The 121,896-nt window shown below is 39.8% G+C and overlaps 3 protein-coding genes across 21 annotated transcripts; 2 read left to right on the top strand and 1 right to left on the bottom strand.

Annotated features, from left to right (window-relative positions):
- Positions 1-214: 214 nt before the first annotated feature.
- DENND2D (DENN domain containing 2D) lies at positions 215-21,961 on the top strand. 4 transcript variants are annotated; one of them, XM_086391744.1, is made up of 12 exons: positions 215-570; positions 5,357-5,532; positions 6,410-6,522; positions 7,207-7,276; positions 7,960-8,037; positions 9,313-9,453; positions 11,581-11,729; positions 14,933-15,110; positions 18,174-18,215; positions 18,576-18,660; positions 18,998-19,237; positions 19,709-20,226. In XM_086391744.1, the coding sequence occupies exons 6-12, from the start codon at positions 9,349-9,351 to the stop codon at positions 19,783-19,785; spliced, it is 876 nt and encodes a 291-aa protein (XP_086247870.1). In that variant the 5' UTR covers positions 215-570; positions 5,357-5,532; positions 6,410-6,522; positions 7,207-7,276; positions 7,960-8,037; positions 9,313-9,348; the 3' UTR covers positions 19,786-20,226. The 4 variants fall into 4 exon arrangements, with proteins under 4 accessions (XP_086247870.1, XP_086247868.1, XP_086247867.1 ...); XM_086391742.1 differs by lacking the exon at positions 215-570 and adding an exon at positions 686-799 and having other exon boundaries at positions 19,709-21,961; XM_086391741.1 differs by lacking the exon at positions 215-570 and adding an exon at positions 4,499-4,780.
- Positions 21,962-22,802: 841 nt separating this feature from the next.
- CEPT1 (choline/ethanolamine phosphotransferase 1) lies at positions 22,803-59,237 on the bottom strand. 4 transcript variants are annotated; one of them, XR_015160641.1, is made up of 10 exons: positions 59,154-59,237; positions 52,392-52,801; positions 48,076-48,223; positions 44,949-45,090; positions 34,323-34,466; positions 32,599-32,683; positions 25,557-25,688; positions 24,894-25,052; positions 24,275-24,400; positions 22,803-23,581 (listed from the first exon to the last, which is right to left on the bottom strand). XR_015160641.1 is itself a non-coding variant. In XM_086391746.1 (9 exons), the coding sequence occupies exons 2-9, from the start codon at positions 52,728-52,730 to the stop codon at positions 23,462-23,464; spliced, it is 1,251 nt and encodes a 416-aa protein (XP_086247872.1). In that variant the 5' UTR covers positions 52,731-52,801; positions 59,154-59,237; the 3' UTR covers positions 22,803-23,461. The 4 variants fall into 4 exon arrangements, 2 of the variants coding, with proteins under 2 accessions (XP_086247872.1, XP_086247871.1); XM_086391746.1 differs by lacking the exons at positions 32,599-32,683; positions 34,323-34,466 and adding an exon at positions 39,584-39,668; XM_086391745.1 differs by lacking the exon at positions 34,323-34,466.
- A 54-nt stretch (positions 59,238-59,291) lies between these two features.
- Positions 59,292-89,250, top strand: DRAM2 (DNA damage regulated autophagy modulator 2). Of its 13 annotated transcripts, XM_086391752.1 has the most exons (10): positions 59,398-59,430; positions 59,811-59,867; positions 68,469-68,613; positions 72,632-72,699; positions 73,669-73,808; positions 74,336-74,475; positions 84,414-84,591; positions 85,115-85,197; positions 85,988-86,080; positions 86,601-89,250. In XM_086391752.1, exons 4-10 carry the CDS (start codon positions 72,659-72,661, stop codon positions 86,706-86,708), a joined length of 783 nt encoding a protein of 260 aa, XP_086247878.1. In that variant the 5' UTR covers positions 59,398-59,430; positions 59,811-59,867; positions 68,469-68,613; positions 72,632-72,658; the 3' UTR covers positions 86,709-89,250. The 13 variants fall into 13 exon arrangements, with proteins under 13 accessions (XP_086247877.1, XP_086247873.1, XP_086247882.1 ...); XM_086391751.1 differs by lacking the exon at positions 59,811-59,867 and having other exon boundaries at positions 59,292-59,430; XM_086391748.1 differs by lacking the exon at positions 73,669-73,808 and having other exon boundaries at positions 59,360-59,430.
- Positions 89,251-121,896: the final 32,646 nt, after the last annotated feature.

The raw sequence follows: 121,896 nt of genomic DNA, 5'->3' as shown, positions 1-121,896 counted from the left end.
TTACAAAAAGCTTTCTATTCTTGACTTTCACGTCTCTGCCGTGGCAGGGTGGGGATTGCCCTCTTTTGACTGAACTGCCCAAGAACAGGCGGGATGGAGGGCAGGGTCCAGACCCTAAGCCGCTTCTCCAGTCCCTCCTCAGGAGCCCACAGGGCTCCGGTCCTTTAATTGGATAAGTGGAATACGGAAAAGAGCAACGCAGGGAGGGATACGCGCCCCGCGGAGGACAAACACAGCGAGAGATCTGGAATTGGACAGAGGCTAAAGGCCTTGCAGGCGGTAGAGGTGAAAGGGTTGGAGAGGTGTGCAGTCGCTGAAAACTCCGTCTGGATTTACGTGCCCGAGCTACCTGGAAGGTGCACCGACGCTCACTGAGCGGGCACTCCCCGCGCTTGCCGCGGAGGTAGAGGGAGACTTCGTGGAGACGCGGGGCTGGGAAAGTCAAACTTTCCGGGGCGCCGCACGAAGGGTGGGAGCGAGGTGGTGCCGCCCCTCCGGGACGCGCGTCGGGTACCCTCTGTCACCGCACGCCGCCCCGCCTGGGGCCCAGGGAAGAGCGGGCCCGCCCAGGTGCGCCGGGGGTTGGGCCGGAGTCCGGAAGGTGCGCCGCCCCGCCCCGGGCGGGTTCCCTCGGCCTCCCCCACCCCGCGGGAAAGTGAAAGTGTCGCGCCGGCGGAGGTCGCGCGTTGGGGGGCGGGGCCGCCACGGACCTGGGAGCGGGCGCCCGGCACCCGAGGGGCCATGGATGGGCTCGGCCGCCGCCTCCGAGCCAGCCTGAGGCTGAAGCGCGGCCGCTGGGGTTAGTGCCGGGCCGGGGCGCGTCCGGGCGAGGGCGCGGGGACGGCCGGGGGACCGCGGACCAGGACGGGAGGCGACGGGGGCGGGGGGCCAGGGCAGGGGTTGCAGAGGGTCGCGATCGATAGGGGAGCGGTCTGGGGGGCATTCCGGGGGCTTGGACAGGGGTCAGGCGAGCTAGAGAGAAAGGGCGCAGGTAGAGGTGGAAACGGGCGGATGGGGAAGGAAGGGGTAGGAGGTCAGAGGAGAAGCCACGCCAGCGAGGGTGAAGCGGAGGCTGTCAGCCAGAGGAAACCGCTGTGGGGCCCCGGGGCCACGTGTCCTTCCAGCCAGGAAGCTGGTGGGGCAACCGCAGGGTGCCTGCAGCGCCGGGGCCGCGGCGCCCTCACGGGAGACCCTGCCTCTGCCCCGGGCCGCCCACCGCCCTGCCCCGCCCCTCCCCAACCCTAGAGTCCCCTCGTGGGAGCCCTCGATTCTGCCCCGTGCAGAGCCGCCGGCTACAAAACCTCTCTTCCCGGCTACGTCACCCCCGCCCCGCCCCCCAACCCGCACCCAAGGGCGAAGAGGAGACCTGGAGAATGTGACCTCTAGCAGAGCCGGGGTAGAGCCTGCTCAGATGCTTCCATAGAGCCTGGGAACCTGACAAGTCAAACCTCCCTTATCCCCGATCCCTCATTTAGAGAAGCGAAAAGGATTCCTCCCGTCCAGGGTTGTAGGAATTAAATTAGAAGTCAATATTCGTTTCCTTTCTACTCAGCTGGAGCACTGGGTTTTGGAAGGAAGAGAATTCAGAAATCATTTTCTTTCTTTTTTTTTTTTTTTTTTTATTCAGCAAACTTTTTTTTGCTGCTACCACTAGCCAGTCCTATGGCTCAGCAGCCACAATTTTACTCTGTCCAGAGGTCCCACCTTTTGAGAAGCAGGGAACCAATGGAAAAGTAGGGGTCATTCCCAGACAGCCTACCCCTTCTAACATTTGCAGTGAAAACAGTGAGTGAGACCTCCTTCTATTCCAAGCCCTGGAGGGGGAAATCAGTGCTCCTTCTGCCATTACCCCTGCCCCCCACCCCCAGCCCTGGCTGTTCTCACTGAACACAGGTTTTCATTATCTATCTGGTCATTCTACCTGTGCTGAGGCAGAGAGGTCAGAGACTATAGGTGGGGACAGAGCCCTGGGTGTGAGTGGTGGCAGGTGCAGAGGCAGGGTGGGGCTGGTGGCCTCTCTTCTCTGCAGAACACTGTCTTGGCGTCTCCTTTGTTTCTCTCAATCCTCAGAAGCCTGTGTGAATGGAAGGGTTGAGAGAGACCTGTGTGAATGGCTGCTTCTGCAACCCAGAGGAAACATTCCAGTTGTTACCAGAACAAGGCTGATAATTGTGACTGGAGGAGCTTCCTGGACAGTGAGGAACTGTAAGATGCACAGCCAGTATTACCTGTCCTGAGGTCTGGCATGCAGCCTGCAGAAGAGTGTGCTCTTTTCATCTTCTGTACTATTCTCCACCTTCCCTGGAGTTTCCCCTCCCTCTTTTGCCCTTTTGGTTCCAAGGCAACTGTGTGGTTAGGAGGATGTGCATATGTGTGTGTGTGTGTGTGTGTGTGCATGTGTGCGCGCACACAGGAGCAAGTATAAATCATCCTCTAGGGAGGAGTGGCAGTGCTCCTGGATTGAGAGCGGCTGAGCTAGAAGAGGAAGCTTTCAAGACCAAAGTCCCAGAAAGTCTCCTCACCTATATTCCAGCTGGTTCTGGGACTTTTCCTCAGAGGGCTGTGGGAGGGGCTTCCTGGTGGAGGAACAAGTGTAACCAGACTTCTGACTTCTCTAGAAAGGGTGGTTCCCTCCTGTACTTAAAATTCAGGATAATAATTCCTTTCCAGGGCTCTGGGGATTAAACGAGATTTTGTTGTTTAGTGAGAAGCCCTTAAATGAGATGACCCATTATAAACCTGTGTTTGATGGACCTTTTCTCTTCTGTTGTTAACTCCCTTTGAAAGGGAGAAGGAAGCAATCTTTTTTTTTTTTTTTGCTGGATTTCTTGGTCTGCAGCCCAAGAGTCCTTCTGTTTGAGTTTGTGAGTTTTGCTGTTCTCTTGGCTTTTCCGATAAAGCAGGAAGAAATGGGCTGAATATGCAACCCAAACGATTTAGGGAAAGAAATAATTTCCTTAGGTTCCAGAATGATCAGTGAAAAGATTTTGCTTCCCAAGGTCTTTTGCAAACAAGAGGCATCCCACATCTGTGAGATGTTTGGTGTGTACTGCATCCAGAAGATAGGAGTACGAACATGAAACTCTCATAAGTCCCACCCCCAAGAGATTCTGTTGTATTCCCCAAGTAGTCCCTGAATTACCCTGTGCCTCAGTTTCCCCCTCTGATCAGGAGATGCCTGTTCCTCAGATTGGTGGTGAGTATTGTGCAGCCTGTCTGTACAGACTGCAAGTAATGTGTGGTGACAGATCTGAGTGTTCTGGGTCACTGTTCTCACCATTGCAGAGACTGTAACATTCTTATTTACTGTGACTGTCGTTCTCCCCTGGAGTCGTGGCTGGGCCACTGAACACCGGATTTTACTAGTCCACAGAAGTCAGGTCTGAAGCTATTAAGAGCAAGCAGCTGTCTCCCTTATTTCAGCACCTCACTTTTCTCCCAGAAGGCTATTGATTCTTTGCAGGAGTGGCAGACACTGGCATCAAACCCTTTTGCTGCCAGGCTCCTCTTAGGTACAGCATCTTGGCAAAAGTCCTTCTCTCTTACCATGTACATTTACACACTCAAGGGTTTATGTGAGAATCCCAGGTGATGGATTGCTATTCTGTCTCTCTTCCCCAACCTCCAGACACAGCTCACAGGAGCTCCAGGGGCCAGCTGTTCCGCTTTTAGCTTGTGTAGAACTGTTGACCTGGACCATCTGGGAAAAAAGACTGAGCAGGAGTAGGGGTGGGGTAGACACTCTCTATTCCACTGAATGCCCCTTAGGCTGCTGATGCAACCAGTCCCCTCCAGGGGACTGTTCAGGGAGACTGTAGGCCAGGGAGAATGTCCTAAGTCAGTGCTTTCTATCTGGGGGAGGAGTTCTCTGCTGGATCCCTGGCACAGGTTCCAGTGAGACAAGTCTGCCTTAGGACATAGTGGGTAAGAGATGCACCATGGAAGATCCTGTTGAGATATCAGGAATTCTCCAGCCCAGAGATGGACTTTGTTCTCTATCTCCCCACCAGGAGAGGAGACTCTTAGGTTTGTGCTAATATCTAGGAATTGCTCTTGCTTAAACAATTTCTCCACCTAGATAATGGATGAGGTCAAGTCTATTGATGTTAATCAGGGGAGGCCGTGGCAACCTTGCTGCGAGGAGTCTTTGGTCCATGCTCTTGCTTGCAGTCTTGAAGTCCTAGACATCCCAGAGTGCAGCAGGGGGCAGTGCAGAGGTTAAGAAGTGAATGATCAGTTGTGGAGATTTATGATCCTGGTCCTGGGGCTGGTGAGGTCCGGTGCTCACAGTCTGATGTTATCAGGCATTCTTCCTTGTCCAGAGGTTGTACATAAATACATTGCACAACCTTCAGCCCAGAATTAAAAGCCCTTAGCCCAGAAGCAGCTGGGCTCTGGGGGTGTTTGCCTATGACCTTTTCTCTCACCACACCCTGGGGCTCTTGGGAGGAGCTGAGGTCTGAGCTGCAGTGCCAGGATGCTGCCTCTGTCGGTGCAGGCGTTCTGCTGCCTTCCTGGGTCCCGCCGCAGTCTTCTTGCTCAACCGTTGGGTGCACAGGATGGAAACAGCGCTCCTCTATTTGGAAGACAGCGCGTGGCTTGGCTGCATAGAGTCGTTGCTGGAGACTGAAACGGCAGGGGGTTTCTCAGGCTTTCTCTAGCCTGTCTGTATTGGAGGAAAGGGGGCACTTCATGCCTGACAGGCCCAAGAAGATGGAAAGACAAGCAGGAGGCGGGATCCTCAGTCGCTTCCGCAAACGACTGCCTCTACACCGAGCAGGTCTGGACTAGATTACCTACTTCCTTTTTTTCCAGGATGGCCCTCTTCGTTGGGGTTATTTCTTCCCCTTGAAATACTGCTTTTTCTTCTTCCTTTTATATCTCATCCTCCACTCGGTTCTCCCATGTGACCGAGCCGGGAGGTTTCCCCTGTTGGTTTTTAGAGCCGGTCATGCCCTCTGTGGGGGTTGGTGTGGTCACAGCCACGTGGCCCTTGGCCTGTTCTGATTGCCTGAGTCCAGGTTGACTTGGGGTGTGTATTGCTTCAGGTAGGCAGAATCTCTACTACCCTGGGGCTGCAGGCCTCCCAGGTAGCCTCCCCGGTACATTTCCTTGGCTTCTGAATCAGTGGTTTCTTTCCTTCTTTTGACTCCTGGTGATTCCACATGTTGCAGGCAGGCACAGAAACTGCCCATTTGGCTCTGAGCCCATGCTGGGATGTGAGGTGCTGGGCCGGCTCCGGGGACCTCGGCGTGAGCATGGCTGCCTGGAGGTGCGGAAGTTGCCAGAACCCCACAGCCTCCACTAGGACCCCAGATCAGTGAGATACCCATGGGCCCTGCTGTCTTGATTTCAGGACCTCCCCAGGAGAATCTGGGAGAAGTAGTGAAGGAACCAGAAAGAGCCCTGGAGCACTGTCTACCCAACTTAGCTGGAGGGCAGCACTTCTTTGAATACCTCCTCGTGGTTTCTCTCAAAAGAAAGCACTCAGGGGAAGATTATGAGCCCAGGATCATCTACCAGTTTCCCAAGGTAAGGACTGAAGGAAGGGGCAATGGGGGCCAAGGGTTCAGATGTTTGAGGGGCAATGGGGAGGGGTGTGCCCTCTCCTTCCCCTACCCACCCTGCCCGGGCTTCACTGGAGCTGCCCTGAACTCACTGCTCCCATTTCCTTCAGACCCAGCCCTGTTTTCCATTATCATCCACAGAATCTAGGTCTGGCCTCTTTATGGTGAACAGACCTAGGTTCCCTAGCCAAGAAACTAGGTTAGCTCTTCTGCCTTTGGGGGGACCTTCTAGTACTTCCCAATTCCATCCTCAGCCACCCTGTTGAGAAGCTTACCTTCTGCCAGAGGTCCTTGCAGGAATCCCCTCCCTGGGGTGAGTGGGAGGGGAAGGGAAGGGCAGGCAGGCCCCAGCCCAAGCATCAGGCTCCTTCTTGTCTGGTCCTGCGGCGGGTGAAGGGGTGGGGTCAGGGCACCCTTCTCATTAACTCTGACGGTGAGGCAACTGAGCTGGTGGTGAGGCGACTGAGCTGGCCGCTTCTCTTCTCAGATGTGGTATCTCTCTGATGTGGTCCTTCCAGGAAGCTGGGTGGTCTCTGCGCCTTTCTGTATTCAGCGTGGTCCTGCCCCCCTTCCTGACCATGAACACCATTAAGGATACTGAAGTCCAACACAGGTTCATGTACTTGGCCTAGGAGTGGCTGTTCCAGCTGTGGGATTGTTCCAGCCTGACCCAGAATGCAGTCTGTGTGCAGTGATGGGCACAGAGGCAAGCTTTAAGTCCCACACCAGTGGAAAAGCTTCTCAGACTGCTTAGGAGCCTCCAAAGAAGCTCGCCAGACCCTAAGCCCTCTCCACCTGCTCCTACCTCCACACCCACCTGTCTCTTTTCCTATTCTTTGTAGCGAGAGAACTTGCTTCGGGGTCAACAAGAGGAGGAGGAGCGGCTGCTCGGAGCCATCCCCTTGTTTTGCTTCCCAGATGGGAACGAGCGGGCCCCACTCACTGAGTGTCCCAGGTAATGGCTTGGCTCTGGGACAGGGGGCTGAGATTGGAGAAGGGAACGGTGTGAACCACGAAATTCCTGTGCCCCCTTCATCTGGATTTCTCACCAGCTTCCTTCCTGTTGGGGAGGGACTGGAGTTGATTTGTTTTTTAATATCTTGCCTGGGGTCTCTCGAGGCAAGAGATGTTAACTAAACAGATTAACCAGTCCCTTCTATCCAGAGAGGGTGAGGTTCTCCTTCCTGTCCTAGAAACATTGTCACTGTGCTTTGACTGCCTCTGGCAGAAGACAGACACTAAAGAAGTCCTTTGGCCACTAATGAGATCCTTACATGGCAAAGCCCTTTACGCCTTGAGTCCTGGAATGTGACTGCCTGAGCTCAAATTTTGGCTTTACCACCTTGAGTTGAGTGACCTTGGATAAGAAATACTCCCTTAGAGTTTCAGTTTCTTCATCTTTGAAGGAGGCTTAGTAATTGAACCTTCCTCAAAGAGTTGTTTTGAGAATTAAATGAGATGATGCATTTAGAGCTTGACACCAGTAAGCACTTTACATAAACTGACTGGTGTTATGATTACTTTCGGGATCCCTCAGCAGCTCCCTTGGCCCTCCTCTCCCCGCTCAGCCCCCCTGATGCCGACTGCCTTCCTGCTTTAGAACCTAGTACAAACCGGGTCCTTGTTTGCTCTTCCTCAGGGAGACCTTCTCGTTCGTTCTGACCAATGTGGACGGGAGCAGGAAGATTGGATATTGCAGGCGCCTCTTGGTCTGTGCAGCTCAGAACTGCCCCCTCCTCTCTGCATCCTATTCTCCCCCACAGCTGGGGTTGCTCCAGCCTCAGTAGCAAAAGCCAAGGCTCCTTGGCAGAGGTGGTTGTAAAGAAAGAGCACAGCCCAGCACCTGCTGCCATATTAGTGCCCTGTGCAACCTCACAAGAACGGAGACACACACCCCTCCTCACCTACAGGGCACCTTTGCTGCTGGGGTTGGGTCTTTACTCTGCCCAGCTTTCAACCATTCCCTTCTGTGGGATGCTTCATTCTAATCTGCTCTCCACCATCTCTATCTAGGCCTTGTTTCCTTGGCCCCTGGGCCCTCCCAGAGCCTAGCTTGGGATTGGGACCATGAGGTTCAATCCTTGGGTCTCCCCAAGTCACTTTTATAGCACACTGTTCCTAGCTGTTTCATGTCTCTACAACACACTTGCTCCCTCCTTGTCAACCCCTTGAGGGTGTTGGTGCTAACAGAGGCAGTGCTTGCCCGTAAGCCAACCAGCCCCCTCAAGGCCATGGTCTTTTGGTTTCTGTGACTGCTCTGGCCTTCCCAGCTGCCTGTCCCAGGAGTGGGATTCCCCCAGCCCAGCCCCCAGCCCTGTGCCCCACCAACCCCAGTTGGGCAGAGGCCTTGGAGAGGCTGCGACACTGAAGGAGCCTGTCTGTCCCTCCCCAGCCCGACGGCCATGGTCCTCGCCTCCCCAGGGTGTACTGCATCATCAGCTGCATCGGCTGCTTCGGCTTGTTCTCCAAGGTAGGGGTGGAACAGGATTCCTCCAGTCCTGTCAGGCCTGTTTGGCCTCCAGCTCTGGCCTGGCTGCCTGCCCTGCCTGAACTCCTGGCGCTCCTCCCCGACATTCGGGGTCAGGCGAGGCACTCTGGAGACACTCAGGCAGAGAGGGGCGTGGGCTTCACCTGGCTTTAGAGAAAAGTAGGAACTGAACCTAGTAGACTGTCTCCCCTGCAGAGAGTTCACTGCCCCTGAGTCTAGGCAAGGTAAGAAAGCAGCTGAAGTAGGACATGAGAAGAGCTACAGGTTAGAAATTGGGAGTTTCAGCTTCCTCATCTGTCAAATGCAGGTAATGATGCCTCATCTTCCTGTCTCATGGGTTGATGTGAGGTGCAGATGACATGATATATGGAGAAGACAGAATGCTAAACAAATATAAAGACAATTATACAACGGGGCTTGAGGGACTCCCTCTGATTCCTTCCAGAATAGAGGGGAAGTTGAGGTCTTCTTGTGCCAGGACACCTGAGCCGGGGTTAGAAAGGAGTCCTTCAGGATGGGTGGGGCATGTCTTTTTCTTCTTCTCTGTTGTTGTTTTAGTCGCTAAGTTGTGTCCGACTTTCTTGTAACCCTGTGGACTGTAGCCCTCCTCTATCCATGGGATTTTCTAGGCAAGAATACTGAGTGGGTTGTCATTCCTTCTTCAGGGGATCTTCCCAACCCAGAGATCGAAATCGAATCTTCTGCATTGGCAGGTGGATTCTTTACAATTGAGCAACCAGGGAAGCCCATGGGGCATGTCTTAGTAGCCAAGAAAGGGCTCTGCCCCAGACAGACCCCTTGGGGGATGAAGGCAATAAACTCCATCAGCCTTTGCTTGGGTGGATGGTTCATCTGTGTAGGGTTCTGCAGATGGAGGCCGTCCCTGGCCCTGGGGTGTCTCCAGTAGAAGTTGGAGGTCAGAGTGGCACCCAAAAGGCCCAGCTTCTAGGCCTCAGCTAGCACAAATGAACATGGTACCATCATGAATGAGGAGTTTACTCTAGGATGACTTCCTGGAGAAGGCAGTTCAGGTTGACATTAGGAGAAGGGAGGAACATGAAGTGGCAGAGAGAGGATGAAAAGAAGAAGGCTAGGAAAAACATCAGGTCTTGAGCAGGAGATAAACAGCAGACTGGTTTCTGCCAAGAGGAAAGAACCCAGTTAAGGATTGGCCGGAGCAACCTTACACATGCGATCCTGGCTGGCAGCCCAGGAGCATCCCTCGAGTTATGTCTCCTGTGGTTCTTTTCCATACAGATCCTGGATGAAGTGGAAAAGAGGCATCAAATCTCCATGGCCATCATCTACCCATTCATGCAAGGCCTCCGAGAGGCAGCTTTCCCCGCTCCTGGGAAGACTGTCACCCTCAAGAGCTTCATTCCTGACTCAGGCACTGAGGTGGGTGAGCAAAATGGGGGAGACCCTCCCTGGGTGGAGGGGGCAGGTTCCAGCAGCACCTCCCATCACAGTGTGCCCATTTACCAGGTTAACATTCTAAGAAACTGAGCTAGGCAGGGACTGGCACTTGGCTAAAATTATTGGCAGAACTTAAACCCCAGTTCTCTGATTTCCTCAACCTGATACTCACAAAGACCTAGTTACTGTTCAAGTAACCAAGATCTTTTTTTTTTTTTTTTATAATAAACTATGGTAAATGGAGGCTCCCAGTACTAGAATGGCCTTTGCCTCCAGTTCCCAAACTGCTGCTCTTCACCATTACCTCCCTTATCTCCCTGTGTCTGTCCTTTATCCCTGCCTATGGCTTCCACCTGTCTTTTTCTTATCACCCATCCCCACCCCTGAGTCCCCACCCATTTGATACTGGGGATGCTATTTCTTTAAGACACTAAACAGACAAAGCAGCAAGTAGAACATTGTTTTAAGAATCCCAGTCTTGACCCCTGGTATTCCGGATATTCTGTGTGTCCCTCTGAACTTTGGCTTTCCCATATCAAAATAACGGGAGGGGTTAGGCATCTTCACTTACTCAAAAAAAAAAAAAAAGTGTGGAAGCCTTGCTAGGCCCCAAGTTGTACTATTTTCCGGCTTGTTGTTGTTGTTGAATCACTAAGTTGTGTCCAGCTCTTTGTGAGCCCATGGATTGCAGCATGCCAGACTTCCCTGTCCTTCACTATCTCCCTGAGTTTGCTCAAAGTCGCGTCCATTGAGTTGGTGATGCCATCCAACCATCTCATCCTCTGTCACCCACTTCTCCTCCTGCCCTCAATCTTTCCCAGCATTGGGTTCTTTTCCAGTGAGTTAGCTCTTCCCATCAGGTGGCCAAAGTATTGGAGTTTCAGCTTCAGCATCAGTCCTTCCAATGGATATTCAGGATTGATTTCCTTTAGGATTGACTGGTTTGATCTCCTTGCAGTCCAAGGGGCTCTCAAGAGTCTTCTCCAACACCACAGTTCAAAAGCATCAATTGTTTGGTGCTCAGCCTTCTTTATGGTCCAACTTTCACATCCATACATGACTACTAGCTTTGACTATACAGACTTTTGTCAGCAAAGTGATATCTCTGCTTTTTAATACACTGTCTAGGTTTGTCATAGCTTTCTTTCAAGGAGTAAGCATCTTTTCATTTCATGGATGCAGTCACTATCCACAGTAATTTTGAAGCCCAAGAAAATAAAGTCTGTCACTGTTTCCATTTTTTCCCCCTCTATGTGCCATGAAATGATGGGACCGGATGCCATGATCTCAGTTTTTCAAAAACTGTTGAGTTTTGAGCCAGCTGTTTTCTGGCTACAAAATGGCAAATAAAACAAGTGTGGTTCCTGACCTCATGGAGCTAAAAGTCTACTGGGGAAGACAGACTTAAATAAACACACAAATAAATATATCATTGAAAATTATATTTATGGAAGGAAAAGAAAACAGGATGCTACATGAGAAAATGATAAGAAACGTGTGTTGCATTAGGTGGCCAAGGAAGGCTTCTGAGATATAAAGGAGGATAAGAATGAAGAGAGAAAATACTGTAAGTCAACTACATTTCAATGAAAAACTAGTTAACTAATTTAAAAAAAAAAAAAAAAAAAAGAATGAGGAACTTCCCTGGTGATCCAGTAGCTAAAACTCCATGCTCCTGATACAGGGGGCCCAGGTTCATTCCCTGGTCGGGGAACTAGATTCCACATGCTGCAACTTAAACTCAGTGCAGCCAAATAAATAAATAAAACAAAATAAATATTTTTTTTTTTAATGAAAGGCAACCTAGGGGAGGGAAGTACCTTGGGCAGAAAAGAAGGAAGGCACGCTGAAGGAACAGAAGGGAGCTGATGTGGGGAAGCCAGGTGGTGGAGGTGGTGAGGGAGGCAGGTGCTGTGGGCCACACAGAGGTTTACAGCATCATCACCCTCCGAGCAGAGGGAAACCATGGGTGGATTTTTAGTAGCAGGGAGGTAGGATCAGATATACTCTTTTGGGGAGGATAGGGTAGAGGTGGGTAGAGACCCAGCTTTCTGGGGCTTGTGTGATTTTTCAGTGTGGTAACACCCTCTCTCTCTGGTTTCCCGACAGTTCATTTCCCTGACTCGGCCCCTGGATTCCCACCTAGAGCATGTGGATTTTCGTTCTCTCATGCGTTGCCTCAGTTTTGAGCAGATTCTTCAGATCTTTGCCTCTGCAGTGCTGGAAAGAAGAATCATCTTCTTGGCAGAAGGTCTCAGGTTGGTGCAGTCACTGAGCAGCTCGCCTGAACTGACCGGCATCCCTGGGTTCCAGGGGACAGACAGGACGGTCCTCCAAGGAACTCAGGCTGTAGGACCTGTGTGCTCACCTTTCCTCCACACTGTCTTGATCTGCACTAAAGCCTAGAAAATAGCTGCTGTAATAGCTGTTGTAATTCCCTGTTCCTGCCTCCAAACTTGATTGCTGCCTAAGCCTGAAGGAGGTTTGTGATTTAGCTCTGAGAAGGGCATGAAGCATTCTTGTGACAGCCTAGGAGAAAACCAGTTAGGGTGGATGCAGAGGATTCTGCTCCTGAAAGGCTAAGGGAGGACAGGGCAGGAAGGTGTATGTACAATGGTATGGAGGTCAAACCCATTATCCTAGTGGCAAACACACCTCATTTGTCCATTTATTTACTCATTCAACAAACACTTAATGTGTGTCAACTGTTAACCAGATGCCAAGCATGAGGGAGATACAGATAAACAAAAGATGGTCCTAGACCTAAAGCGGATATAGACTTACTCCTGATTGAAAGGAAGCACAAGTGTAGAAATCAGCAGAACAATTCAAGGTCTTTTCTTCTACCTTTAGCAACATGGTGTTCCTTAGGTTAGTTTCTTAACTTTTATTTTTTTATTTTATGGATGGATGGGCGTGTGGGATCTTTAGTTCCCTGACCAGGGATCGAACCTGTACCCTTTGCATTGGAAGTGCAGAGTCTTAACCACTGAACCACCAGGGAAGTCCTTAGTTTCTTAACTTTTTGAAGTCGTGATCTCCTTATCTGTAATTGGACAGATTAACTGTGTCTACCTCATAAGAGTGTAGTAAGGATTAAATGAAATAATGCACTTTAGGTACCTAGCACCCTGCCAGGCCCACTGGTAAATGCCAGTTGTTTTTCTTAATAATAATTTCATAGTTGAGTATATCCCTGTATAGTGTATAGTTGAAGCAGAATACTATCATGTCTTGGTCTCTGCCTCTTAGAGGCTTCAAGTCTGGTTAAGACATGGGGAGATACGTGACAGATGGAGACAGGAGAAAAATTTTAAGACAGTAGAAGGTTGGCTCATTTATGTCTGTGGATGGAGAAAACTGCTTATGTTGAGCTGACAATCCTGGTTTTATCTTTTAGGAAAGAAGAAGGAAAGGACTTTAGGGACCCAAATGTTAGACCAGATGGTCAGGTGAATGTCAAGAGTTTTAAAGGAAAGGAAGTTTGGGTAGGCAGTGGGGTCTGTGGGTTGAAAATTCTGTAAAAATCAGTGATAACCAAAAAGGCACCGTGTGTGCAATCCAAAGTTGCTTCAGTCATGTCCAACTCTTTGCAACCCTATGAGCTGTAACCTGCCAGGCTTGTCTGTCCATGGGCTTCTCCAGGCAAGAATACTGGAGCGGGTTGCCAGGCCCTCCCCGAGGGGATCTTCACAACCCAGGGATAGAACCCACATCTCTTGTCTCCTTCATTGGCAGGTGGGTTCTTTACCACTAGCGCCACCTGGGAAGCCCCAGAAGGCACCAGTTGTGGGCTAATCTTTGTGGGAAGCAGTGCAAATCTCTTGCTTTAGACATAGCTCTTCCTCTCTTGGCCCTGTAGGGCAGGGATCCCCAACCTCCAGGCACCGGTCCATGGCCTGGTAGGAACTGGACCATGCAACAGGAGGTGAGCAGCGGAGTAAAGCTTCATCTGTATTTACAGCCACTCCCCATCACCACCTGAGCTCTGCCTCCTGTCAGAGCAGCGGTGGCATTAGATTCTCATAGGAGCACAAACCCTACTGTGAACTGTGCATGCGAGGGATCTAGGTTGCATGCTCCTCATGAGAATTTAATGCCTGATGATCTGAGGTGGAACTGAGGCAGTGATGCCAATGCTGGGGACCTACTGCAAATACAGATTATCATTAGCATGATAAATATAATGTGCTTGAATCATCTTGAAACCATCCCACCCCTCCCCCGCAACCCCAGCCCTTGGTCTGTGGGAAAAAAACTGGTTACTGGTACCAAAAAGTTTGGGGATTGCTGCTGTAGGGAATTGAGAAGTTTCTGTTGTGGCTAGAGCTGGAATTCTGGCTTTTGCCCCCTAGGATCAATGTTTAGAAAGTGAAGGGGACTCCAGGTGTCAGCTGGCCTGGACACGGGCAAAGGTTGGCAGGACTCACCTCTAAGGCGTTAACTTTCTTCAGGGAAACCCCACCACTCCCCACTTCCTTCCTACACTGAGTATTTCAGATCTCTGCCACTCAGCCAGGAAAGGGACTTCCAGTCAGCCTAAGCCTTGGCTAGACTCTCAGAGACTCCATCTTTCTAACTCAGGAAGTGCTAGCTTGATACAAAGAATTGAAACAAGGTTTCCGCATCTGTGTTTTTGTTGGCCTTGGCTTTGGGGCAGTTTGGAGAAATGAAGAGCCACTAAAGCTAGTGGAGAATAGAGAAGACAGGGAGGGTGTGTGTGTTGAGGGGGTTAAAGGGAGGGGGCATGAGGGGACTTGGGTCTGAGTTGTGACTTAGGCAGTAATTACACAGGGAATGCTTCCTTGGAAAGGGTGGAGGAGTCCTCTTGGGGGTACTTTCCGGGTGGGAATTGCTGATCAGAGGTTCCTGGAATCCAGGAATTTCCCAAGCAAGCTCAGGCACCAACCTGATGAAAAGTTTAAATAACCATGAGTGGTCAGAGGGAGCCCTGAGAGTTGAAGCCTGGGGATGAGAGATAAGGAGGAAATAGACTTGACCTCTCTGCTGCACTCCAGTGTCTACATGTTTGTCTCCTTAACTACACTGTGTGCCTTAAAAGCAGGGCTGGTCTTTTGCTTCCTGGTATCCACATCCCTAGCACAGTAGTGAGCATAAAGAAGGGACTCCATCAATGATCAATTACCTCATAGATGGAAGACATTTCCTCTTCCTCCTCCTCTCTTTAAAGACACTCCCTCCACCCCACCCCCAGTGGAAAAGAATCACATAGAGGCCCCATACTTGACGAGAGGAGCCTCAGCCTCTTCTGGTTTCTACCCCTCCCCTCCCAGCTTCAGGTAGCCAGAAGCTCTGTGACCGGCATGGCTCCCAGACTTGCTATAGTTCCGGCACAGCCAGCATGAGCAGCTGCTGTCAATGGCGGGCGGTGGGGAGGTGGCATGGGGGTGGGGGCCTAGGCAGGCCCTTCTGACTCTCACTTTCTGTGCCCTGTCCCCAGCACCCTGTCTCAGTGCATCCATGCTACTGCCGCGCTGCTCTACCCCTTCAGCTGGGCCCACACCTACATACCTGTGGTCCCCGAGAGCCTGCTGGGAACTGTCTGCTGCCCCACTCCCTTCATGGTTGGAGTCCAAATGCGCTTCCGGCAGGAGGTTTTGGACAGCCCCATGGAAGAGGTACGATGCAGCAAGAAGGGGGCCTGATTTGGAGCCAGGCAGACCTGGATCCAGATCCCACCTCTGCTGCTAATAGCTGTGTGATTTTGTGGCAAGTTGCTTAACCTCTTTAAGCCTCAGCTTCCTCATCTGTAAAAATGGAATGGCAACACTTAGACCCTAAAGATCCTAGGGGAAAAAAATCAGCATAAAGCACCTAGCCTGGTGCCTGACATATAGCTGATACTCAGTAAGTGCCTGCTCCCTTCTCTGAATGATTTCCCTTTGGACTTAAGGGGCAGCACATGGCTTATTTGGGCTTCGCCCAACTGTACTAGGCTAGCTAGTCCTAGTGAGCAGGCCCTGGGTGTCTCATTTTTCTTCTGAATGGACAAGCACAGCTGGTCTGTACAACACACACCCCACTGGAATTTATTCACATTGCTTGGAAGTGAACTAACAGTCTTCCTGGAAACAATGAGTTTTGAAAATGCAGATTTTTTTGTAGTAGGGGTCATCCTTCCAATTAGCTTAGAGCTCAGTTGGTTAATGAAAATATTGGTCCAAATCCCCTTTGATTTTGTCAGCCTCTTGAGTCTTGGCAGTACCCCAGATACACCAAAGAGCTCAGTGGTGAGAATGGGTGTTAATTACATAAACCTACCTCCAGTGGTGGAAAAACAACTTCTGCTTTGCTTGAGTTGTCAATAGAAACTTTCAAGAGATAGAACATTACTATAATCTCAAGCCAAAAGAGCTACTTAGGTTGGTCTGGCTAACCACCGACTCCCTCTGTGTAGACAGAAAGGGAAGAGGCAGAGCCTCGAAGTAAGCTACTGGAGGCATGTGACAAGTCCTAGTGGGAGGACTTCCTCCATTTATATAAGAAATAACCAAGGTCCAGAGAGCTCAATCCACTTATCGAGGCTGCACAGGCAATGCCTGAATCTAGCAGAGACAGAAGCAAAGCACCTCTTCTGCAGTGCTGCCAGGAAGAAGCAGGCTGTTTCTCTTCCTTGTCTCCCCAGCCCGCCCTGCCGTCCTCAGAACTGCTGAGCACACATGCCCTTTGAGCCAACCTCTGCCTTGTGACTAACTGGGACAGAGTGTCAGCCCCATGTTTAGTAATACGACTCAATAAGTGTCCCAATCCCAGAAGTTATGAAACTTCCTGATGCTGCAGCGCCATCTTCTTGGACGCTGTGATTTCTCCCCCAGTGGCCTGGCAGGAAGACATCCCAAGGCTAGTCAGACTCCAGCTTGTGCTGTCCAAGAGCCCCAGCTGATGAAATGGGCAGGGGGTAGGGATGGGAGACGGCTAGGGGTCAGGGAGAGAGATGGGGCATTCTTTGATTCCCAGGTCAGCTCTTTGGAAGGGCTCCTTGGACAGACAGTAATATACTCAAGTACTGGAAAGATTTCCGGGAACAACTTTAGAAAGAAATTCTTTACACATGCTCTTACCTCCCAGCCCACAAAGTGAACAGCCTGCCCTAAATGAAGGCATCTCAGCCTATGTATACAAGTGGTTTCACGCCTGAACTAGTTCAACTTTTCTCCCCTGTTGATGGATAATTACAGTGCCTGCTCTGTCTTTTGGCACACATTCCTATTTCTCTCTTCTTTTTATTTGGGAGAAGGGTGCATGGAGGGATCCCTCACCAGAGGGACCCAGCAGGCATTTAAATGGCCAACACAGGCTTTGGGGGATTATGATAAACTGCTGAGCACCTGCCTTGCCTAAAGGAGGCAGCTGTAACTCAGTTCCCTCTGAATGTGGATCAGTGTTAGAACTCCTGACTTTTCCAGAGAAGCCCTAGATCCAAATTCTGTGTGGAATATTTTAATTTAAATATTGGAAACTAATTCAATGATTTGAAAATTCTCTGAGTCTCAAAGAAACAGGTCTGTAGGTTGGAATCTAACTGGCAGGGTGCGTATTGGTCATCTCTAGTCTAGACTAAAGGCCCCTTAGGCAGTGATGGAGCTGATACTAGAACTCAGGTTCCCCAAGTTCCAGCCCTGTGCTTGTCCTACCTGCACCCTACCAACATGTGATTACTGCCTCTCCTTCCCTCCTCCTTTTGTCCCCAGGCTTATTTTCTCCTCTCGCTCTTCCCTGCTGGAAGGTCCAAAGCTCTTGTGGGAATTTTAATAATTTTTACTTATATATTTTTGGCTGTGCTGGGTCTTCGTTCCTGTGTGGGCTTTTCTCTTGTGGTTGCAGAGAGTGGGGGGCTACTCCATAGTTCTGGTGCATGGGTTTCTCATGGTGGCGGCTTCTGTTGTTGCAGAGCACAGGCTCTAGGGCATGCAGGCTTCAGTAGTTACAACACCTGGGTTCAGTAGTTGTGGCACATGGGCTCAATTGCTCTGTGGCATGTGGGACCTTCCCTGAATCAGGGATCGGACCCATGTCTCCTGTGCTGGCAGGCAGATTCTTTACCACTGAGCCACCAGGGAAGCCCTGTGGGAGTTTTAAAAATGGAATTCTAGGCAATTGTACATAAAGTTGTTGTAAGCATTAAAAAAAAAAAATCAAAAGATGCCCATCCCTGTCCTAAAGCTCACCAGAGGGACGGGAACTGAAGAACTGTAGGAAGAATGATGCGCTACCAAAGACAGCACAACACAGGCTTGGAAACTGGCGCTACTCTTTGATAGCAGTATCACCTCAGGCAGTTTAACTTCTTTGGGTATTTCCTCACCTGCACAGGCACAGTATCTGCCTCTACAGGAGCACTGGGAAGATTAAATGAGATAAGATGTGCAGAGCACAGTGTATGCCATTTAATGCTTCATACATAGAAGTTATAACTATGATCAATGCTTTTTTATTAAGAGAGTGACTGGCTTCATTTACCCATATTGTATACCCCATCTTCCTTAGCTCTCTCCCCTATTTCCTGCTTCCTATACCCTCATACCCTTTTCTCAGGAAAGAGTGGGTGGTGAGAAAGGAGTGTAGCAGACAGGAAATGAGAACTGAAGATGCTGATTTTGTTGTTACTTGGGCTGAAAGGTACAGCAACAGGCAGAAACAGAGAAAGGGGAAGAAACCAAGCTGTCCCATTTTTATTTCAGGTCCTGTTGGTGAATCTTTGTGAAGGAACCTTCTTAATGTCAGTAAGTGTCTGGGTTCAGATCCCTTGCAGACCCACAACCAACTCACTTGCTCTTGGCTCATCAAAGTTCCACTACTTTAACAAACTTTAAGTATGCTAACAAGACTTCACCTCTCTCAAGGAGAGTGTGACTTCACAAGGCAGTCAGCGTTAGTGCTTTTAGAGCAAGGACATAGACCGCGTACCAGAGGGACAGAGACTTCCTAGTGTTTAGAGTTGAAGCTTCTGTTGTTTCTCTTGTATGTGGCCAATTATTTGGGGGTGGAATGGGGTGTAGAATTCATGCCTCACGTTCTCTGTCAACACTTCACACCTCCTCCCTGACTGCTTGACCTCTGAGCTGACTCTGTCCTCTCCCTAGGTTGGTGATGAAAAAGACATCCTACCACCCAAGCTTCAGGATGACATCTTAGAATCTCTTAGTCAGGGCATCAAGGAGTCACAGAGTAAGTCCCAGGTCCCTCTTATTCTGGCTTTCTCCAAAGAGTTTAAGGGCATGATTCCCAACAATTCCCTTCTAAAACTAAAAGGAATTCACTCCGCAGTCCTGGGCTAGTCCCAGAGGCCTTGATCCTAAAGGGCAAGTATGAGATTTTACTCTTCCTAAGCAATGGTGAACCCATCTCCAGTCTTACATTTTCATCAACCATTAATTATGAACCCTGCCTCACCCCACCCCTTGCCCAAGAGTTTTCAGCCTGCAATGAAAGCCACTTGGAGGTAAGGGTGGGTAGTTTTCATCCTTCTGCTACCCCTGAGATGGTCTCTTTATATCCCCTGCAGCTTCTGAACAAATCAATGAGCATGTTTCAAGGCCTTTTGTGCAGTTCTTTGTCAAGACTGTGGGCCACTATGCTTCCTACATCAAGCGGGAGGTGAATGGGCAAGGCCGCTTCCAAGAACGGGCCTTCTATAAGGCTCTGACCTCAAAGGCCAACCGCCGGTTTGTGAAGAAATTTGTGAAGACACAGCTCTTCTCCCTTTTCATCCAGGAAGCCGAAAAGAGCAAGAACCCTCCTGCAGGTATTCAGTGAAAGCTCCCTATCAACCCAAGCCCAGAGGGTCACTGCCTGCAAATCAGGTGTGGTCCTAGGAGGGGAGGGAAGGGCACTTCTAAGAGAGGTTCACAGAAATAGCTGTGATTTTATCAAATGGGGTTGGAAAGAAAGGTCCTGAAGCCTAAGAAAATGCCTCTGAGGCTGACGTTTTGTAGACGTTGCTCTGTTCATCAGCCAGTAGGAGGATCTTTGCTTTCTGTTTTAGTCTAGAGCTAATTCCTACTAATTATTCTGTTTTAGGACCCCTTAGAAGCCTAATCGAATACCTAGATCTACAAAGGCCTAGGATGGCATGGGGATCCTGGCGGGAATGTGGGTATAGTGGGCAAGCATGGGCAGCAGACATTGAGAGTATCTCTGACCCTTGTTCTTGAGCTCATCTTAGTCTGCCTGGCCAGATTAGCTGCCTCTAATACCTATATCTCTAACACCACAGATTATTTCCAAAAGAAAATACGTGAATATGAGGAACAGAAGAAACAGAAGAAACCAAAGGAAAAGACTGTGAAATAAGAGCTGTGGTGAAGGGGACTGCCTAGACCTATGGGCCAGTAGTGGACTTTGACCCCTGCCAGCACGGTATGATGTGAAGCTCTCAGTCAATAGAATCCACAGCCTTCTTCAGAGTCCTGGTAACCAGGTCTTGCTTCAAGTTGGTGTCTTGAGTTTGGGATTTCTGAAATCAGCTTTCTCAAGACTTTGGAAGGCTCGGACCTCTGTGCTCACAGAGCTGGGCACATAGCTGCCTTTTATGCAGAGGTGACACAGGGCAAGAAACAGTAGTAGAGGTGGTGTAGAGCCCCAGAAGTTTCTGGAACTGCCCTCTCCCAAGAAGCACTATTACAAAATCCTCTACAGAGAAACAAGTTGTCGCCCAAATGTTGTTTCTTCACATATAAACAGAGGTCTGTGGACATGTGAGGATAAGAATAAAGACAAAAATCTTGCTCTTTACATGTGTATCTCTGGCTTCCACTGTGGAGAGATAACCAGCAAAACAAGGCAAGAGATGTGAGAATAAACTGGACTAGATGCAGAGGACTGGCAACAGTGCCCAGAACTCTGGTGCTGTGTCTGGGAATGATGGGCACCAGGAGAGCCTTCTGCTAGAAGAGGTGAGGGATACTGGTAACAACAGCAGCAGTACTGAGGATACAGCAGTGGTTCTTGGTTCAAGTTAGGTGTGCTTTCCAGCATCCTGGGGCGAAAGGCTGCTAGCCTTTCATGAAATATTTGAAATTGAGAGTGACTTGACAGTAGGAATCTCAGCTGAAGAAGTCAGTGAAGAACACTACATTGTTTCCATCAATAGGTCTGTCTGGCCATCACTTCCAGTTTGGAACGTTCCATTTTAGACATCCTACTTCCAACTTCATTATTTTGAGAAGCCAGTTCAACTCTTTGGCTAAGGGCAGAGGGATCTCCACATTGACATTTTTTTCTCTCGGAAGAAACGAGAATCATCATCTTAAAAGTCCAAAGTTTAGTAGTCACCTGGTCCCTCTTCCCTCTGTATCTCTATTGACAGCTTCTGTTTAAATACTGTAAGGGATGGGAAACTTTTAGAAGCATCCTGTTTTTCAAAAATTCCGTCTTTTTAATGTGTGTATGTGTGGGTGGCCCTCAGAGGCCCCTGGATCCTGTACAGAGAACACAAATGTTGTTGCAGGATGGAATAGGAGACTGGGGTTACCAAATTGAAGTTAAAGTCAATATAATTTCATTTCAGGGGCACAGAGACCTGCTGCAGGGGGCACGTTCTACTGTCCACATGCCACCCCAAACTAGGCTGCTACTATTCACAGCTTTCAAGAATTAGTGTACTTTTTTAGGTAGTTTATGCCAGTGGTTCCTAATCCTAGTTGTATCTCAGGACTGGAATCCTGGGGAGCTTATGAAAATATGAGGCTCCATCTTTAACCTACAAAATCATCATTAAAGATAGGACCTGGGAACCTATATTTTTAAAACTTCTTCAGCTGATTCTGACATCTAACCAGGTATATAATATGCTCATAAGAATCAGCACCAACTGAGGTTTACTACAAACATACCTTGATCTCATGTTGATGGTTATCTAGAGTTGAAGGAAGCACACACCAAATACCTAGATGTCTTCCAGATTTCCATTATGCTGAAAAAGATTCTAGCACCTCCGTTTGTAGCTTCAGCTCACTAAAACCTAGTATAGTGTAGAAGATAATGCTGGACCAGGATTCAGAAGATACGGATTCTAGTCTCCATTTGGAAAAGGAACAACCGTTGTGACACTGGTATGCCATTTAGCTTCTCCAAACCTCAGTTTCCACTGTAGGCAGTTAACCTCTGCTGTGTCTATCTCATAAGACAATGATGTAACCCTGCCAAATTTAATTATCCTTCCTTCTTTTTACCTTTGTCCTACCTTGTGACATCTGATCTACCCTAACATTTTCTTATATGAACTTCTCTACCCCAGATGCTACAGAAGTTGGTAGCAAGCAAAGATAGTGAAAACTTCCCTTTCCTGCTACATTCTAGCAAAGAAATGAAAGGTTTCACTACCACTGGTAATCAAGATTACATGGAATTGATGGAATCATTAGAAGTGCAAGAAAGAGTTCTGGCTGCCAGGCAAAGCAGCACAGCTATTGTGTATCCATGATTATGGAAATGGAAATAAATGGAAATAAATAAGAATCAATAGTAAGATACCTCATTTTAGTCAATAGTTTAAACGTTTGCTGTTTGCCTCTTCATTCAAGCAATAGAACTATACACAATAGAAACAGATCTGGTTTATAGTTACTGAGGACACCTATTTTTTTGTTTCAAACTTGTAGCCAGAAAAGGAGAGTGCAAATATTCAACAATTGCCAAGAGAGGCACAAGCCTCTTTTATTTTAAATCTGGGGGAAGGGCTTGAGATTCTGAGAGCTACTAACCAGTCAATCCTAAAGGGAACCTGAATTTTCATTGGAAGGACTGATGCTGAAGCTCTAATAGCTTGGCCATGTGATGCAAAGAGCTGACTCATTGGAAAAGACCCTAATGCTGGGAAAGACTGAAGGCAGGAGGAAAAGATGACAGAGAGTGAGATGGTTGGATGGTATCACCAACTCAATGGACATGAGTCTGAGCAAACTTCAGGAGACAGTGAAGGACAGGAAAGCCTGGTGTGCTGCAGTCCATGGGGTCACAGAGTCAGACATGACTTAGCAGCTGAGGAACAACAACAAACACCTACTAAACTCCTCTGGACTTTTAAGATTATGGTTCTCTTTTTAAAAAGGGAAAAAATGACTTATAATCTCAAGGGTGACAACTATCACAACAACAAAAAACCTTCCAAGAGGGAAAATGAACATAGCACTCCCATGTTTTAAGTTAATCAGTTTTATATAAAATAGAAAGGTCACAGGACACATGTTGACGATGTAGCTGACTTAATTTCCTTATTTACTAAAAAACAAAAATAAATTTTGCTTAAAAATTTAAAAAGCGACATTAAAACTTAGTTTTTCCACTGAATAAAACTGAGAAAAAAAGACTGGTTTTCAGATCATATGTTTATTTAAAAAAATAAAATGGATCGACAAAGTTACCACATTATTATGCATGCTAACAGGATTTCCCAAGCCCATGAGATATACCATATCTTGAGCAATAAAAAAATGACTTTCTCAACAACATAAAGATAGGAAACTTTTCAATCCAAATTCAAAATCTTTATCAAGTTCCACCTCATAAGCTAGTAGGATATATCTGTGCCACAAGCTGAGCTCCTTAGTAAAGAAAGCTTGAGAAGATACTAAACAAGGATGTCACTAAAAAGATGATGATTTGTTAAAATTATAAAGCAATGAATTTTGGCCTGCAAATATTCTACATTAGAAATCTCCACCACTGGGGATCTGTTCCCCATGACGATTTTGCTCTGAATCCAGGATAATTACAAACACATGGTATTTTTTCTTGCATGCTTTCTTGGGCCAACCCTGCATGACAACACGTACATTTACAGGATGGAACTTGAAATTCCCATTCTCACACAGGGATAGTTAAGAAGTGTTATCAATAACAAAGAATAAAAGTTATACAACATTGATTATTATAAATTATTCTTGTTTTTAACCTCCCCATTCGCCTCAATATGTTCAGATTCTTTCCCGCAGAAAACATGAGCTTCCTATGTAACATCGTTACATCATTAATGATGATTAGAATGAGCTGTGGAGACCTTGATTCTGAAGACATGTATATGCAGGTGAGACGCAATCTGATTGCAAACACTGACACAGTAGCGAATCAAATCAAAGAAAGAGAAGACCTGGAAAATACAAAAAAAAAGAGAGAGATTATTAGATTCTCAGCACCTGCTCAGGCCATCCCTAAAGCTGGAGAGGCTTCTGACTTTCTCTTCTCCTGAAATTCATCTTCAATTCCATACAATTTAGTAACTCAATTTCCCCACAGATCTCCTTTATACCAAGGAGCAACAAACTCAGTGAATATTTTATGTTTTGTGGACCATACTTTGTCACACTGTTCAACTCTGCCTCTGAAGCATAAAAGCAACCACAGACAAGACATAAATGACAGGCCATAACTATGTTTCAAGAAAACTTTATTTACAAAACCTGGCCACTGGCCCACACAGTATAGTCTGCCAACTACTGAAATACGGAATTTATGAGCCAGGATGTAGGCAGCACTAATAAGAATACAAAAGAATGACTAAAGACAAAGTCACAAGGAACTCTCATGAAGTCCCATGTTTTCTGGTATTCTAAATCATTACAATTAAAAAAAAATTTTTGGCCACACCCCATGTCATAAGGGATCTTAGTTCCCTGATCAGGAATAGAACCCAAGGTCCTCATTTTGGAAGGTGGAGTTTTAACCACTGGATAACTAGGGAAGTCCCTAAATCATTATATGATCTATTTCTCAGGACTGGCCCACTGAAACAAGAAAACAAGCAGCCTCCAAATCATGAAATAGAACACGGTACAAAACTTACCAGGGCTATCCAAAGTACAATATATTCATCAATAAAGCTGTTAAAATACTGGTCCAGAAACAAAAGTGCTGGGCCTATGAATGCTGTGTCATGTAAATGCATCTCACTTTTAGTCATGTGTGCCACCTATGAATAAAAGAGAATCAGTGATGTAGGCAGCCATTTTCATTTTACAGCAATTGTGAGCTACACAGTAATCAGTATTGTGATCAAATATCATGTTGCAAGAATCCTTTAGCAGTATCTACTCAATGTTCAAAACTAAGATGACAGCACAGAGTGGGTTTGAGAGCTATACAGTGAAGGTATGTACCATGACAACTAAATCCCCCCTAAAAGCTCTTCACAAGGAGCCTTAAGTGTACAGAATGAGAATGAAGAATAGAGACAAACTAAATAATCAAATTAACCTGTGGATAGAAGAGCTGCAGAGGTTTTAGGAGCTTCTGTTAATCTCAAATTGTAACTTCATGTAAGACTGAAAACAGCTCCTATGTTGATGTCAAGAGATTTTCACGGGAGGAGAGCAAACTCTAGAATTGCTTAACAAACTGTGAAATAAACACTCTGGCTATAAAACCAAAATAAGAAGAAAGTTAAAAACAAAACTGGTGCTTACCACAAGCTTATTGGTGATTTTGGCAGATACAAAACCAAATGTCAATATATAAAGACAGGGATGCTTTTCGAAAAGCTGAACTGCTGACTTCTTATAGATCATTGCAGCTAATGTAATTACTGATCCAATATGGAGGAAAGGAGAAAGGACACTTGTTCCCTGTTTAGAGTAAAGAGAAGTGAGGAATTAGTGGTATTCTATACCGATCAGATACTGTATGGATCTGCTTGATGTAAGACACAGCAACGCAAACTTCTAAGAACCTCATGGTGTCTGAAAGCCAGCAATTTTATAACTGAATACCAGAAGTGCTAGGGAAAAGTAGCAGTGTGGACTGGTTAGGCACAAACTGATTTTATGTAAAGAGGCTAGACATATTTTACAAAGCAGATTGCACTCTTGTGTGTGTGTGAGTATATGTGCATGCACAAAAATATGCAAATATGAACATATAAATCTTTACATGTGTAAATAAAACAAGTTTCAGACGCTACTTTTTTCTTTAACGCTAAGTGCAAATTCTCAATTAAAAAGTGATTTTTAATTAATTCAAATAACAACTCAAATGAAAAACAAAGCAATTACAAAACTAAGTCCAAGTATAGAGATTACAAAAGTAACTTTGAGCACAGACAATCACCGGAAAACTTAAGAAATACTTACTGCTATCGTTGATCCATTTTTTCCAACACCACCTGTGAAGATTACACGGAAGTAATTTGTACAGGAAAATATGGTCCCTGCTACAGTACAAAGCGCAGGAAAAAGTTTCATTTGAATATTCAGCACTGGAATCTTCAACAGGTAGAGAGAGAGAGAGCAATTAATATACACACACACACACACACACATATACAGATTAAAATAACAAAACATATATTTGATTCATATTCTGATATATTCTCCATTCCTTCTATACTTTGTAAATACTCAAACTGATGGAACTTTCCCTAGCCTTTCCATTATAAACAACATAACAAGTCTCAACAAATGAGAGATTTGTTAATAACAAATTAATAAAAATTAATCTTACTTCTGATACAACTTAAAAACTGATTCAACTTTACTAGTCTGTGTCATAGCTAAGTTCACCTAATACATCCCAGAAGTCTGGCAACACTGAATCAGGTTATCTTCCAGCCTTTTTATACAGGAAGTGTGCTTTGCCTTTTTCTTTGTGCATTTTTTGAACTCTACTGATAAATCTGTAACTAGTTATTAATTGTTATGAGAAAAGCATAGAGTATAAAGGACTAGAAGTATGTGCAACAAGAATTAAAAAAAAATCTCCAAACTTGAGAATGGAAGACAAAAGTTCCAAAAAGTTCAAACCGTTGGGATATAAGATGCTAGCAAAAGCAGAGAGCAACTAAGAAAGCATTCATATTCAAGAAGCTTCTGACAATCTCAAATTGTAGATTCACATAAAAGTAAAAACAGCTCCCATATTGATGTCAAGAGGTTCTCACTGGAGGACAGAAAACTCAGGGACAGGAGGAAAAATATATGACACACACCCAAGCAGGTACAGCTCTATAATTGTGTATCCAAAATTTTAACATACAAGTTTACTTTCCAGAAGTAAGTAATAAATTTTTGTATTGTACTGAAAATATGAATCAATTTACCTAAAGTAAGGGCGGGGGGTGTGGGGGGTGGGCAGTGCTGGGTAGATTGAGATCATGTATCTAACCTTGCAAACACAATAACCTCATTTAAAACAAAACACACTTGTACTAAATCTTAAAAATCATTTAAAATTTCCTTTTTACACTTCTCTTTTTCGCTTTTTTGAAGTCTCCAATTTTGTCCAGTATGGAAGGAAAAGAAAGCAATAGTAAAATGATACGTTCTATTAAGAGAAACACAATGGCTCTAGGAGTAAGATTCCAAAAGCAATGGTTTTCCAACAGGAATCATTCCAAAACAACGGTTTAATAGGTTTAATGAGTTCTTACAATGAAGACATTTTAATCAGGGCTGTTTATACTTTTCAGGGCTGCCATCTGCCTATATTTTAAAAATCAAATAAAGAAATGTGACATTGCCCATTCTTTTTGTGTTTAAAACCACATGAAGATTGACAGATACAAAATTAAACATTTAGATACTCTGTTTCTTTAAAACTCTCACGAACTCAGTTTATTTAGGCAACTCTAGGACCTCCTGCAAAACTGTAGTCTAAAAGACAGGGGAAAATCAACTATTCAAATTTCAAGTTGTACTGTGGCAGTGTGTAATTTTCTAAAATGAAATACGTCAACTTAAAAAATTAAGCCCAGAACTTTATGGAGCACCTTAAATTGTCCCCTTCTTTCTCTAATTGATCTCCAAACCCTTACAGTTCAAATTCAAAGTTTGTTTTCAATAAAGGAGAAAATCAACACCACAGGGTGCTCTGAACTCCAAGAGATTTCTTCTTTTTTTTTTTTGCTCTCATTCAGAAAACTAAAGATATCACAATCTAAATTTGATGCACCTGGCTGAAATTCAATACTCTGGCTAGTTCCCCTTTCCCTCCAGACAAAGGACCTGCCTGGCTAAGGAGGAAATACTATACTCTTTCAGATTTCAAAGGAAGCAAACCATTAATCCATTACAGGGCATGCCTTTATTAGGGCCAGGGTACTAAATGAGTGCCAGTGACTTAGTGCCACAACTAAATGAGAGTGTAGCAGTAATTTGTTCCACAATTGAACTGAATAGCATCACAACTGTATTTAAAATTTGGTGAAAATGGTTTAGGATCATGGAAATTTTTGCTCTTTGAAAGAACAAACAGCAACATTAGAAAAGCCAGGCAAAGCTTGGACCACAAACCAAGCTACAGACTTAGGGGCAAAGAATCATAAACATTCTTAGGGCCCTCTTCACTTCTGTCATATATGATAGCTATATGCACCAAAACATTCACTCCTGAATGTAGGTTTATGCTTAAATTGATTTTTATATTCTCTAGAACCCTGCATATTGTAGGTGCTCAATATAAACTTGTCAAATAGATTAAGATGTCCTCCCTTTCTCTTACTCTCCATGTAGAACTTTTTTGAGATACTATGCAGACACATCTTGCCCCCTCATTAAGAAGGAAAAAGGAAGTTAGCTATAAGAAAACCTGAGGCAACGCGAAGGAAAACCTGAAGTCAAAGGAACCCCAAGTCCTACCACGTGATTCCTTAAAGATCAGCCCAACTGAAGCACCTATCAAAAGCACTACAAGAGTTGTCACTTTCACCTCACTCAAGATCAAGGCGGGTGGACACGTTCTGTCTTTCTCAACCTTTCTCCTTCTGTCCTCATCTTCCTGGAATGTATTCAAGGTGATCAAAGTGCATCCACGTTGTAGACACTGACAGAAAGCTGTATTAAAAACACCTTCATCTCAGGCCTACTCAGAGTGTCCTCAGTCTTTGAGGCTGGAAAGAATACAAACTCACTTGGGTCACAGTGTCTGCTCTATAGCTAGGGTGAAATCCTCAAGTTGTTGCTTAGTCTGGTTGTTGTTAAGTTGTGTCTGACTCTGCAACTGCACGGACTATGGCCCACCAGGCTGCTCTGCCCATGGGATTCTCCAGGCAAGAATAGTGGAGTGGGTTGCCATTTCCTTCTCCAAAGGGTCTTCCCGACCCAGGGATCTAACCCCTGATTCCTGCTTGGTAGGCAAATTCTTTACCACTGAGCCACCAGGGAAGCCCAAAATCCTTTGGACTCATGCCATAAATTATACAACCAAATAATATCAATCTAATGTAATTCATTTTCCAGAGATGAAAAAAATCTTAAACTCTCAGGTTTACAGATTGTAACAGACACAGGTTTTGGTTGAATTGCTCGGATTAAAGCAAAATATCAGTTACTAATAAAATACTCTTATAGGCTTTGTAAATTTCAGCAGAAAGTATAATTTTGAGATTAGATACTTTCTTACAAAGAATATGGATATGTCTGTTTGTAAGTTATGACCAACCTAGACAGCATTTTAAAAAGCAGAGACATTACTTTGCCAATAAAGGTCCATCTAGTCAAAGCTATGGTTTTTCCAGTAGTCATGTATGGCTGTGAGAGTTGGACTATAAAGAAAGCTGAGTGCCAAAGAATTGATGCTTTTGATGTGGTGTTGGAGAAGACTCTTGAAAGCCCATTGGACTGCAAAGAGATCCAACAAGTCCATCCTAAAGGAGATTGGTCCTGAGTGTTCATTGGAGGGACTGATGTTGAAGCTGAAACTCTAATACTTTGGCCACCTGATGCAAAAAGCTGACTCATTTGAAAAGAGCCTCATGCTGGGAAAGATTGAAAGCAGGAGGAGAAGGGGACTACAGAGGATGAGATGGTTGGGTGGCATCACAGACTCAATGGAGATGAGTTTGAGTATAAACTCCAGGAGTTGGTGATGGATTGGTACGCTGCAGTCCGTGGGGCTGCAAAGAGTCGGACATGACTGAGCGACTGAACTGAATGTCTGATTTACTTAAGTATAAAGGCATTCCTGATGTCTTGCAGTTTAACAGTAAGAATTCTGAAACTGCACCTGTAATGTTTGTGTGTACGCTCAGTCACGTCCGACTCTTTGTGACCCTGTGGACTGTGGACTGCCAGACTCCTCTGTCCATGGCAATTTTCCAGGCAAGAATACTGAAGTGTGTTGCCATTTCCTCCTCTGGGGGAAATCTTCCTGACCCAGGGATCGAACCTCTATCTCTTGTGTCTCCTGCATTGGTAGGTGGATTCTTTACCAACTGTGCCACCTGGGAAGCTCTTCTCCTATAAAGCCCCTCACCTGTAATAACACCCACAATTTGCTTAAACTGGATTCTAGAAGGTGTCTCCTGTTTTAACACACATTTATTTAACACACATCAACTGCTACTTAAAGAATCGACTGTCAGTGAAAGTAACCAGCAGGGGATTTTATGTGGATCCTTTCCAAAGTAATATTCCTTTTTTCAAGACTGATATATATGATAGAAGATAGCTCCAAGACAACCCAAAAGGATATAGTCTTTTGGAGAAGCAATACACACAAAAAATGTCTTGTTTCTTGCAATGTATAAACTATGTAGTAACTTTTGTGCATGAGAATAATTTCTTTTCTTAAAACATGGGGGGGAAAGAAACACAAACCACACACACACAAATCCTAACCAACCTAAACAAACAAAAACTAACTACAACCTCTGGCAAAACAAACAAACAAAATCTCTTTGAAGGAAAAAAAAAAAGCAAAAAGTAGGTGATTAACAAGCAGTAGATGGAAATCACTTACCTTTGCAAAACAGCTGATCTTCTAAAATCAGCTTTAAGAAGACATTTGCACTATTTTTATTTGTTTTCACCATAAAGCTGCTTTCTTAAATATCAATAAAAGTCTTTAAATGAGGATTTGGAAGGCAATTTCCATTTTATGTCCTCAGGCTCAAAAGAGACAAAAAATTCATTCCTGGGCCCTAAATAAATATCTCCTCTCCATTTTGGCACACAAGTAAGAGCACTGGAAGTATAGTCTTTCCTGAACTAAGACAATGCATTTCAAAACACCTTTTTCAGCCATGAGCTCATGGGGTCATGTATAAAGAAAAAAGAAATAGAGTGGTTGAAGTCAATTATGGGAATCTGTACTGAAAACTGCTCAAAGAACACAAATATTTCTCTAAGCCTCTGAATATCACCAGAGAGGGCAAGTCCTTTCCTTTTAGTTTAATGATGGTAACAGTAGAACCAATGATACTAATAATAAGACATGGGTCTGGGAATCTGTTTCCTTATTGCAATCTAACCTCACTAATTCTGGAATTGAATTGCTGGATCTGGGACCTCCAATTCAGTCTTGGGTCTGAGAGTTCCTCAGATTACTTCTTTAAACATGTAATAAAAAAGAATGTATATATCTTGTCAATAAAGATAGGACAAAACATTTGATCCTTTTAAAGAAAAATAATTTCTGTTATGCACATGTAACAGATTCTGTGTATAAATCCTAATAAAGGGAACATGTTTACTTGAAGCAAATTTACTGCCAGGTATCACCTAAAAATTAAGGATATGTGTATAGCCTGCGTGAATACACAACTACATTGACAACAATGCTTTCCGTACTTCCATGCTGATACGGATAATTAGGTATATATACCTGATGTTGACTTGTTTCTAGACAATTAAGCCAGATATTCTATTTTTTGCTATTGATATGTTGAAACACTACAAGTAATTTATATGTGTATAAGAGATGCAAAGTAATTTTGGAGGGGGAGATATTTTGGTATAAAACACAAAGCCTATGAAAAAAATATCATCATCAAGAGATAAAAAAAATTAAGTGAGAGGCAAGCTTTAGGCTTTATAAAATAGTTTCAGGAGAAGACTACTTTTTCTTTCCTTCTACAGCCAAACTGTTTAAAACTATTACCTATTTAATATTTTTATAGCTACTTACAACTGTTTAACTATTTAGCCTACAAGACAGCAAAAGAAATAACATTATAGTGAAATCCAAGATCTACAGAGAGATACATAAATATAGGACATGTTTATATATCTATAGATCTTGGATTTCACTAGAGACAGTACTGGCATTTGAGACTAATGTGTAAAAAAGATGTGACTTTGAATGATACTATGTATGAACAGTTTCAGAATTTTCCTGGTTGACTAACGATTATTTTTATTCCTTCATTTCCCTCCTCACAAGGCTATCCCGTCAACAAAAGGCATGACGCATTTCTGGTAATAAATACTTAAGGAAACATGTTAATTATACTTCCTTGAGTATCAAATTCACCATCATTAAATGAGTTAGGTAAAGGGAAAATTTTGCTCAGTAAATTTCCCTTATACTTAAATATTAATCTGACTTTTAAGAACTGTGTTTGTTTAGGAGTAGGAAAAATTCCAATTGTAAGAGCAGCCACAACTTCTCTTGAGGGCTTATCATTTGATGGACTGTTCCTGAGTGCTTTACACATACTCATTTAATACACAAAATAACCTTATCAGACAGGTACTATTATTGTCCTCATTTTATAAGAGGAGAAAACTAAGCCACAGAGAGTTGAATAACAGATCAAGTTCACTCAGTAGGCAGTGAAGCCAGTACAAAACTCAGGCAGTCTGGTTCCTTAGCTTGTGTTCTTGACCCCCCTGTATTATATATATTATATTCTTTCTCCAGAAGTTTGTGGGAAAGAACTTGTGTTTCTTGGGGATGACTATATTTCAGGTCAGGTTGAAAATCAGGGTCTCAGCTTGTTGAAACAATCCAATAGCAGTGATTTCAATAAGCATTTATTCTGTTCTGTGGTCAGAATTAATTTACTACCAAAATTTATTATTCAGCTTTAAGCATATAATGGAGAAACTAGTAGACTCATGTAGTTCAGCAAGAGAATAAAAGATCTGATTTAGTCTTATCATTGGTTAACTTGATACACTACCTGCTATTCCCTCACTTATACAATGGGATAACAAATAATAATTCTAAAGCCTTTAAAAATACTCTTGAAATGGACCTACTGAACCACATAACTCCAAATAGTAAAATTCACTATGCCCTAAAGAGAAGTTTGTGTCCTAACGTTGCTGTGACTTTTTGTCTCCAGAGAGAACAAAATAATTTAACATATCACCTTTTAACTGGATTATACTGGATTAGAAAAACACAAGCAAAAGACAACATGCATTACGTGGGATACACAATGTGAAGAGTTACCATAGATTGCCAAAAAGGTGGTCCTCCAATCACTGCCAGCAAATGCATGATTATTATGAAGATTTGCACTTCAGTCACATCAATTCTGATTAGGTACAAAAAGCCAAAAAAGCAGAATTACTCAAAACAATTTCAAGTTAATTACTTGCAAGCTTAGCAGCATTCCTCTATCATGCACAATAGAAAAAAAATCTCAAATATTGAGGAAAGGGGAAAAGGAGATGTCAAAAATTTGTTATGAGCAAAATCAAATAAAATCCAGGGCATTTTCACTTAATTTAATCAATTTCACAGAGCAATAAAAACCCCTCCTTTCTAAAGAAAATTTCTGAAGTTGGGTTGAAACTATAGCTTAACCTTTCTCACCAAAAAAAAAGAAAAAGAAAAAAATAAGTGTGTGTATTAAATTTTGAATGTCAAGCAGAGGACTACACTGCACTGGTATATGAGATCTTGAAATAAGTGCTTTGCAGTATCAAATGGAAGAAATGGTGAGCTTTTACTAAAGTAACATAAATCACAGATGCAAAACTTACTGCCCTTTATATTCATTTAATGCCTTCCATGGTATGGGTGTGGAAAAAAAAATTCACCCAATTTTCAAATTCTTATGCTTATTAGGTCAATTACTCTAAGACATCCGGAAAGAAGATACTGAAAGCAGTCAAGAATTAGCTTTGAGGTTGTTGAAAATGATCTTTACAGTCAAGAAGAGACAAACCTGGTACAAAAACAGGGCAGTAGAAATTAGAAGCCTGAGAGTCTGAAAAAAGAATATGGGCAAAAAGACTGAGAAGTAGAGCATAAACTGGTGTTCCTTTCCCTCTATAAACTAGCACTTTATATAATCTTGAGACTGTCCTTCTCAGGTTATTGGGTCCAAATGCCTTTCAGTTTTGATGATTTACCCTACGGTATGCTCACACAAAATGTCTGTACAAGGTTATTTATTACAGCATTATTTATGGTAGCAAAGCTTTAAAAATATCCCTCAATGAGGGAATAGTTATAGAAAGTATGGTATTGCATTTCCATACAATGGACTATTAGGTAGTTTTTTAAAAAAAGAGTGGGACAGCTCTATCTGGTGATATGGAAAAATATCAGTTATATTAGGTGAAAAAAAAAAGTTGCAGAAAATGGTATATGCTACTTTTTGTGTAAAAAAAGAAGAAAAATAATATTCCATTTTAACTTTTGCCAATAATTACATAACAAATTTCTGGAAGGATACATTACAAACTAAGAACAGTGGGTACCTACTGGAGAGGGCAGCGTGAGAACTGGACAGCTGGGAAATGCGGATGAGAAGAAACTATTCACTGCATAACTTTTTTATAATGTTAGTTTTTAAACAAAGTGAATAATTTATCTTTTAAGATAAACTAAAAAAATAAAATAAAATCAGTCTAAGAAAGTGGACAGCAACAACAGCAAGGGGGTTCAAATTCTAGAGCAAAACAGAGTCCCCATTTCTAAAATTGATACTTCAAGCAGACAATCTATAATGTGAGCTTAAGAAATGTGAGTTTTATGCTCATAATAAGCAACTAGACTGAAGCCAGTCTCTCACAACTGAAGAAACTGATCTTTGATTGCTCAAGAATGTTTTTTAAACAGAAGCGAATTAAGCTGCAAACACAGTGATGTAGTTATCTTGATACACACATTTATTGGAAAGAAAAATGGACTGAATTAGGCTAAAAAGAATCTGTAGAGCTGACCTGGTGAGTGATGTTGCCAATAAGGGGAATTACACTCAGTAGCAGACTCAGGAGACTAAGCAGGTGTCAAAGATGATCGACTTTGTCTTGGGTGGAGGAGGGTAGACATCTTACAACATTTTGCTGGATATATGAAGTAACCTTCTGGGAGGGGAAGGGCCAGAAGTATAGAATTACAAAATAAAAATGGAGGGAACCTCATGCAATTAATCTATGTACCTTGGATGAATGTAAGAGATTAGGAAACATGAATGATCTTTACAAAGCCCCAAATTTGGATTCCTAGGGAAATTTTAATGGATTTTATAGCCTGTTTGGAAACTTTGGAAGACAGAATTTTGTAAACCATTCAGATAATATCACTGAATTTAGATCAACAATGTCTTAATGTTAGGAAGGAGAGTCAAGGAAAACTTACTTACCAGTTGGTAATTAGTTAAGAATATTTTTTTCCCATGTGATTATATGATTTAGCGGAATACTCTGTACTCCCTCCTACTCTCAATCATGAGAACTGCCCATTACCACTCCTGGATGTGTGGCTCTAATCATTCTAATGATTATCAGTCTAATCACTGATTGTTAATGAAAAAGAGTGCAGTGTGAGGCTATCCCCAGAGACAGAAAAAGCAAGCTAAGAGGGACACGGGGCAGAAACAATTAACAGTGAACAAGGATTAATAATTCTGTTTAGAAGAGAATTGGTTACCTGACAGTCCATTTTTTCATCCTCCACTAAGAAGTCTCTCAGTATGGGCTGAATTTACTGTGACACATATTAGGAGGGGGCTCATCTTATGTTTTTTTGGCTATACAGAAAAGACATAATTATCTAGAGGGAAAATTCTATATAAAGGCAGGAATTTGGCATTTCTATAGCCACTTGCTTATTATTTTTTCTTCAAAATGACAACACGGGTGATAATATTTCCAAGTGCTGGAACTACTTCTCTAAAACAAAAGCAAAAAAAAAAAAAAATCAATCTCCACAACTACAGCAAAAAATAAACCCTTCAGAGTACAAGGGCTATGGGGTAGAAAACCACCTAAAACACCACAGTGATTTTTTTAAAAGACCTGGGAAAACCAATCTCATTATCTGTAGGATTAGAGTCCCACAGCCTAAGAGTTTCAGAGAGGGGGGGACTAGATGATAATAAATACAATTTTCTATAACCATGAAAGTATTTAAATATCTTGACTGGTATTGGTTAATAATTTCTTACTTCTACTTTATTTTAGAATAGGTTTTGTCAAAGAACAAAAGAAAACTCCCCAAATGCTGTGGATAAATCTATGAGTGCTCTGGTCAGAACACAAAAAATTACTACAACAAGCCAACAACAAACAATATCCTGGTGGTTGTCACAGAAGAAAGATAGAAAAAAGCAAACTAGTTGTGGAGACAGCTCTCTCATTTTTCTGACTGGGAGGCTGCAAGTGTGGCAGTCCTGAGTCAAAATAATCTTAGAGACTCATAGCAAATCCCTTGGTCTATCACTCCTTACAGCATCCTAGTGATCTACTGATTAAGAGGTAAAGATATGAGGGTGTCCTAAATAAATATGAGTAATTTAAACTTCTCAACAGGAAATAGAAAATTTCTAGTTGGAGTGATGATCTTAGGGAGCCTTCCTCACCAGAGAAAGGCAGCTTAGAAAGTCCCTGATCAGGACAATTATTACATGAGAAGTACAGCTTTTAAAAGTGATTAAGGGATACAACAACTCTGAATCAATTAAGTTACCTAATTGTAAAGGAAATTTCTATTCTGAATGTTTCATTTTATGCATTTGGTTTGAATTCCAACAAGACTCAGCATTAACTGAGGGATGTGAAGGGATTTAACTGACATTCTGTGAACATTGATAAGCATGTTAATCATTTCCTAGAATTTTTAATATCAGAAATAAGACAATTTAATCTAGTTTTTTTCTACATATAACAAGCGTATTACAAAGATGTACTTGCAGTTAATTTGGAAGTTAATTTTTCTGTTAAACTACATATAATAAATATGATTTTAACTGGGTTGGCTACTAGCTTGGTTAACAGAGAATGTGCACTAGGGTTAAATTCACAATGTCATAGAAATTCTGATTTGTACAATCTGACTTGTCAGTTGTTATTTTAAAAGAAGTATTCTTAGAAGTCACTGAAGGGGGCTGGAGTCCTAGTTAGGGATTAGATTGTTATTAATTACAGACTTGCAATTATTTGTAAATGAATCTGATGTTCTAGAGAATTTATACATAAGCAGAATTGGATGGCATCATCAACAATGGACATAAGTTTGAGGAAACTTTGGGAGATGGTGAAGGACAGGGAAGCCTAGTGTGCTGCAGTCCATGCGGTTGCAAGAGTCAGGTTCGACTTAGTGGCTGTATTGGTATTGGTAGACTGAAGACTGACCTAAAAATTCAACATACTGCCTTCCAATTCTACCCTTGATAATGGGCAAACTGGGCATGACAAACTTAATGTTAATAACATTAAACATATAGCCAAGAGACAACTAAGAGTATTTTAAAGTCAAGTGTTATATATCTGAGAAAACTAAAACAAAACAATCCAGTGACTTTGAATAAGAGAAAAACAGGCAAAGGCTAGAACAGAACAAGTCCTCTAAGAGGAATGAAAGTTTAGGTCTCAAATTTAAGGGGCAGCCTATCCTTATCACCTTTGGAAATAGAAAAATTAGAAGAGAGGACTCTCATCTCATTTAGTAATAATCTCAGAGTTAAATAAACAGGTCATAGACATATTCTTCCTCTCAAAATAGCAATATCAATTTTGGAAGAAACCTGGAAATTAGTGGGAGTTATTAACACAGGTCTTATAATGAACACTTAGTATATATGATAAGCACTGTAGTCCGCACACAACATGTTCTTTAGTTTTTTAACCTTCACAACTATCCTAGGAAGTAGGAATTACTACCATCATTTATAGATGAGGAAATCTGGTCAGATATGGTAAGTGACTTTTCCAAGGTTATGGAATGATAAGTGGAAGAGTCTTGAAAGAAATTAATGTTGTTCCTCCACAGTGCTGAAACTCTTCTAATTTTCAGTCTACTAACCACCTGGGACAAACATTTGACATACGCTTTTAACTTGCTATCATTAAGATGTCTGTATGTTTTAGCATGACACTTCTCACATTCTAACACAATTTTCCCTAAAATGGCAGAATACAACAGGCAACAGCTAACACAGGTTTAGATACTAATAAACTGAAATAAGTCGGAAATAAATTAGAAAGAACAACTCTTTCTGAAGCTTAGAACGTCCTCTGAACTTTGTAAAGAAAAAAGAAAGTACATCTGACAATTTCATTTCTATGATCAAATCAGTTAAAGCAACACACATTAAAAGCAAAGGAAAATCTATGCAAGTTAGCAATTGATAAAAGTAAAGACAATATATCTGGAGAAAAAAAAATGTATTTCCAAAACATTTTTCATGATGGTAAAATTAAAATGCATTAAAAAAAACATTTTAATAGGAAGCACTCTATAAACAGAAGGTACTTTGTTATAGACAGATAAGGTGAAGGTAAAAGAGTCAATATCTTGACTATTAATTTAATTAAGAACACTAGTGGAAAAACCTTTGGTAAGTTTAATATTAATAAATGAGCTATCAAAAATTATAAATCTAGACAACTGCAGTGAGTATAAAGCTTCAGGTCTTTGGAGAAAGTACTAGACACAGGCTAAAGGTAAAGGAGTGCTAAAGAATGACACATCCTGAACTATGCACATTATTCTACTCCAGGACGGAATCTCACAAATAACTATGCCAATATGTTGTAATTCAACTGAAAATGACTTCAGTTTTGCTTCTAAAACATGCCTATAGTACTTCTTAATATATTCCATATTCCAAGTTAATTTGAAAAAATGGTGTAGGATATCCCTCACTATTAATTTGTCCCCACAGCCAGCACTACCACCACTGAATAAATGGATTTACAATGCTGCAAGATGCTTTTCAGAAAGCACTCTGCTATCAGAGACTCACTATTTCTATCATATTACTGAAACATTTTTGGATATGGGGACTCAATGCACAAAATGTAATGCAGTCTTCTAGCTTTGTATTATGGAGGAGCATGGTGGGCTGCAGTCCATGGGGTGTCTACGAGTCGGACACGGCTGAGCAACTTCACTTTCACTTTTCACTTTGATGCATTGGAGGAGGAAATGGCAACCCACTCCAGTATTCTTGCCTGGAGAATCCTAGGGACGGGGGAGCCTGGTGGGCTGCCATCTATGGGGTCGCACAGAGTTGGACATGACTGAAGCAACTTAGCAGCAGCAGCAGCAGCAACAGCCGTGTATTGCTAGAATGATCTATAATATGAACAGCTCCCCAATATTATTTTTTTTCCAATATCATTTAAACTGTAAAAGTTTTTTTGGAAAACTGTTTTCCTTGTAAATAAAACCTTTCAGACTAAAGTGTAAAGGATTCTGGAAAATTTCACTGGGAAACCACTTCCTAGTAAGTTTTTTTTTTTAACTTTTAAAAGTCATAAGGCCAAAATTATAATTCTAATATGAAGGGGGAAAAAGACTATTACTTAATCTGTTAGCATTAAGGAAATAATATTTACCAAAACAAAATAGAAAAAAGAAGATATTCAAAGAACGACCAATAGTAACATGAAAAGCTAAGAATACTTAGTTTTTAAAGCACAACTAAGAGAGGAAAACAGTAAGCAAAACAAATAGAAGGGACAACAGCTTCTAGTATTATTTTTTTAAACCAAGATCATTTAATAGAAGCAGAAGAACTAGTACCAGGTATCTTAAAGAATATTAAGAGAATAAACAGAATCTTTCCTATATAATTATAAAGAAGCTTCTCAAATTACCTATCTAAGGAAAACTCTGCTTGGCTTATTTTTTTCAAAATATAAATACCAAAAGTTCTGTTTAATGGTGGAAAGGTATTTGTTTCAAAAATATTACATAGAGCAAAAATAATATAAGGTCCATCAGGTAAATGGGAAAGAACTGTTTTTAGCATCAAATCACCAGAAATATTAATTTCAAAAAATTTTAATAGGGTGGATTTTTATTGCCCTATTATATATTAAAATTATTTGTTTTCTAATGACCTGTTTGTCTGTGAAATACCACCAGGAAGACTTTTGAATTTTTGTTTTTTAATTACTCTGTGCATGACAAAGGTGCCGTCTTTATTGAGTTCACGCCACTGTTCATTGGACAGCATGTATATTCTAGCAGTTACCGTGAAGTTCCAGAACCAAGGTCCCAGGGTTCCTGTGAGAAGCTGGCATATTATAATTATGATCTGGGACTCTGTAACATCCAATCTATGCATAAGGAAACAAACATTTCAAAGTAACTTTACTCAGAACTTTTGCTAAAGAGTGCTACGAAAACAAGGGAGCAAAAACAGATTTACAAGGCAGCATTCTCCTTATAAAGACATCTAAAGATTCAATGATACAATTTATACAGCACTATTATTATCCTTATGCATACAGGTATTCTTACCCAAATCAAAATAGTATAGAAGTTTAAAAATCAAAACTAATACACTGAACAAATGACTTACAAATAGGCAGTTGGAAACAATGGAACTAAAAACACACAGTCAGTGCTCAGTTACCTAGGAATGTTGAATACTGCTTGCCAAAAATAATCACGCTGTCTGTGACATAGGTCCCTTCAGTGCCAGAACCTACCCAGACTTCCCGGTGGATAAAAATACTTCCCAGGAACCCCAATGGACAGTCATCTATGTGTCTGCAAAACCACTAATCATCTGACACCCCTTTACTTCTCCGTACCTCATCCTGCTCCTGCCTTTGCAAGCTCAGTAAAATTTATCACATGGATGTAGAAAGGGCAGGTAGGAAAGTGAAAGTGTGACTTCTTTTGATACGGTCAGAGCAAAAATCAAATTGGCCATCTATCTATCCTGCTTCCGGATAATCTCTAGTCTAGAATCTTCTTCTTCTTCCTCTCTCTTAATTCCTCATAAGCATTATATCTCTCTACTGTATGGGATTACTTTATTAGTCATAAAAATCATTAAAACATCCAATGCAATCACTAAAGAAGTTTTGGAACACATGGTGACAGAAAAAGAGAGGCAGTATAGAAGACACTTCAATAAAAACTACACAATAAAAATTAAGAACTTAGGAATGACAATAAGAAAGAAGTCTATGATTTTACCTGATGATCTGAGAGTCCAAACCACAGTCTAGGTTTTACATTAATATAAATAGTTATTTTAGTATGAAAGTGAAGTCGCTCAGTCGTGTCCGACTCTTTGTGACCTCATAGACTGTAGCCTAACAGGCTCCTCCGTCCATGGGATTTTCCAGGCAAGAATACTGGAGTGGGTTGCCATTTCCTTCTCCAGGAGTTCTTCCCAAGCCAGGGACTGAACCCAGGTCTCCCGCATTGTAGGCAGACGCTTTACCGTCTGAGCCACCAAGGAAGTATTACCTATAATAATTTCATAAAACTTAAATGGGCAAGTCCAACTGAATTAATTATTACTGAGGGGGGAAAAAAACAGGAACTAGAAACTAAAAGGAAAATCTCTGGTACTAAATAATTCATGTGATAAATCTTAAACATTTAAAGACAGGTAGATCCTATACAGGCATTCAATAGGAAATTTCCTTCTTCTTTTATTTTTTATTGAAGTATAGTTGATTGACAATGTCATGTTAGTTTCTACTGTATAGCAAAGTGATTCAGTTATACAAGATTTAACATTATATATATATAAAATATGTTATATATATATAATACACATATTCTTTTTAATATTCTTTTCTATTATGGTTTATTACAGGGTATTGAATATAGTTCCCTGTGCTATATAGTAGGATCTTTTTGTTTATCTATTTTATATATAGGAAATTTCCTAATTCTTAATCCACAGAAAGTAGATTATGTATTAACAGACAACAATTTTTAATTACTTGGAGGTAGGAGGTCTCTGAGTACTTATTCTTTAGAGGTTATTTGGATAAGAAGATGAACTTGATTTGTCAGACTATCAGTAAATACATAGCCTAGTAATTTTTTTCAATTAACTACAGACAAGGAAAAAGTCATAAGTTATTTATTTGCATAGGAATAAATGTTGGTGGCCAGGTTTTTGATTAATGTAAATGTGAAACCCTAGATGTATGAACTGAAAAATGCCATAAGCTGAAATAATATCTTTAAAAGTAATAGATTCAAAGAAGGAACCTTAGATATCAAAACTCCTACAAGTTGGGAAATGAGGCTCACTAAAGTCATGGGCCTTACCAAAGCTGATATGCAGATAATATAGAGATAACACCTGAAGAAAGACACTGGCATGAGTTCAATCTATTACAATTTTTTTCTTTTGTTCTCTTCTGAAAAGATAACTTGAGTATTTTTTTTCCCTGAAATAGTAATTTAATGGTTTTACCTTTTACAATGTGTAAGATTTTTTAAGGCCTTCATTTTATATAAATATAGTTTTATTAAAGATTGTTTAGGGTTTCTAAGCATTTAATTTATAAAAATGATTCTATACATACAAGTTATATATTTAAAAGTATCTAGATATAGAAGGCTTAGGCCTTAAGAAATATGAACTCTTTCATTTAATATAATGCATGAACAATTAAAAGACTATTTTGCAAATGTTTATCCATGAGCTTCAACTCATAATTTTTCTTTTCCTCCTAACCTATGCTTCTATGAAGTTCTAATCTAAGGCCATATCCCTCCCTCAGTTTTTCATATCCAGGGCTAGGAAAAGTTTGAAAGGTATAAACTGGGTTAAGAAGGGTTCCAATTAGCAGTACTTATCTCCATCAGATCTCTACTTGCTTAGTCCAGAAGCACTGTCAAGACAGAGGTCTGTCTAGATGTGAAAGGTATTGATACTCTGTGCAAGGCAGCTTTTAGCAAATCAGATTTCAGTGATCAGAGCAAAGATACAGCTCATAATTCCATTCACTTCTATTCCCTACAGTATGGCCTCATTTTGAGTCTTGGCAGCATTTAGCATCGTTCTCTTTTGAAATTCATCCCTCTTCTGGCTTTTCTTTCTGGTATGCCTCCTCCTACTCTGGCTGTTCAATAATTTTCACAGGCTTCTTTCTAGGCTTGCTCTCTACATTTTATGCTATTCTCATTCTGTTTGGATGTCTAAAATCCCTCACATACATGTTCTAGAGAAAACTATTTCTTCAAATAGGTTCCTCTCCCTCACATACATGTTCTAGAGAAAACTATTCCTCCAAATAGGTTCCTTTTCCCATCTTTCATTCAGCCACCCTAGAAGGGGAAATGGGACTCATTCCAACCTCTGCTCTCTCATTCATTCTCCATATTCATGTACAGACTATGGCCTACAGTTTGTACCTGTTAAGTTTCTCTCCAACATATCCCTTTCTTGTCTTTTTTTTTTTTTTTAAGATTTTTTGATGTGGACCATTTTTAAAGTCTTTATTGAATTTGTTATGATACTGCTTCTGTTTCATGTTTTGGTTCTTTGGACACAAGGCATGTTGTATGTTAGCTCCCTAACCAGGACTGAACCCACACTCCCTGAATTGGAAGGCAAAGTACCAACCACTGGACGGTCAGAGAAGTTGCCCCTTTCTCTACAATAGTACTGTGACTGTGCTAGTTCAGATTTCATCATTCCTCATATTTAATTACGTTAATGCCTCCTAAAGGATCTAACTTCTGTCATAGCCCTCTCCAATTCACCCTCCAAACTGTTGCCAGACTGATCTTTTCTTATTTCCTGCAAAGGTTCTCCACTGATTGAGGATGAAAAGCCCCCATTTCTTGGCAGAACACAGAAGGCCCGTGATTTTCCGGTTCTTCTCTAGCCTTATCTCCTACCACACCCTTACAGGCATCTTATGATTTAACAATATAGAACTGCCTGCAATTCTCCAAGTATGTATTTCATCAAAGGAATATACCACATGGGAAATTTCAAGACTGGCAAAAAGAAAGCAGTCACAGCAAATCATTCCTAAAAATACTGTCTATTTAACTCTTCCCCTGCTCCATGGTTCATTTTCTTTCCTTTCTTCACTTCCCACACCGTAAGACTGGTGCTGCTTTACTTGAAAGGGAAAGAAAATAAATTAGGACTAAATAATAAATAAGCTTTCAAAATAAGGGTTTGAAAGTTAACCCTAACATAATAACCAATGAAACATAAACTATGTGAAACCCAAGTACTACAAATTCTGCTATTTTTGAAAACAATAACATCACTAACAATTAAAACTGAATTAGGGCAAATCAAGTGATCTTATTAGTCCTTTATATTTTGTGGTTTTTACCTAATGCAGATAAAGACTATGAAAACATTACTGAGATTACAATGAAACTATGAAAATATTGAAAAAAATCTGTACATAATATTTTTGATTACTGCTTTTTTTTAAAGTATCTAATATCTTCTATATTTTCTGAGCATAGATCATTTTATAAACTGTTGATGAATGCACAGAATACAGTTTTCAATTAGAAACTCATGGCCACTATTGTCACTTAAGCTGTGCTTTACACACATTCTCTAAATCCCTCTATTTTTAAGTCATTCCAAGACATGTCTTTTAGTTAACATTCAAATTATTATTAATTATTCATTTACTGTCATAAGAACATCTTAAATCCTATTTAAATAAGGTTAGCAAAAATCACCTGAAGAGAACTTGTAGGGACAGCTAAATTTCTATGCATTCTGGCTTTTTCAAGGACTAGAAAACTAAGTTTATCAGTGACCTAAAATTTTAAAATCCATTAATGATTTGTCTTAATGAAAGACTTGGTTAAGATGGTCTCCTATCACTTCACATCAGAGATTTTTATTATGATATTCCATGAAGTTTTCAGAGTCTTTTCTCACGTTCTTTTTCATTTAACCTACACCAGGAAAAAGATAAAAGACTAACTACAGTAGTGTAAATCAGATCCGTAATACTTAAACACCAGTTGGTGAATTCCATCCTTAACCTTTCCAAGACTGGCTTACTCATTAATATTTACACACACACACACAATATTTACAGAAAAGCACTAATCATCAAGTAGGAACTATTCATTTGGGAGTTTAAAGAAAGTTCCTATTTCATTTTTTAAATTCTTAAGCATTTTGCTGGCAGTAATAATCTATATGGTGTGCTCATATCCACTAAAATATCAAGAGCTTAGATATTTATAGACTCATCAATAAAAACAATGTGAAGAGAGTAAAATCTAATTAAGCTATGATATTTAAAGAGTTGCTCTTATAAACTATCTTTTCTTTCCTGCAAATACAACTTCATAGGTCAAAATAAAACACAGTATTAAGATGAATAACAGAGGGAAAAAAGAAAAATGAATTTGAGGGAAATACAGTTGGATATGAGTGAAGGGGCTATTATTTCACTTTAAAAATATTGGTTGGGAGTTTCTAATACTTCCTTTTAAACAGTGTGACAGAAGGACACATGATAAAATAATGAAAGTTTCTTTTATTTATTAGTGATTTGATTGATTTCTAATACTTAAACATCTATAAGCAACATTCTTCATATCTGAGAGAGAAAAAGCACACACCATTAAGTGTTACTTACATTCCAAATCGTAATGTTCCAGAAACGTATGTTTGCCAGTGTGCACAATAGAACATGAATGTCCCAGCAAAACAACAAAAAAACATCCAGTCAGGGTTTGTCCCCAGTTGTACTGCAATACAAGTTCCAAGAACCACAAAAACTGAAAAAGAAAGAGTACAATGAAAACTAAACAATCTGATTAACAAACATTAACTAAGCTGGTAATGATTTTCAGTTCAGTTCAGTTCAGTTGCTCAGTTGTGTCCAACTCTTTGCGACCCCATGAATTGTAGCACACCAGGCCTCCCTGTCCATCACCAACTCCCGGAGTTCACGCAAACTCATGTCCATTGAGTTGGTGATGCCATCCAGCCATCTCATCCTCTGTCATCTCCTTCTCCTCCTGCCCCCAATCCCTCCCAGCATCAGATTCTTTTCCAATGCGTCAACTCTTCGCATGAGGTGGCCAAAGTACTGGAGTTTCAGCTCTGGCATCAGTCCTTCCAAAGAACACCCAGGACTGATCTCTGTAATGATTTTAGATGAAGCAAAAAGAAAACATGCTATGAATGTTTAATCTTTTTTCAGTCATTTACGAAACAGGAAAGCAGGCTATAGTCTTTTATATTAACATTTACCCTGTAACTTCAATCTGTTATTTCACTATACCACTAGGTGAAAACAAACTTCTTGAAAGCAACTAAAATACTTTAGCATTTTTTTGGAATACATGCATATCTCGTTTTATTACACTTTATAAATACTGTGCTTCCAGATATTGCATTTTTTTTTTTCAATTAAAGGTTTGTGGCAGCCTTGCATTGCATGTCTATCAGTGCCACTTTCTTTTCAACAGTTTTAGCTCACTTAGTATCTCTGTGTTACATTTTGGTCATCGTTAAAATACTTCCAATTTTTTTCCATTATTACATTTGTCATGATTTCTAATCAGTGATCTTTTATGTTACTACTGCAAAAAAGATTACAACTTGCTGAAGGCTCAGATGATAGCATTTTTTTAAATCAATAAAGTATTTTTTAATTAAATAATGTACATTTTTCAGAAATGATGTTATTGCACAGTTAACAGACTAAAGCGTAGTGTAAAAATAAGTTTTACATACACTAGGAAATCAAAAAAACTTGTGTGTCTCACTTTATTGCAATATTCACTTTATTGCAGTGGTCTGAAACTGAATCCACAATACATCTGAGGTATGTCTGTATTCCATCAACTCAATGATAGAGTACTAGTGAGCAGTGAAAAATTACAAGGCAGAAAGTCAAAAAAGAAAGAAAGACAAAGGCCTAGATAATTCACTGGCTTTAGATAGCAATCTTTTTTATTTAGCAGATTTCACTATGGGTAATATACATTAAAAACAAACAAAAAAAGGACTGCCCATAAAAGTTTTGAACTCAAACTACAATGCAAAAATGACTACCACTTAGAAAAAAAAAAAACAGAACAACTATCATACTGCTGTTACCAAATTAAATTATAATAGTTTTTCAAGATGCCCAACTAGCATCTTCAGTAGAAGCTTTTTCTTAAGAGTTACATGAACTTATCTGTTCCTTCCCCTCTGCTAAGCAAGCTGCTACCAGGATACAACCAAACAATGATTTTAACATACGCTTACATTTGTGAATCTGAGTTCACAAAGTAAAACCATCAAGGGTTTTTGTTTGCCTCTTTAAAAATATTTTAAACACTGTGCCAAATGACAAGAAACCAACTGAAGAACTAAATAAAAAAATAAATGTGTTGGGAGGAGTATGTGGCAAGGTGGGGAGTCAGGGGGAATAGAGTTCTTGAAAGGAAGACTAGTTAGAAACTGTCATTTAATTTCTAAATCTCTTTTTTCCCTCTAAAGAAGTACTAAATTATTATTCTTTAAATGGTACAAATAAAGACATACCACATACAATCTAATTATAGTAATTCATCTTTTGCTAGCACCTTAGTGTACTTTTTTTTAGTCTTTTCATTGAAGCCCACTATCACAGTTACAGTCTAAGTCTACAATCAAATTCCAAATGTCTGTATAATATCCATTTAAATTAAAGACTATCTTATAAAACTGATCAACATTTATCTACCAGTACAAAATTAATAGCTAATATAACCTGGAGTAGAATCAGAATTCAGAAATATCTTTAGAGTTGAAATAATGGCTAAATTTACTAAGTGTTCATATGAGATGTCTAAAACAGGCAAATTCATAGAGATAGTAAGTTAGTGGTTACCAGGACCTAGGGGAAGTAGGGAATGCAGAGTGACTACTAGCAAATGATTCCCTTTTGGAGTGGAAAGGAAAAAATTGACATCTGACAAAATGTTTTGGAATTAGAGGGCTTCTCTGGTAGCTCAGCTGGTAAAGAATCCACCTGAAATGAAGGTGACCCCAGTTCAATTCCTGGGTCAGGAAGATTACCTAGAGAAGGGACAGGCTACCCGCTCCAGTATTCTTGGGCTCTCCTGGTGGCTCAGCTGGTAAAGAATCCGCCTGGGAGACCTGGGTTTGACCTCTGGGTTGGGAAGATCCCCTTGAGAAGGAACAGCTACCCACTCCAGTATTCTGACCTGGAGAATTCCATGGACTGTATAGTCCATGGGGTCGCAAAGACTCAGACACGACTGAGCGACTTTCACTTTTCACTTTGGAATTAGATAATGGCAACGGTTGCATAATTTTGTGACTACCCTAAAAGTCACTAAATTGTACACTTTAAAAGGATGAATTTTATAGTAAGTGAATTATATCTTAATAAAAACTTGAAAAAGGCAAAAACAAAAATACAAAGACTATGAATTTCTTAGTCTCCCATTACTGAACTCTCATCTATAATTTATGAGATTTTTTTCATGATAACAATTATGCCCTAAGAATTTAAAAACAACAGGTGCCAAAACAATAATATTTAGGGTTAAAAATAACTTAGGTAGAAATTAATTTCTAAATTTCCTGATATCATCAAATAATGAACATTAACCAGCTTTATATTTTTTGACAATATTAAAACTTAATATAAAATAACTTCTGATAACTACTATAATATCACAAGCCTGTTATTTATCTTATCATTGTTTTCATATTCCTTTTAACATTGTTAATCATTCACATTAAAAAATCAATAATACCTGTCGATAGTGAATCACACCCATGATCAAAAAGTTCTCCCAAAGGAGAACTACTATTAGTTCTTCTTGCCTGTTTTCCATCAATAGCATCCAAAGACTGGTAAATGAAAAGGCCGCATGCACAAGCAATATACGCCCACAGGGGTGCCTGTGAAATAAAATTTAAAAAACAGTAACAAGACATATTAATATTATGTTTGGCGAGTATATTTTTACTTGCAGATATGTTATCTTCATTCTCCAGAGAAGTTGGAAGCTATGGGAGAGAAGATCCAGGTGCTACATAGTGAAAAACTTTTCAAAACAATCAGAATTATGAGAGAATTAAATTCCCTGTTTTGCAGGGATACTCAAGCAGATGCTGGGTAACTACTTCACAGGGGTAATACAGAAATGCCATGCGAGATTAGATTAGGTAACTTGTGTAAGATTCCTCCTAACATTTAGACTCTAAGAATCAATTAATGAATAGCTAATAAGGTTTTTCCTAAGTTGTATTTTTGAAGATGTTCAAAAAGAAAATTTCCATGTTAAACTCAGTTGGAAAACACTGGATTAAACAATGTTAAACCGATTTTTCCACTGCAGGACTGCTTCCAGGCCTTAAGGTTGCTAATGCATATTGTGCATGTTCAAGGAGGATACAACATGCTGCCATTTCCCAAATGTATTTGAGCATGTGACTTATTTTTTTCACTGTTTCATGAAGCAACACTATGGAAATAATGATCTACTTATTAGACAGAGTGCTTATATTACTTTTCAAATACTTATTATGGTCACATTTTCAAGAAACAATTTCTCTTTTGTCAGACAGAAACTAAACCACTAAAACTGAATTTAAATGTGATGCATTAAAAAAGAGAGCTTCTATTTGGTACGTTCTCTGTAAGAAAGTGAAAGAGTTTTTTGCATCATTTTTTCCTATTTTTCTATGCCTAGGCCATGAAAACAATTTTATAACCACAAGATATTTTCTCAGATATTGGTTTTCAAGTTAATTGTACTAAATGCTCAGAGCTGCAAAGTATACTACTCAGAGCTGCAAAAAACATTCAGTATATTCTGCACTACAAAGAGATATCTCCCTGAGAGAGATCTATTTGTGTGTGGGTGCTCAGTCATGTCCAACTCTTGCAACCCAATGGACTATAGCTTGCCAGGCTCCTCTGTCCATGGGAATTTTCAGGTAAGAATACTGGAGTGGGTTGCCAATTCCTTCTTCAGGGGATCTTCCTAACACAGGGATCAAACCGACATCTCCTGCATTGACAGGCAGATTCTTTACCACTGAGCTACCTGAGAAGCCCAGAGACCTATTTAGACTCAGTTATTAAAGGTAAAGATCTTCTGTTTTTGTTTTTGTTTTTTTTTTTTTTTTGGAGTCTCATATTTTAAAACACTGAGGCTGCTAAAAAGATTATCGTGTATACCTCCCCCAAGCTCGAGTTACAAACCTGGAAAAGAGTAACTGTGATTTTGTAACCAAGTTTACATGGCAGCACTGGACTAAGTGGTTAATCTTTTTTTTTTAAACGTATTTGTTTTTTAAGATTTTCATTATTATTTTTCGTTGTGCTGGGTCTTCATTGCTGTGCACAGGCTTTCTCTAGTTGTGGAGAGTAGGGGCTACTCTCTAGTTGTGCTGCATGGGCTTCTCATTGCAGTGTCCTCTATTTCGGAGCACAGGCACTAGGCGCACAGGCTTCAGGAGCTGTAGCATGTGCACTGAGGAGCTGTGGCTTACTGGCTCTAGTGTGCACGCGGCAGTAGCTGCAGCATGTAGGCTCAGTGGGTGCAGCCCGTGGGCTCTAGAGAGTGGCCTCAGCAGTTGTGGCGCACCGGCTTAGTTGCTCCAAGGCATGTGGAATCTTCCCGGACTAGGGATCAAATCCATGTCCCCTGCATGGGCAGGTGGATTCTTATCCACTGAGCCACCAGGGAAGTCCACTAAGTGATTACTCTTATGTGACTAAGAACTCTCCCTTCTAAACTTGGGTTTACTGCTTCTTACTCCTAGAGGAATCCAGTAATTCTCTAGAGCTGCACTGTTTTATACAATGGCCATTAGCCAGCCATCTGTGACTATTTTAGTTTAAATTCATTAAAATAAACCAAAGATTCAGTTCCTCAGCTGCTAGGTACATTTCAAATATTCAATAGCCGTAAGTACTTATGGCCTCCATATCAGATCACACAGACACAGAACACTATCATCATCACAGAAAATTCTATTGAACACTACTGCTTTAGGGAACTAGAAAAACAAGGAACTTCTTGGGGGAGGGGGCGGTTTAGGATTTTAATGGGGAAATCTGTTACCCTGGAACACAATTGGATTCAACTTAGTGACTAAGTAACAACCATCTAGAAAACACCAAGATGGTAATTACATATATAAGAGAGAGAAGCAAAGCCTTCTTATCTTTGGACTTTTCTTTTTTCTTGTGAATACATAGAACAGTTTAATATTTATCTATTTCTTCTTTGTTTCCATTATTTCACAACTCGCAGAGGTGTTTTAAGAAGAAAGCCTTCTCATTCAGGAGCAAGTACGGTCTCAGCTGGGTTAAGAGTCTGATACACTGAATGTGTAAGTCAGGAAACTATTATAGTCATAACCTACCTTGATTTCTCAAAGTAGCATTCTGAAATTAGCGTAGTTCCTATTCTGGAAGTTTCCCAAAGATTTAACTAATGCCAGGGTTACTCTAATAATTCCAAATCACTTAAGAAAAGAGACTGAGGAAAAGTATTACAGGGAACATGGTGCCTGGTACAGTCTAGGTGTTCAAAAAATGACTATTAGTGGCCAAGCTAATCTTGAACTTGCTCTCATTCCCTAATCTTTCTCCTGGAACTAGTTTAGGACTTAGAAGGTTTCATCTGGAACCAACCCACTTCCCTGTTGTATCTCTAAGGATGTGTGAGATCTGGACCAGATTCCTCTGGAAGGAGATGTCAGAGCCTCAAGTGATCCACAGGAAAAACAGCTCCAAGGAAATATGATAAAGAATCCCAAGACATATTTAAACAATTGTATTGGTGTTTATTTTTTGTTTCCAGATTGATGTAAAGCAAGATAGTTAAGAAAATGAGGAGAAACCAGAAATATATCCATATAACCTGTATGAATTGTATCTGTATAGTAAAAGAGGAATTAAAGATAATCAAGGGCGAGGGGAAAATAAGTATCTGGAAAAAGACAAAAAACAAAAATATGTTTTATATGTAACTGTGACCCTCAATAACTGTGACCCTCAATAACTTTACATTAAGACCTATATGTGGAAACAAATGAATTAATGAAAACAAAAAGGGATAAAGGATTAAATGGTGATAATTTTACCTCAAAAAAAAAAAAATCAACTGAAAAAGACTACATTGAAAAAAATTACTTCAAATTTAAAACAAGACAAGGAGCATTGTAGCCATTATGATTTAGACAGTCACTTTCAACAGCTTTACTTGAGGATCACCTTCTATCTTCTTGGCTTATCTGTACTGATCATTCTGGCACAGTAAATGTTTTGATTCTCTTTCATCTACCTAACTACCTTGGTTAACTTTTTGATAAGGACATTTTGAAGCCAAATAACTTCAATTTACCCACTGAGTTTCAGTTTTGGTTTTAAGCAGTGAGTAGAGGGAAGGTAAAAGTGAAAGAGCAGCAAAGACATTTGTATTTGAGAACGCCCAGCAGTACCATGTTTCCTTTTTTTAACAGCAGCCACAGCAAGATACAGAGCAGGAAATACATTACACCGTTTCTTTCTTCTATTTTCTTTTGCTGTGTTAAAATAACAGAACGACAGAGATACACCTAGGGTTATCAGATATGTTTACAGGAAGCGAAAAGGGATATTCAACAACTCTCACTGGAAATCAAGAGAACACTTTCAATATGACTAATTTATAGCTGTGCCATCTTCCTACCAGAGACTTTCCTCTCTGATCATTTTAAACCTTGCTAAGACTTTATTAGCCATAATAAAGGGGGATAAAATTCTTTTTGTAAAGCATTGAGATTTACTGATTTTAAAGGAATACTTCACATGTTAATCTCAACTAACATTAATTTATCTACTGGCATCAGAGTCCACACTTTGCTTCCGGTCTCTCATAAGCATAGTGTATGTAAAGTAGGTTGTAGTTATGAGAGTTATTAATAGTATATACGACAGGATACTTTAAAACAGCTGACAAATAGCTGTCACATTATCTTACCTTTAGCTAAAATGACCTAAAAATCCCAATTACAGTGTTTCTGGCATGCAATAAATGTTTATATCTATTATAAAAGAAATTCCTCTTACCTGCTCTGTAGCTGTAGGGCAGTAGAAGACTAATAAAACAGTTGTACAGATGTTTATTGACAATCCAATGATCGTGATGAGATTTGGAGCGATCCAGGAGGGAACTCTTCCAACGAGCCATTCCCAATACCCCTGCATCAAAGGCTCAAGCAAGGAGCGTCCGGCACTCTGATACCTGTGTTCTTCTAGACGCTTAAGTTGGTGTCTTGACAGTGGTGGTGTAGGTAACTGGAACAACTTATTTAATACACACCCGGGAGTACTCATATGCCCGAAGCCCAAAGGGGACTCCGGGTGAGAATCTCCACATCGTTTCCTTGTCGACCGATGCCCACTCATGGATCTTGGCTTCCTTTTATTTGAGGAGAATACTTTATCTTGTTTTATAGCTTTTGGTGGATGGTCTTTCCCTGGGGGTAGGAAAAAAAAGATATATTTGTCAGCCGCTATTTATATCAATGTCAGTAAATTAAAAAAACTCAAACTGGCAAAAAAATAATACACATTAAACAGGGATCAGAAAAACAGGGATCTGCTTTTAGTTCTAATTCTTACTGGTGTAAAGCTAAAAGAAGTCATATAACCTCATCTTTATGTGAAAAATATTAAGAATTTTAATAATAATATGCTTCCTGTTACCTTATAGCTTACCAGACTTCAAAGCTCATGATTTTTTTTTTCAATTTCACACTATCATAGTATAAATTGGAAAAAACCTAATAATGACCTGATCATTTCACATATGCAGAAACTGAGGTCCAAGACACACTCAAAGACAACTAGTAAACCAGTCTTAATATTGGAGAAATGACTTAAATAGAATGGGTCTTAAACTAGATTTTTATTTAATGTGAATAGCTAAAACTTATTGAGCAGTTGCTGCTGCTGCTGCTGCTAAGTCGCTTCAGTTGTGTCCGACTCTGTGCGACCCCACAGACGACAGCCCACCAGGCTCTGCTGTCCCTGGGATTCTCCAGGCAAGAACACTGGAGTGGGTTGCCATTTCCTTCTCCAATGCATGAAAGTGAAAAGTGAAAGTGAAGTCACTCAGTCGTGTCTGACTCTTCAAAACCCTATGGACTTCAGCCTACCAGGTTCCTCGGTCCATGGGATTTTTCAGGCAATACTATTAATTACTCCAGTTTTTACAGAAAGTTAAACTAAGGCACAGAGAGGCTAATTAACTTGTCCAAGTTCACACAGCTGTTAAATGAGGTTCATATAAACCGGGTTTCTGTTTAAATTAAAAGACAGACCTTTTTAGTGGAAAGGGATATAGATAATATTCCATGAGGGAATAAACAACAATGAAAAAAATTAACTTTAAGAGGACAGTATTTATGTGTTAGCAGAGTGAACTGATAAACTGAGGTAGTAAAAAACAATTATAAGTGCATCGAGTGATGACTGTTGATGTTGTTGTTGTTCAGTCACACAATCATGTCCGACTCTGCTCGACCTCATGCACTGCAGCAGGCCAGGCCTCCCTGTCCCTCATAAGGTTTTTTATAAACCTTAAATTTAAACCTATTAAGTACTTGTACCTGACTTAGAAAGGATCAGAAATAACATAATTATGTAAGTTAATAACCAATGTAAGAAAACAATGACAAGCTGATAACATATAGAAATTAGTATCGTGACACCAAAGGTTTGAAGTGGTGAGGGCCTACAGTAGGGTGGTAAAAATGGAAATATGAAGACAGTCAAATCTGTAAGTAATTTCTACTTACGAGGAGGAATCAAGAGGAAATACTTAGGAGAGTTTAGAAGGAAAATCAGTTATTTTGGCTTTGGGAAGGTATGAGATGAGAGGGGATCTCAGAATGAAAGTAGGAAAGACATACATGCAACTTTTATGTAGAGATGTTTTAGACAAAAATCAAATGACTGGAGTTTGGGTGAGATATCAAAATTTCAATTTTTTAACTTGGAAGCTAACGCCTAGTTGAAGATTGGAAAGCAGAAAATTTCTTAAAAGGATTAAGTATGAAGAGAAAAGGAAACTCATGGTTAGTAAGCAGGAAGAGAAACCATTAAAGGATTAAAAAAGAAAAAAAAATCTTAACAGAACTAAAAGGGTAGTGGCATTTGACCAACACAGGTGTACTTTGATCTGGCAGAAAGCTATCCAGAACACAGTACGAAATTCCCAGAAATGCTGCACTATGGGAATATAGAATGTGATACAGAGTCTAGGACAACTCAGCAATGAACTTAGTATCAAAAATATGCCCACGACTTCTCTCTATTCCCATAAATTAATTCCAATGTCACTAATGATCTAAAGTGGCATCCCAAACCTCAGTTAATCCTGTATCTCAATAATTGGTTTAGAGAACAGTTACTGTAGTTATTAACTGACTTACACTTTCAGAAATCACGAAAGAAGCCCAGTTTAACTAACTCAAGTGCTCTGAAATAAAAATAATAAAATAATTTCAAGCCAAGACAAACCAAAGTTAATTTTCTACTATTTCTAAGAATTCTTTCACACACTCAATTGTATCATAAAGAAACTGATTTAAACTGTTTTAAAGTAATATCTATATAATGTCAAACATCTGGTTGCAAAATCATTTTGGATGATGAAATAACAGACCGATGACCACCAAAATACCATACTATCAAGTGGCCAAATTTTCAGAAGTCAAACTGAATAATGTATTTTCATACTTGGCGAGCTATAATCAATCAGCTCTTACAGATTTCCACTTAAATGGGAATAAAAAGTTTGGCCAACTCAATTTATATTTTGTTATTATAGTGTCCCATTCTCCCATAGTTAAAAAAAAAAAAAGTGACATATTGAGGATGCTGGCCTGTTTTTGGCAATAAACAGCTACAAGTTTCTGATCCTAATGGTTTTAAGTTTGAGCATTTGGCAGGACTATATAATAAACTGGATACTTTTCATTTTAAGTGTTTTCCCCTTCTGACCTAGATTTTTGTCCTTCTGTTTCTGTTTAAGAAAAATCTACATCTTGACCAACCTTCCTAGACCTAGTTATTATATAATACATACATGTAAAAAGGATATTTCAATTTGGCAACACTATCTCTGTGACGCTTACTAGCAACAAGATTGCAAATAAAAATTCAGATACATGTTGCCCTTTGTCAGAGGTTGCTGACACTGCCACAGATTCATCTCTTCTCTTCCTTCCTCCCATCACACCTGAGACCAGGAGGCAACTGCCAGGAAAACCATCTCAGGAAAAACAGAGGAGTTTCTGAATTTCAGCACGTGAAAACTAAAAAAATTAACGTAACAAATTAAAACTAGTGCTGGGTAGCTTAGAAACCCAGCCATCAGTGACAAGTTTTTATGAGAAAATGGATTCCAAGTTTCAAATGCATTCAGCCAATATCTGAGTGCAGTAAACAAGATAGACATGATCCCAGTTCCCAAGTCCAATGGAAAGATGAGTAAAAGAAGGTAAATAAGCAAGTGACATTACACACTTACACACTGTGATGGGCAGTATGAAGAAAACAAGATGTAAAGTCAGAAAATAGTTGAAGATGAACATTGTAGACAAGGTGGTTGAAGACCATGAAAAAGAAGCATTTATACCTGGTGGCTCAGATAGTAAAGTGTCTGTCTGCAATGCAGGAGGCCCAGGTTGGACCCCTGTGCTGGGAAGATCCCCTGGAGAAGGAAATGGCAGCCCACTCCAGTACTCTTGCCTGGAAAATCCCATGAACAGAGGAGCCTGGTAGGCTACAGCCCATGGGGTCGCAAAGAGCAGGACACGACTGAACAACTTCACTTTCACTTCACATACTAAATTCAGAGGAAAAGGAGACAGCCATTCCAAGAGCAAGAGGAAGAATAGTCCAAGAAAGGAAAACAGACCCTGAGGCAAAATCCAGCTTATTTTTCTTATTCATATCTGTGGGATCACTATAGCTGGACAGTAGTAAACCATACGAAAGAGTGAGATTAAGGAGAGTATGAAAAGCCCAACAACGCAGAGGTTTATAGACTGTGGCAAGGAGTTAATATTTTATTCTGATCTTATAGAAAGCCATCAATTAACCTATAAAAAAATCTATAATTTTGCAGCACAGCCAATTTATTAACTGAGGAAGTGTTTTAACAAATTATAACAATAAAAGTGAACATTTTAAATGTTTTAAAATCCTCATTACCTGGAATTCAGATTACAATAATACTGATCGCTGTCCCATGTAACCTCTCCACTTGTAACCAGCATGTTTCCCTCCTCTGCTATAATTTGGCTTGAACGTGATACTTCTTTCATAGCACTTACCACATTTTGAAGTTTTTTTGGTTAATTGTTGGTTTTTTGGGGTCTTTTCCCCACACTGATATGTAAGACACAGGAGTGCAGGAGCCATGCATGTCTTAACATTCTTTTCCTAAAATCTTATACCATACCTAACACTAGGTGGGTGATCAGTACTTATTTGTGGGACAATGAACAAATGTGATTCATCTAGTTATTTAATAGCACTGGATTGTTCGAGATCTTTGAGGAAACAGAAAGATTGAAATATGCCATCCATGCCCTCAAGCTCAAAGTGGTGGTGGGGAGCCTTGTAAATAGCTAAGCTATAACATACTGTGAACAAACTGCTATGGGAGTTCAGGGAAGGGTGCACATATGGTCTAACAAAATTCTTCTCTGCACATACATGTATCTATGTAAAAGGTCCAATGAAGGTACAAAAATAAAATCATAGAAATTTAATGAGTATCTTTACTAAAATTATATACAATTTGTAGACCTTAAGTCTGTGATGCAAAACATCTGTGCTTACAGCCGCTAAAGATAATAACATGCTGCCTACAATATTCCAGTGTTCAGCACTGGTGAAAATCTGACAAGTGTCACACTAAAAAAGGAATCTCCAACCGCTCAGCAGAGAATAAGGTAAGCTCACACAATATCCAACCTGTAGTGTGAAATTCCAGAATCCGCATCCCCCCTATGTCTAAGGGTGCCAAGTTTTGAGCTGCACTGATTCAGCAGTATGTTTACAACCCTTTCACAGGAATTGGTGACTACACAGCTCTTTCCACTTCTATGGTACGACTAAAGGAAAATACTAATGGTGAACAGTATTTGGGAGGCAGAGCAAACTATAAAAAATCAAGCTTAAAAAAACGGATCACAGGATTACATTCAGCATTATTTAACAAGTGATACACAGAACAAGTTACCAAAAACAAAAGCCTTTTCAGAAGACTTGGAAGCTAAAACAGTACTGTGTAACACAATTCAGATCTACTGCTTTGCTGAAGTGAAATCTTGCATTCCTTAAAAGAAAAGGAAACAACTTCTTCCAGAAACAAACAAACAAGCAAAAAAAGCCAAAGCTTAACATTTGGTGGATTATTTTCCTATTCCCTTAAAAGAGACAGCATAGCATGACCCTCAAAAAGAATGTCACCGGTACTTTTAGCCTAAACAAGTCTACTGCTGCCTAGAAAACACACTGACTATGCAGTAATATCTAACGGGGGTTGTAAAACAAGTTTATATTTAAATATCAAACATATAATACTGTTTATAATGTAAATTTTAAGAGATTGGGTATGGGAGAGGAAGAAGAACCCATTTATGAAACCATAATTGTAAATATTCAGTAATAATCTAACAGCTGGACAACAAATGAAGGTACCTCTGTCAGAACAGGTTAATACAAGAGGCAGCTTTATCTGGCTTTTTTCCAAATGCAAGGGTTGTAAAGACAAGTTGCACAAGGGGCTTCCAAATAGTTTTTGCTCAGCACAAAATGAATATGTAGCAAAACGCCTTTAGAACTTCAATATCTGGAATTTTACATGAAAGCCAATGGTTCTTGAGTTCTTATGGTCTAAATGCTCTCAGTTCAATACCTCCACTGAACACACGCCCAATAGTACGAGAGTAGAAACAATCTTTATTCCTTGTTCACACACACGACACTAACGTTTGTTTAAAGATAATTATGAACTTGCCTATTACCGTTAACACAGACTCATCAATGAACTAAGAGACTTAAAGAAAATCACATATATATATTAATACCAATGATGCAAAATGTCATAAATGACACAAAAACGCCAATCACCGAACTGGAGTAAAAACAAGTTAAACACAGCAACATTTAAATATCCCATTCATCTAGTGTTCTAGGGACACCGGCAAAGACTAGCAAACCCTTCCGTCCTTCCAAGAATACTTCTGAAATAAACCCTAGGTGGCAACCTTAGAGATCGTCAATACCGACTCTGAGATTTCTAGAAAAGTTGCTGACCAAGAAGTGTGGCCCCAGCCACGAATCACCAGCACCGTATTCCAAACGGAAGGCAAAATCGGCACAGGATTCAACACGGTTTGTGGACTTAGCAACACCTGAGCAGGAGGGTGTGGACCTGACAGGCAAGGTCGGTTCCGCGCAGGCAGCGCCCCTACCCCTCGGCCCGCCCAGCCCGGGCCGCCGAGGTTTTCTCCAGCCTTACACCCAGCACAGTAGCCCCCGAGCTCTCGCGCTGGCAATGCGCCACCTCAATCTCTTCATCCGGGGTCAGAGGAGCAGTAGCCCCTCGCACTCCCCACAAGCCCGCGCGCGAGGCTACCCTGCGCGAGGAAGAAACTGCGTTCGCCTCGCGCGAGTCCATACAGAGATATATTCCAATGCCCCACCCCAGAACTTGCAGCCCTCTCTCCGCCCCTTTTGAGAATCGTGGCCCCCGACTCATTCTTTATATTCTGGCCGTTTCCCCAGGACCGAGCCTCGCATCCTTACCACGGCCCGCAAAAGCACACAGCTAGAATTAAGACCTGCGACTCCAGCCGACTGGGTGACTCTGATCCGAGGCAGCACGTTCACGACACTTTCGCGATTGCCGTAAAGGGATACAGTGTCGGAGCAGGCGGCGGCGCGAGCGCGCCCCTCTCAGCGGTGAGCGCGCCCCGGGACCGGCTTGGCTGCTCGGGAGCGCGCTTCGGGGCCCTGCCCCATCTCCGTTCAGCCGGCCGCCTCCGGACCCGGCGGTCCGTACTGTCAGGGTCGTCTGAGCGAGGTAGGCCAAATAGGGGATGAGGGCCGGCTCCAGCCCCAACTAAGGAGGGATGTATTAGAGAATGGAATCGGGCAGGTCAGAGACGGGGATGCTGCTAGGAGCCCCACAACCCCGTGGCGGGCGTGCGAGGCGTCCAGCTTCCAGGGACCACGCTGTGCGACTTGTGGGAGAGGGACCAGGTGGCAGCCGGAGCGCGGACGGACTGCTGGGGATCCGATTGGGGAGGAGGGGTCTTGAGTGGGTGCAGGCTGGGTTCAGGTCTCCGTGCCTCACCTTTCAGTGTGAGTTCTTGGTCTTTCCCCCTCCCCCGCACCCTTCCACGCCTAGCTTGCCCCAAGCCCTGCCAAGCCTCCGCCTCCCACGTCTTTTCTCTGCCCCAGGCACGGGTTAATCGAGTTCTTCGTCCCAGTTCTTTGCGCCTCCGGAAGAAGGCAGCGGTGGGTGTAAATAATTCCTTGGTTTTATTTGCTTTTAAGCGGTTATCGAGAACCTTTGCCCCAGTCCCACAAAAAACTGTGGTTGAGTATACCTTCTCTTTGTCACTCCCGGGCTTGGATTCCTGGAGGGGTGGGGTAGGTAGGGGAGGAAGGTTTTTGTGGTGACTTGCTACTTAGCAGCAGCAGCAGCAGCAGCAGCAGCTAAGGAAACAGCAACCCACTCCAGTATTCATGCCTGGAAAATCCCATGGACCGAGGAGCCTGCGGGGCTACAGTCCATGGAGTCACAAAGAGTCGGACACGACTGAGCGACTTCACTTTCACTTTCACTTTGTGTTTACCCGAAGCTCAAGTCTTCCCTGGGGTGAGCAGAGTAGTGTGTGTGTGTGTTGTGTGTGTGGTGTGTATGTGTGTATGTTAGTCGCTCAGTCGTTCCCCACTCTTTGGGACTCCTGGACCGGGGCCCGCCAGGCTCCTTTGTCTATAGACTTCTTCAGGCAGGAGTACGGGTAGCCATTCCCTTCTCCAGGGTATCTCCCCCACCCAAGAATCGAACCCGGGTCTCCTGCATTGCAGGCAGATTCTTTACCGTCTGAGCCACCAGGGAAGTCCAGTATAGAAAGGTAAATATCTAGTGCTTTATATCTTCACAACTGTGCTTTCATTAGGATACATTTGTAAAACTCCACATTTTTCCAATTCTCCCAAATTTAAATTTATAAACCAATACTAAATACAGCTCTAATTTGCCATGCACCATCAGATTCTCCCTCGACTTCTCTCCCTGTAATGTTTGATCCGACTTGTAAAAGTGTTACTTAATTTTCTAGACTATTTAATTTTTAATCATTATGAGAATAGTATGTTTGTTAGAAGGCCAAACTAGAGTTTAGAAAAATAACCATTTACTATTATGCTTTGCTTTGGGCGTGATTCTGTGTACCTGTGGCTTTCTTTCTTCACTTGGAATATCCAGAATTTACTTTTTTATTGTCCCTAAGCAGTCACCCCTTAGAGGAAACAGCATAAAGAATTCATCTTTTTTACCTGTGGCATTTAAATATTGTGGAATTTAAAACTTGTAGATGCAGTTCTAATTCAGGGATCTTCAAGGAAAGCAGAGATAAGATAGGTGAGAAATGCAAGAATATTTTGTTAAGTGTTTCTGTTATTGCTATGTGAAGGTTATTCCTGCATATTTTCAAGAATCTTGAAAGGTTTCTTAAATTATTAAGCATTTAAATTCCTTTGCTTGGTTGGCAGTGCTTCCAGCTTTCCAGTGTGATAATACATAGGCAACAGTAGTCTTCCTTACCTCGGTGCACTTAAATTTCTCAGTGGTCCTTTGCAAACTGGTAAACCATTTGCCCAATAACCTCAGATACGCAGATAAGACTAGCCTAATGGCAGAAAGCCAAGAGGAACTAAAGAGCCTCTTGATGAAGGTAAAAGAGGACAGTGAAAAAGCTGGCTTCAAACTTAACATTCAGAAAACTAACGTCATGGCATCTGGTCCCATCACTTCATGGCAAATAGATGGGGAAAAAATGGAAACAATATAAGACTTCATTTTTTGGGGCTCCAAAATCACTGTGGATGGTGACTGTAGCCATGAAATTAAAAGATGCTTGCTCCTTGGAAGCAAAGCTATGACAAACTTAGAGTATTAAAAATCAGAGACATCACCTTGCCAACAAAGGTCGGTATAGTCAAAGCTATGATTTTTCCAGTAGTTATGTACGGATGTGAGAGTTGGACCATAAAGAAGGCTGAGTGCCAAAGAATTGATGCTTTCAAACTGTGGTGCTGGAGAAGACTCTTCAGAGTCTTTTGGACAGCAAGGAGATCAAACCAGTTAGTCCTAAAGGAAATCAAATCTGAGTGTTCATTGGAAAGACTGATGCTGAAGCTGAAGCTCTCATACTTTGGCCAGCTGATGCAAAGAGCCGACTGATTGGAAAAGACCCTGATGCTGGGAAAGGTTGAGGGCAGGAGAAGGGGGTGACAGAGGATAGGATGGTTGTATGGCATCACCAACTCAGTGAACATGAGTTGAGCAAGCTTCAGGAGATAGTGAAGAACCCGGAAGCCTGGCACGCTGCAGTCCTTGGGGTCCCAAACAGTTGGATATATCTGAGCAGCTGAACAACAACCATTTGCTGCTGCTTTTCCTCTAAATTGTCAATTTAGATAACTAGAACCCTCAAAACCTAAGGAGATAGGAATCTAAGATGATTCACATGTAAAAGGAATTAAGAATTGTCATTCCCCATCCCTGTGGCTAATTGTGGTTGTACAGAGTTGATAAATCACCTATCATTATTATGGGGCTTCACAGGTGGCTCAGTGGTGAAGAATCCGCCTACCAGTTCAGGGAACCCTGGAGATAACAGGTTCTATCCCTGGGTACAGAAGATCCCCTGGAGGAGGAAATGTCAGCCTACTCCAGTATTCTTGCCTGGAAAATCCCATGGACAGAGGAGCCAGCAGTCTACAGTCCATAGGGTTAGAAAGAGTTGGACATGACTTAGTGATTAAGTATGAGCATCATGATTATTTGTATGTTTACTCTGTACTACTCTAAGGAATAGCTACTTTACAAATCAGAATACTGAAACTCAGAGAAGCTAAGTAACTTGCCTGAAATTGTACAGCTGGGATGTGATAAAGCTGAGATTTGCATTTACGTAAATCTGATCTTAAAACTGTGTTCTTCCCATTGCATCTCAGGGACTAGTCAGTGCTCTATTTGGCTTAATAATAAGCTATCATCTTTTCCTCATTATTGTTTTTCCTTCTGTGGGAGGGAACTCAGTGTTCTTCATTTAATTTTATCCTTTTTGAGATCAGTGAAAGGTGTCTAATGTGAGAAAGAATGAGAAAATTGATATCGCAGATTTAAAATATTTAATTCTATGTATTATATTATTATAAAATACACACATATCAACTTCTAAAGAAAAAATTAATAGCATAGTGCTCTACCCTTGAACAATATTGGTGCATTGACTTGAAATTTTACAGGTTTTAAAGACATGAGAAGACAATGGCACCCCACTCCAGTACTCTTGCTTGGAAAATCCCATAGACGGAGGAGCCTGGTAGGCTGCAGTCCATGAGGTCGCTAAGAGTCGGACACGACTGAGCGACTTCACTTTCACTTTTCACTTTCATGCATTAGAGAAGGAAATGACAACCCTCTCCAGTGTTCTTGCCTGGAGAATCCCAGGGACAGGGGAGCCTGGTGGGCTGCCGCCTATGGGGTCGCACAGAGTCGGACACAACTGAAGTGACTTAGCAGACATGTGGGTTGAAACAGCCTCTATTTTGTTTATATGTGAGTTTCAGGATTTACAAAAAGGTGCAGGTTTGGGCATATTTGAAGACCGGTATTTTGTGAACTTTCATCTTTTACATTCTGAAAGAGGAACATTTACTGACCACCCATGACAGCATCTTTACATATATTATCTCATTTACTTCTTGAATAAACCTCTCTGAAGCAGGTATTCTTTTAGAGCATTTAACAGTTAATACTAAAAGGTACCAGTATCAGTAAGTGTTTAGGTTCTTTACATGTGCTATGTCAGTGTAAACCCTGTAATAGTGATCCAGTGCTGTCCAATAGAACTTTTCCATGATAATGGAAATGTTCCATATTTTCACCATCCTGTATGGTAGCTACAGCTGTGGCTTCTGAGCACTTGAAATGCATCTAGTACAACTGAGGAACTGAAGTTTTTAATTTAAATAGTCACATGTGGCTTTGTTGTTGTTATTCAGTCGCTATGTATTCGATTCTTTGTGACCCCAGGCACTGCAGCAAGCCAGGCTCCTCTGTCCTCCACTGTCTCCCTGAATTTGTTCATTGAGTCTGTGATGCTATCTAACCATCTCATCCTCTGCCGCCCCCTTCTCCTTTTGTCTTCAGTCTTTCCCAGCATCAGGATCTTTTCCAGTGAGTCAGCTCTTCACCTGTGGCTGGTACTGACTGTATTGGACAGTACAGCCTTTGCCAATAATATTATTGTCATTTTTCAAAGGAGAAACTGGTTCAGAGAAATTAATGAAGCTTGCCCAAGTTAACATGATTTTATTTAAAGAAGTTTTTGAGCAGAAATATGTTTTAGGAAAGTTAATTTGGCAGTGCGTGTAGAATGGATGGAGGGGAAGGAAAAACACAGGCCAAGAGAACTGAGAATCTTATTTGAGTGTTTACAGTGGTAACTAGGAATAAGAATGGTTGCAAATGACCAGGACCTGCATCTTGTCACAAGAATATTGTACTGCATATCACTAGGCTAGGAAAAGGGCAAAATTTGAAGTGTGATTTCTACTGAACGCAAATTGCTTTTGTACCATCGTAAAGATGAACTGTAAGTCGGGGATTGCTTGTACTATTAACTGAAATAGAAAAATCATGAACCTTTTTGGGGTTTATGAGGATCTGGTCTGGGTTATTGAGTACTTTTTATGGGCAAGTCCCTATTCTGTGAGTAAAGAAATGGAATTCCTCATCAAGGATTTTATCCACTTCAGACACCCTCCCCAGTTTTTATACTGTCAAAGAAAATGAGCTGTAAGAGATGTGCAAGTCAGATGTTCTCAGAAGAAGGAATGTTTATTTCCAGATCCAAATGGATTAGGGAACATTGTGTGGATATGGTATCTAAGCCCGATTTTGAAGAATAGGAAGGATTTGGACATGCACAAACAATTAAAGGAAGAGATCGTGTGGGAATTCTCTGGTGGCCCAGTAGTTAAGAGTACCAGGCTTTCACTGCCATGGCCTGGGTTCAGTCCCTGGTCCAGGAACTGAGATCTTGCAAGCTGCATGGCAAGACCGATAAAGTAAAATAAAATAAAATAGGCTTTCCCATTCTCCCTGGACAAAGACAGTGCTGTCCCCAACTTTGAATAAAATGAATCATCTATCTCCACCACTCTGACTCTCTTCTCTGACTTTATCCCATACTCTGGAACTTGACTGGGACCACAGCCTCTAACATACCTGAGATTAACACGGTCCGTGGGATTCTGGGAGTTTTGGTTTTTTTTTTTTTTTTTTAAGAAGAGGTCATGCTTCTAGCAATAGGGTGGACAAAATCTTTTGAAAATCCCTTTTGCCAAAACACCCAAAGGCTGAATAAATTATATTAGCCTTGTAAATGTATAGCAGTCCTCATAGGAAAGAAGGGGAAATTCCCAGGGTTAAAAAGTCGAAGAGAGTTGACACCAGGGTAGTAAACTAGTAGTGTGTCTTTTGAGGGGGCTTTGAAATAAAGTACAATTATGGATAAATGATAGGCTACCCCTGTTACCACCCAAGTTAGAGAGAGAGAATTCATAACCCTTTGACCTCCCGGATGTATAACTTCCAGAGACACCATTCATGTTATATAGTTGGTGTAGGTGATGCCTGTGTGTCAGGGGATGACTTTTTCATAAAAAATAAAGTGTAAATATTCCCATTTGCAGTTGTACAACTTGTGGCCTTGGAGAACAACCTCTTCCCTCAAATCAGCCAGGACCCTCAAAAATCTACATATTCAATGAAAGATGGGCTAGGAAAAAATATCTCCTTCCTGGCAAAGAAGGAGCACAAATTTGTTCCTTTTCATCACAGCTCCAGGTGGGGAACTAAAGATACCACATAAGAACTTAAAACTATAGAGCCTGTCATCGCTCAGATTCAAAGTTTATATTTACTTGTATACATGATCTGAAAAACTTGGAAGCCAAGATATTAAAGTCAACCTAGGTTCATAATATGCCAGAGTATCTGGAAAAAAATATAGACCCTCTCTGGAATGATTCACCCTTAAACTAAACCTTTTAGAATACTCCCAATTAAGATCATCTAAACAGGAGCTTCAACCAGTCCATTCTGAAGGAGATCAGCCCTGGGATTTCTTTGGAAGGAATGATGCTAAAGCTGAAACTCCAGTACTTTGGCCACCTCATGGGAAGAGTTGACTCATTGGAAAAGACTCTGATGCTGGGAGGGATTGGGGGCAGGAGGAGAAGGGGACGAGAGAGGATGAGATGGCTGGATGGCATCACTGACTCGATGGACATGAGTCTGAGTGAACTCCGGGAGTTAGTGATGGACAGGGAGGCCTGGTGTGCTGCGATTCATGGGGTCGCAAAGAGTCGGACACAACTGAGCGACTGAACTGAACTGAAACAGGAGCTCATAGTCAAAAATTGGGGGGGAAAAAAGTGTGCAAGGGCTGTCAGAACCAACAAAGTCGAAACTAGACTCCTAAAGATTTTAAATTCAAATTTTTAGAAGTTACTCAAAATTTATAGAAATTAAGAATTATTGTCCAGAAACATGCTGGGGAAAGTCCTGTAGGAACTTTGCAAGGAATTGGCATCAGGTGAAGAAAGACTGGGAGTGATCCCTGAGAGATGGGAAACAATGGCTCCAATTTACTGCCTAAGGAGAGTTCCCAAGCAAGGCACCCAATGTGAAAGTGTTAGTTGCTGATTCATGTCCGACTCTTTGCGACCCCATGGACTGTAGCCCACCAGGCTCCTCTGTCCATGGAATTTCTCCAGGCAGGAATACTGGAGTGGGTTGCCATTTCCTTCTCCAGGGATCTTTCTGCACCAGGGATTGAACCTGGGTCTCCTGTATTGCAGGAAGATTCTTTACCATCTGAGCCACCAGGGAAGCCCCAGGGAACTAGCATGATTAAATAGAGGAGTAAAATTGATGGAATGTTAAGGGATGACAGGAAGAAAGAACAGAAAAGAGATGATGATGATTCAGACAGGAAATTACTCAAGTTGAGTGTACAATGGTGACTCTAGGGATAAAGGAAAAGAAACTTATTTAGCAAAGTTTAGATGTACATATTTAGTAGCAAGTCAGATGATCAGAGTTAAAGAGAAGTACGAGTCAAAATGGCTGAGGTTTCATTATTTGGAAGGTCAGTCTGAGATGAGGAAGCTGAGCACGTTGGAGGATCGTGGAGATAAGAGTTTAAGTTTTTACAGAGTTCATGGGAAATACTGAATTGCAGTCTGTCACACTATGAGAAGATACTCCTCCAAATATGAAATTATTTTCACATGTGTAATAGTAATTTCTTGTAATTTGAAAGTATTTTTATATTTTTAAATATTAAATGCATGAAGATACATTAATATTTTCTAATTCATATTATTAACACCTAATTACTTACCAACATCCTCAGTCTGGAATTTAAGGGAGAAAGTGGTGATGTGTGGTATATGTGTAGATAGGCCTTCTAAAGTTAAGTGAGAAAGAGAACCAAACAAGCAGTGTCCTTGTTGAGAAAGTAAGGGTGCCGTCGGAAACAAAGCAGGAGTACTCAGATGAAGCTAGAAGAGTTGAGACTTGAAATGTATAGCAGTTAACGTGTGGTAGTGGAGGAGGAGGTGTGACACTATTTGTAGCCAGACAAAACAAAGGTTCAAAGGTGTGCAAGAGGGCATGACACACTTGGCAACCTGAAAGAGATTTGCATCGTGATTGGTGTTAGAATGGAACTGCCTGAATTTGAATACTGTCTCTACTGCAGTCCTATGACCTTGGGCAGTTCTCTTAACCTCTATGATTCTGTTCTGAGGAATAAAGATATCATATGTTTAAGGTACTTAGTAGGCTTGCTGACACAGTAAACACTGTTTTTGTATTGATGGTGAAGATGGTGATAGCTAAGGCAGGGAACTGGGAGCAGACAGAGAAGTGGCCAGAGAGGAATGTATTGAATTAGAGATCAGACAATAAAAAGACCATAGGCCATGTCAAGAAGGAAAGAAAACTTGTAAGGGCATGGGGGGAGGCACTGAAAGGTTCTCTGGAGGAGAATAAAGTAGTCAGATTGGTTTTTTAGAATTAGAGTGCTTTAAAAAAAAAATTTTATAGTAGAGTCTGGGTTGGTTGTGGTCCAGACTAAGGGAGGACCATTTGCTGCTGCTGCTGCTAAGTCGCTTCAGTCGTGTCCGACTCTGTGTGACCCCATAGACGGCAGCCCACCAGGCTCCTCTGTCCATGGGATTCTCCAGGCAAGAACACTGGAGTGGGTTGCCATTTCCTCCTCCAATGCATGAAAGTGAAAAGTCAAAGTGAAGTCGCTCAGTCGTGTCCAACTCTTAGCGACCCCATGGACTGCAGCCTACCAGGCTCCTCCGTCCGTGGGATTTTCCAGGCAAGAGTACTGGAGTGGGGTGCCATTGCCTTCTCCAAGGGAGGACCATTTAGAAAGTTATAATAATAATCTGGTCAAGAAATAATGGTGGTTTAGGTAGAGTAGTAGCAGTGAAGATGGAGAGAAGGGGTAGATTTTAGGAAATCCAAGAGGTGAAATTAACAGTGCTTGGTAATTGATTATGTGTGGAAAGATGGGGTAGAGAGATAGTGTCTGGATGCAGAAAGTGGGTGATTCCTGGTTCCATTTACTGCAAAACTGAAGGAGAGTAGGTGTCAGTAGATGGTATGGGAATTGATCAGAAGTGAAACAGCTGAGGATGAAAAGTACAATTTTGTGGGATGGGATGGCTGAAGTAGAATAGATGAAATACTCTTGAATAATCTTACCTAATTTGTTTTTTTTTTTTCTGCCTCAGGAGACCTGTTTGAGATGTGGTGGTTTCAGCAAGGCCTCAGTTTCCTTCCTTCAGCCCTTGTAATTTGGACAGCGGCTGCTTTCATATTTTCATATATCACTGCTATAACACTTCACCATGTTGACCCTGTTTTGCCTTATATCAGGTCAGTGAAATGTATTCTTTTGTGGAGAATGGTATGTATCATTCATGTTTTAATATTGAACTCAACATTCAATTTTAACATTTTGAAATTCAAATTTTATGTTTGAAATTACAATAATAAAAGCAGAAAAAGGAAGTTGTATTTGGTTCTTTCTGTGTGATAGAGAAATATGGAGACAGATGGTTAAGGTTCAGTTAGTGAACTGTGACACCTCAATGCCTGTTTTCCAAATAAGTATTCAAAGTTTCAGGAGATAGAGTTGGAATTATTTTCCCCTTACAATTCAAAAATACTAGAACAACGGTAGTAAGAATCTGCCTGCAATGAGGGGGACTCGAGATCAATCCCTGGGTCAGGAAGATCCCCTGGAGGAGGGCATGGCAACCCACTCCAGTATTCTTGCCTGGAGAATTCCATGGACAGAGGAGTCTGGTGGGCTACAGTCCCTGGGGTCTCAAAGAGTCGGACACTACTGAGTGACTAACAGTTTCACTTTCTTTCAAAGATAACAGTAATGGCAAAGATCAATTGATTTGCCTACTGCGTACAAGGTAATGTTCTAAGCATTCTTCTTAAATTGGTCTTAAATAATTGAATCTTTACAGCCACCCTTTGAGTTAGGAACTATTACCCCCATTTGATAGAGGAAGAAATGAGGTCCAAGGAGGTTGTTTGTTCAAGGGCATATGACTCAGTAATTGGTGGAACCAAGATTCAGTTTGACCAGGTAAGCCATTTGATTCTAGAGACTAGGGTCTTACTCTTCATGACATGTTGCCTGATTTTTCTGACACAACTAAGTATCTAAATTTGTTGATAATGTTTTTGAAATATCAAAACTACTTGTGATTTAAGTATGGGTATTTGATTACATGTGCTATGTCCATAATCTTTTTTTTTTTCCAGTTATAAAGGCAATATGTTGTTATTATAACACGTTTTAAACAGTACTAGAGTGATTATAAAAGTGAAATTCAAAGTCTTTTCCAGCCTCCCTCTAGTTTCTGCCCCTCCAGGAATGATTAACGACTTGGTTGATTTCCTTCCAGTTTGGTTGTTTGATTTGTTGGTTGTTGAGTTGTTTCATTTATTTGTTTGTTTACCCTCTGAAAAATAACCTTTCCAACACAGAAAATAGAGCACTTCTGAAAGGTGATAAACTTAAAGGCTAAATTTATCTGTTTTAAATGTCAGGAAGAGATCAGGGCAATGCCATGTCATTTACTGTTTCCACAATGGTGTGGTGTAGCACACAGGTCACCAACAGATTGAGTCTACTTTAAGAAGATTTATAAAATCCAAAGCTATAAAGTTTCCACTTCTGGGAATAATTTTGATAAGTCACCACTGTTTACCACTCTGATCAGAGGACCTATAGCTTAAAAGCCAGTTCATTCTCTAGTAACTCCAGGAGAGCATACATATTCCTGAGAGTCTTTCATCATTTTTATTTCCCCTTAGAGAATTTGCTTTCATTTCAAAGAGCTTTTTATAATTTGAGGCCACTGAGTTCTTTATCAGAGTTTCAGTTCTCTGATGGTACTGCATGTGATTTTCTGATAGAACACTAGACACTTCCTTTTCTATCTCTGTTCTTCTGCCTTTTAATTTTTTTTTGCTAGTTTAGTATTATTAGTAGTATTATTATCTGGAGAATTTCCTCCCACATTTTAATGTATGTAAACTCAGTGGTACTTATGTTTACTTCCCCTAGGCTCATTGTCTTCATCTGAAAAATGATAGAGTTAGACTAGATACTCTGTGAAGTTCCTTTCAGCTCATAGACCCTACCTGAAAGACTTCATTGTTACACTCCCCATATGACATAACCAAATATAAATTTCACTTCAGGGATAATTCACAGTTCAGAGACAATTCTGCAAGTGTGCTTCAGGTATTCTCTTGGTTCAAGTTATGAATGTGTAGGAAGGGTTCCTGAGACTAGCCACTGGGGTATAAGAAGAAACTGTTAGAATGTCTATGTATTTTATATTTCAAAATATTTAAACTTATTTGGGAATTCTCTGGTGGTCCAGTGGTCAGAACTCCTCACTTCACTACCAAGGGCCTGGGTTTGATCCCTGGTTGGGGAACTGAAATCCCACAAACCATGCTATGTGGCCAAAAAAAAAGAAAAGAACTTGTATTTAATATATGCAATAATATAAATAACATAAAATAGTGATCAGATAATTTTTTTTAATGATGTGTAATGACCACTGGGTTGAAATGCAATGCTGATGAGGTGATGGGCTTGGCTATTTTTATTTGTAGGCCAGTTTGTCATTCTGATCCAGAGCACACTTAGCCAGCCATCTTGGAAGTGCATGCTGTTATTTACTTGAAAGTGAAAGTGTTAGTCACTCAGTTGTGTCTGACTCTGTGCAACCCCATGGACTGTAGCCTACCGGGCTCCTCTGTCCATAGAATACTCCAGGCAAGAATACGGGAGTGGTTTGCTATGCCCTTCTCCGAGGGATCTTCCTGACCCAGGGATTGAACCCATGTCTCCTGCATTGCAGGCAGATTCCTTACCATCTGAGCCACCTGGGAAGCCCCATAAGTTATTTACTTATGGGTAATCTAAAACAGGAGCATCATTTGGAATATCACAGTTAAAATTATGGATTTTTTTTTCTAGTTTATTTTTATTTTTTGGTGATACCATGCAACATGTGGGATCTTAGTTCCACGACCACGGATCAAACCCATGCCCCCTGCTTTGGAAGCACAGAGTTTTAACCATTGGACCACCAAGGAAGTTCCATGGATTTTTTTCTGATTATAAGAATAATACATATGCATTTATTCTTGAAAATTTGAAAGGTAGAAGCAAAGACAATCCCCACTCTCTGAAGATGATCAAAGAGTAACAAAATCTTTTGTGTCTTAAGAAACATTGTAGAGTGGAAAGGAGCAATCCTTAGAATCAGTATTTGATACTTTACTTTCCTAAACCTGATCCAAATATTCACCAGGTATTTATTATTGATTCCTTAGTGGATATGACTTTCCTCTTTTTTTTGAATTACCATTATCAGGGTTGAGATCCTTCTTATCTCCTTCCTATATTACTTCAATTTGAGGATAAAGACTTTGTCTTTTTAATCTTTTCAGTAGTTTGAGGAAAGGGGAAGGAGCTAACATTCACAGAGTGTCTTCTGTGTGCCTGCAGCTATGCTAGATACTTTGCATGCATGACCACAGTTTCGTTTCCTTATGTTGATCTGATAAGTCTGGGAAGAAATTGATAGCTCCATATTTTAGATAGGGGAGAACCGTATACATAGAACATACTCAAGGTTCCCCAGTTAGTAAATGGTGGGCTGTTAATCAGGATCTATGCATTTCATCCTGCACTCAAAGACAGGCATGTAAACAGACACATTGCAATCCAGTGTGATCTGTGATTTTAATAGAAGTCTGGAGTGGAAGCTGCGTGAGTCACCTAAGCTGTAGAGAGGAGAGAACTCAAAACTGGCCTTGAGTGGAATCTCCAGAAGGGCAAAGGCAAGGGTTTTGTCTCTTTTATTTCCACAGTGTTTTTGTCCCTAAAATGCTGTCTGACAATCCTGTTAGGTGCTAGATAAATATTTTTAAAAAGTAATCAAGAAACAATTAGGTTTTAATTATAGGCAGAGAACAACAGATGTCCAAAGAATCTGAAAGGATCTTTGGTATTTAGGGAATATTCAGGTGAGACAGATAAACATGCTGCCTGACTGATGTAAGTTAGTAATGCAGCCTCAACATGACAAGGATAGCTATTTTATCAATTTATAGTGAATTCTATTATATGAAAAAGAAATAACCGTAAGTGATATGAGAAAAAAGTGAACATTAAATATTGAGAGCTGAAATTGTCATGTTCTCATTATAAAATTAAGAGTTGAGTCATGGAATTTATAAAAAGATAAAGGATTTGAAATAACCTCTTTTGTTTCTTATCCATTAGAAGAAATACACGTGTCTATCTAACATGAGAAATTCTCATACCTTTTTTTTTTTTTTCTTCTAGTGACACTGGTACAGTGGCTCCAGAAAAATGCTTGTTTGGGGCAATGTTAAATATCGCCGCAGTTTTATGTAAGTAGTAAGAATGATTTTGGGAATCAAAATTTATAGCTGAATTGCCCTTTACTGTTCGGTTATTTGTTTTACTTGCTAGTTTCACTGAAGGAGGGTTATCACTAAATTATTGATGACAGATATGTTTCTTTTAAAGTAAAAACAATGTCTAGAAATGCTAAATTATGGAAGTAAATCTTTTAAAAATATCTATAGAGCTATTTGACTACTCATGCAAATAGAAGCTGTAAAGTATAACCAAATATTCCTTGAGGTCTTAAGGGGATTTCTTAAATAACCAGTAGAGGACAAAGAGCTGTCAACACACTGACCACAACTAACCTCAACAAAATTCCTTTAAGATAAACGATTGAGAAGTTTGCGAACAGCTATGAAACTCTGTTTTGATTTTTGAGCGATATTCTAATACCAAAGAAATGCAGTTCTACTATACTATTTTACATTCCTTTCATTATTTTTTGAGCTAATTTTTTAATTAATGGTTTACTAAAATAATGCTTTTTCCACCAATTGCGATTGTTTTAAATATTTGCATTTTTCCATATCATGTTTATTATTTGCTCAGGGCAAACACTTAAGTTAAAAAAATTATTTCAGAGTACAGAAGTTCATCTTGTAACTAAAGTTTTCAGAAATATGTCTCTACAAAAGTATATCTCTGTTATGTTTCCTACACTTTTAGTTCTTTGGCAATATTTTTGCAATGGAAGGTTTAATTTGGCCCTTTCTTAACCAGTAAGGACAGTCAAGTGGGGTTTTGTGTTTTTTTTCCTATGTTAATGACTGCTGTATCTGAGCCAAGTTGTAGCAATTAGAAATGAAATGAGATTGAGGCAAATAATCCTTTGATGTTTTTTTGCCTGTGTCTATCTTATCCATATTCTTCAAACGAATTACTTTAGACTTTAATGCTAATCATATGTAATAATTTGTGTGAAGTTGCTTTAGTTATATCTGACTCTTTAGGACCCTAAGCACTGTAGCCTGCCAGGCTCCTCTTTCCATGGCATTCTCCAGGCAAGAATATTGGCGTGGTTGCCATCCCTTCCTCCAGAGGATCTTCCTGACACAGGGATCCACGTCTCTTATATCTCTTGCATTGGCAGGTGTGTTCTTTACCACTAGCACCACCTGGGAAACCCCCAGTTTGTGTTTTATATAACATGTATTAGAGATTTTCAGAAAACATCAAATGCACCTCTTAAATTTTTCCAAAATATTTTTAACATGAGGCCCACAGGAAGCAAAGAACTTGCTCAGTCACACAGAGATAATAGTAGTTTTACAGTACAATCTTAAAAGTTCTTTAGAAACTACAGCTGGTTTTTTGCTTGTTTTGTTTTTTCTTCTCTCAGATTATCTTTAAAAAGGAAACTATGTTTCTTGAGACTTCCCTGGTGGTCTAGTGGTTAAGACTGAGCTTCCAATGCAGGGGGCATGGGATTGATCCCTGGTCAGGGAACTAAGATCCCACATGCAGCGAGGTCAAGGGGTGGAGTGCAGGCGGAGGGCGGGGGGTGTTGTGGGGGGACTCCATGTTTCTAGATACCACTGACTTTTGTGAGCTTTTTATCGGCAACTTTATTCCTTAGTTATTTATTACCTTTTTGTTTTTCCAATTGTCTTTTTCCAGGCGTTGCGACCATTTATGTTCGTTATAAGCAAGTTCATGCTCTGAATCCTGAAGAGAATCGAATCATCAGATTAAACAAGGCTGGCCTTGTACTTGGATTACTGAGTTGTTTAGGACTTTCTCTTGTGGCAAACTTCCAGGTTTGTGTTTTAGCCTAGCGTAAGTATTTTCCTGAAGTACATAAAAATACATGCTAAAAAAGGAAACCTAAAGATCCAGTTACATAATCCAAGCAGATATTAGAGTAATGCTTGCTTCTATAACAAAGTCACAATTTCAGTGTCTTAACACAGTTGAAGTTTAGTTTTCACATAGATGCATCACATGCTGGTATTTTTGGTTGGTAGATGGCTTACCTTCCACAGTGATTTAAGGTCCACACACTGCCCATCTTTGGGCCTTGCAAATCCTTAAGACTCTTTTGTCTTCTGCATTTAGCTGCCTGAAACAAAGAGAACATGCAGAATTCACACCTGCTTTTTAAAAACTTTGACCTGGCAGTGACTCACATGGTTCTACTCACATTCACTTTTGCTAGATACAAGAAAGGCTGGGAAATAAAATCTTGCTGGGCAGCAATTCCCAGGGCAACTCTATACTATGGAAGAGATACAGAAATTTGTGTGGACAGCTAGCTAGCTGTCTACCACAAATATGGTCCTGCCTTCTGTAGTCGATTTGTATAGTTCAGGGTTTTTAGTATTTGGATAGTGATTCTTTGCTCCAGTTATCCATTGATCAATTTAACAATATCTCTCATCAGTTCAGTCGGTTTGGTTCAGTCTCTCAGTCGTGTCCGACTCTTTGCAACCCCATGAATCGCAGCATGCCAGGCCTCCCTGTCCATCACCAATTCCCGGAGTTCACTCAAACTCACGTCCATCGAGTCAGTGGTGCCATCCAGCCATCTCATCCTCTGTCGAACCCTTCTCCTTCTGCCCCCAATCCCTCCCAGCATCAGACTCTTTTCCAGTGAGTCAACTCTTCACATGAGGTGGCCAAAGTACTGGAGTTTCAGCTTTAGCATCATTCTTTCCAAAGAAAACCCAGGGCTGATCTCCTTCAGAATGGACTGGTTGGATCTCCTTGCAGTCCAAGGGACTCTCAAGAGTCTTCATCACTGTATAGTAAAAATGGATTGCAAAGTGACCTTCACGTTTAACATACTACTTCTATTAGTAGCTGATACTTTTTTACACAGCCCAGTGAATTCCAGTGGGAGTTCCTAATAGCACCCATGCAAAACTGCCTTTCTCCCTTAATCTCATTCAGCCATTAAAACAGTTCATATTTGTATACATTCTTTATTTTCAGCTTCCATTCTAATTCACATTCATCACAAGGGTCTCATTGACCTTGTAATTTTGATTCAAATTACTTTTTCTCTTGATAATATCTATTTTCATGCAGCTTTGGACCTGTTGAATGAATATGCTCTACATCTTTTACTCATGGCTTCATTGCCTGTTTATAAGCAAACCCTGTAGCATTACTCACATAGCAAACAGTTCTCCTTCCTTCCTTTCTAATGTAAACTTTCACTGCTTATTTAAAATGGTGAGTTAAATGCCTCTTTCTCTTCTCCCCACTTCTCTCTTGCAGAGACAAACTCTAGTTGATTCATATAGGAAAAACTGTATACAAACCAGGTCTACAAAGGATTTATAGGTGCAGAGCTTAAATTGGAAGAGAGGCAAGCACTTTATTTTAAAGTAGGGACTTGTTGGTTTATCTCTTAAATATTTCTTGTAATCATCTGCTTCTCCATTTTTTTTCCCTACTGTCTCTACCATCTCCTTCTCAACCAGTTTAGATTTCACCACCTCTCCTTTGGATTACTGCCATAGCCTCCCTAATAGTTCTTCTGCATTCGGTGTTATATCCCTTTAATTTGATGCTGCAGCCGAAGTAATCTTTTAGAAATACATGTACACCTCATTCCTGTTTCCTTGTACCCCTGCTTAAAGCTCACAGGTCCAAGGTCACTTGAAAAGAGAGAAAATCAAGAGAGAAAAAAATAATTTGTTAAACTGCCAAGTTGCTTAATTAATCAAAAGGTCCTGTGAGATCTGACTGCTGTCTACCTGTATAGCCTCATGCTGCATCATTGCCCCTCCTTATATTATACATCAGGTCAGATCAGATCAGTCGCTCAGTCGAGTCCGACTCTTTGCGACCCCATGAATCACAGCATGCCAGGCCTCCCTGTCCATCACCAACTCCCGGAGTTCACCCAGACTCACGTCCATCGAGTCGGTGATGCCATCCAGCCATCTCATCCTCTGTCGTCCCCTTCTTCTCCTGCCCCCAATCCCTCCCAGCATCAGAGTCTTTTCCAGTGAGTCAACTCTTCGCATGAGGTGGCCAAAGTACTGGAGTTTCAGCTTTAGCATCATTCCTTCCAAAGAAATCCCAGGGCTGATCTCCTTCAGAATGGACTGGTTGGATCTCCTTGCAGTCCAAGGGACTCTCAAGAATCTCTCCAACACCACAGTTCAAAAGCATCAATTCTTCGGTGCTCAGCCTTCTTCACAGTCCAACTCTCACATAGCAGGGGTCTTTCAGTGTTCCTTGAATAAGGTTTACTTAACTCTGTTTCATACATTGTTTCTTCTGTTGCACATGCTACAAACCAAGCCTAAATAGATGTAGGCAGACTTTATTTCTCAGGGCAGTCTTTTTTGTCAGTAGATTTCCTCTTGTAAATTTCAGGTTTTCTTTCTTTGTGTTCTCTAATTATCTGAAAACGAATTCTTTGCAGCACTTCTGGTAGTATAATCTTTTATTTATGTTTTTTAAATTTATTTTTAATTTTTAAGTTGATATATTTCTCCTTTAAGTATAGTTCAGTGGTTTCATTCACCATTGTATACCCAGAACCTAACATAGTACTTAGCACAGACATGCTTTCATACTAAGTATAATATTTAGTAACTTATTGAGAGGGGCTAAAGGAACTAAGCAGGATGGATAAAAAATTCCCTGTGATTACTGTGATCGTCTGCATTGAAAGAGACCTAATAATTACAATATGGCCTTTGAAAACTCTGACTTAAAAAAATACAGTATTTAATTTCTTTGAAAACAAGTGTGTATAAAAGCATCCAGCAAGGGAATTCTCTAGTGGTCTAGTGGTTAGGACTCTGTGCTTTCACTGCCAAAGTTTTTGTATATGTGTGCTCGGTCACTCAGTCATGTCCAACTCTCTGCGGTCCCATGGACTGTAGCCAGCCAGGCTCCTCTGTCCATGGAATTTTCTAGGCAAGAATACTGTAGTGAGTTGCCACTTTGTGCTCAAGGGAATCTTCTTGAACCCGAGATTGAACCCACGTCTCTTGTGTCTCCTGCATTGGCAGACGGATTCTCTTTCAGAGGGCTTGAGTTCAATTCCTGGTTGGAGAACTAAAATCCTGCAAGCGTACAGCCAAGCAATCAAAAAAAAAAAAAATGCAGCAAAACAAATATGTGTCCTCAGTGTTTAGGAATTTTTCCCATCCTAGTGTGTCGACTGAAATAAAAATATACCATGTGAGAGATGTGAGAGATGTGAATTGCAGTTTTATTTGGGGACTTATGAGGGCTTCCCTTGTGGCTCAGCTGGCAAAGAATCCGCCTGCAATTCGAGAGACCTGGGTTCAATCCCTGGGTTGGGAAGATCCCCTGGAGAAGGGAAAGGCTACTCACTCCAGTGTTCTGGCCTGGAGAATTCCACAGACTATACAGTGTATGGGGTCACAAAGAGCTGGACACAACTCAGCGACTTTGACTGAGGACGATAGCCTGGAGGCATCCTCTGAGATAGCTATGGGGAACTGTTCCAGAGAAGTTAAGGGGGTTCCCATCAGCATGTATGTGATACTGGAGAAAGAGTACATTCAGTCAAACACATGTCTCATAGAAAGTTGCTGCTCGTCATAAGGCAGGACTATCTAAGTTAGTGCTTTTCTAAGTATGAGAGGATACAAGAATTTGGGTTTATAAAATTATCTCTTGAAAATTATCTCTGAAGGCCTGTTGTGCCAGTTTCTCCCAGCACACAGAGTGCCTCATTCCTAATCTCTGCCCTGAGCTCTGTTCAGAGTGTGTTGAAGATGAATGATTACCAGGGCTAATCCCTGTAGGTCCAGATGGCGAGTAACATTCTTTAGTTAACCCTAGAAAAAATTTATCGTCAAGGAAACTTGGAAGGGATAACTAGGCAGGAACCTATTTTGAATTTCTAGAGCTGTCATAACAAAATACCACAAGCTAGATATTAAAAAATGAGAGAGATTTATTCTCTCAGGGTTCAGGAGGCCAGAAACCTGAAATCAAGATGTTAGTAGCTTGGTTCCCTTTTGGGGGCTCAGAGCGAGAATCTATTCCATGCCTCTCTCTCAGCTTTTAGTAATTCTTGGCATTTCTTGGCTTGTGGCGGCATAACTGTAATTTATGCCTCTGTTATCACATGGCATTCTCCTTTCCTAGAAAATTTATCTTCAAGAAGACTTTGGAAGGAATATCACTCAGTTCAGTCACTTAGTCATGTCCAACTCTTTGCGACACCATGGACTGCAGTACGCCAGGCCTCCTTGTCCATCACCAACTCCCAGAGTTTTCTCAAACTCATGTCCATTGAGTTGGTGATGTCGTCCAACCATCTCATCCTCTGTTGTCCCCTTCCCCTCCTGCCTTGGTCATCCTGCTTTCCCAGCATCAGGGTCTTTTCAAATGAGTCACCTCTTCACATCAGGTGGCCAAAGTATTAGAGTTTCAGCTTCAACATCAGTCCTTCCAATGAACACTCAGGACTGATCTTTAGGATGGACTGGTTGGATCTCCTTGCAGTCCAAGGGACTCTCAAGAGTCTTCTCCAACACCACAGTTCAAAAGCATCAATTCTTTGGCACTCACCTTTCTTTATAGTCCAACTCTCACATCCATACATGACTAGTTTTTAAGTTTCATTAAAACATTTAGGTGAAGATTACAGGGTATTCAGTACATGGTTTATAATTTCTGTAGCAAACATTTGCCCCTGATCACACACATACCTCTATAATTTGTCTTGTCTTTGTCAAGGAGTATGTTTTGTCTTTGTTAAATTATATATATATATATATTTTTTTTTTTTTTTTTTTTTAAGATTTATTTATTTTTTGGCCGTGCTGGGTCTTTGTTGTTGTATGAGGGCTTTTTCTACTTGCAGTGATCGAGGGCTGCTGTTTAGTTGCAGTGCACAGGCTTCCCATTGCGATAGCATCTCTTGTTGTGGAGCATGGGCTATAGGGTGCATGTAGGCTCAGTAGTTGTGGCCAACAGAATCAGTTGCTCTGTGGCATGTGGGATTTTTCTGGACCAGGGGTTGAACCAGTATCCATCCCTTGCATTGCAAGCAGATTCTTAAGCACTGGAGCACCAGGCAAGTCCTAAATGATATATTTTTAAAGAAGATAAAATTGTGACTGTTGCGGTACATGTGTCAAAGATTGCATTTAGTTTGTTAATTAATGAGAGGAATAGTGGATACTGCAAACCACTTCAAAAAGAAGTCGGAGTACCATACAATTACAAGTCAGAAAAGAAATGCTCAAATGAATTCACAAATAGATTCTAAACTATAGATTCTAAACTAACAAAACTGGTCATTATTCACAAAGTGAAAGTCAGTTGCATTCAGTAGGACACAGTATGCCTTTCTAGTCACATTGATTACTTGTGTTACTATGCATTTTCAATAAGTTAACTTTTATCTCTACACATAATGTCTATCATTGTAAAAGTTCTCCCTGCAAAATAGCCTAATCAAAGCCAAGTACAATTAACATTTCTATAGAATCATTCCCACAGGCTCTAACATTCTATTGAAAGGGTATCTGTTGCCCATTTCAAGATCTTTTGCTGTTTCCCTAGTCTCTAAATGACAAAATTAAATGGATTAAGCCAAAGTACTGTCAGTTAAAACTAGCTTTATACACCTCCATTCTGATTATAAACATAGTACTGAATGTTCTCTATTCTTTTTCTTTTAACTATGGGATTTTGTTGATGGAACTGTGTGCTCGTCACATGTGGGCATTCATCAGACTATATCTATATTTAGCTTCATCAATATGTGAATGAAAAATGTTGCCTGCCACGTCAATAAACAAAGAATATCGCAGTCATCAAGCCACTACAGTCGTCCCCAACAGTGAGCCTTGAGAAAACTCAGGATGGAGACAAATGGGCTCCCAGCTGCCAAGCCTTCAGCCACTGCAGCCACCGCCCAGCAGTGCACCCTGAGGGGACTCAGGATGGGGACTGGATACTGGACCTAGATAGCTAAGGTGCTTATCAAAGGAATGATTTCAGTGAGCCCAGGCTCTTGCATCTTTCCATATATAGAAAAGCACAAAACTAAGTTGAGATATCTGGTTTTCTTTATTAATTAATAGTAGTCATCTTTGTTGCAAAATTTATATATATCTGGCTCCTCCCTTACCTCTTGAGGACAGTTTCTTAGAGCTATCTGAGAGGCTACCTCCTGGACATGAAGTCTTCAGAAAGTCTTCCAAATAAAATATAACTTTCAAGGTGGCTCAGACGATAAACAATCTGCCTGCAGTGTGGGAGACCTGGGTTCAATCCCTGGGTTGGGAAGATACCCTGGAGGAGGGTGTGGCACTCCAGTATTCTTTCCTGGAGAATCCCTATGGACAAGGAGCCTTGTGGGCTATAGTCCACGGGGTCACAAAGAGTTGGACATGACTGAACAACTAAACACAGCACACGCTCAACCTTTATCTTGTTCATATTTTTCAGTCAAATATATGTGAGAATATTTTTAAGGAGAAAAATCCTGCTCTTAGCCCTGTCAATTTCACTTTTGCAGCCTGTATCCATATATACTGGTAAATTCACATGAACCAAGAAGATAATACCATTTTGTATTGATTTATGGGTGCTGAACTTTTTTTTTCTTTGTGACCCAAGGTGATAGTAACAATGATTTTTTCCCTTCCCAGTGCTCATAACTTACTGCCAGTTAAAACATCCCAAACCTTATCAAAGTAGCACTTTCTCCAAAGGAATCCAAATAACTTGTTATCTTTATTTCTTTATACTTGAGACTTCTTACACCTTCAGCTAAAAAAAGTAGACTGTATGTGAATTAGCATAGTTGATTGTAGAAGGAGAGAACCAACCCCTAACCTAATCTCTCTTTTATTACCTTAGTCATACCCTCTTTTTTCTTTTAATTTAAATTTTACTTTTTTAATTGTAATGTAATTGGTTTACAATGCTGTGTTAGTTTCTGCTGTACAATGAAGTGAGTTAGCCATGAAAGTGTAGTCGCTCAGTCATGTCCCACTCTGTGACCCCATGGACTGTATGTAGTCCACCAGGCTCCTCTGTCCATGGAATTCTCTAGGCAAGAGTATGGAAGTGGGTTGCCATTCCCTTCTCTGGGACATCTTCCCAACTCGGGGGTCAAACCCAGGTCTCCCGCATTGCTGATAAGTTCTTTACCATCTAAGCCACCAGGGAACATATCCCCTCTCTCTTGGACCTCGCTCCCACCTCTCCTCCTCGCCCCTGCCACCCCGCATCCCTCCCATTTAGGTCATCACAACACCAAGCCGAGCTCCCGGTACTATACAGCAGGTTCCCATTAACTGTCTGTTTTACACATGGTAGTGTATATATGTCAATCCCATTTTGTCTCAGTTTCTCCTACCTTCCTCTTCCCTATTGTGTCTACGTGTCCATTCTAGATTCCATATATATGTGTTAATATACGATATTTGTTTTTCTCTTTCTGACTTATTTCACTTGGTATGACAGACTCTTGTTCCATCTACGTCTCTACAGGTGACCCTGTTTCATTCCTTTTAATGGCTTAGTAATATTCCATTGTGTATATGTATCACATTTTGTCCATTCATCTGTCAGTGGACATTTAGGTTGTTTCCACGTCCTGGCTATTGAAAATAGTGTTGCATGAACACTGGGGAGTCATACCCTCATGCCACGTATCTTGTGTGGTATCTTGTCAACCAAGTGACACAGACAGCATCCGTTTAGAAAACTGTATTAAGTTGGTACAAAAGTAATTGTGATTTTGGATTGTTGAACTTTGCTGTTTGTTATTAGAATACATTCTTAAGTAAATGTGATTATGTTATACACTATTTTAATGCACATTTTTCACTTTTTTTTTTTTTGCTCATGACTTAGTACTTGCTGTTTATTTGTATGTTTATTTTAGACTAGGGAAATGATGTTAGATGAAGCAAATTTGAACAATTTTCTTATTCAAGTTCAAAATGGGTCATAAAGCAGTAGAGACAACTTGCAACATCAGCTCATTTCGTCCAGGAACTGCTAAGGAACATACATTGCAATGGTGGTTCAAGAAATTTTGTAAAGGAAACAAGAGCCTTGAAGATGGGGAACACTGTGACTGGCTGTTGGAAGTTAACAACAACCAATTGAGAGGATCATTGAAGCTGATCCTCTTAAAACAACACGAGAAGTTGCCGAAGAACTCAGTGTCAACCGTTCTATTGTCGTTCAGCATTTGAAGCAAATTGGAAAAGTGAAAAAGCTCAATAAGTAGGTGTCTCATGAACTGACTGCAAAAAAAAAAAATCATCATTTTGAAGTGTTGTCTTCTCTTATTCTATGTAACAGCAAACCATTTCTCAATTGGATTGTAATGTGCGATGAAAAGTGGATTTCATACAGCAATGGGAAACAACCAGCTCAGTGGCTGGACTGAAAGGAAGCTCCAAAGCGCTTCCCAAAGCCAAACTTGGTCATGGTCACTGTTTGGTGGTCTGCTTGCTGCCTGTCTGATCCTCTACAGCTTTCTGCATCTCAACGAAACTATTACATCTGAGAAGTATGTTCAGCAAATAGATGAGATGCACTAAAAACTGTAATGCCTGCAGCTGGCATTGGTCAACAGACAGGGCCCAGTTCTTCTCCACTACAGCATCCAACTGCACATTGCATAACCAACGCTTCAGAAGTTGAACAAATTGAGCTGTGAGGTTTTGCCTCATCTGCCATATTCACCTGACCTCTCGCCAACTGACTACAACTTCTTCAAGCATCTCGACAAACTTTTTGCAGGGAAAATGCTTCCACAACTAGCAGGAGGCAGAAAATGCTTTCCGAGAGTTTGTTGAATCTCAAGGCAAGAATTTTTATGCTACAGGAGTAAACAAACTTATTTCTCATTGGCAAAAATGTGTCATTGTGATGGTTCTTATTTTGATTAATAAAGATATGTTTGAGCCTAGTTGCAGTGGTCCAAAACCTCAATTACTTTTTCACCAACCTAATACTTCAACCAAAGGCTTTGATAATAGAATTTTTGGGAAGCTACTGTCATCACTTTTAAACAGGGACATATATAGTAAAAAGTAAAATGTAAATATTAATGAGAATAAGGCAAAGGAAAACAATAATTCAAAAACAAAGAGTAAGGTAACAGAAAAAATTTGCAGTTTATGCTAATCTCTTGTATAATTTATCAAAACAAGTCAAACTAGAAACAAGAATGTTTTAATTTCTTTAACCTTTAAATTGTATTTAGATTTTATTTAAATTTAAGTTGATACTCCTTGCCTCCTGCATTGCCAACCATCCTAGTTCTCTTCACTTTGTTCTACTCTTTTTCTATAACCCATATCACTATTTAACATATATGGAATTATTTCTAAAGTTTATTTTTTATTGTTTGTGTTCCTTCACTTGAATGTAATCTGTGAGGACCAAATTTTTATCTGATTTGTTTACTCATATCTGAATGCTTAGAACAGTAGCTTGACACATAAGAGGCACCCAAATAAGCATGATTAAATGAGTAAATGAGTAATTACTATATGTTTTCACTAGTGGCATATGAAGTAATTTGGATGACTGTAATTTTCAGGTTTATTCTCAGTACTGAGAGAAAATTATCTCAGGAAATAATCTGTAGACTCTACATAGCTTTCCTACTCAGTGAATGTCCTGTTGAATTTGCTGGACTTGTGTTTTTAAATATTGTGTTTGTGATGCTTTTGGTGTTTCTTTTATTGACTTATTTCTTCCTTTTACCTCTCAGAAAACCACCTTTTTTGCTGTACATGTGTGTGGAGCTGTGCTCACATTTGGCATGGGCTCATTGTATATGTTTGTTCAGACTATCCTTTCCTACCAAATGCAGCCCAAAATTCATGGCAAACAAGTCTTCTGGATCAGACTGTTATTGGTTATCTGGTGTGGAGTAAGTGCATTTAGCAGTATCCTTTGCTGTAAAATGTGGCTACCCTTGAAAGGGAACTGAACAACAAAATTTAAGTGAACACTGTTGACATGTTGTAAACAGGCCTTTTGTGGGCGAGCTTCTTGGTTTACTAAATCCTAAATTAATTTGAATCATGAAATTCAAATTTTTACTTGGGACATGGTAACTGAGTGAGAAGCAAAGATAATGTCTAGCCTAATCATACTCACTTCAAAGATAGGAAAGATGAGTTGATTTCCTCCTTAAGAACAATTGTGTAGCAAAGCTTATGATAGAACTAAGAATTTATTGAGCAAAGAGAAACTGACTCTGCGAAGCATTTTATAATAATATGGGCACATTTTAAATTTTACTAATGCCATGTAATATGAAGTCTTTAAGAAAATGGTTTTGGGCCTTGGAAACAAATATATGTGTGATCCTTTTAGATCTTTGAAGATATTTGTTTTTAATTTTGAGTTTAGCTTAAACTTAACATGTCTTCCTTGAGATTCTTCCTTGACATTTCTTTTTAATAGTGCTGACTTGCTCATCACTTTTGTACAATGGCAGTTTTGGTGCTGATGTAGTACAGAAACTCCATTGGAACCCTGAGGACAAAGTAAGAACTGAAATAATTTACTAGATACTCCTAATCAGAACCCATATTTTAATGCTCAAAATGTAGTATCAAGTTTGTCATGGGCATTTTTTGCATGTGTGCATGTTCGGTTGCTCAGTCATATCCAACTTTTGGGGACTCTGTCGACTGTAACCTTCCAGGCTTCTCTGTCCATGGGATTTTCCAGGCAAGAATACTGGAGTGGGGTCCGCCCGCGGCACGCACAGCCGCCGCAGCCGCCTCGCGCCCGGTCCCGCGGTCGCAGCTCGAGTCGCAGCCTCCGCGCCCGTCGCCTCGAGCCGCTCGCGTCTCGTGTGGGTCGGTCCCTCCGGCACACGGGCTCAAAAAAAAAAAAAAGAATACTGGAGTGGGTTGCCATTCCCTTCTCCAGGGGATCTTCTGACCCAGGGATCGAATCTGCATCTCCTGCATTGCAAGCAGATTCTTTATACCACTGAGCCACCTATTAATCTGAGCATTGTTTACTTAAACTTTTTTAGTGGGATTTAATGGCTCATGACTTTGGAAAAGGCAGTAACTTCTTGGTTGTAGAGTTAAGTTCTCCTGTTCTTAGTTATTTGAATGAAAATTTTACTTGCTATAAATGAAAATGTGATAGATCATTTAGGATGTCTTTAATGTCCACCTTTAATTCTAGAGATATGTCAAATAAATCAGGGGTTGATATTTCAGAATACTGATTGGTTTATAAATATTACAGGTTTTTTATTTGAGGTCATATGAATGAAATTTCACAGAACTGTTTTTTTTGTTGTTGTTGTCACTTAAGGGTTATGTGCTTCACATGATTACTACGGCAGCAGAATGGTCTATGTCACTTTCCTTCTTTGGTTTTTTCCTGACTTACATTCGTGATTTTCAGGTAAGAAAATGTAGAATTAGATATATGCTGTCAAACTTCCTTTGGTGGAATAAGAAATTTTCTATAGGCAACTCTCGCGCTTTTTCAAAAATTAACTTCTTAAGCAGTGAGCCAGAAGAGGAGCTTCTAACGTGATTTGTTTCTGTGCCTTGAGAAATAGTGTTCTGTTAGCAAGGTTAAGCCTTGAAAATAGGGTTGTAAAACAATTAAATTTGCAGATATTCTCTCAGAGTTTTTATCAACTCAGGCTACATTTATATAGGCCATCCTCCACATTTAGTTTTATTGATTCTTCATAGAAACCAGAGAAAACCAAAGAACTTCTGAGGAAAGAAGCTTATTTTTCACAATTCTGTTTGTACTACAGATGATACTTTTGGCAGTACAACAGCCATCTCTCTCTTGTTCTTCATTAGAATTGGTTTACATTCTGGATCCCAAGATATTCCCAGAATATATTGAACATGTGATCTGTCTTTAAGGAGCAAACTTCTGTATGTAATTTTCTTTTCTGTTCCAGAAAATTTCTTTACGGGTCGAAGCCACTTTACATGGATTAACCCTTTATGACACTGCTCCTTGCCCTGTTAACAATGAACGAACATGGCTACTTTCCAGAGATGTATGATGAAATGACAAAATATACCTTTGGTGATTATGATTCTCAGGGATTGGGGAGATATTCATGAAAGTTACTTATTCTGCTCTGAAGTTTTCAACCATTTAATCAAGGCTGACTGTGACATGAAAGAATCCCGATAATCAAGAGACATGAATTAAGACATTTGATGTTGTTTTAAAGGACATCTTCAAGAGGATCATGTAAAAACATTTATGCCTATACTTTTTTAGCCCAGAAAGTATAACCAAAGGACTACAACATTGTATATTTTTTTTCTACTTTTTTTTTTTAAAGAGAAACAACCAGAACTGCACCAAGCAGTCTGCAAAATCCAACTTTTCACATTTTTAAAACCATTAAAACTCATGATTTGTTCGGAGCAGTTATGTAAGAGAAACATTTCAGGACCCCAAATAATCAGCAATGCTCAACAGCTCCTTTAGAATTGGGTTTTGAAGTAATAGTTTTACCATATTAATACATTTCATACAGTCTTTATAAAATTTATTTCTTCTGGAATCCAACTTTAAAGGGAAGTAGACCTGAATTCACATGAGCACTTTAATTGCTTAAGCTTTGCACAAGATATTCTGTGGGTATTGATTTGATTGCTGCCACAAGGCCAGATACTATGCTAAATGGTCTGTCACACCTGCTTGCTCGCACTTGTTTCATGAAGGTTAGTCTCTGATGTGAAACTTTAATTACTAATGAATGAAAAAAAACAGCTATAGGTAAATGTACTCCAGTTACATTTTGTATAGAACAGTGATTAATGTTCCGACACAAGGCTGAGAAGTTTCTGAATAACAGCAAGTATAATTAATGTAAAAGTCACCTCAAACTACACTCAAGAATTCATTAAGATTTCATTTATAGCAAATTATAATTATTTGAAAAAGAAACCTTGAACAGATGTTGGACCTTTTTTAATGGGATGTGATCTTTGTAGAACCCCAATTCTAAAGGATAGAAACAGCAATCCAGAAAAACTAGGTGTAGAATAATGATGATACATGCACCCACCAAAATAATTTTGTTTCTCTCTGGACATGCAAGTAATTGGAGCACTTCTACTTGAATCCTTAACTGTGCAGATAAAGAATGGTTTACAGATCCCAGATAAAATTCAGAAGAAAACACTCATCTGTAAGGTGCCCAGTGATCAAATGATTTGCAAAAGAATCTCTGAAGAAGATTAACAAGGTTTTTCTTTTTAGAAGAAGTGGATCCATAGCCAGAATAAAAGATGGTAAGGAAAGGTTTAAAGTGTAAGAGAGAGCAATTAAGGGAAGATGGTTATATGGTAGAACCATAGATCTCAATTATGAAAAGCTTGCTGGTTGTAAAAAGGTAAATGTTTCTGAAGACTTCTGTACTTATAAGATAGAAAATGGAATACAATACTGTTTAGCTATATAAAGCAACAGTGAACATGGGAAACATTTCAGTAAACACTGGTTGATATCTGACATCACTGAAAAAAATTTTCAGTACAAACCGTAAAACGTCTTTTTAATGCCTCTGAAAATCATGATTTTCATCATGTGCAACCACATCATGTGCAACCACATCTGTGAAACAGTATCTAGTCCTGACTGCTGTCCCTCAAGGAAGCTGTAATCTAAGTTGTGAAGGACCACAGTATGGTAAGAAGGAAACAGATAAAATCAAAGGTCGTAAAATTATAGTTTATGTGGGGGCAAGATGGCACAGGGAAGAACATGGACTTGTGCTTCCATATTAGAACTTAGAGGTACAGTAACAACTTTAAATTATTTTAAAAACAAAAAATATTACTTGAATAGTATTTTAATTTCATTATTTAACTTTTACCCTTAGAAATAACGTGGGCTGAAAATATGAATAAGTTTAAAAAGAGATTATAAATAGAAATTTTTGAATGTGCCTTCATCCCTTATCTTAAGCCTGAAGTAATGGAAGCTAACCATACCCTCCCTCAAAGTATGCCTTGCCAACACTATCGGATAGTAGTATTAATAGCTTGGATGAATGGGTAAGGTAGTTCAGTTAATTTGGTTTTGAATGTAGACTTTTGAGAATAGGAGGTTAAGCTGACAAAATCAACAGATACTGTTTCCTGAGTTCTTAAAGACACGGCAAGACAACATTTCCCTTTTAGTCAAGTATAGGCAAAAGAATGAATTTTAGTCATGAAATGTAAATGAAATGGATGTGTCTATTTCAGCATTATGATTTTGAAAAACAAGAATGCTGTTACCCAGTTTTGTCTCCTTACATCAGTTGCTTATTGATGAGAACAGGGTTTTAGGAGATGGCAGACTAACATGTAGGAGCCTGAACTAGTTCTCTTTTAATCAGCTTTTAGAATATCAACCTAGATATCTAATATAATGTGAGAACTCTTTTTAATTATCCTGCTTACCAAGATTATCTGTTTCTAGAATAGTGTCATGCTGTAAATATTCAGTGGATTTATGAAAGAGAAAGACAACTTTTCTTGTGCAGTGTTCTATACAGACTTGCCATGAAATGAAATTGAATAAATGTTGGATTACTGCCCTAATATTGTCTTTTTTTCAACCAACCAGAGTGCTGGTTTTTAAAACAGTGTATTTATTAGGAAGGTAAGAATGTAGAATAGATCTAAGACAAAGGAAAAGTCTTTCTGAGGCATTATTGGTCTTACCAATGTAAACAGTTGTATCCTCCACAAGGCATGGTAATTTGAAATACAGTTTATCTGAGAATTCACCTACTCAGAAGACTTGAACGGAATACAAAGAGAATGCCTCAGAAATTCTAAAATATACAGTTGGAATGTAGGGCAAAGAGAAATTCCCCATGTTTGGATAACTGGCAGCTCAAATGAAAAGCACAAGGATTCCAGTAGAGTCGCGTGAATCAAACTAGCAGTAACAAAGCTCGTCTCCACCTCAACTGTAAATCATGTTAACTAACCTTCCATTCTATATACCTGACAAAATAGGCATTCCCCTTTTGGGAGGCAACTGCCGTTTTTAATACTTACTGTTCTTTTATAGAATATATACAGCATATAGTCAGAACTTATAAAATCATTCAAAGGAGCAGAAAAATTTGATACAGACAGGAAATTGTTAATAAAAGCAAACTCAGAGATTGTTCAGGTGTTGCAGTTATCAGAGGGAGATACCTATGATAAAAGTGCTGAAGGAGCTAGTAAAAAGAGTAGAAAACATGCATGAAAAGGGGGGATTTCAGCAGAGAAATGTTCATTTAGAAAGCAAAATAATTCTAGAATATGATATAACTATGCAGAGGAAAGGATGTAAACTAAAAGATAGGGCAATTGAAAGTATAAAAGCTGGAAACCAAAGAAAAAAGCAAAAATAAAAAGAATTGAATGTCTGAGTTTTGAAGGCAAAATTAAATGATCTTAATCTTATAATTGGGTTTCAGAAGATAAAAATGGTACTGAAGAAATGTTTGAAAGATATTGACTGAGGACATTTGCAAAGTTAATTGGAAATTAACAGAAAATCAACAAAATCAAAAGTGAGACTTTGGGAAATTATAAAATTAATAAACACCTAGGCCGACTGATACACTGTATTGATTGATATTTCCCGCAAAGTCACATCCATCCAGAACTTCAGAATGTGACCTTATTTGGAAATAGGATATTTCAGATGTAATAAGTTATGATGAAATTGACAAGGTGATTGTAAAATTTGGAAATTCACAGCATCTGAAATAGTCAAAACAATCTTGAAAAGATTACATGTCTTAGGCTGTCTGGTTTCAAAATGTATTATAATGTTACATTAAAACAGTGTAGTTATTGACATATGTTATGCTATGCTAAGTCACTTCAGTCGTGTCCGACTCTGTGTGACCCCAGAGATGGCAGCACACCAGGCTCCTCCATCCATGGGATTTTCCAGGCAAGTGTACTGGAGTGGGGTGCCATTGCCTTCTCCGAATTATTGACATAAAGATAGACCAATACACCAGTAAAATGGGATAGCATCCAAAATAGACCGTACCTACATAGTCAGTTTATTTTCAGATGGAGTCCCGGAAAATGTAATGAGAAAAAAAAGTCTTCAACAACTGATGCTCTTACACCAGAATATCCAAGTGGAAAACAGTGAGCTGCAACATTTTTCTTGGTCCTATACAGATATATCAAGGTTTATCTCAGGCCTATAAGAAAGAGCCCAAACTGTATAGCTTCTAGATGATAATTTAGGAAAATATCTTTGTGACATCAGGGGAGGCAAAGCTTTCTTAGCAACACAAAAGAAAATTATATGAAGGATTTTTTTCAAAATTTAAGATTTCTGTTTATCAGAAGATACCCCCTGGGGACTTCACTGGTGTCAAGTGGTTAAGAACCTGCCTTCTAATGCAGAGCTTGAGAGTTCAATTCTGGATCATGGAACTAAGATCACACATGCTGCAGGGCAACTTAGCCCATGCATCACAGTCACTAGGCCCAGGTACCTCAACTAGAGAGTCCACATGCCAGGAACTACAAATCCCAAGCATTCTGGAGCCTGTACGCCACAGCAGAGCCCATGCACTACAACAAAAGATCCCACATATTGCAACAAAGACCCAGCACAGCCCAAAATAAGTATTTTTAAAAGATACCACTTAGAATCTGAAGAGGCAAACCACAGATTGGGTGAACATATTCATAATATTTACAGTTTACAAAGAACTTGTATGCAGAATATATAAAGAACATAAAAAGTGCATGTTCAGTTTTTTAAAAATGTACAAAGGACAGAAAGATACTTCATGAAATAAAGGATATGAATACACAAGAAAAGGATGCACTCATCAGAGTAATGGAAATAAATGTCACAACTGCTATAGACCCACTAGTATGGTTACAATAAAAAAGACTGACAGCACCATATCTTGGTAGGACTATGAGAAACTGGACCTCTTGTCTTGCTGGTAAACCGATTGGGAGAATGCTTTGGTAGTTTCTTCTAAAGTTAAACTAAATCTACTTAGTGACCCTGAAAAATCCATTCATAGGAATTTACTTAAATGAAAACATGTTCACAAGAAAACTAACAAGGATCTTCCCACCAATCAATAATAATTAAAGAGTGACAATAACTAATGACCATCAGTAAGAAAATGGATAAATAAGTTGAGGTGTATTTATGTAATGGCATACTGCTTGGCAGTAAAAAGATAAGCTACAGATATGTACAATGACATGAATCACAAAAGCATTGTATGGAGGAAACCTACACACAGACACAAATATGTATAATTATATTTATTTGAAGCAAAATAGCAGTTGAAATTATGGTAAATAGAAGTCAGAAAGTGATCCTTATGGGGAAAATGTACTAGAAAGAGGTTTAGGAGATTGTTATAGATTGTGTGTCTCCAAAATTTCTATTTTTAACTTTGAAGTCCTCGGACTTGATAATCTGACTATGTGGAGAACATCTTTAAATAGATAATTAAGTGAAGGTCATTAGGGTGTGCCTAGTCCAATATGACTAACATTTTTATAAGAAGAAATTAGAGCAAAGACATATACAGAGGGAAGACCATAGGATGCCACAGGGGGAATATGGCCATCCACAAGCCAAAGATAGAGGTCTTAGGAGAAACCAACCCTACCAACACCTTGGTTTCACACTGCTAGTGTCCACGACTATGAAAAAATAAATTTGTTGAAGCTGCCTAGTCTGTGATATTTTGTTATGGCAATCCTAGTAAACTAATATAAATTTTTTTACTGGGGATGATGCAAACATTCTCCATCTTGAAGTAGATGGTATGATAGGTATATACAGTTGTCAGTTCCTCATACTGAACTATTATTTCAAGTAAGAAAAGATAAAAGAATAAAATAGACAAACAGAACAAATAAGACAATTAGCTGGTGCTGTGGGGAGAAATTAGTAAAATACATAAAATTTAATCTAACTTTTTAAAAAATATTAAAACATACAAAATGAGAACTGTTCAGGAAAAATAATTGAAAAAGCAAAAATGTTAAACAATAAGAATACTTTGCATGAATTTATAGAAATAAGTTTGACATTTTCAACAGTTTTCAAGAATATGTAATTTATCAAAATTGATTTAATCTGAAATAGAAATTTTAAAGCAACCAATTTCTATAGAATAGAGAACGTTAACATTATGTGTAAATTGGTAGGAAAACAAAATAACTAATATTTTGTGTGAAGTATACGTCTATATTACTTTGCCAATACTTTCACAACAAAATAGCACAGATTAGGTGGCTTGAATAGCAAATTTATTTTCTTAACAATTCTGGAGGCTGGAATTTCATGGTCAAAATGTCAGCAGCTTTGATTTCTTCTGAGTCCTCTCCTTAGCTTCTAGTTAGTTGCCTTCTTGCTATATCTTCACCCGTAGTCTCTGCATTTACATCACTGGTATATCTTAATGTGTCCAAATGTCCTTATAAGGACACCATTCAGATTAGGTCACAATCTAACAGCCTCATTTTAATTAATATGATCTACAGTCATTCAGCATCACAGTAATTCAAGTCTATGCCCCAACCACTAATGATGCAGAAGCTGAAGTCAAACAGTTCTATGAAGACCAATAAGACCTTCTAGAACTAACACCAAAAAAAAAAAAAAATGTCCTTTTCATCATGGGGATTGGAATGTGAAAGTGGGAAGTCAAGAGATAGCTGGAGCCAAGTTAGACCTTGGAGTACAAAATGAAGCAGGGCAAAGGCTAACAGTTTTCCTAAGAGAACACACTGGTCATAGCAAAACCCTCTTGCAGCAACACAAAAGATAACTCTACACTTGGATGTCACCAGATGGTCAATATTGAAATCAGATTGAATATATTCTTGGCAGTTGAAGATGGAGAAGCTGTATACAGTCAATAAAAACAAAACCGAGAGCTGACTGTGGGTCAGATCATGAGCTCCTTACTGCAAAATTCAGACTTAAAGAAACTAGGGAAGCCACTAGGCCATTCAGGTATCTAAATCAAATCCTTTATTATGATTATACAGAAGTGACACAGATTCAAGGGAGTAGATCTGATAGAGTGCCTGAAGAAGTATGGATGGAGTTTCATAACATTGTATGGGAGGTGGTGACCAAAACCATGCCCAAGGAAAAGAAATGCAAGAAGGCAAATTGATTGTCTGAGGAGGCCTTAGAAATAGCTGAGAAAAGAAGAGAAGCAAAACATAAAGGAGAAAGGGAAAGGTATACCCAACTGAGTGCAGAGCTCCAAAGAATAGCAAGGAGGGATAAGAAAGCATTCTTAAGTGAAAACAATAGAATGGCAAAGACTAGAGGTCTCTTCAAGAAAATTAGAGATACCAAGGGAATATTTCATGCAAAGATGGGCACAATAAAACAAATGGTAAGGTCATAATAGAAGCAGAAGAGATTGAGAGGTGGCAAGAATACACAGAACTGTGCAAAAAACGTCTTAATGACCCAGCTAACCATGATGGTGTGATCACTCACCTAGAGCCAGACACCCTGGAAAGCAAAGCCAAGTGGACCTTAGGAAGCATTGTGATGATCAAAACTATTGGAGGTGACAAAATTCCAGCCGAGCTGTTTCAAATCCTAAAGGATGATGCTGTGAAAATGCTGCACTCAACATGCCAGCTAATTTGAAAAACTCAACAGTGGCCACAGGACTAGAAAAGGTCCGTTTACATTCCAATTCCAAAGAAGGGCAATGCCAAAGAATGTTCAAACTATGACACAACTGTGCTTATTTCACATGCTAGCAAGGTAATGCACAAAAGCCTTCAAGCTAGGCTTCAACAGTATGTGAACCAAGAACTTCCAGATGTACAAGCTGGATTTAGAAAAGGCAGGGGAACCAGAGATTAAATTGCCAACATTTGTTGGATCATAGAAAAAGCAAAAGAATTCCAGAAAATCTACTTCTGCTTCATTGGCTACACTGAAGCCTTTGACTGTGTGGTTCACAACAAATTGGAAAATTCTTCAAGACATGGAAATACAAGACCATCTTACCTGCTTCCTGAGAAACCTGTATGCACGTCAAGAAGCAACAGTTAAAATGTACAACAAGGCTGTGTATTGTCAGCCTGCTTATTTAACTTCTATGTAGAGTACATCATGCTAAATGCCAGCTGGTGTATCAGAAGCTGAAATCAACAATTCTAGGAGAAATAACACAGGCAGATGACAACACCCTAATGGCAGAAAGAGAAGAGGAACTGAAGAGCCTCTTGACAAAAGTGAAAGAGGAGAGTGAAAAAGCTGGCTTTAAACTCAACATTCAAAAATCTAAGATCATGGCATCTGGTCCCATCAGATCAGATCAGTCGCTCAGTCGTGTCTGACTCTTTCCGACCCCATGAATCGCAGCACGCCAGGCCTCCCTGTCCATCACCAACTCCCGGAGTTCACTCAGACTCACATCCGTCGAGTCAGTGATGCCATCCAGCCATCTCATCCTCTGTCATTGCCTTCTCCTCCTGCCCCAATCCCTCCCAGCATCAGAGTCTTCTCCAATGAGTCAGCTCTTCACATGAGGTGGCCAAAGTACTGGAGTTTCAGCTTTAGCATCATTCCTTCCAAAGAAATCCCAGGGCTGATCTCCTTCAGAATGGACTGGTTGGATCTCCTTGGAGTCCAAGGGACTCTCAAGAGTCTTCTCCAACACCACAGTTCAAAAGCATCAATTCATCGGCGCTCAGCCTTCATCACAGTCCAACTCTCACATCCATACATGACCACAGGAAAAACAATAGCCTTGACTAGACGAAGCTTTGTTGGCAAAGTAATGTCTCTGCTTTTGAATATGCATCACTTCATGCCAAATACATGGGGAAAAAATGGAAGCAGTGACAAACTTAATTTTCTTGGGCTCCAAAATCACTCTGGTTGGTGTCTTGAGCAATGTAATTAAAAGATGCTTACTCTTCGAAAGGAAAGTTACGACAAACCTAGACAACATATTAAACAACGACATCACTTTGCTGACAAAGGTCCATATAGTCATAGCTATGGTTTTTCCAATAGTCATGTGTGGATGTGAGAACTGGACCATAAAGAAGACTGAGCACTGAAGAATTGATGCTTTCGAACTGTGGTGCTGGAGAAGACCCTTGAAGAGTCTCTTGGACAGCAAAGAGATCAAACCAGTCAATCCTAAAGGAAATTAACCCTGAAAATTCATTGGAAGGACTGATGCTGAAGCTGAAGCTACAATAGTTTGGCCACCTCTTGTAAAGATTCTATTCATCAGAAAAGACCCTGATGCTGGAAAAGTTTGAGGGTATGAGAAGAAGGGGATGGCAGAGGATTAGATGGTTGGATGGCATCAGTGACTCAATGGACATGAGTTTTACCAAACTGTGGGAAGTAGTGAAGGACAGGGATGCCTGGTGTGCTGCGTGGTTTAGTCACTAAGTCATGTCTGACTCTTGATAACCCCATGCCAGGCTCCTCTGTCCATGGGATTCTCCAGGCAAGAATACTGGAGTGGGTTGCCATTTCCTTCTCCAAGACACAATTGAGCGATTGAATAACAATAACAGCAGTCATGTTTTGTGGAACAGGGGACTAGGATTTCATACGAAGTTTGCCTGCTAAGTTACTTCAGTCATGTCTGATTCTTTGCAACCCTATGGCCTGTAGCCCACCAGGCTTCTCTGTCCCTGGGCTTCACCGGGCAACAATACTGGAGTGGGTTGCCATTTCCTTCTCCAGGGGATCTTTCCAACCTAGGAATCAAATCTGTGTCTCATGTCTCCTGCCCTGGCAGGCAAGTTCTTTACCACTGTTGCCACCTGGGAAGCTCATATGAAGTTTGAGGATACACAGTCCAGCCCATAACACTCCACTTTCTAGACCTCTGAAATTCACATTCTGATATGCAAAATACATGTGTCCACATCACAACAGCCAAACATCTTAACCATTCCATCATCAACTCTAAATCTCAAGTCTTATCTAAATACCATCTAAATCAGATTAGCAAGAGTCAAAGTCTAATTCACTCTGAATCAAAGTTCTTATCCGACTGTCATCCTGTGAAATCAGATAAGATCTGCTTCCAAAATGCAATGGTGGAACAGACACAGGATCAGTTCAGTTCAGTTCAGTCACTCAGTCGTGTTCGACTCTTTGTAACCCCATGAATCGCAGCACGCCAGGCCTCCCTGTCCATCACCATCTCCTGGAGTTCACTCAGACTCACATCCATCGAGTCAGTGATTCCATCCACCCATCTCATCCTCTGTCGTCCCCTTCTCCTCCTGCCCTCAATCGCTCCCAGCATCAGAGTCTTTTCCGATGAGTCAACTCTTTGCATCAGCTGGCCAAAGTACTGGAGTCTCAGCTTCAGCATCATTTCTTCCAAAGAACACCCAGGGCTGATCTCCTTCAGAATGGACAGGTTGGATCTCCTTGCAGTCCAAGGGACTCTCAAGAATCTTCTCCAACACCACAATTCAAAAGCATCAATTCTTCAGCGTTCAGCTTTCTTCACAGTCCAACTCTCACATCTGTACATGACCACAGGAAAAACCATAGCCTTGACTAGACGGACATTTGTTGGCAAAGTAATGTCTCTGCTTTTCAATATGCTATCTACGTTGGTCATAACTTTCCTTCCAAGGAGTAAGCGTCTTTTAACTTCATGGCTGCAGTCACCATCTGCAGTGATTTTGGAGCCCCCAAAATAAAGTCTGACACTGTTTCCACTTTCCCCATCTATTTCCCATGAAGTGATGGGACCAGATGCCATGATCTTTGTTTTCTGAATGTTGAGTTTTAAGCCAACTTTTTCACTGTCCTCTTTCACCTTCATCAAGAGGCTTTTTAGTTCCTCTTCACTTTATGCCATAAGGGTGGTGTCATCTGCATATCTGAGGTTATTGATATTTCTCCCAGCAATCTTGATTTCAGCTTGTGCTTCTTCCAGCCCAGCATTTCTCATGATGTACTCTGTGTAGAAGTTAAATAACCAGGGTGACAATATACAGCCTTGACGTACTCCTTTTCCTATTTGGAACCCCTCTGTTGTTCCATGTCCAATTCTAACTGTTGCTTCCTGACCTGTATATAGGTTTCTCAAGAGGCAGGTCAGGTGGTCTGGTATTCCCATCTCTTTCAGAATTTTCCACAGTTTATTGTGATCCACACAGTCAAAGGCTTTGGCATAGTCAATAAAGCAGAAATAAATGTTTTTCTGGAACTCTCTTGCTTTTTCCATGATCCAGCGGATGGAAATTTGGTCTCTGGTTCCTCTGCCTTTTCTAAAACCAGCTTGAACATCTGGAAGTTCACGGTTCATGTATTGCTGAAGCCTGGCTTGGAGAATTTTGAGCATTACTTTATTAGCATGTGAGATGAGTGCAATTGTGCGGTAGTTTGAGCATTCTTTGGCATTGCCTTTCTTTGGGATTGGAATGAAAACTGACCTTTTCCAGTCCTGTGGCCACTGCTGAGTTTTCCAAATTTTCTGGCATATTGAGTGCAGCACTTTCACAGCATCATCTTTCAGGATTTGAAAGAGCTCAACTGGAATTCCATCATCTCCACTAGCTTTGTTCATAGTGATGCTTTCTAAGGCCCACTTGACTTCACATTCCAGGATGTCTGGCTCTAAGTCAGTGATCACACCATCATGATTATCTGGGTCATGAAGATCTTTTTTGTACAGTACTTCTGTGTCTTCTTGCCACCTCTTCTTAATATCTTCTGCTTCTGTTAGGTCCATACCATTTCTGTCCTTTATCGAGCCCGTTTTTGCATGAAATATTCCCTTGGTATCTCTAATTTTCTTGAAGAGATCCCTAGTCTTTCCCATTCTGTTGTTTTCCTCTATTTCTTTGCATTGATGGCTGAGGAAGGCTTTCTTATCTCTCCTTGCTATTCTTTGAAACTCTGCATTCAGGTGCTTATATCTTTCCTTTTCTCCTTTGCTTTTCGCTTCTCTTCTTTTCACAGCTATTTGTAAGGCCTCCCCAGACAGCCATTTTGCTTTTTTAGATATTTTTATTCTAAAAAGGAGAAATCAGAAGACAGGAGTCACTGCTTCCAAATGAGATGAAAACCTAGCAAGTAACATTCCATTAGATTTTTTTAAGACTGGAGAATAATTCTGTTTGTCTCAGTGCTCTTGTCTTCCAAGCCCATTGGGGAGGTTGTCCAGCCTGACACCTAGATGTCAGCCTTCTCCTTACAACCTTGGGCAGCAATCTGGCCTGCAAAAACCATGGAGGTGGCTATGCCATTTGGAATCAAAGAAGAAACAATCTTGGCACCTGGACGTGTGCCCTATGATACAACAGTGGCAGTGGCAGGCAGCCCTGTACTGATCTCTGAATTATCTTCAAAGTCATTCTTCCATTTTTTTGAAGGATAAATCATGTTGACAGATACACAGTTCTGCCATTCAATTCTGTAGTACCCCAGAACAGAAGTCTGATCACCTGCTTTCATTTCGTCTCATCTCTGTCTCCCCTTAGTCCAAGCTAGCAGTAATGAGTATAATCCATCTCTGTTCCTGATTTATGCTGAGACAGCTAATTACTTCCATGAATAATACTGGTGTTCTTAGTCCATTTTGGCTGCTATAAAAATACCATAAATACTTCTCACAATTTTGGAGGCTGGGACACCCAAAATCAAAGTACCAGCATTTTTGGTATCTGGTGCTGTGAAAGTGCTGCACTCAATATGCCAGAAAATTTGGAAAACTCAGCAGTGGTCACAGGACTGGAAAAGGTCAGTTTTTCATTCCAATCCCAAAGAAAGGCAATGCCAAAGAATGCTCAAACTACCGCACAATTGCACACATCTCACACGCTAGTAAAGTAATGCTCAAAATTCTCCAAGCCAGGCTTCAGCAATACATGAACCGTGAACTTCCAGATGTTCAAGCTGGTTTTAGAAAAGGCAGAGGAACCAGAGACCAAATTGCCAACATCTGCTGGATCATGGAAAAAGCAAGAGACTTCCAGAAAAACATCTATTTCTGCTTTATTCACTATGCCAAAGCCTTTGACTGTGTGGATCACAATAAACTGTGGAAAATTCTGAAAGAGATAGGAATACCAGACCACCTGATCTGCCTCTTGAGAAACGTATATACAGGTCAGGAAGCAACAGTTAGAATTGGACATGGAACAACATAGGGGTTCCAAATAGGAAAAGGAGTATGTCAAGGCTGTATATTGTCACCCTGCTTATATAACTTCTGTACAGAGTACATCATGAGAAATGCTGGGCTGGAAGAAGCACAAGCTGGAATCAAGATTGCTGGGAGAAATATCAATAACCTCAGATATGCAGATGACACCACCCTTATGGCATAAAGTGAAGAGGAACTAAAAAGCCTCTTGATGAAGGTGAAAGAGGACAGTGAAAAAGTTGGCTTAAAACTCAACATTCAGAAAACGAAGATCATGGCATCTGGTCCCATCACTTCATGGGAAATAGATGGGGAAAGTGGAAACAGTGTCAGGCTTTATTGTTTTGGGCTCCAAAATCACTGCAGATGGTGATTGCAGCCATGAAATTAAATGACGCTTATTCCTTGAAAGAAAAGTTATGACCAACCTATAGTTTTGTATATATCCTGGATAATAACCCCTTACCAGATATATGACTTCCAAGTGTTTTATGATACTACGTGGGTTGCCTTTTTACTCCATTGGCAGTGTCTTCTAACGTATCACTTTTTAAAATAATTTTTTTAAGAAGCACAACTTGCCTATTTTTTCTTTTGATATCTGTACCTTTGCTATCACATTCTGGAAACCATTGCAAACCAATGCTTTAAAGGTTTTGTCCTGTTTTCTTCTAAGAATTTTATACATTAGGTCTTCCATTTAGGTTCCTGATACTTAATAATTTTTGGATATATTGTTAAGGGTCTAACTTTTTTCTTTTACATAGGGATACCCAGTTTTCCCAGAACCATTCATTGAACAGACTGGCCTTTACCCATTGGATGGTCTTAGCACCTTGTCAAAAATCATTTGACTATATATATATAAGGATTTATTTCTGGGCTCTCTCTTTTACTCTATCAGTCTATGTAAGTCTGTCCTTATGCCAACACAACACTTTTGGATTACTGCTACTTTGTAATAAGTTTTGGAAACTCTGACTTTTTTATTTTTCATGATTGTTTTGGCTTCACAGGGTCCCTTGAGATATCATATGATTTTTAGGTTTTCCTATTTCTGCAAAAAAAAAAAAAAAAAAAAAAGTCATTTGCATTATGGTAGGTATTACATTGAATCTGTAGATCACTTTCTGTTGTATCAACAATTCAAAGTAGTAAGTCTTCCAATCCATCAATATAGGATGTGTTTCCATTTATTGACATTTCCTTTAATTTCTTTCAGTAGTATTTTGTAGTTTTCAGTAAACAAGTCTTTCATCTTTTTTTGCTACGTAATTACTAAGTAATTTTTTGTTCTCTAAATTTTTTATTAGTAAACTTTAATTTTTAAAACAATTTCAGATTTACAGAAAAATTGAGCAGATAGTACAGAGTTTCCATATGTCCCATCCTGTGTACTATATTTCCAAATTAATTACTAAGTATTTTAAAATTCAATTTCAAACTGCTTTTATAATATCCTTTCCAGATTGTTCATTGTTAGTGTAAAGAAATGCAACCAGCTTTTAGCATCCTGTTCCTTTGCTGAATTAATTTATTAGTTGTGAGTTTCTGTGGAATGTTTAGGGTTATTTACATATACATTAAATCATGTAATATGCAAAGCCATAATTTTACTTTCTTCTTTCTAATTTGTATATCTCTTATGTTTGTTTGTTTGTTTGTTTTTTATCTTGCCTAATTACTCTGGCTAGAACTGCCAGTACTGTCTTGAATAAGATATGTTAAAAGGGCATCCTTGCCTTGGGCCTGATCTTAGAGGAAATGTTTCTCTTCTTTCACCAATAAGTTTCATAGTGAATTTTTCATAAATGGCTTCCACTTAGTTAAGGTAGCTTTCTTCTGGGCTTCCCAGGTGGTGCTAGTGGTAAAGAGCCCACCTACCAATGCAGGAGACATAAGAGACTCAGGTTCGATCCCTGGGTTGGGAAGATCCCCTGGAGGAGGGCATGGCAACCCACTCCAATATTTTTGCCTGAAGAATCCCCAGGGACAGAAGTGCCTGGGGGGTCACAAAGAGTTGGACATGACTAAAGCAACTTAGTAAGCATGCACACAGCTTCCTTCTACTCCTAGTTTGTTGAGAGGTTTTATCATGAAAGGGTGTGGAATTTTGTCAAGTTCTTTTCTTGCATCAAATGAGATGTTCATGTGGGATTTTTCCCTTTCAGCCTATTGATATGGTATATTACATTGATCAATTTTCATACGATGAACCATCCTTGCTTTCCAGGAGTAAATTCCACTTATGATGTCTAATCCTTTAAGTTCAGTTCAGTTCAGTTCAGTCGCTCAGTCATGTCTGACTCTTTGAAACCCCATGAATCGCAGCACGCCAGGCCTCCCAATCCATCACCAACTCCTGGAGTTCACTCAGACTCACGTCCATAGAGTCAGTGATGCCATCCAGCCATCTCATCCTCTGTCATCCCCTTCTCCTCCTGCCCCCAACCCCTCCCAGCATCAGAGTCTTTTCCAATGAGTCAACTCTTCGCATGAGGTGGCCAAAGTACTGGAGTTTCAGCTTCCGTATCATTCCCTCCAAAGAAATCCCAGGGCTGATCTCCTTCAGAATGGACTGGTTGGATCTCCTTGCAGTCCAAGGGACTCTCAAGAATCTTCTCCAACACCACAGTTCAAAAGCATCAATTCTTCAGCGCTCATCTTTTTCACAGTCCCACTCTCATATCCATACATGACCACTGGAAAAATCATAGCCTTGACTAGATGGACCTTTGTTGGCAAAGTAATGTCTCTGCTTTTCAATATGCTATCTAGGTTGGTCATAACTTTTCTTCCAAGGAATAAGCGTCTTTTAATTTCATGGCTGAAGTCACCATCTGCAGTGATTTTGGAGCCCCAAAAAATAAAGTCTGACACTGTTTCCACTGTTTCCCCATCTATTTCTCATGAAGTGATGGGACCGGATGCCATGATCTTCGTTCTCTGAATGTTGAGCTTTAAGCCAACTTTTTCACTCTCCACTTTCACTTTCATCAAGAGGCTTTTGAGTTCCTCTTCACTTTCTGCCATAAGGGTGGTGTCATCTGCATATCTGAGGTTATTGATATTTCTCCCGGCAATCTTGATTCCAGCTTGTGCTTCTTCCAGCCCAGCGTTTCTCATGATGTACTCTGCATAGAAGTTAAATAAGCAGGGTGACAATATACAGCCTTGATGTACTCCTTTTCCTATTTGGAACCAGTCTATTGTTCCATGTCCAGTTCTAACTGTTGCTTCCTGACCTACATACAAATTTCTCAAAAGGCAGGTCAGGTGGTTTGGTATTCCAATCTCTTTCAGAATTTTCCACAGTTTATTGTGATCCACACAGTCAAAGGCTTTGGCATAGTCAATAAAGCAGAAATAGATGTTTTTCTGGAACTCTCTTGCTTTTTCCATGATCCAGCAGATGTTGGCAATTTGGTCTCTGGTTCCTCTGCCTTTTCTAAAACCAGCTTGAACATCTGGAAGTTCACGGTTCCCATAGTGCTGAAGCCTGGCTTGGAGAATTTTGAGCAGTACTTTACTAGCATGTGAGATGCGTGCAATTGTGTGGTAGTTTGAGCATTCTTTGGCATTGCCTTTCTTTGGGATTGGAATGAAAACTGACCTTTTCCAGTCCTGTGGCCACTGCTGAGTTTTCCAAATTTTCTGGCATATTGAGTGCAGCACTTTCACAGCATCATCTTTCAGGATTTGAAAGAGCTCAACTGGAATTCCATCACCTCCACTAGCTTTGTTTGTAATGATGCTTTCTAAGGTCCACTTGACTTCACATTCCAGGATGTCTGGCTCTAGGTCATTGATCACACCATCGTGATTATCTGGGTCGTGAAGATCTTTTTTGTACAGTACTTCTGTGTACTCTTGCCACCTCTTCTTAATATCTTCTGCTTCTGTTAGGTCCATACCATTTCTGTCCTTTATCGAGCCCATTTTTGCATGAAATGTTCCCTTGGTATCTCTAATTTTCTTGAAGAGATCTCTAGTCTTTCCCATTCTGTTGTTTTCCTCTATTTCTTTGCATTGATGGCTGAGGAAGGCTTTCTTATCTCTTGTTGTTATTCTTTGGAACTCTGCATTCAGATGCTTATATCTTTCCTTTTCTCCTTTGCTTTTCACTTCTCTTCTTTTCACAGCTATTTGTAAGGCCTCCCCAGACAGCCATTCTGCTTTTTTGCATTTCTTTTCCATGGGGATGGTCTTGATCCCTGTCTCCTGTACAATGTCACGAACCTCCATCCATAGTTCATCAGGCACTCTATCTATCAGATCTAGTCCCTTAAATCTATTTCTCACTTCCACTGTATAATCATAAGGGATTTGAATTTGGCGATAAGAAATTCATGGTCTGAGCCACAGTCAGCTCCTGGTCTTGTTTTTGTTGACTGTATAGAGCTTCTCCATCTTTGGCTGCAAAGAATATAATCAATCTGATTTCAGTGTTGACCATCTGGTGATATCCATGTATAGAGTCTTCTCTTGTGTTGTTGGAAGAGGGTGTTTGTTATGACCAGTGCATTTTCTTGGCAAAACTCTATTAGTCTTTGCCCTGGTTCATTCCGTATTCCAAAGCCAAATTTGCCTGTTACTCCAGGTGTTTCTTAACTTCCTACTTTTGCATTCCAGTCCCTTATAATCAAAAGAACATCTTTTTTGGGTGTTAGTTCTAAAAGTCTTATAGGTCTTCATAGAACCGTTCAACTTCAGCTTCTTCAGCGTTACTGGTTGCTTCAGTTGTGTTCAACTCTCTGCAACCTTATGGATTGTAGCCCATAAGGCTCCTCTGTCTATGGGATTCTCCAGGCAAGAATACTGCAGTGCATTGCCATACCCTTCTCCAGGGGATCATCTGACCCAGGGATCACACCTATATCTCGCATAGTCTCTTGCATTAGCACGCGGGTTCTTCACCACTAGTGCCACCTGGGAAGCCCAAAGAGGTCCTTCAGTTCAGTTCAGTCACTCAGTCATGTCCGACTCTTTCCGAACCCATGAATCACAGCGCACCAGGCCTCCCTGTCCATCACCAACTCCCAGAGTTCACTAAGACTCACGTCCATCGAGTCAGTGATGCCATCCAGCCATCTCATCCTCTGTCGTCCCCTTCTCCTCCTGCCCCCAACCCCTCCCAGCATCAGAGTCTTTTCCAGTGAGTCAACTCTTCGCATGAGGTGGCCAAAGTACTGGAGTTTCAGCTTCAGCATCATTCCTTCCAAAGAAATCCCAGGGCTGATCTCTTTCAGAATGGACTGGTTGGATCTCCTTGCAGTCCAAGGGACTTTCAAGAGTCTTCTCCAACACCACAGTTCAAAAGCATCAATTCTTCAGTGCTCAGCTTTCTTCACAGTCAAACTCTCACATCCATACATGACCACTGGAAAAACCATAGCTTTGACTAGACGGACCTTTGTTGGCTAAGTAATGTCTCTGCTTTTCAATATGCTATCTAGGTTGGTCATAACTTTCCTTCCAAATATTGCTGCAGTTTATTTTAAATGGTATTCTTCCTGTATTGTTTTCTAAGAACTTTGTGATATCCAGTCTTATATTTAGGTCTTTAATCCATTTTAGTTTACTTTTGTATATGGTTTAAGAAAATGTTCTAATTTTTTTCTTTTACATGTTAGTGTCCACTTGCCCCAGAACCACTTATTAAAGAGACTGTCTTTTCTCCATTGTATAGTCTTGCCACTTTTGTTCTATATTAATTGCTAATAACTGAGCGGGTTTATTTCTGAGGACTCTATTTTGCTTCATTGATCTATCTGTCTTTTTTTGTGTGTACCATTACCGTGCTGTTTTAATTACTGTAGCTTTGTAGTATAGTCTGAAGCCTGAGAGGATGATACCACCAGCTTTGTTCTTTTTCTCAAGATTTCTTTGGCAGACTGGGGTGTTTCATGGTTCCATATAATTTTAGACTTGTTCTAGTTCTGTGAGAAATTTCATGGTTATTTTGACCAAATTTGCATTAAATCAATAGATCACTTTGAGTATGATCATTTTAACAATTTTAATTCTTCCAATCCAAAAGCATGGAATATTTTTCTACTTTTTTGTACCATTTTCAAATTCCTTCATCATTGTTTTATAGTTTTCAGAGTATAAGTCTTTCATCTCCTTGGTTAAATTTGTTCCTAGGCATTTTATTCTTTTTGACGAGATTTTAAATGGCTTGTTTTCTTGCTTTCTCCTTCTTCAGGTTCATTATTAATGTATACAAAAACAACAGATTTCTGTATATTAATCTTGTGTCCTGAAACTTTACTGAATTCGTATATTTGTTCTAATAGTATTTTGGTGGAGACTTTAGGGTTTTCTATATATAGTACCATATTATCTGAAATCAGTGATAATTTCCTTCCTTTCTGCCAATTTAGATACTTTTTTTTCTTTTTCTTGTCTGAATGCTGTTGCTAGGACTTCCAAGACTATGTTGAATAGAAGTGGGAAGAGTGGGCATCCTTGTCTTGTCCCTGACTTTAGAGGAAGACGTCTAGCTTTTCACTATTGAATATGATGTAAGCTTTGGTTTTGTCATAATTAGCCTGTATTATGTTGAGATATATTCCCTCTATACAAACTTTGATGAGAGTTTTTATTATGAATGGATGTTTAATTTTCTGTTGTTTATTTTGATACTTGTGCCTTTGGTATCATATGCCAAAAATCTTTGCCAAAGTCAATGCCATGAAGTTGTTTTCTAGTGTTTTCTTCTAAGAATTTTATGATTTAAGTCTCTCATTTAGATCAGTCATGGATCTGTTTTGAGTTAATTTTTACACATGGTGATAGGTAAGGGTCTGACTTCATTTATTTGCATTGTGGATACTCAGTGTCTCAGTACTATTTGTTGAAATTATTTTCTTTTCTTGACTGAATGGTCTTGGTATCCTTGTTGAAAATCACTTGATTATTTTTATGCTGGTCTATTTCTGGACTCTTTTTTTTTTCTGTGAGTCTGTATTTCCTTGTGCCAGTGCAGCACTCTTTTCATTATTGTAAGGTTGTAGTAGGTTTTGAATTCAGGTAATGTGAGTAGTCCAACGTTCTTACTCTTCAGAGTTCATTTAGCTATTTGTGGTTCCTTGAGATTTCATATGAATTTTCAGATGAGTTTCTTGATTTCTGGAAAAAAAAATTCATTGGAGTTTTGATAGTGACTACTTTGAGTCTGTAGATCATTTTGGACAGTATTCACATTTTAACGATAGTAAGTCTTCCAATTCTTGAACATAGGATATGTTTCCATTTGTTGATGTTTCCTTTAATTTCTTTCAGCAGTATTTTGTAGTTTTCATTGTACAAGTTTTTCATCTTCTTGGATAGTTGTTTCTAAGTATTTTATTAAATTAATGTCATTTCAGATGAAATGTTTTTGCAGTTTTCAGATTGTTCATTGTTACTGAATAGAAATGCAATTTATTTTTGTGTGTGGGTTTGTATTCAGCTTCTTTGCTGAATTAATTTATCAATTCTAGGGGTTTTGGTTTTTCCTGTGGTCATATATGGATGTGAGAGTTGGACTGTGAAGAAGGCTGAGCGCCGAAGAATTGATGCTTTTGAACTGTGGTGTTGGAGAAGACTCTTGAGAGTCCCTTGGACTCCAAGGAGATCCAACCAATCCATTCTGAAAGAGATCAGCCCTGGGATTTCTTTGGAAGGAATGATGCTAAAGCTGAAACTCCAATACTTTGGCCACCTCATGCGAAGAGTTGACTCATTGGAAAAGACTCTGATGCTGGGAGGGATTGGGGGCAGGAGGAGAAGGGGACAACAGAGGATGAGGTGGCTGGATGGCATCACTGACTCGATGGACGTGAGTCTTAGTGAACTCTGGGAGTTGGTGATGGACAGGGAGGCCTGGCGTGCTGCAATTCATGGGGTCGCAAAGAGTCGGACATGACTGAGCGACTGATCTGATCTGAAGAGTTTTTTAAAATATCTTTAGGATTTTCTATTTTCTATATATTACATTATAATGTGTGCAAAGATAATTTTAATTTTTCCTTTCCAATATAGATACTTTAAATTTATTTATTTATTTAATGCTCTGGCTAGAACATCTAGTATGGTGTTGAATAGAAGTGGCAAAAGTGGGTACCCTTGATTTGTTTCAATCTTAGGTGAAAAGATTTTAGTGTTTTAACATTTAGTCTATTTTTTGTGAGTTTATTATTTATGGCTTTTATTATGTTTTATTTGTTGAGTGTTTCAGTATGAGTGTGTGTGTTCAATTCTATCAGATTATTTTTTGCATCAATGAATGAGGTGTCATGCTTTTTCCATTCATTCTGTTAATGTATTGTATTACATTCATTGATATTTGTGTGTTGAACCATCCTTATGTCCTAGGCATAAGCTTAATTTTCTTGTGCCATGTAATCTTTTAAATATGTAGCTGAATTTGGTTTGTGAGTATTTTGTTAAGACTTGTTGCATCAGTGTTTACAATGGCCATTGGTGAGTAGTTTTCTGATAGTGCTTTTCTCTGGCTTTAGTATCACTGTAATGATGATCTTGTAAAATTAGAGAATATTCTCGCCAAATATTTTGAATCACTGTGATTATTAAGTCTTTAAATGTTTGGTGGATATCACCTGTGAAGCCATCAAGTCTAGGATTTTTCTTGGTAAGGAGATTTTTGATTACTGACTTAATCTCCTAACTAGTTATCAATGTGTTTAAATTTTCTTTTTCTTCATGACCCAGTTTGGGTAGATTTTATGTTTTTAGAAATTTGAACATTTCATTTAGGTTATCATATTTATTGCCGTGTGATTGCCAATAATCTTCTATTATGATTCTTTTTATTTCTGGAGAATCAGTAATGATGTCCCCAGTTTCATTTCTGACTTTAGTAATTTGAATTTTTTTTTTTCAGTCCCGTCTACCTAAACATTTGTCCTTTCTTTGTTGTTGTAATTTTCAAAGAACCATTTGGGTTTTGTTTATTATCTCTTATTTTTCTACTCTCTTATGTTTATCTCTGACCTAATCTTTATTATTTCTTATTTTTCTGCAGCCTTGTCTCATTTGTTCTTCTTTTTCTAGTTCCTTAAATTGTGATGTTAGTTTGTTGTTTTGAGATATTTGTCACTAGTATAATTATTTATGGCTATAAAATTTCCCCTTAGGACTGCTTTTACTATGCCACACAAATTTGGGTAACTTGTGTTTTGTTTGCATTCATCTCTAATTCTTTCTAATTACTCTTGTGATTATATCTTTGACCCATCTTTTTTAGAAGAGTGTGTTGTTAAATTACCACAAATTTGTGAATCAATAGAAACACTTTATGGCCTAACATTTGGTCTATATTTGGTTGAAATGTACCATATACTTGAGAAAAAGATATATTCCGTTTTTATTGCATCATATGTGTTGTACATGTCTCTTAGATCTAGCTGGTTTGTTGTATTGTTCAAGTCCACTATGTTTTGTTTTTTAATTTATCTTATGTCTGGATTTTCTAATATACATGAGATGTTGAAATTTCTAAGTATTATTGTACAGCTGTCTATTTTCCATTCAGTTCTGCCTTTTTGCTTCAGGTATTTTGATAGTCTGTTATTAGATATGTAAATGCTTATAATTGTCTATTTTACTGATGTATTGAAACTTTTACTAATATATAATATACTTCTTTATCTCAGGTTACCTCTTTTAATTTGAATTCTATTTGTCTGATGTTAATATATCCACCCCAACTCCTCTCGTTACTATTTACATGGGATATCCTCTTCTGTTCTTTCGCTTTTAACCTATTTATGTATTTTTAAAATCTATCCACCAATCTCTGTTTCTTGATTGGAAAGCTTATTCATTTATACCTAAATTAATTAGGTATAAATTAAAATTAAGGATGTACTTACTTCTGTAATTTTCCTATTTGTTTTCTATAGTCCGTGTGGCTCTTTTATCCCGTATTTCCTGCACTACTCTTCAGTTTCAGTGGTTACTTGATTTTTTATAGTGAAATTGCTAAATTATTTTATAATATCCTCTTATGTATATTCTTTGGTTATTGTCTTTGTAATTACCATGGGGAGTACATTTAACATCCTAAAGTTATAACATCTTAATTTGAATTTATACCAGTTTAACTTCAATAACATACAAAAACTCTGCTTCTTTAACAGCTCTGTCCCCACGTCTTTTGGTTAATTTCACAAAATTGCAACTTTATACATTGTGTAGCCAAAACAAAAGAGTTTTTAAATCCAGTAGTCCCTTTAACTATGTAGAAAAGAAAATGTGGAGTTACAATCCAAATTTATGATAAAGCTATCTTTTAGACAATGATTTTTAATTAATTTTTAAATCATGTTTAACATAAAAAGTGGAGTTATGTACCATTATTACAATATTACTAATATTTATTTATTTAATTTATTTTTATTTTTTAGTTTTAGCTACACTGGATCCTTGTGGCACACAGGCTTTCTCTAGATGCAGAGTGTGAGGGTTTCTCTCCAGTTGCAGTGTGTGCACTTCTCTTGCTGTGGCACAAAGTGTCTCTTTGAAGTGCACAAGTTTCTCTAGTTGCAGTACACAGGCTTGATTGCTCCACATCATCTTAATTCCCCAACTTGTGGCATCTTAGTTCCTCAACCAAGGATCAAACCCACATCCTCTGAATTGGAAGATAGATTCTTAATCACTGGACCAACAGGGAAATCCCAGTCTGTTTTTTATAATTGCCTATGTATTTATTTTTACTGGACTTCCCTGGTGGCTCAGATGGTAAAGTGTCTGTCTACAATGCGGGAGACCTGGGTTCGATCCCTGAGTCAGGAAGATTCCCTGGAGAAGGAAATGGAAACCCACTCCAGTACTCTTGCCTAGAAAATCCCATGGACGGAGGAGCCTGGTGCAGGCTACTGTCCACGGGGTCGGAACCTGGTGCAGGCTACTGTCCATGGAGTGGCAAAGAGTGGGACACAACTGAGCGACTTCATTTTCACTTTATTTAGTTTTGCTGAAATCTTTCTTTCTTAATATGGCTTTAAGTTATTGTCTATTTCCTTTTGTTTCAGCCTTAAGGATTCTCTATAGTATTTCTCAGGGCAATTCTAATTGAGCTTGTTCAACTTTTTTTATTTGGGAATTTATTAATTTCTTCTTTACTTTTGAAAGAGTTTTGACAGATCTAGATTTCTTGTTTGGCAGGAATTTTTTTTTTTCCTTTAGCCCTTTAAATATACCAGGCTATAGGCTCCAAAGTTTTGTTGAGAAATCTGCTGCAATCTTATTGAAGATCTCTTACATGTAAAGAGTTGCATTTCGTAAGTTCTCTTTGTCTTTGGTTTTTGACAGTTTGATTATATTTTGTTTCAGTGTCAATCTCTTTGAGTTGATTCCTCTTTTCTCTTCTGGGACTCCCACAGTACATATGTTGGTCTTCTTGGTGGTGGTGTACTGGTTCCTTTGGTTTTCTTCACTTTTTAAAAATCCCTTTTTTTCCCTTGCCTCCTCATATATGATAATTTTCCATTGTTTTATCTTCAAGTTCACCTTTCTTCTGACTAATTCAATTGACCTTCAGATTCCACTGTGATTTTTTTTTTAATTTTGTTATTTTACTTTTCAACTCTTGCATTTCTTTTAAATTTCTGCTCAAGATTTTTTCTATATTGATACTTTATTTTGCTCTTACGTTGTTTCTTGACTTTTTTCACGTCTTCTTTTAGTTCTTTTAGCGTTTTTATGATAATTGTTTTAAATCTTTGTCTAGTGGGTCCACCATCTTTTTCAGGGACAGTTTCTGTTTTCATTTTTACTTTGAATTTTCCTGCTTCTTTGTATGACTGATGATTTTCTTGTTGAAAAGCAGACATTTAAGTCTAAAAATATGGTAACTCTGGAAACCAAAATTTCCCTCTCCCCCACAGTTTTTTAGCTTTTGTTTTTATTGCTTTAGTCTGTCTCCGTGTTGCAAAGTTAAGGTCTTTTCTGAGCCTGTGCCTTCCTTTGGACATACATCATGACTTTCTAATTTCCTCACACATATGGTTGCTTTTAACGTTTTTAATGTGTGCCAAAATGGGAAAATAGAAAAAGAAAGGGATAGGAATATCCTGACCTTTAATTCCCCTCTAGTTCAATTCAGCCAGATGAGGAGGGGTTTACAACAATAGAGGGAGTTGCAACAACTGTGACTACAAGCTTTTTCTTCACATTTCTGTGATTAGAAGCAGCAATCAGTGATCAGAGCACAGATGCCCGATGTTTGGAGGACACGTTTCTTTTTGCTGACCTTGGTTCCTGAAATTTTTGTGCAAGTTCCTCCAGGAACACTTTCACAACTGCCTTTCACTGGCTGATGGTTGAGTGATGGATAAATTCAGCTGGGTTATAAATGAAATTAATATTAACTGCAGTTTTTCATCCATGACTTCTCTTGAAAATTGGGTCTTCAACAGACTTCAGAGTACCAATATAGTTATAGTCACAAGTATAGTTGCAAAGAGTCGAACATGACTGAGCAACTTAACTCACTCACTCATAGTTGAACCAGATACATTCTGCCAAGCAGTTGGCTAGGTGAAGACACAGTTTTCTGGTTCTCTGCTCTTCCATCTTCTTAGAAGACTCTGTATTTCCCTCATGGAGAAGGATAATTTTTTCAGGATACAAAATACTCTACTCATTTCTTGCTTGTAAGATTTCTGAGTGAAAGTAAGTTGTAATTTTTTCTGTGTTTTATTTCAAACTTTTTTTTTTCTTTATCCATGTTTCTACACTTTGAACACGAGATGCCTGCCTGTAGGGTTTTGTGTTTAGTTGGGCATTAATTTTGTTTTGTGTTTTCTAATTTTGCTGGACCTATTATGTGCTGTCTAACATTAATTTGGGGAAGTTGTCTTGTATTATTGCTCCTAATATTTTTTCTTTTCTCTTCTTTCTTTTCCTTTTGTTAACTTTATCGTGTGTACCTTTCAGTTTTTGTGGTTTTCCCAAAGTTCTTGGACATTCTGCTATTCTCCCCAGTGTTTTCTTTTGCTTTTTTAGTTTTTGGAAGTTTCTATTGATACATTCTAAATATCAGGTATTCTTACCTCAGCCATGTCTCATCTACTAAGGAACCTATCAAAGTTATTTTAAGTTACCACTACAGTAATCTCAATCTCTAGCATTTCTCATTGGTTGTTTCTTTGTACATCACTTTCTATGCTTATGTTACCCATGTGTTCTTACCTATTGTAAATTGTCCTGCTAGAGTTCCTAACATCATTGTTTCTTTAAATTCTTGGTCTAATTATTCCAATACTTGTGCCATATCTAAGTCTGGTTTCATGATCTGTTGCTTCACCTATTTTTTTTCCTTTTAGAATGTTTTGTAACATTTGTCCAAAAAAATGGACATAGTAGGTAAAAGAAACCCGAAATAAAGTTTCTATACTCCTATGAGTAGATTTCAGTCTTTTAGTGAGCCTGTGCCAATAAGCTGTGAATTTTACAAGTGCATTTTAGTTGTTCCACCATTTAACAGGATGGTAGGAGATTTCTAGAGCAGGCTGGAGTTTCGTATTTCTCTCCCCCCATACTGTATTAACCAGGGTTCTTCAGATAAACAGAACCAATTGGAGATACACACACATTTACATATAAATGAATTATTATTAGGAATTGGCTCATAAGCTATGCTTATGGAGGCTGAGAAGTCGCACAATCTTCCATCTGCATGCTGTATATGTGGGAAATCCAGTGGTGTTTCCAGTAAAAGTCCGAAGACCTGAGAAATAGGAACACTAATGGTATAAGTTATACTCCTAAGGCAGCAAGAAGCTGATATCCCAGCTCTTTTAGTCAGGCTGAAATAGACCAATTTCTTCCTTTCTCCATATTTTCGGGTTTTTTTCACCTCAAAGAATTGGATGGTGCCCATTTATATTGAGGATGGTAACCTGCTTTAGTCTGTCTACTGACTTAAATGCTACTCTCAACCAGAAACACCCTCACAGAAAATTTTTTTAAAGAGTTATATCTCAGCATCCTGGGATGTAGTCAAGTTGACGCATGAACTTAATCATCACAGGCTCTGACAAAAGCCTGGTGAGTTAGGTTCTAGTGGAATAGAGAACCTTTCTCTTGAGGACAGACCTTCTTAAGAAGAACAGAATTCTCTAGCATATTTCAGAATGCGCACTTTCCCCCAACTCCTGCTGGAAACAGGGAAATTTTCTCTAGTATTCAGATTGTGAACCTGGTAGAGCTCCTGGCGTTAAAATTGTCACAAGTGTGGGAGGTGACCCTGTGACTGCCATCGACTGAGACGACTTTTACCTCTCAGACTTGTCCAACTAAGTATCCAGCAAGTCATCGAAGTTGAGGCTTTACTATTCCAGTGCTTTCAGGCTTCCCTCATAGCTCAGTCGGTAAAGAATCCACATGAAATGCAGGAGACCCCAGTTCAATTCATGGGCTGGGAAGGTCTGCCAGAGAAGGGATAAGCTACCCACTCCAGGATTCTTGGGTTTCCCTGGTGGCTGAGATGGTAAAGAATCTGCCTGCAGTGAAGGAGGCCTGGGTTCAATCCCTGAGTTGGGAAGACCCCCTGGAGAAGGAAAAGGCTACCCACTTGAGTATTCTGGCCTGGAGAATTCCATGGACGTTATAGTTCACAGTCAAATTTGGCCTTGGAGTACAAAATGAAGTGGGGCAAAGGCTAACAGAGTTTTGTGAGGAGAACACACTGGTCATAGCAAACACCCTCATCCAACAACACAAGAGAAGACTACACATGGACAGCACCAGGGTCAACACTGAAATCAGATTGATTATATTCTTTGCAGCCAAAGATGGAGAAGCTCTATACAGTCAGCAAAAACAAGACTGGGAACTGACTGTGGCTCAGATCATGAACTCCTTACTGCAAAATTCAGACTGAAATTAAAGAAAGCAGGGAAAACCGCTAGACCATTCAGGTATGACCTAAATCAAGTCCCTTATGATTATACAGTGGAAGTAACAGATAGATCCAAGGGATTAAATCCGATAGAATGCCCGAAGAACTATGGACAAAGGTTTGTGACACTGTACAGGAAGCAGTAATCAAGACCATCCCCAAGAAAAAAAGAAATGCAAAAAGGCAAAATAGTTGTCTGAAGAGGCCATACAAACAGCTGAGAAAAGAAGTGAAAGGCAAAGGAGAAAAGGAAAGATATACCCATCTGAATGCAAAGTTCCAAAAGAATAGCAAGGAGAAATAAGAAAGCCTTCCTTGGTGATCAATGCAAAGAAATGGAGGAAAACAATAGAGTGGGAAAGACTAGAGATTTCTTCAAGAAAATTAGAGATACAAAGGCAACATTTCATGCAAAGATGGGAACAATAAAGGACAGAAATGGTATGGACTTAAAAGAAGCAGAAGATATTAAGAAGAGGTGGCAAAAATACACAGAAGAACTATACAAAAAAGATCTTCATGATCCAGATAACCACGATGATGTGATGACTCACCTAGAGGCAGACATCCTGGAATGCAAAGTCACATGGGCCTTAGGAAGCATCACTACGAACAAAGCTAGTGGAGGTGCTGGAATTTCATTTGTGCTTTCAAATCCTAAAAGATGATGCTGTGAAAGTGCTGCACTCAATATGCCAGAAAATTTGGAAAACTCAGCAGTGGCCCCAAGACTGGAAAAGGTCAGTTTTCATTCCAATCCCAGAGAAAGGCAATGCCAAAGAATGTTCAAACTCCTGCACAATTGCACTCCTCTCACACACTAGTAAATTAATGCTCAAAATTCTCCAAACCAGACTTCAACAGTACATGAAGCATGAACTTCCAGATGTTCAAGCTGGATTTAGAAAAAGCAGAGGACCCAGTGATAAAATTGCCAGCATCTATTGGATCATTGAAAAAGCAAGAAAGTTCCAGAAATATGTCTGTTTTTTATTTATTTTTTGTTCCAAAATCACTGCAGATGATGACTGCAGCCATGAAATTAAAAGACACTTGATCCTTGAAAGAAAAGCTATGATGAACCTAGACAGCATTTTAAAAAGCAGAGACATTACTTTGCCAACAAAGGTCCATCTAGTCAAAGCTATGGTTTTTCCAGTAGTCATGTATGGATGCAAGAGTTGGACTAAAGAAAGCTGAGCACTGAAGAATTGATGCTTTTGAACTGTGATGTTGTAGAAGACTCTTGAGAGTCTTCTCAAGAAGACCCAACCAGTCAATCCTAAAGGAAATGAGTCCTGAATATTCACTGGAAGGACTGAAGCATCAGTCCTTCCAGTGAAACTCCAATACTTTGTCCACCTGATGCAAAGAACTGACTCATTGGAAAAGACCCTTATGATGGGGAAGATTGAAGGCTGGAAGAGAAGGGGATGACAGAGGATGAGATGATTGGATAGCATCACCGACTTGATGGAAATGAGTTTGAGCAGGCTCAGAAGTTGGTGATGGACAGGGAAGCCTGGTGTGCTGCAGTCCATGGGGCCACAAAGAGTCAGATACGAGTGAGTGACTGAACTGATTCCAGTGCTACTTCCCATAGTGATTTCTACTCATGAATTTCTGGTCTAGTAAGCTGTGATTCTTTTTTTTTAATATATAAATTTATTTATTTTAATTGGAGGCTAATTACTTTATCTGTGTATCTATCTCTCAGTTTTGGAGGTGGTTGTTTTCCCTGTGACCCACTTCTCTGATGACTCTAAGGAGAGTTGTTTAATTTTTAGTTTCAGCTTTTTGCTTATTTAAGTGGAATAAAGCCTTCCAGTCACCATACAAATATGACTGAAATTTAACTGATTTTTAAATTCTAGCTATTCTTCTGAATGTATGTGATCTCTCACTTTTTATTGTAGTTTAGATTTGCATTTCCCTTGTGATTATTAATGTTGAATCTCTCCTCATGTGCATATTGGCCATAAGTATATCTTTCATATGAGAGTTGCCTGTTCAAATTATTTTTCCATTAACATTCTGTTGTCTTCTTATTACTGAGCTGGAAAATGTTTGGTATGCTAAGTCGTTTCAGTCGTGTCCAGCTCTTTGCAACCACATGGACTGTAGCCTGCCAGGCCCTTCTGTCCATGGGATTCTCCAGGCAAGAATACTGGAATGGGTTTCCATGCCCTTCTCCAGGAAGAGTACTTCAGTTCAGTACAGTTCAGTCGCTCAGTCGTGTCCAACTCTTTGCGACCCCATGAAGTGCAGCACGCCAGGCCTCCCTGTCCATCATCAACTCCCGGAGTTCACTCAAACTCATGTCCATCAAGTCGGTGATGCCTTCGAGCCATCTCATCTTCTGTTGTCCCCTTCTCCTCCTGCCCCCAATCCCTCCCAGCATCAGTCTTTTCCAATGAGTCAACTCTTCACATGAGGTGGCCAAAGAATTGGAGTTTCAGCTTTAGCATCAGTCCTTCCAAAGAACACCCAGGACTGATCTCCTTCAGAATGGACTGGTTGGATCTCCTTACAGTCGAAGGGACTCTCAAGAGTCTTCTCCAACACCACAGTTCAAAAGCATCAATTCTTCGGTGCTCAGCTTTCTTCAATATAAATTTACTCTGAGATATATGATTCACAAATATTTTCTTCATTTTATAATTTTCTTTTTTACTTCCTTGATGATATTCTTTTATATACAAAGTTTTTCACTTTAATTAAGCCCAGTTTATCTTATTTTGTTGGTGTTGATTGTGCTTTTGCTGGCATATGTAAGAATCTTTCACCAATTCCAAGGTATCAAAGGCTTACTCCTATGTTTTACTCCAAGAGTGTTATAGTTTTTACTCTTACATTTAGGTGTTTTCCCACTTTGAGTTAATTTTTGTATATGATATTAGGAAATAATTCCACTTTATTCTTTTGCATGTGGCTATCCAATTGCCTACTACAATTTATTTACAGAAGCATTACTTCCCCCAATGAATGATCTTGGTATCTTTGTTTAAAATCTGTTGTCTTTAGATGTGTGGGTTTATTTCAGGATTCTCACTTCAGTTACATTTTAATCTAGATATGTCCTTGTTCTACTACAACATTGTCTTGATTACTGTTGCTTTGTAGTAAGTTCTGAAATGAGCAAAAGCAAATTCTCCTATTTTATTCTTTTTCAGGATTGTTTCAACTATCCTTGGCCTGAAATTCCTTATGAATTTTAGAATTGGCTTATCAGTTTGTAAAAAGAACTCAGCTGCAATTCTATAGGAATTATGATGAATCTGCCAATCTGTTTGAGGGGCCTTTCCATCTTTAAAATATTGTCTCAATCCATGAAAATGGTAATGATTTTTCATTTATTTAGTTTTTAAATTCTCTGTACAATATTTTGAAGTTTTCAGAGTCTAAGTTTTGTACTTCTTTTGTTAAATTTATCCCTAAGTATTATATTCATCTTGATGAAATGTTCTCTTAATTTTATTTTCAGATTGATTATTACAAGTGTTCAGAAGTCCAATTGAAGAGAGATCAAAACCAAGATGCAAATAGAAGGGCTTTGGTCTAAAAAGCCTCTTGATGAAAGTGAAAGAGGACAGTGAAAAAGTTGACTTAAAGCTCAACATTCAGAAAATTAAGATCATGGCATCTGGTCCCATCACTTCATGGGAAATAGATTGGGAAACAGTGTCAGACTTTATTTTTTGGGGCTCCAAAATCACTGCAGATGGTGATTGCAGCCATGAAATTAAAAGACGCTTACTCCTTGGAAAGAAAGTTATGACCAACCTAGATAGCATGTTGAAAAGCAGAGACATTACTTTGCCAACAAAGGTCCGTCTAGTCAAGGCTGTGGTTTTTCCATTGGTCATGTATGGATGTGAGAGTTGAACTGTGAAGAAAGCTGAACGCTGAAGAATTGATGCTTTTGAACTATGGTGTTGGAGAAGACTCTTGAGAGTCCCTTGGACTGCAAGGAGATCCAACCAGTCCATTCTGAAGGAGATCAGCCCTGGGATTTCTTTGGAAGGAATGATGCTAAAGCTGAAACTCCAGTACTTTGGCCACCTCATGCAAAGAGTTGACTCATTGGAAAAGACTCTGATGCTGGGAGGGATTGGGGGTAGGAGGAGAAGGGGATGACAGAGGATGAGATGGCTGGATGGCACCACTGACTCAATGGACATGAGTTTGAGTGAACTCCGGGAGTTGGTGATGGACAGGGAGGCCTGGCATGCTGCTCTTCATGGGGTTGCAAAGAGTCGGACACAACTGAGCAACTGAACTGAACTGGTCTCACTTCCTCTCATAAGCACACATAACCACTATTAACTGCGGAACCATAATCAACAAAAAGCATAGAACCTACCAAAAATGTATTCTGCATCATAGAATATAAAGAAGAACCACAAGATGGTAGGAGGGGCACATTCATGATACAGTCAAGATCTCATATTCCCTGTGTGGCTGTTTTACAAACTGGAGAATAATTAAATCATCTAAGTTCTCCTGTAGGAATAAGAGTTCTGAGCCCTATCAGACATCTCAGCCTCAGAGTCTGACATCAGGGGAAGAAGCCTCCAAGAATTTGGCTTTGAAGGCCAATAGGGCTTGACTGCAGGAGCTCCATCTGACTACGGGGGCAATGGGGGAAGCATAAACTTCATTCTTGGAGGACACACACAAGGTCTCACATGTACCAGGACTCAGGGCAAAGGCAGTGACTTCATAGGAGCCTGGGTGAAATCTACAAGCTGGTCTTGGAGAGTTTCCTGGGGATATATAGTATGGCTGTGGCTCACCCTTACGACATGGACACTGATGGTGGAGATTTCAAGTAGTCAACTACCTGAACTCTTGTGGAGACAAACATCTTGCTTTCTTCAGCACCAACACCTGGCCCTACCCAAAAAACCTGCAGGCTCCTGTAGTTGGATGCCTCAGGCCAAACAATCAACAGGGTGGGAACACAGCCCCACCCATCAGCAGACATCCTGGGGGACTTCCCTGGTGGTTGATTTGTTAACATGCCACATTTCACTGCACAGGACACAGTTTCAATCCCTGGTTGAGGAAATAAAACCCTGCATGCTGCATGACACAGCCAAAAAAAAAAAAAATTCCTGACCTCACACCCACCTCTAAACCCACACCTTAACAGCCTTGCCCAACTGGGCCAAAACCCAGCTCTACCAACTAGTGGGTAAGCACCAGCTCTTCCAAATAGGAGGCCTGCACAGGTCTAGACAAGCCTCCACCAGGAGGGCAGACACCATTAGAAATCCACAAACACAGAAATTAGACAAAATGAGAGTGCAGAAGAATATGGCCCAGATGAAACAAGATAAAATCACAGAAGAACAACTGAGTGAAATGGAGCTAGGCAATCTATCAGGGAAAGACTTCAGAGTCAGAATCATAAAGATGATCCAAGATCTTGGAAAAAGAATGGGTGCACAGTGCAAGAAGTTGCAAGTAATTTTAACCAAAAATGAGAAAATATAAAGAATAACCAAGCAGAGTTGAAGAATAAAATAACTAAAATGAAAACTACACTGGAAGGAATCAATAGTAGAATAAACGAGGCAGAAAAACAAATAAGTAAACTGAAAGGCAGAATGGGGAAATCACTGCCATGGAACAGAAGAAAAAAGGATGAAGATAAGAGGATTTAAGAGACCTCTGGGCCAAGTTTAAATGCAAGAAGCTTTGAATTATAGAGGTCCCAGAAGGAAGAGCAAGAAAGTATTTGAAGAAATAAAAGCTTAAAACTTCCCTAACATGGGAAAGAAAGCAATAAGCCAAGTCCAGAAAGTGTAGAGTACCAGGCAAAATTAATCCAAGGAATAACATGCCAAGACACATATTGATCAAACTGACAAAAATTAAAGACAGAAGAGAAAGTGTTAAAAGCAACAAGGGAAAGGCAACAAATAACATGCAAGGGAATACCCATAAAGTTATCAGCTGATTTTTCAGCAGAAGCTATACAGGTAAGAAGGGAGTGACATGATATATTTAAAGTTATGAAAGCAAGACATCTATGACCAAGAATACCCTGTCCAGCAAGGTTCTCATTCATATTTTACAGAAAGATAAAAATTTTTACAGATAAGCAAAAGCTAAAAGAATTCAGCACCACCAAACCAAAGGTAAAGGAACTTCTCTAGGTAGAAAAAAAAGTCACAACTAGAAACAAGAAGACTATGAAATAACAAAGGGAAACATACAGTAAAGTTAGGAAATCATCCACACACAAATATGATATCAAAACTAGTAAGCATGAGAGGTGGAGAGTACAAATGCAGGATATTTGAAAAAATAAATTTGAAATTAAGGATCTTCAACTTAAAACAATCATGTATTTATTTAGACTTCTATATCAAAACCTCATGGTAACTTCAAACCGAAAATCTGTAATAGATGTATACACAATAAAGAAAAAGGAATCCAAATATAACACTGAAAATATTTATCAAATCAAAAGAGGGAACAAAGAAAAAAGACTTTCTAAAACAAATCCAAAACAACAAAATGGCGGGAAGATTATACATATTGAGAATTCATTATGTAAATGGATTAAATGCTTCAACCAAAAGACATATTCTGGCTAAATGTATACAAAAACAAAACTCGAATATTAGCCGTTTACAAAGCACTCATTTCAGATCTGGAGACACATATAGGTTGAAAGTGAAGGAATGGAAAAATATGTTCTATGCAAATGAAAATCAAACCTGGAGTGCAATACTCACATCATACAAAATAGACTTTAAAGACTGTTGCAAGAGACAAAGGACACTATGTAATGATCAAGGAATCAATCCAAGAAGAAAATATAATAGTTGTAAATAAATATACAACCAACACAAGAGTACCTCAATATATAAGGGAAATACTAACAAGTAAAAAATGAGAAATTGATAGTAACTGAATAATAGTGGGGGACTTTAACACCTCATTTACATCAGACAACAGATCAAGACAGAATAAATAAGGAAACATGGCTTTAAATATTACATCAGTCCAGATGGACTTAACTGATACCTATAGAGTGTTCCATCTAAAAGCAGCAGAATACACATTCTTCTCAAGTGCAAATGGAACATTCTCTAGAATAGATCACATGCTCGGCCACAAAGCAAGACT

Source organism: Bos grunniens, chromosome 3, assembly GCF_055505025.1.
Source record: "Bos grunniens cultivar Pamir isolate PY7600 chromosome 3, Bosgru_T2T1.0, whole genome shotgun sequence".
Classification (NCBI taxonomy): domain Eukaryota; kingdom Metazoa; phylum Chordata; class Mammalia; order Artiodactyla; family Bovidae; genus Bos; species Bos grunniens.
Note: the sequence above shows the minus strand (reverse complement) of the source record. Positions and strands in the feature narration are given on the sequence as shown.

Bases quoted from the DNA above. Each gene is read 5' to 3' on its own strand.
- CEPT1 (XM_086391746.1), bottom strand. From the start codon at position 52,730: ATGAGTGGGCATCGGTCGACAAGGAAACGATGTGGAGATTCTCACCCG. The intron at 45,091-48,075 runs GTATTATTGATT...TTTCTTTTTCAG, and splicing joins GTGTGATTCACTATCGACAG to TTTTTGTGGTTCTTGGAACT. The intron at 23,582-24,274 runs GTAAGTTTTGTA...TGTATTTTCCAG, and splicing joins TTGTACTTTGGATAGCCCTG to GTCTTCTCTTTCTTTGATTT.
- DENND2D (XM_086391741.1), top strand. From the start codon at position 4,693: ATGCCTGACAGGCCCAAGAAGATGGAAAGACAAGCAGGAGGCGGGATC. The intron at 9,454-11,580 runs GTGGGTGAGCAA...GTTTCCCGACAG, and splicing joins TTCCTGACTCAGGCACTGAG to TTCATTTCCCTGACTCGGCC. The intron at 19,238-19,708 runs GTATTCAGTGAA...CTAACACCACAG, and splicing joins GAGCAAGAACCCTCCTGCAG to ATTATTTCCAAAAGAAAATA.
- DRAM2 (XM_086391749.1), top strand. From the start codon at position 60,099: ATGCCTGGAAAATCCCATGGACCGAGGAGCCTGCGGGGCTACAGTCCA. The intron at 60,232-68,468 runs GTGAGCAGAGTA...TTTCTGCCTCAG, and splicing joins AAGCTCAAGTCTTCCCTGGG to GAGACCTGTTTGAGATGTGG. The intron at 85,198-85,987 runs GTAAGAACTGAA...TTGTCACTTAAG, and splicing joins ATTGGAACCCTGAGGACAAA to GGTTATGTGCTTCACATGAT.